General features: G+C 39.3%; 1 long non-coding RNA gene across 1 annotated transcript; it reads right to left on the reverse strand.

The window, feature by feature from the left end:
- Positions 1-55,613: 55,613 nt before the first annotated feature.
- Positions 55,614-101,868, reverse strand: LOC123616711 (uncharacterized). The gene is made up of 4 exons (XR_006724716.2): positions 94,432-101,868; positions 90,333-90,440; positions 57,198-57,270; positions 55,614-56,707 (listed from the first exon to the last, which is right to left on the reverse strand). It is a non-coding gene; the product is annotated as an uncharacterized LOC123616711 (long non-coding RNA).
- Between the last annotated feature and the right edge of the window lie 20,028 nt (positions 101,869-121,896).

Below are 121,896 nucleotides of genomic sequence, written 5' to 3' on the forward strand. Positions count from 1 at the left end.
TGATGAAAATTACTTTTTTATTTTACTTTCCTTGGATATGTGCGTTAAAATGGCAAAATACATCAATTATTTAACTATTTTTATGTCCCTTTATAAATTGCTAACCACCAGACACTGCATCAAAAATAAGTTGAAGATAAAGGTAAAGGGAACTGTTTCTATTTTCAGTTAAATAATAATTCTTTAGGCTCACATCAGTCTTTTTTAAATTTAATTTGATTTCTGCTTTCAGACTAAATACACACACACACACACACACGTCATTTAGCAGGGCAAAGCTGTGAAAGAAGTTGAAACTTTGAAAGAGTCCATATAGGTTATGGGACATAGAACTCTCACTTGTACCCAGTAAGAGGAGATGGGGAAAATGAATACAGATTCAACTTTGAGGAGATGATACTAGAAGCCAAAAAATAAAAAGAGGTCATTCTATGAGCAAATTATAAAGAATACTTTTATTAGATAGCATTTAATGGGTCACAAACAGGTTCAAAATTTAGTGGCTTAAGACAGCTGTTATGTTAATGTACTGATTTTCTTTTTTTAAAGTTATTTTATTTTTTTTTATGCACTTATTTTTTTAATGGGGGCACTGGGAATTGAACCCAGGACTTTGTGCATGCTAAGCATGGGCTCTCCCACTGAGCTATACCCATCCCTGCTGCACTAATTTTCTGATTAGCAATTTGGGCTGGTTTCAGCTGACAGTTTGCTGCTGAAGGCCAGGCTCAATGACTGGCTGTAAGTTAGGGCATTTTGGTTCTCTTCCAAACAGTCTCCTGTCATCCAGCAGGACAGCTCAAGCTTTTTCTCATGGCATGGCAGGCTTCCAAAGGCAAGAGTGGAAACAAGTCTCTTGAGGTCTAGATTTGAACTGACTCAAGTCACTCCTGCAGTTCTCCATTGGCCAAAGCAAGTAAAAAGGAAAGATTCAAAGGGTGAAGACATGGACTGCTCTTCGACAAGTTGAGCTGTAAAGTAATGTTGCAAAGGAGTATACCTTCAGGAATGGAAGTAATTGGTGGCCATTTTCATACCTTACCAGAGGTCTGAAGTTTGACTTTGATGGATTTGAGAAGAACAGTTATAACCTGGCTAAGCAGCAGACAGATTCCAGGCAGAAAGAGAGTTTGTTCTTTCACAGACCAAGAGCTAAAATAATGTCCTCAGCTGTGAACTAGAACACAGAGGGTAAAACCGAAAAACAAAAAGAAAGAAATTGATGCAACGGACTTATTTAGAAAAAGAAAACTGGATAGAGAGCTTTACTTTTTTATTTCCTAACTATGTCTTTTACTGCTTTTTTGTTCCTTGGTTTCACTAGCTTTCATGATCTTCAGCACAAAAATGAATAGAAGTGCAAAGAGCAGATCATCTTGTTTTATTCTTGATCTTAAGGGGAGAGCATTTAGTGTTTGATCATTGAGAATAAATTGGCTATAGGTATTTCATAGATGTACTTTATTAAGTTAGAGGTTTCCTTCTATTGCTACTTTGTTAAGAATTTTTTTTATTCTGAAAGGGTATTGGATTTTGTCTATGTTTTTCCTACATCAATTGAGACAGCTATACACTTTTCCCTTTAATCTGTTAATGTGGTGAATTGCATTGAATAATTTTCATGAACTCCTACAACCTTGCATTTATGGAATAAACTGCTCTATGTCATAATGTGTTATCTTTTTATCTTATTGATTTGATTTGCTGATACTTTTTAAAGTGTTTCTACATCTAATCTCGTGAGGAATATTAGTCTGTAATTTATTTGTAAAGTCTTTGTCTGGTTTTGTTACCAGTTTGATAAAATAAGTTGAGATGTGCTCTTCCCAACTCTTACTTTATAAAATAATTTGAATTATTTTATAGGCATTTTCTTTACTAAACATTTGATATAATTCACCACTGAAGCCAACTGGGCCTTTAACACTCTTTAAGGGGAGGTTTTGAATTACCATTTTAATAGCCAAAGGGCTATTAAGGTTTTTGTTTCTTCTTTGGTGAGTTTTGGTTATTTGTCTACCACAGGAAACTGTTCATTTTTAATCTAAGTTTACTTTAATAATTCATTACTATAATTTTAATATTTATAGGTTCTGTAGTGATGTCCTCTTTTCATTCCTTCTATTGATAATGCGTGTCTTTTCTCCCCATCTTTTTTCCATTTATCTAACTAGAGGCTTATGAATTTTATTAATCTCTTTAAAGATTCAGGTTTTGATTTTATTAATTTTTTCTGTTCTTTGTTTGTTGTTCATTTCATTGATGAATACTCAATTATTTCCTTCCTTCTCCTAAGTATAATTTACCTTGCTTTTTCTAGCTTCTTAAGGTAGAAATTATAAAAATTATTGCTCTTAGACACATTATTTTCTAATATAAGCATTTAAAATTATAAATTTCCTTCTAAGCATTGTTTTAGCTTCAACCCACAAATTTCAGTGCTCTGTGATTTCATCTTAATTCAGTTGAAAATATTTTCTAATATCCCTCGTGATTTCTTCTTTGATCCATGAGTTATTTAGAATTATGGGATTTAGTTTTCAAATATTTGGGGATTTAAAAAATGTTTTATATTTGATTTCTAATTTAATTCCATTATTGTTAACAAACACATTCTATATGATTACAGTCCTTTTAGATTTATTGAAACTTGTTTCAGTAGTTTGAAGATGTTCCAACATATAGTTTGTAAATATTCCATGGGTTCTTGGAAATGATATGTGCATTCTGCTGATGTTGAGGGAAATGTTCTATAAATGATGATAATTAGGTCAAATTGGTTGATAGTGTTATTTATGCCTACTAAATTGAGGTGGGAAGCCCCATAAAAAAGACCAGCAGGAACCCCAGCTGTGCCACTACTCCCTTGCCAGCACCATCCAGTTCCCTGGCCCAGCGGCTTTATCTCACTTTTTGCCTCTGAAACAGCTTACTTCTAGGAAAGTGGAACTTACCCCTAAACTTCTGTTGGTTCCCTGAAGTAACTCTTGATTAGTCCATTTGTAGTGCTTCATTTGCATGGAGCTCACTCCTGATTGGTTATTTCTCTCACTCCTGATTGGTCCATTTCTACAAAGCTTGTTCCTAATTAGTCACCTAATTGTTCCTAATATATCACCTAAATATACCTTATTTGCATATGATGTTACAAAATGTTGCAAAGTCTAGACTGGTAGCCTATAAAAGCCTGTGTAAACCTATAGATGGGGTCCAGAGCTTGGAGTGTTAACTCCTCTCTGCCCACTGGCATAATAAACCTGAGTTCTCCAACCCTCCGAGTGCTACTTGGTCTCTTACCCGGATTCAGGTTGCTGTCACAACTGAGCTGGAACACTGAGCTGTCACACGCTTTTCTGCAACAAAATCTTTGCTATTTTCATGTCTATATCTATCAATTACTCAGAGAGGACTTTTTGCTTTTGCTTCAGGTATTTTGAACTTCTACTGTTGAGTATGCACACATTTGAAATTGTTGTATCTTCTTTATCATTACAAAATATTCTATCATTGTAGTATTTCTTGTTCCAAGTTTACTTTGCCAGCTATCAATATAGCTACTCCAGCTTTTTTTTAAGATTATTTTTAGCATGGTATATATTTTCAGTCATTTTACTTGTGATCTATATGTGTACTGTATACCTAAAGTTTCTTCTAGACAGAATACAGTTAATTCTTGCTTTAAAAAAAATCAAGTCTGATAAGCTCTGCCTTTCACTTGGAGCATTTAGATGATTTACATTTAATAGAATTATTGATAGGGTTTCATTTAAATCTATTTTGATATTTGGTTTCTATTCTATTCTTTCTTTCATTTCTTGTCTTTTTTTGGATAATTACCTATTTTTTTAGTAATCATGTCATTTCTATTCTTGGATTTAAACTAAATTTGTTTAATTTTGTAGTAGCTGTTCTGGAGTTTAGTTTTAACTTATCACATTCTACCTTCAAATAATACTGTACTGCCTAAATATAAAGCAACAACCTTAAAAAAGTATGCTTTCATTTTCCCTCCTGGGTTTTGTTCTATTTTGGTCATATATTTTATTTTCTACATGTTATAAACACCATAAATATTGTCATTGTTTTTACTGTAATCAGTTAATTTTATTTTCAAGAAATTCAGGAACGATGAAAAAGTCTTTACTATTTATTCACACAATTACCATTTCTGGCTCATTTCATTCCTCAGTGTAGACATTAATTTCCATCTGCCATCATTTTCCTTTTACCTGAGAACTTTCTAACATTTTTTAGGTCTGCTAGCAACACAGTTCCGTAGTCTTTGTTTTTCTAATTTGTGCTTATATTTTAGAAAGATATTTCTAGAACGACAGGGAGATTGTTTGTTTTTATTCTTTCAGCACTTTAAAGATCTTTTGACTTGCAAAGTTTAATTCAAGATGTCTGTGATATTTCTTATCTTTGTTCCTTTGTGCAAGATGTAGTTGATTTTTTTCTATTTTTCTCTTTATCATTTCTTTTCAGAAATTTGTTTATGATATGCCTACATGTAGTTTTCTTTTTATTTATCCTGTACAGGGTTTATTGAGCTTTTTAGAATTGTGGGTTTTTAGTTTTCATTTGAAAAATTTTCAACTACTCTTCAAAAATTTTTCTCTTCTCCTCTGCTCCACTTTTGAAGATTACTATTACATGCACATTTGACTACTTGATGTTTCCAGAGGTCACTGGGATTCTATTAATTTCATATCAATGTTTTAGTTTGTGCTTTGGTTTGAATAGTTTCTATTGCTATGAGTTCAAGCTCATTGCTCTTTACTTCTAAATGTTTAATCTGCTATTAATTCCATTCAATTAAATAAGCATTTTAGATATTATATTTGTAAGTCCTTATTTGCTAAGTCCATCATCTTTGTCATTTCTGAGTCTGTTTTTTTTGTTTCTGTTTTTGTTTTACTGATTTTTCTCCTGAATGTAGATCGTATTTTCCTGTTGTTTTCTCCTCACCCCCATATCTAGCAATTTTTTTATTGACTTCTAGACACCGTCAGTGTTCAACTGATGAGTATTTGCGTTGTATTTATCTTCTTTTAAAGAACGTCGAATTTTGTTCTAGCAAGTAGTTTACTTACTTGCAGATCATCTCAATCTTTTCAAAGTCTGCTATTAAGCTTAGTGAGAGCTACTCTAGTGCTACTTTAGGCTTCCCACTTAAGCATGACATTTCTGAGATCGCTACTGAATTTCTCAAGTGGTAAAGAAATCTCTCCACTGTGGGTATCTGTACATAAATGTCTCCCAATCTGGGAATTATTCAGTTTACAAATCCCCTGTTCTTTCTTTGCCCAGACTCACTGAGCTTCACACTAAGTATGTATGGCCCCGTTTTCAACCAAAGGCTTAGGAGGGTTCCTAAGGAGCTTTCTTAAGCTCTCCATGGGTTTCTCCCTCCTCCCAGTTCTCTGCTCCTCAAATTCCATTGCCTCAGGCTCTCTGAACTCCTATCTCTGTCTCCTCAAGTCAGTAATACACCTGTGCTCTGCTTGAGATCCCTCTCTCCAGGTCATGATATAAACACACCTCTAGGCAGAGAGCCAGGACAAACAGAGGGCTCCCATCTCCCAGGGATTACAGAACCACACATCCTGCAATGCCAACGTCTGTGAACAATGGCTCCATATATTCTTCCTAGTTTTCTAGCTGATTATGACAGGGGTGGGGGTAGCTCTAGGCCTACTTACTCTATTATGATCAGATCTTTATTTGACTTAAATTTTCTATGAAACTTTTTAGTAGTTTTGGCACTTCTTTTTTTTTCTGTGCAGGCAACTTGAATTTAACCAAATGGGGGGGGAATAACCTACCTATTAAACTCTGTTTCTAACACAATAATGTTCACAGTGAAATAGTACATATAGAGTTGACCTACTATCTGAGAAAAGCAGGCAATTCCAGAAATTATGTACAGAATTCTTCTATTGTATTTTCAGATTTTCCTTGAATCTGTTACTTTGGTTGTGACATGATCCTACCAGTCTTGAACTGTTTACTAGGGTAATCTTTCCCCCTCCTAGATATGGTAATCCCTCTTTATGGGTTTCTTTTCCCACCCCCAGTTATCTCCATCTGCCAAATTTTCATGTTCTCTTATCAGTTCTAATGAACTGACAACACTCTTATTTAGCATTCTGTCCTCCTCCGTTCTTCGTTTGACTTCTGTCACACCACACTCTCCTACGTTGCTTCCTGACCATCTCTTGGTATCGTCTGTGGGTTCACTCTCTTCCCACATTTAAAACTTTTACTCAGGGCTCAGTCCTCCAGGTGCTTTTCTTCTGGCTCTGTGCTTATTTCCTGGCTGATCTCAGCCATTGCCATGTCTTTAATACCCTTTATAAGTCTATGTGTCCTAAAGACAGAGCTCTCATTAAGACCTCTTTACTGAGCTTCAGATCGTTATCCGCAATTATTTCAGAAATCACCTTTTGGATCACTACATTTAGAACATAGACATGCCCCAAATTTCACTATTATTATTCCTCTACAAATCTGCCTCTTATGCAATTATGTCAACCTACCTGCTCAGGCGATCGACATGAGAATCATCTTTCACTTTACCTCCTTCTCCTTTATCTTCCTCAGCCGGAAGCCAGTTCTGATGACTTTACCCCCACAACCTGTCCACCTTTTGTTTACTTTTACTCCTCTCCGTCATTACTGCTACCCCCCTTCCTGTCTTATCTCACTTTCAACCCACCCATCACCTTTACTCTGTCCTCTAGTCACTAGTTCTAGTGATCTATTTTTGCAAATATAAAACTGCTTAAGGATAAAATATATTTTAAAATGTAAACACAAGTCATGGCCCTGCTTAAAAACCTTTCATAATTACACTTAGACTGTAAAACAAAATTCACAGCCTAGTGTTTTGCACTAAATTTCAGCCACATAGGGCTGTTTTCAATTCTAGAATTGTACAGATGCTTTGCACTCTCTTTACCTTGTGAATTTCTATTTATTGTCCACATCTCAGACTAAGTGAGACTGCCTAAGAGGTACCATCTGTGTTACTCAAGATTCCCTAGAGAAACAGAACCAACAGGGTGTGTGATTGTGGAGGCCAACCAGTCCCAAGATCTGTAGTCAGCAAGCTGGAGACCTAGGAGAGCCAATAGTGTAGATCTAGTGCAAATGTTGGCAGGCATGAGACCCAGGAAGGGCCAACGTTTCAGTTCAAGCCAGAAGGCAGGAAAAACTGATGGCCCAGCCAGAAGGCAGTCAAGCAGGGGATGCTTACTCTTATTTGAACTTTTTGTTCCATTCAGGCCTTCAATTGATTGGGTGAGGCCCACCCACGTTAGGGAGGACAGTCTGCTTTATTCATTTAGCTGACCAATTCAAATGTCATTTTCCTCCAGAAACATCCTCATGGACACCCCCAGAATAATTTTTATCCAAACATCTAGGGGCCAGTTAAAGTGACACAAAAAATTAACCATCACCCCATCTATGCACTACAAAATTTAAGAAGTCATTGTACACATTATCATTTATTTATTTACTTGTTTATTTATGTGTTTATTAATTTATATGTTTGTTTAATGTATGGCTACAAGGTCTATGAGGATAGAGCTCCTAATTATTTCATTTACCATTGCATACTTAAGATGATTAGCTTAAAATGCATGTTTAGATCATATTTAACATAGATGCTCATGTTTAATATACATGTAGCATTAAATTATGCCACCTGCTCTCACATATTATACCAGAATATTAACACCTACTTGGTATTTTGGATCATTTCTATGCCAATAAGTGAATTCATGAAGTCAAGTCTTCTTTTTTTTAAATTTGATTACTTTTCTCTTTGAAATTCTATAGCTGCAGTATATTTTAAAAGCCTTAAATCACGTATCCAAATGCATTTTTAAAAAACTATAAAATGTTGTCTAAGATATCATTGCCATTAGTCTTATTCTCTAAGAGGAAAAGAAAGACTTTTGTGGAAAGTATTCAAATATAGCTGGAGAAAATGCTATATCGTTAGAATTTGGATGCCCAAGAGAAGGGCACCAAGGCAACTCAAGGACTTCAATGTTCTTTTGAGGATATTAGCATACAACATGGTCCCATCTCTACCAACACATTGGTACTAACTGTGGAGCTATAACTTGTGGCTGGTCCCATCCACTCAAGACTGTGGGAGTAGCAACACCAGTGCTGACTGCACACCTCCAACATATGGACACACAGTGGTCCACCCAGCCAACCAGAGTTTGGAGGGCTGGGTTGTTCATTATCTGTGGTTTTTAAAGCAACCAGATCAGGAAGTTTGGCTTCTCTTCTGGCCTAATGTTTAGCAGATCTTAACAAAAATATGTGTGTGCATATGTGTGTGTGTATGTGTGCATGCTGCACATGTATGTGAAATTTCTTGAACAAGTAATTTTTTGACTTAAAAAAACATAAAGAGAAAAACATAGTTTGATGACCTTGATTTTTTTCTTGTTTCAAAGGCATTTACGGACCTTGGCTTGTGTCAGCCCTGGTGAGTATGGTCTGATCACAGGCATAGTCGATTTTTACAAAAATGTTTTGGATCTTTCAAACTCGATATTGATAACTGAAACTGAGCAGAGAGACATTAGCATCTGGTTTTGATGAATGTGGTCTGCTTGTACTTTAAAGGAAAAGCATTCAGGAAAAGACTGGAAATTCTTGCTCAGAAAATCAAAGTCCAATACACTTTTTCAATACCTGATACTTGTATGTTACAAGTGACCTTGGAGATTTTACTCTACCAGCTGCACATACTTTTTAGATTATAGCATTATAGCATTATGCTTTATTTTAGGATCTATTTAGGTTTTTGTTCTAGGGATTTTTTTTTTTTTTTGTATATGTGTTTCCTTGTCTGCCACATATACAAAGATAATGTCTTGCTTAGAGAAAAATCTGATCCTCTCAGTTAAAAAAAAAAAAGATAAATTGGTTCTCTGTGCCACAGGAAAAGACCTGCTACCAAAATCAAAATGATTTCTACCATTCCTTATTAACTGGTAGAAAGCATCATGTCCCAGCACAACACAGCAAAGCATCGACCAGATTGCAACATCTTCTGGTAGACTATAATTTCCTAAGGACTGTAACAATGTCTTTTCTATTATTATAATATTCAAAGTTTATCTAGCCCAGGGCGGCCTTGAAAATTGCAGATCCTCAAATCAAATCAGAATAGTTAATGAATGAATGCTTCTTAAAATTCCTGATTTTTAGAAATTTTATTATAAGTATACTGAATAATCATTTTAATAAAATAATTGTTCTAATTTCTGAGGTCTTAATTCTGAAGTCATCCAAGTCTTTGATTTTCCTTTCCTCTATGTTATCCTGTCTAAAAATCTGCACTATCAGAGAAGAAAAAGAGGACAGAGAATAAAAGCTAATGTTTAATCTTGTATCTATTTCTTCTTCTGAAATAGTCTGGTGAAGGGCTGTTGTGAGAAAATAATTACAGCCAGTGACTAAAATGAGGTTTGGGGATTATCAATAGACATCATTTATCAAGGCTGTCCCTACATCAAAAGAGAACATCAAGAGAGTTTACCAGAGACCCTTATGTGTGTTGACTGTGCTAAGAAAATGACTGTATCCAAAATGAGGAAGGCTTAAAATCGTTTGTGCGTGCAAAATATCTACCTACTTTATGATTGAAGTCTTTATCTTTCTGTTTTTCAAATGAAAGCCATGGGATAATGTGAATCTATGTAAAATATGGTTCCAGTGTTGAGTGCTGTAATAAAATGACCTTTTCTCTGCATTTCCACTAATTGGCTTTTAAGATGCTTTTGATGTGGCTGAAAAGGTCAAAGATCAACGAGTGCCTTGTTAGTCTAAATCGTTTATTTTATCAGAAAAAAAAAAACACACGCTATTGAAAAAAATAGAATTTTGAAAGAAATACACAGACTACTTGCCTTTGGCAGACTCCGCATTGTTTCTTTGGCTCCTCCAAGCATGGGATGGTCTAATCAGGAGATTATCAAGTAGACTCAAGAAGTATAACAAAGTTTTGCGCTGCAGTAAATATTTATAAAGCACAGCTTTGGAAAAATCCATGATAAATTTTCTGTTACTAATTTAGGGACCCAAGGTATTTCTGCAATCATATGGTATCAAATTGCCTGAAGAAACATGGGTCACACGGTCATTAGATAATTGCTATTATATGTTCCAAGAAACTAATCAAATTTGTGCTAAGAGAGAAAATGTGAACAGAGAGTAACATGGCAGAATATTGAGATAAAATGTTACCTAATTTGTAACTTTAAAAATATCTCATCGCAAATATAATGATGTTGATCCATGGAGGAAATAATCAATATGATCTGATCTTTTAGGATATTACGCTTAGTTTTTTATAAAAGTGAAGGACACACTTTCTGTTGGCGCCAGGAACGAAACTGCAGTAAACAACTGATTAAATTCACTGAAATCTGTGCTCATTAGGTTTAAAGGACAGAGATAGACAGTGGTCTGCTGGCCTAGTAGTTTGTGCTTAAATTAAGCAATAATCAGAGTTTCAGGCTAAATAGGGGGAGACTCATGACTGATTAGAAGTAGTTTTTGGCCTAAAGCAAGGCATTGGGTCATTAACCCTTAAAGATGGTTTATCCAAAAGAAATGCTCTAGGGCGAGGTCCTTAGTTCTCTTAAATAACACACAGGGACTGAAAGGTATGTTTGACTGCAGGTGATATTTTAATGGTTACAGCTAACCAAGCGGAATTCACCTGGCCATGTGGCGTTTAACATGCCAGTTTACGGCACGAAAAGAACTGGCGAAAGTGCCAGGCTGTCACTATAATGGCAGCATCCCAGTTCGGTGAAATTTTATTCCCTTTTCTATTCATTTATTCCATCTATCTATCTATCATTTGTCTGTTCATCTACTTACTGAATATTGCTGTGCACCTACTCAATGCCTGGGACTCCACGGCGTGATAGGGAAAATGGCGTTCTCCAGATCGTTGACAACGTAGGCGGGGAGAGGCACGTAAAAATGGAGATTTGTGTACACTCTTATGATGGAATATTTACAGGCTGCTTTCTGAGTAAACGGGAGGACTTAGGTGACATTAGGGAGGACACAAAGTCTAAAACTGAACTAATCTGATAATTAAAAGGTGGCCATGCTGACTTGGTTTCCGGGGCAAAGTGGAGATAGTCTCATTAGGGGAAAAGCTGAGAGAGAGATCTTCAAAGAAGCTATAGAAGAAATATTGTAACCTAATAGATTATGACTACCACTAGGCAGACTGTTTTAATCCCTTAAATTTGCTCTATAGGTAATGGATAGATTGTTTCTTATCCCGGGGTTTTTAATACCTGCAGTAGCTGGGAACTTTAAATAGATCTAACAATTCTGTGGTACTTAATCTAAACTACATTTGGAGAAAATCCTAGTGGACCTTCACACTTAAGCACTGTGTGATCTGCCCATCCCCCAAGCCCATTTCCTCTGGCCTCTTGTTGGGAAATCTTGCCTTTTTTTTAGCTTACAGACAGACGAGATCATCTTTTGCTTAATATGTGCAATAGTTATTCATTTAGCGCAAGCTGTGGGCATTTTATTTCAGTTTATATCAGGAAGTCTAATTTAGGCTTAGCAGCTCATTAAGACAATTCTTTTCTAACGGATTATTTGGCTTTTGTTCTCACAGTGGAAATGGCCTTTTATTTATTTTATAACTGTTTTCTTTATGAGATAATGGAAAAAGAGATTAGGAAAGGAAAGGGGGACCAATGGGGACAATACCCCTAAGACAGACTAGACTAAATTTCCAGAGGCCGAGGACCACTAAGGCTTCCACCTCCAAGAAAATACTCGCTTCAAGGCGGATGGTCCTTGCTACCCACGGCTGTTCAAATGGAGACGTGGAGATGTTTGTAAAGAGCTGAGGTCCCTGTTTCACACTTCTTAAAATTTTAGACCAATGACAACTTGCTTCAATTCTGTCTTTTCTATTTCCTCCTTCAATACAGGTTTTTTTTAAAGTATGAGAAACTACACAAAAGACAATGTTAAATTAAATACGCAGGCCAACAAACTGTATTCATTAGCATATCAGTTGTGTTCCTACATCCACGCGTTCACAGAAAAGCTAATAATGGGCCTACAGAGGATTTGATATCACCTTAAAAACACTTCTCGGTGAATGAAAAGTTTTCCAGCATGAGATCGGTTTACATTTATAACCCAAAGAATAACTATGGTTACATTACACTTCTCGCCTTAGTTGTTTTCCTGCAAAATCCTTCCTACAGTGCTTATTTCTGACCTTCTGTGCAGTAATAACTGACTGACAGTCCCATAGTAAATACTAAAAGTTTATTCAGATTTCAAGAAAATGCTGATAGTCTTCATAAGTTTTTATTTGGGGAAAAAAACTCATGCTAAAAACAGCTATTCTGGGTTTCTGTAATTCCTCTGATAACACACTATCTAGAATGTGTACTTCGTAGTATTTCTTTCTTTTTTATTTCTCTTATGTTTTAATTATTTTGGTGAGAAAAATTAGGCTTATTTATTTGTTCTTAGAGGAGTTAAGGGGGGATTGAACCCAGGACCCTGTGGTTGCTAAGCACACGCTCTACCACTTGAGCTATACGCCTCTCCTACCCTCTGCTGTACAATTTCTTTCTTTCTTTGAGAATCGTTTGTCGAATGAAGTCTTATGCTGACCTTGCAGGTATACCTACAATAGCCAGAAGTACATCAGGTGGTCAAAGGTGCAGAATTTTTCACTCCAGCCTCACCTGCTGAGGCTCTCAGGAGCATTGTTGAAAGCCCTCAATATTGAATAAGCCCTCACTTGCTCCGTGCGTTTTTTTGAAATTAGAAATTTTAACCAGTATCATACGATCCCAAGAGTTTCTGAAAATTTCAAAATTTAAATTGGGTCTCAGGAATATTGTTTTTATTTGCTTTTTCTAGTTCCTTGGAAACAATTTTGGGAAACAAGTCTACTGCAATCAGGAAGCTCTGTAATAGAGGATTGCAGAGTTTCTGTACCACTATCTGAGACTAAAAGAGTATCTTTTCAAATACCAGAGAATATTACATGTGTCTACAAGTCTTGTGTGTGTTTCTAGACGTAAATCCTTAAAATGTGTGAGCTTCAGAGTAAGAGCCAGGAATGGGAAGGCTTTAGTTCGGTCAAGGGCCCCTCCTGACAGTACTTGTCTTTGCTGCTGTCCCCTCTGCCCTGCAGAAGCAGATGCAAGAAGGTAATAGTGAGTCACTTCTGAATGAGAATAGGCAATCCCACACTTGAAGGCTATCCTAGGGTGGACTTTTCTGTACCCAACAGAAGAAAATTGACTTAATTTTACTCATGGGCACACTGGGTAAAGACAGAACCAGGACGTTGCCTGATCACGTTTTCAGCAAGATGCCTACCAGAACTCCAGACCTCCTTGGGGGCAAGAGGTGATCCTTACGAATCTCTGTGATTCCAGTACAAGGCAACGAAACATAGTCTTTGACTCAGTGAATGGATGAATGTGCACAAAGTAAAAAGTACAATCTATTAATCTGTTGATACAAATAAAGTAGCACCTGCTCTTCTGGACCAAAGTCAAGGAAGCTTTATAGCTAATCTTGGTTTGGAAATGCCAATCTCCTACGTTTGAGGTGGCAGGTGATGTTTGCCTCTTCTTAAAATAAATACAGATTTATTGTAGTAAATACCTATACACTGTAAATTATCACCAAATCTAAGGCTCCTTGGCACTCTGTTACAATAACTCAGACTAAATGAATGACAGTGGTTACAGAACTCAAATCATAAGGAGACTTGCACAATACTCTGTATCCTAGAATAGTAACGTTAAACGACGCTCATTGCATCCTTCAGGAACGCAGAAGGGAAGAAAACCAAAGGCATTCTATTCAATTTTTAAAAATTGAACTGATATCCTAAAATAAAATATTTATTTTTAATTGGCATATAGTTGATTTACAATGTTGTGTTAGTTTCTGGTGTACAGCATAGTGATTCAGGTATATACATAGATACTGATATACTCTTTTTCTTTTTCTTTTTCATTACAAGTTATGTCAAGACACTGAATGTAGTTCCCTGTGCTATACATTAGGAACTTGTTGTTTCTCTATTAAAATAAAATATTTAAAAACCTGTGCTCCAAATAGATCGTGACCTGCAGGTAAACATACCGTGTTACGTTGTTTATATATCTCCACTGATAGAAAATAATGCTGCGTGAGTTACCTGGCATCTTTTGCTGTCAAGAGTTGCTTGATAGAAAAGTAATTATTGTGAATATTTTTTTAAAGAATATTCTGAGCATTTCAGAGAAAGCTAACTTAGTAACCATTCAATTCATATGTAAATGGGGATGAGCACTGCTTCAGACAAACGTGGTGTCATTGATTTTGCTACTGTTGCCATATGCTTGAGCAAGTGGAACCAAGAAGGGGTTAATGCTTAAGTCAAAGTGCCTTTATTCCCAGAGAGGAAATAACCAATGGGGGGAAAGATCTAGCTGCCTGGGTAATAGGAAAAATACACAGGGCCACAAAATCTTTAAGATCAGACATTGTAGCATCTGTTAACTAATGCAGAATGACAGGGAACTTCTGTGAAAGTGTATGTGGAGAATATAAATAGTGAGACACTGTAATTCATTACAATTACATTGCATAGAATAAAAATGAAAGGAATTCTTCTTGACTGAAGGCTTGGAATGTTCCTATATGGATTTGAAGAAGAAGAAATTCTGACTGTTTCAAGACCTACCCATAAATCAAAAAAAGGAACTTATACTAGACTCGTTGTATACGGTCTAAAATATAATACCCAGACCTCCTTTCCACGTTAGCTCATGAGCATAGAGCAAGCCAGAGGCACCCCAAATACTAAAGCAATACAGTTTTCCTGTGGCAAATGATGGAAAAACCTTATTTCACACGGACTCATGGTCCCCCCCACCCCAGCAGACTGTCACTCAAAATAATTTGCATTATTTTTAATGCAAACATCTTTACAACCTCTTTTTGTCACATCTCAGAGATATGAGGAAACTTAGTGTCTTGATATAGGCTCTGGCCAGATCTGATCAAAAGGTGGTCATTATGACAAATTAAAGATAGAAAATCCTTTCAGCAGGCTGCAATGACTTTGTGCTCTAAGTCTGCAGGCTCTGGTAGGTCAAAGGCATACCTTCCCCTATAACCATATATGGCCTGAGGGATACTTTTTTTTTTTTTTAAGATGAATGTTCTGGTATGGGCATGCTCCTAGAAGCCAGTGACGTTCTTACTCAGGGTGGTCTGTAAATATTCTAAATCTTTGCTTACTATATAAAATTACAAGAAAGTGTTATTTTGCATCGCTCACAAGCACTAGATTTCCTTAAACTGTGCAAACACTAAAAAGAATTTCTCTCTTAAAAAATAAGATGGCTCTTTTTTTTCCCCCTGCTTTTAGATAGTAACTGTCTTTTGGCTTTATATATTCTGGCCTTTAAAAGGGTCGTAAGATGTTCTGCTTCTAAGTCAAGTATATCACTCAGCTCTTGCTTTAAAATACAAGGACAGATCAGTTTTCTACATGCAGTTTTGTCTGTCTCTCCCTGTCTGTTTTTTCGTCTTCCTCTCCGGCTTCACGCTGTGTTTGCCTGACTTTGAAAGGGAGATTTCTCTCACTTTACCTACTTTCTGACCTTTCATCTAAACCACCCTGAGTGCATGAGAGGAATCCCAGATGAAGATGGAAAAGATGAAAAGACACTTAAAATATATCCCAGTTACCCAGGGAAAAAGGACAGCAGAGCTGGGGGAGAGAGAGACCCATTTTAAAGAAAATGTACGAATGAGCAAAAACTGAAATTTTGTCAGAGTTTCATCGTTGCTGTCTGACGTTTTGGTTTTGTTTTTGCTTTTTTCATGCTTGCGGTATAACAAATTGTATTACTTTTAAGTTAATAATGAGGTCCAAACCACAATGTTGAATTAACACTTGCACATGCCCGTACTGGATCAGACTGCTAGTGTCATCCGGCCATCTATTTCAGTTCCCTCTCATATGAATATTATCTGGTGACCAAATGTTTGAGAACTGGACCAACAGTTCTACAGTCTCTCAGCTTCTAAGGAATTAAAACGATTTTCCTGCTCATGGCTCTGATTTGGGGGAAGGCTAAGTTGTGCATTTTGCTTTAGTGCGTCATGTTCTGCCAAATCAGACGTCTTTCCTCATGGGATGAGATTATAATGGAATTGCAAAGGAGTTCTCTTGAAACCTTCTAAAACAGATTATGTTCTTAAAAAACTTGATTCTTGACTTTGCATGTTTTAGCACTGCATTCCATTAAACCTGTGTTTGAAGTTACTAGGATTTGCTAAAATATTTGATAATGCCTAAGCAGATAAGAGATTACATGCTTTACGTATATAGTGGAAGGATTTGTTCCAGCTTGGATACAGGGTATTAATTGGCCACCTACAGTGAGCAGTGTTTAATATTTTGCCCCTACCCCACCACCACCCCTGGTCTCACTCCTTTCTTGCTGCTTTTCAGGCATGTGAGGATTCTCTGAACTAAATTTGCTAACTTTCTGGAACACATTTAAACAATGTGGGCTACTTGTGTCGTATTACATTAACTTCACTTCTAATGACAGGCTGTATATATCTGTAATAAATAGCCCCTCAGGGATCAGATCAAGATTACGGGAGAGAAAGTACACTGCTGTAGTTAAGTAATTTACAATATCTCAGTAAATGCTTGCAAAGAAATGTTTGTATCAGTAGAGCTGGTTAACAGCACTCGCGGACACTGATGACTGTAGGATGTTAAACTCTCCAGTGGAAAGTTACAGTCACTTGGGTTCAATTTTTAAAAGGTGACCTTTAAATGCTATCCTGGTTGATACTATATTGTCCACCATATCAGAGAATGTTTACAACAGAGGATCACCAGTTTTAAACAGATCAACCTGGGCACTGGACGGTGGTGGTCGTGGTCGGGGGCGGGTGGTACTGGAAGGAATAATCTTATCAGTGGTCCTGAGGCTGAGAAGAAACCTTATTGAAATTGAAAAACTGTCCCTAATATGCTCATTTCAAATCACAGTATTTTTAATTAATTAGAATGACACACAGAAGAAAAGATATAAATATTATGGGTAGAGCACAGACAAGCTGAGAAATTTGGGTCGATTGATTAACCAGGGCATATGCATGGTTACAGTAACAAATGAGTCAGAGAAGGCTGCAAGACCGGCCACTTCACTAAGGGACTCTGACCCCTTCAGAGTCACCTGCTAACAAGCGCACTTGGCATCCTGGGACTTAAAGTTCGGTCCTTTCCCCCTTCAGATCTGTTCGGTCCTCTTCCGGGTTTGGACTGAAACACTGAGCCACTTCTGAATGATTAGTGTTTGAATGGCATCCCAGCAAGTCTTGTTTTGGGGTTTGGACAGTTTTCATCCATTTCTGTGTCAAGCAGTTGGCAGCAATGTCCTGTGAAACCAGAGTGCTTAACTCGCCCTGTCTTTCAGGAAAGTTCTGAGACAAGTGAGTTTCATCAATCTACTTTGGAATTTACTTGATTTCTGGAAGGAGCTGAGCAGAGACAGAAAGCAGAATGTAAGCGGCTTCCTGCCTTTGCTGAGTTTCCTCTTTGAGTTCACGCTTGTTTTTAGTTTGAAGTGATTTGAACATCAAATGCACTCTTACACAACAGCTCAAACATGAAACGAAATGCTTTTAAAATCCTCCTAAAGGTGATTGTGGCGAGGATGCTTCAGCCTTCGTGGACCCTATCTCAACTTTTTTTTTTTTTTTTTTTTTTAATTTAGTCCCATTGCACACAGGGCTTCCCTGGTTTATCACAATACCACAGGCGCCCAAGGATACCTAGGACCTCTGGGTGGGCTTTGGGGTATCTTGAGGATACTCAAGCCCAAAGAAAGTCTTGCGGCATACCAGGAGGGTAATTCCTATTCAAGCTGAGGGGTGATGTGTGGTTCTTGCTCCCATCAAGCCGATCGGAGATGACTCAGCCCAGCGAAGGGGCCCCACCCCACGGTGGTCCTCTACCAAGAGATCCCACATTTCTAGCTACCTCGACTTTTCAATCTTGCTCTCCCTGCTCCTCATGATAGGCTTCCAGGACGCAAGTTTGGGAAACTCATTTGATATCTTCTCTGGTGTTTTTTCTCTGGCTTAAGGGAAATTTCAGAGAAACAACAACAAAAATCTTAGCTTTGAGGGACTATCTCTATCCCTTGCCTGATATTTGCCAGGCCTAAGAGGCAGCTACGATAAATCCATTAAATCTCTGTGGATTTAAATTTGGGGAAATCAAAGCCCAGAAAGTCAGTAGGCTTTTCCTTCGTTCCTCATCATCCCCAATGCAATGAAGCACAGCCCACGATCTGGAGAGCATGCATGAAGTTCAGAAAAGAGAAAAGAGTTAAATGCTCTTATAAAGACTGTTTCCTCCCATTCTTTGAATTGTCCATAACTTTGTTCACCCCCTTAGACTGGATAATTGAAAGTTTTTTTGGACAAATGAGAGTTTCCCTTGCTTCCTGGAGTCTAGCTTTAAAAAAAATCTGAGATTGTTTCCACCGAAGTGTTTATTGGTTCAGCAGATTTTGCAGTCTCTGGCGCAGCTCAATGATCATCTTGTACCTGAAAGGCAGTTATTGCTTCTAACAGATGTACCACTGGTTTACTTCTTTTTAAGAGTTTACTTCTAATCGTCCTACTTTCTCTGTATTATTTTTATAAATATAAAACAAAGTTATTCTCATTTTCCATTATTTATGAACTTCATTTTAAAAAAGCTATAAAACAGAGTTTACACAAAGTAGTGAAGACTAACCTGGTTTTTTGACACCTGTTTAGAGTAGATTTGGGAGATCTTTAATAACTTCAAGACATGCCATAAAATTACCTTTTAAAACAGCCACCTCCACTTAAAAAAAGACATGACAGTGTATTTACCTTTATATATCACTTTAATCTTCAAAATAAAATTTATACCAAGTGAAATTTTACAAGGCATGATAGTTTATGTAAAATCAACTAGAAAATGATAAAATGCGACAATTTCAAAGATTCTGAGGGTAATTGGTCTAAAGAATATAAACACCTATTTTATTACTTTTTTTCTAGTTCTTCTAATTAAGCTCCCCTGTTATCATTCCCATTTTATATTTAAAAATAATGAGGCCCATAACTATAACGTGAATTCCAAAGTTCTCAAAAATGCATCCACTTTCGGCCAAACAAACCCCAAATCTCCCAACTCTACACACTTCTGGTTCTTGGTTTGGCTTCCTAGCAAATCATATTCTCCCAAGGGAATAGGTCATTTCCATATAGAGCCATTATTTATTAACTAATTCTCTTTTAGCAAATAAATTGAGTTCTGTGATTTTTCAGGACTGATTCGTTGATTAAATGTTTGCCATGCCACACAAGGAGGTTTGGCCAGTTTCTCATTTGGTAAAAATACTCTCCAGCAGTAGGTAAAGTATTTGACGTGATACTGTGCTATGCTGGAAATAATGACTCCTTCAAGATCTGAAGAAATAAATTCTCCCTGGAGGTGGTGACCTAGTTTATTCCTAGTTCATCGTATGGGCAGAATAAGAGTGATTCTCCAAACTGTTGTCTTCATCCTCCTAAATCAGTTCCTAAACTGGGCCTGGATAAGACACTGGAGTCTAATCTTATTTCTAACCCTAATACTTTCTCTTGCCTTGAGTAAAACACTTAACTAATTGCTCTTCCCTCGGTCCTCCTGCTGTGAGAAGAAGATATGATAATAATCTTTTTCTTTCCTACAGTGGTGTTAGGAGCAATATTTAGTTAAAGCTTGCAAAGTATGTTGACAGTAATAAGATAACATTTCATAGCACATTATTCATGCTCTTACGGCCAAACACCCACTGAAATATCTCCACAGAACATACCCAAAGTAATTTTGATATGTGAGCAAAGGATTCTGATGATAACAGTAGCCTTTTTTTTTTTTTTTTTTTTTTTTTTGCAGAAATGGTGACTTCTCAGGAGCAAAAGAAAGGAGAAGATATAATCAATTTAACACATTGATTTTTTGAATATGTCCCAATAAGAGGTAGCTTTTTTCTCCTTCAAGTCCTCAGTGCTGCAGATTCTCAGTTTCAAGGGGTATGAGTATTGAATAGTGACAAAACAATTTTATGAATTTCCAAGTGATACAGTTTACAAATTGATATTTATCCAACTATAAGTATATATATTTTGATCTCATTGTATCATGTTCACTTTGAGACTGTAATCTTCATTGAAACCGGATTTTTCCATGTTCTCAGAAGCTTCATTCCTTTTTTTCAACTCCACCCTGTGATGCTTGTACAAACAGGGACTCCTTTTGACCTCAAAGGGAGCTTTGTGCTTAGATTTGCAACTTTGGGAACAAAAAAAGGGACATGAAGTTCTAAGTTCCACCTGATTTAGTTGGCCTAGTGTCTACAGATACGGCTCTGTAATGCTATATTTTTTCTTAATTAGTTCGTTTTCATTATAAAAGCAAAATACAAAAATGGATTTCACATTCTAAACCCAATGCACAATTCTTTCTGCCAACGCAGGCACAAGTTCAAGTTGCTGTGGTACCACGTGTGCACCAGGCTTCATCGTCACGTACATTTCAGAAACCTGTCCAACCTTAGTAGTTTTCTTTTTGAAATTTCAATGAAAATAGCCTTAGAGCGGTATCAAGTGCAACCAAAATCAAACAAAATAAATTGCAAACCTACCACGAATTCAAGAATTATGTGGACACCATCTAAGTTACTTTAACGTAAGATATAAATCCAGAGATTTCTCATGCCATCATTTTGTAAATAATTACAGTTCTGCTGAATCTGTTGTATAAAGTTTACATGGGAGGTTCAGTGCACCCTTGCTCTTGTTTAGAACATTCGGAACCACCAGAGAGCTGTTGATATATGGCTGTGCTGTTTCAGTGCCTAAGACATCGACTACATGGGAGCATAATAAACAGGGGCATAAAGACAGGTTTGTGCAAGCAGTTTGGAGTGACCTTTTTGGCAGCTGAAATCCATCTTGAGTACATGGTGCTGATGTGGACAGACATGTAAACTTAGTCTTGTTACCACAACTACTAGTTCTACAAATATACTCAGATGCCCAAAACGTACATCACTCTTAGGAAAGTGATTTTAAATGGAGAGTTGTAGTTGAGGAACAGCGATCCAGATAAGATCAAAAACCATATATATTACCAAGAAATCTCTGTGACTGAGTTAGGAAAAGTGTTGAAAGCCTGGAGTTAGGTAGATTTAATCCAAGAGGCCATAAAGTTACGATCTTCTTGATAGCTTATTTAGATAAAACAGTATAGCTTGAAGTTTGGGGGGGTGGGGGAGAGAATGGAAATGTTCTTTAATTTGATCTTTCTTTTATTCTTAGTTTTTATTAAAGTGTAGTCGATTCACAATGTTAGTTTTATGTGTACAGCAAAGTGATTCAGTTACACATGCACATATATATATATATATGTATATATATATATACATATATACACACACACACATATATATATACTTTTTCAGGTTCTTTTCCATTGCAGCTCATTACAAGAAGTTGAATATAGTTCCCTGTGCTATAACAGTAGAAATGCATTAGTTTCTTGCTTCTCGAAATTAAACGTAGCATGAGAATGGCAAGATCAATGCACCTGTAACGATATGTTTAAATCTAAGTGCAGATAGACTTACAGAATAATTTGAGAAATAGAACAGATACTTGTGTGTTGAATTTGGACAACGGGGCAGCATTCAGCTTTAATCCAATATTGAAATATCTCTTAACCAATGAGGTCAGCAGGTCCAGCCCTGCTCTCCTGACTTGCCCGATGTATCTCGGGCAGCAGCAACGGGGAAGCCCCTGATTTAGCAGAATTGGTTTGGCCCCGTTCTCCTCTAGCAGCAGACACACTAACGACATCAATTTTAGCCTCCCGACGTGGCTGAGGCTTCAGACCGCTTGGATTTCCTCCCTGTTGATTCAGACAAGCCTCTTGCTGAATCCACCCCTTGTTTGGAAATGACTCACACCTTTTCAGGAACTTCTTCAAGCTAATCTTTAGTTATTATTCGTTAAAAAGCTTTGAAGACTGCTGAGCAAGCATTGCTGTCCCATCAGTTAATAGGAAACCTGAAATCAGCAGAAGCTTGAAATGGGAAGCGCCTTCACCAGCCACGGGAAGAGCAGGAGTTTAGAAGGAAGGGAAGGTGTTGTGTGGGAGGTTGCGGCCGAGAGGCTGTTTGTTCCCCACTCCCCTGGCTGCCAAGAGGAGAGATTTTCCCTACATTCCTATTACTTCTTATCCCCCAGCCCCCGCTCCCTGCCCATCAGTGAAGTTGGAGAGACTGATCAGATTGATGAATTCTGGGGAAAGAACTGCACTTGCAGAAACTGATCTCTCCTTCTCCATCTCGACTTAGGAGTCAACTGTCTGCAGAAGGCACAGCCTCTGACCTGATTCTCCACGTTCTAAGCACACACGGCCAGGCCTCCCTGTGGGAAGGGACCAGGCCTCCATGGAGGTGGCATCTGGTTGTGGAGTTGTGCCTCTGCCCAGCAGGACTGGTCAGTTTAATTCCAGGGTTCAGTATTTAAAAACTATTCTTCAACCCAGACTTGATCAATAAAAAAGTGGCATTTTAATTCACATCTTTCTTAGTCCTTTTTTGCTCTCTTCACTGAGGAATCTGGTGAAGAAGAAGATGTTCTAGGAGGAAAAGGTATTTATTTCTGAGCCTCCTCAGAACCAGACAAAAAGAACTGTAATGTTATTTTGTTTACTGGTAAATTGTGTTTATAAACTTTAAATAAATTCCAAGGCAGTTAATACCTATAATGTATAAAAATCCATTCCTAGAACTGCCCTGTTGGTATTTACAAATCTTCTACTAGGTGAAATATGGTACTATTTTACTGGGAAAACCATTCTTAAACCATAAGTTGAACTAACCAATCAGGTGAGAGTCTTCTGTACAGTGGCCCCTTTAGCAAAACTTTTTATATAAAATGTATCCCTCTGACTACTCTTGTTAGATATATGACTTGAATGAAGGTTAGGTTCAGAGCATGTGGGAGATGGCTGGTCCTTGTCATGCTTAGATCTAGGGTCAAAAAGAATGGATGCGTTTAACCATCCACAATAAGGGAATCCTTAAAATAAGTTTGGCAGCTTTCCTTTTATACCTATTTCCAAGACAGTTTTTTTTTTTTCTGATTAGAAAGCAATGTTTTAAAGAAAAATAGAGGTGAGAAGACAAGTGTTAGAGACTTGAAAAGTGGCATTTATATATATACGTATATCTATAAATCATACCATATATATGTATATCTACCTATCTATCTCTGTATCATATATATAATCAGTCTCTGATCAGGAAACTCCAATCTATAAGACCTCAAATGGTCATAACAGCAACAAAGATAACTTATTAACAGTCTTGTATTGCATGCAATGCTCTTTAAGAGAAAGGGAACAATGGCAAAAACCCAGTTCCTGCCTTTTAAGGAATTTATATCCTCAGGCAGGGACAAAAACCTTCAAGGGAAAAGATCCCACTGAAACATCCAAATAGGCAAAGAGACTGGACACAGTGTCAGTTAGACATTACCATAGTCCCTTAGGAATTGAGATAAAAGGGAAGAAAGCCTACACTAACTCAGGGATTTGTTTCTTTCTTATGTAAAATCGAGTCTGGGGTGGGCAGTTCAGGGATTGGAGGCTCCACAATAGCACCAGCAATCCAGGTTTCTTAACGCCCATCGGCAAGGCCACCTCGTGTTTGCAAGATGGTCCCTGTAGCTCTAGCCATTACATCCACATTCTAGGCAAGAGGAAAGATAATGGAAAAGCCAAAGAGCTCCTTGAATCACTGAAGAACTTTTCTGGAAGCTCTGCTCATCAACTTCCTCTTCTATGCCATTGTCTTCTCTGACCTGTAAGGTGAACACTTGGCATCTGGTTACCCTGCTTTAACAGTGGTAGAAGGGGTATTAGATACTAAGATCCCACCCAGCTGTTCTTGCTACCGGGACTTGAGATGGTTTCATCAAATAATAGTAAGCAAAAGGGGTGGGGGGACGTCCACTGATAATAGGAAAACACAAATTTCAGAATCTTAACGTTTCTCACCATGAAGGCGAAATAAACCTCCTAGAGCTCTGCGAGGTGCCATGAAGTTAGGAAGCACGTGTGATAGAGTGCAAAGAGCAGGGAGACTGTGTCTGTCAAAGACCTTGCCTACGAGCAGGTGGGGCAGAACCCGTAATGAAGATGGAGACCCTCTCATTTTGGACAAAGAAGGAAATGTTCTTTCTATTGAAACTTTGGAAATTTTCTAAATATATTTGCAAATTTTGCAGATAAAACCTTCCAGGGTTGAAAGAAATGGCCATCTACTAGGTTTTGAACATATTTTAAGCAATGAATCTCCTAAGGCAGGTCTCCAAAAGATGATAACGACATTCCTGAACCCTAAGACATACATACATGCTGAGACATTTTTATGATAAGTGATAACAATAACACTTATAATAGCAAATACTCCTAGAGTATCTACTTTATGCTTGGCTTCAAAAGCTTTCCACACATTAAGTCATTTGTGGGGGATTTACTTAGATGTTGGCAGAAGCTTTTCCACGGGACATGAGAAGGAGACAATGACTGTGTTTCCCCAGGGCACCCTCTTGACTCCTGCTGGTGGTGCTCTGATCTGAAACCCACTGCACAACTTCTCCAATCACGAGGCAGATTTGACCTTAAAGCAATAGAGACATCATCTTGGTCGACACAGAAGTGCAGAGGACACCAGGACTGGTTTCCGTATTCAGGAAGCTTTTGTTCTCAAGGACCTTAGCAACTTTTTAAAAAGCTTGGCTTCCAACTCGTGTTCATGAGGACCTCCAAGCTACTTAATGAAGGTCTGTTCCATTGTGTCACCATTGACATCATCACAGCCAATCCATTCCTCATTACCAATGGACTAAAACAGAGAATGGTGTAATAGGTCAATTTTTATTAAATCCATATTCCACAGCCATGTTCAAAGACTCAACAAAGGAAGTTAGACTCAGTCAATGTAAGATTTTCATTGGCAACATGGCTAAAAATCATCACTGAATTTTTCTTTCCTTGGCAACGCTGTATCTAACAGTGTGCTGATTGACCAAGATGCATAAAATTAAATCCATAAGGCCAGGACGTCTTTCAGGAGACGGGTGCACAGAATGAGAAACCATTCTATCCAGCATCACTCTCAAAAACCAAAACTTTTTCCAAAGCAGTGTTCGTGCTAATCTTTCTTGCTGTTCCAGGACTTGGAGCTGCTACAGAAATTGATTCAGGCTCTTTTGTAATTCATCAAAATCACTTATGCCATTAGTTAACATTAACTAGCAGGAGTGAATTAACGAAAGTCTGTAATGCAGCCAATCTCGCAGCGTTGAAATGGAGATTATTCCCAGGGTGAGACATGTGTGGAGAAGGGATGACAGCTGAAACTACAGTGGCCATTGTCTGTACAGTAAGCCACACTGAAACAGTTTACAAGTGGAAGGAACTAAAATATCCTGCAACAGAATTTCAAATTGGGGCAGCAGATAAACCAGTAATAGGGAATGTGGCAATCAGGAAAATTATTACTGCAAAAGCTATGTGCCCTGTAAAACTACATGGAAGAGCTACAAGCTGATGATGGCTGCAGTTTCAACACAGGGCATTGAAGGGGGCCTCTCTTGTAGCAATCTTTTAAGTCATATTTTGAGTAGACATCAATTGCTCTATGTTCAAGACAGAAGTATGTATATAGTGTGTGTGTGTCCATGTGAATAGATCTGTCACTTGCAGGGGTCCAAACTCCCCATCCTGATGTTCAGAACTTGATGTTCAGAATCTTGAATCAGTCCACCTATTCAGCCTTATCTCTTATTTTATCTTCCGCACTAATCTTTTGTGCATTATTCCTTGCAGGAATTTTGGAACCAGCCAAACTAGTCTTCTCACTGTCTTAAACAGGCCACTGGCCCCACCCCTCCCTGGGCAGAATGACCTTTCTTCTTTTCTTTATTTCTTCAAGCCCCTCTCTAACAGTCCTGAAGACTAACTCTCTAAAATCATTTCCCAGCATTGACCATGCTCTGCCGTGATGTCTAAGGGAAATCAACTGTCATCACTGTTCATTGGGCACTAAATCCTAAAACTCTCTTGTATTTTTACTTAGCAGCGATCATGTCTTTTTTTTTTTTTTTTTTTCCTCCTCCAAACGGATTGTAACCTTCAAGTGGACAGGGACCATATCTTACCCTTCTTTTATATTTTAGAGACATGTCAGGCATCTTAAGTCACCTTTATACTGTTGGGTTCATTTGAATTTCTTTCAGTATGTTATACAAATGCTGGACATACGTGTAGCAGCCTTATGTGCATGGAAACTGACTACACACATATAATACTGCATTTTGTTGTAAGGGTTTTGCATTAATATAGCAATTACCCTGAGTAAACTGAGTTTTTTTGATTTACAGGATAATTTCCCATTGGAAGACAATCTTGCATACAGTGTTGACTGTTAACATCCAAAATAAAGCATCTGTGCACAAAAACAAGCATTGTGTACCAAAGACAGCTATGCAGGTCCTGGTAAGTGTTGCTCTCAAAATCAAACTTTTCCCAAAGTGACAGTTTTTTCAGTCTTTCTGGCTTGTTCCAACACTTGGACTTTGTACAGGAGCTGATCCAGATTCATCTGTAGTAACGCATCTAAATCACTTGTGCCATTGGTTAAAATGAAGTAGCAGGAGTGAGTTTTGGTGCTTTTCGTGGTGTTTTTCCAAGCACTTGGTGCTATGATCACAGCTTTGCTCACAGTACACCATGAGGATGGCAGAATGTTATCATTCGCATTTTAAATATAAGGAATGTGAAGTCCTGAGATATATTAAATGCCTCATCTAAGGATAGACAACCAGTGGCAGCCCTGGGACAGAGCTTATATTTTCCATTCTCAACATGTCTGAAGAAAATCATTTGACATAAAAAAATAGAATAATCAGCTATATCTATCCAGATTTCCTGTACTCAGATTTTGCTGTGAGTCTGCAAAGAAAACATTACCAGAGCTGAGATGTTATGGAAATTGCCATGCAAGATAGTGGGGTCTCCATTATTCACCGATTGTTCAATTGTTCAATATCCTACTATTTTTGGTTTCTTCCTCCAGGTTTACAAAGGAAACTCTAAGTTGGTGAGTTTTCCAAGTGAAGCTTCTTGCACAGTTGAGCTATCTGGTGGCATTTAATAGCGTTCAAACCACCACTGATGATTTCTTTTTTCTGTCCACTCCCACCATACAAACAATGTTATTCAAAGTAAACTGTCAGAGATATGCTTACAAGTGCAGTCGCTCAAATCTTGCCCCACTTCCCTTAATACATAGGCATGAGAAGTAAGTGGGCAGAGGATGGGGCAGCTGGCTGCCAAAGAATCAGCTGGCTGACTCCTTAATGGTGCTTTGTACCATTATCTTGTACCTCCGTGAAAGCCCCTTTTCTATTTGTTCTGTCAAAGCCTCATTTTTACCTTCATTTAATTGACTAAATGAAAAGCAAAGGTCTAGCAATGAGAATTATTATACTCGGGCCCGCTCACCCTTGGGGATCCATTCACTTTCACCCCTTATAGCACATCCAGGAGACCCACTGAAGGCGTCCACGTGGCTCATTGCCCACATCTTGGGGGAATCTCAGCGCTCTGAGCGGTCACAGAAAAACTAGGATGCCCTCAGGATCACTGGATTCAATAAAGGACGCCCTGTTACGTTTGAATTTCATATTTTAAAAAAATAATATTTTAGTATAAGCATGTCCCAGGCAATATTTAGGACAATACCCAAAATTATTCCTTGTTTATATTACCTTCTAATTTAGCTGACCGTCTTGTATATTCATTTGCTAACTCTGGCACCCCTAGGTGCACCGTGTGAGAGCTGTCATGCCCCGTTGCTTCACAATGGCCCCAGATCCGCGAGCCTTTGGCAGAATGGACCCTGTGGTATGGTATTCAGCCCCTCTCCTGGCTGCCTAGGACCCTGAAGCCGTCGTAAGAGCAGCTTTGCCTCTTTGCCTCTGAGGGCTGCCTCCGCTGCTGGCTCCACATTGAAAACAAAAGAATGGCCCAGGTTTCAAAGTAGGATCACCGAAGTAGAATTTCTTATGCAATATTTTAATGATTACTAAAGAGAAATTAGACTTTACAGCACTGCCCATGATAGGAATTGGCTTTGATACAAGGTACCACTTAGTTGGTAAAGAAATGAAGCTTTTCCCCCAACTCAAGAGGTATTTTAGCTTTAAAAAAAAAAAAGAAAGAAAGAAAGAGAGAAAGCTCACAAGAAAATAAGGAACTTAGTATTAGCAACATAACCTGAAATTTAAAAAAATAAAAGGGCTTGAATTCTAAGGAAATTACTGGAAGTGCCATTGAAGAAATCAGCACCTTAGAGAAGTGATTCATGAACAGTTAGCTCTCAGGTTCACATGGGCATGTTAAACCTGTGCACTGATGAGATGGCAGAAGCCGCTCATTATGCTTACAATTTAGAACCAAGGTATATTAGAGACATGTGTGTAACATCGCACACAGATATTGTAGGGCTTGCAATCTAATTATCATTTCTCAGAAAGGTTTACTTTCTATCTTCTACGAAAACAAAACAAGTCCCAGATCTTTCACAGACACGGTAATATTTCTAAAAAAAGCTTTCGAGATGATTTAAAAATAAGATACATCTTATTCACCAAGGCTTGCTGAACTAGTCTGACAAATAGCAAAAGAAAACCAACCCTTCGTTAAATGGGATTCATTTATTTAAGAAAAGTTTACTGAGTGTCCACCATGCATCTGGCCCTGTTTAGACACTAAAGATGTAGTAACGAACAAAGCAGATCAACATGACACTTTCAGGGGGCTTACCCCAACTGAGAGACAGATCCTAACAAGAAAATGCTTTGGAAATACAGTTTTCAGTCTAATTTAATGAATTGATTAGCCATTTGTTGATCAGAAAATGCCACTTAGTTTAGGATCTTGTTAAAACCTTTCTAAATTATATATATGCTCTGTACTTTCAATGAATATTTAGAGCCACCACAGTGCTACAATGCTAATTCCCCGCCGCAGGCTGGCCCTGGTCCAGTGAGCTGGAAATCTTGATGATGATCTTGCTTCTCTCTCTTCCCTTGAACTGCAAACCAAATAGCTCTGACCACCCACTTTTCCTTGGGTATTATATCTACTGATTTTCCGGTCGTTCTCCATTATTCTCTAAAGATTCGGGACCTGAGATTTTTATGCTGCTTTCCAAGCCACAGTTGCACTAATATTTTGAATGCTTTCAATCACTTGAACAAAGAAAGCATTGCTTACACCAGCCTTCAGTTCCTTGACAGCTCCAAGGCCCATCACTCACATCAGGCAATTGTCTCCTCTTGGCACCTTGAGGAATTTTGTAAAAATCCTCTTCAACTGTGAGCACTGTATCTCTAACCTACCCCCATCATCTCCTGCTGCGCGCTCTCTGATTTCCTGACTTGCAGCCTTGCAGGTGCCTGTTGGAATGACCAACTCACCTGGTTGTTTTCTCAACAAATGTTCATTGAGAATCAGCTCTGAGTAGAGCATCATGAAAGACACAGGTTGCGATAGGAACTATGAGAACTGTGCTTAATGGACTTGCAACATAGAGAGGAAGAAGATAGTGGGCGAGTAATTACGAGCATGGTGAACATCAGGGAACAGAGTGTAGGTGCAGGGGGAGCTTACCTAGTCTGGGGATCTAAAAAGGTTTCTCTGAGAAACTTGTCTCTGAGATGGTTTCTACAGTTAAATAGAAATTGAAGACCTAGGCGAAGCTAGCCAGGCGGAGCGTGAAGAAGGGTATTCCTGCAGAGGGATCAGAGGATTTAAAAACTCGGACGTGTGAGATATTTGCATTTTCAAAGTATGCAAAGGAATTGATAATATCCCAGTGAGTATGGAGCACAGAAGCTGTGCCAGAGAATAAAGGCTGATAGAGGTGTGGTAAGGGGCAAATCATGTGGGTTATTGGGTTAGTGTTTAAGGATTCTGAACTGCATCCTAACAGCTCTAAGGAGTGTTTGCCCAAACTAGACCTCCTCGTCAATCACAATTTACTCTTACCAGTACTTATGATATTGTTGAGCCCCCAGCCTGGATCAAGTGAATATCTACCTCTAAGCTTCGTCCTTGGGAGCTCAGTGCTGTAGAAGGAAATTGCACAGCCAGGATGATTGGCATCATGGCAATCTCTTGCCTTCTCAACTCATTTGGAGTTTTTGGGCTGTTTACCCCTCTCTTTACTTCTCATTTTCAGCTGTCTCATTCTTCTCATGGATGGTCTAAGCCTTGTCCATCCTTTATAATTGTCCGCCTTTCACCCCCAAACACAGATGGCTTTGTTTCCAGTACAAGCTGGACCACTGAGCAGGAACTACTTAATGTCCACCCACCCATACCTCAACACCATCCGCAGCTTCGCTTCCACAGTTACCTCCTTGCCTCCATTCATGGGTTGAGGGTCATTTTCCCCACGTAGGACCTATTTCTCCACTTTTACTTTTGACCATTTTCTCACATCTTGCTCCTTCATGTATCCCTTCACTCTTCTGAATCTTTAGCCTACCTCCCACCCTCTACTTTGTTTCTATGCAGTGTAGGCAATTTCTTCGCATCTCACATTACACTGTCAAGAAATAATCCATTTATCTGTTAGTCTTGCCTCGTGGTCCACATGTGTGGACCACGTGTTCCACCTTCTCCTGTCCACAGACATCACCTCTTTCCCAGGGTAGACATTCCCTCCCTCCCCAGGTCTTTCTGAAACAGAACACAAGGTGATGGTTTCTTCCACACTCCATATATGTTTTTGAGGTTTTATATGTACTAATAAAACAAGATACAAAGAGAAGAAAAAGACTCCCCAGGTCCAGAAGGGAAGGTACGCTCAGATAGTTACGATAGTTTTGGAGCACTTTAGAGGAATGCCTAAATTCAGGGAATCCCCTGGTGTTTTGTTACAGGCAGGGTGCTGAGCTGAGGAGCCTCTGGGAAGAAGGTGGAAATACTAGGTAAGAAATGAGTAGGATGCTTGGGAACCTGCCTACAGGACTTGGCTATGAGCCCAAAGGTCTTGTATTCAAAACCTGAGTGTCGAGGGCTAAAATAGAGGCCGGGCAGAATCAGAAACTTGCCTGAAGGTGTAAGGATACTGAGAAGCCACAGGTCTCTGGCGCTGGGAAGGAAAGAAGAACGGGGAAGAAATGCATGTTCCCAACTCCCAGGGGAGCCACTCACAACTGACAACACACACAAGTCAAGGATTTTCTAATCAATGATCTGTCTTTAGTGTCATTTATTTGCTTATGTTCTGAGTCTGGATTGTCGCAAAAATGTCTAGTTTTATTAAAGGGAACCCCCAGTGGGCTGAACGCCCACCTAACATGCTGTCAGAGTACCCTGGGCCCGCCTCCACCTCAGCCCTCACTGGGACTACCGCAGAGGGTTGTGGCACTTTGTGCACAACAAGGAAGACCCCTGTTCTCAGGGCAAGTTCGTCCATTCTGGTGCATATCCCTTGCTAATTAATTCAAAGTCACCACGTAAGCTAGCAACAGCCGTGGACTCACCACATCATATGTCCTCACAAGACCATGGGGCTCACAAAGGCAGGGTCCATGTCTCATCATCCTTCTGCCTCTAGGACATAATTATAGCCAGCTCTTGTGGAGGGACCATCATTATCCCCAATTTATACGTAAAAACTGAGTCTGAAAGATCACACATTTTGCCCAAGGTTACACAGCTGGTGTTAAACTGGGATTCAAAGCTCTGTTGCTTTTTTTTTTTTTTTTAATATCATGCCTCTGTTACCTCTGATAGTAACAGGCATCTGGTAGGTTCTCTATCTAAGGATAAATCAAAATGTAGACCAAAACACTGTTGAATGTAGGCAGTTTCATATGGTTCCACTTGATTAGTGCTTGGTGGTGGTGGTGGTGGTGGTTACAATTAATAAAGATATTATTGTTCATTAATGTCAGGCTTTAGACTAGGGAAGAAAGGTATGCTGATTTTGTAGTATATTTGGATTTTTCACCTAGTCTGTAACTCATGTTATTAGTAGCTGCTTTTTTCATGACGGAGTTCAGCTGTACTAAGGTGGGGGGGCAGGTAGACTTTGGGGAGAAGGCAAAGGAAAATTGGCAGGAGACAGTCTGGGCAGAGAATAGAACCCAGGACAAGAAAAGAGAGAGGGGTAGTGCCCCTCAAATCCTGTCTTGAGAAACGTGGTCAGTGTGAGGCCAGAGGTGGTGATTTGTTTTTAAAACCGTATTGTTTATGAAGTCACGTGATCCACTTCAACGCCACTATCTTTTAAGTGCCGTGACTCGAAGTTCCAGTTTCTCAGTGTTTCACCTCACAGCCTACAGGGATAAAAATTTCCAGTCTATGTGTATCCAAATGGTATTGTTTATACACAGGACCCTCAGGATGCGCGCACACAGTTTTAGCAACACACACAAAATTCATTCTGGCAGAGGTTAACCAAATGAGAGAAAGTTACCAATTATACAGCGCAAGAGCTCATCTCCCAAGTGACTGAGGCCTATTAATAATGAAAGGAGTCTGTTTCCAAATTTTTAAAAAATGTCATCTGTTTCTGTTTCTTCTGGACTATTTTCTTTGAAACTGTCTACCTTCTCCCTCAATACAGGGAGCCCCCCAGGCACAGATACAGACCCCTTGGTCTGTGCTGTGTGATGACAGAGATGCAGTCCCGTCTCCAAGAGGAGTTGGGTGCGTCTCAGATAAGCAGCTAGAGCCCGTGCTACAGTTGGCCTAATTCTTCCAGGCACTCTGACTCAGGAAGGAGGCTTCAGAACATCTGCTCAAGAATGTTTTATTTCTCAATGATGTGGAAAATGCGTGCGTAAAAAAAGAAATGAAAAGTCATTCCTCAAGGATGAGTGAACGTTTGTGAGTGAATGGTTTTGTTTACAGTGCCTTTGGTTCACGGTGGAAGGAGATTTTTACAACCTAGTGAAAGCTGTATGTAATCTGGCAAATGAAGATTCAAATGACCACATTTTTAATGGGCCACAGGGTGTCTCTAGGTGGATCCACTGGCCCTCTTGCTGTGGTTTCTAGGACTCGGACTGCTGACCGTTAGAATTGCTTCACAATGAGCCAACAACTCACATGTTAGGTCACAAATGATATAAGGGACCTTGCCCTCCTCCCTGATGGCATGAGTCACAAAATCACCGTGTAATGTGTCCAGTGTAGACAGGCTGGCCGTCTCTTGCTGAGCACTATGAGGGCCACTGAAGACCACGGCTTTGGAGAGTTTTTAGGCAGTTTTGCATAGTTTCTCATGGAGAAATTACCTGCATTATCCTGATGTTAGTCAAAAGTTAAATATTGTCTATTATTTTAAGACATTCTCTTCAATAAAAAATGAAAACTTACAAACAAGGCTCAAGATGACAAGCTGAAATTTGTCAGACACCAAGGAGGACGTTCACGGAGACACACAGGACTGAATCCTCATTTAGCTTCGAATTCTTTCAGGATCCTGAATACTACCTGATGGCAGTCTTAGGGAAATCATTAGAAATCCACGTTGAATGTACTTCCCTTTCTGCCATATTTTACTTAGGGGAAGGGGTAACAGTTTGAGGGGAGAAAACAGTCACAATTTCAGTCGCCTATTAGACTTTGGCAGAGTTGTTTAAAGTTCAGGGCGCTTTTTTAAAAATGCAAGTCAAAAACCCCAATACCTCCTCCCCCTCCTCCTCCTCCTCCTCCCCCGCAGAGACCGCTTAACATAATGAGCTGCGGTTTGTTGATGCGATATGAGTCGCCTGCTAATAGTTGTGTTTAAAATTCCTGTTTCTTATCTCATTTACTGATTGATGGGAACTTGACTTCGCAGACCTTCCTCCCCGACCATCCTCCTCCCCAGAAGAGTGAATCATTTGAGGCGGGGAACATTACACAACACGTTCGCTTCCTCGCTAAAATCCTGGTTCGGTCGCATCACCTCGCCGGATGCGCAGCGCCCCCCCGCCCCGCGCCCGGCCCCGGGGTAGCGTCTGCATCGTGTCTTATCAGAACCACCTGAAGAGCCCGGCCACACAGGGCGGCCTTCCTTAATTTAAAATCCACCGGGGGGAGAAAAATTTGTCAGCAAACTCCAGCCTATGACAAAAGGCATGCCCGGGTCTTTATTTTTGTACTACTTTCCTTCTTGAGTCAGGCTCCCTGGTTGGAACAAAATAAATAAACAAATAAACAAGAAGTCTCGGCGTTACTCTCCCAGAGATCCAAATTAAAAAAAAAAAAAATCCAATGATTTCCTACGGCCCCGTCTGTTTTGCAGTGTTTTTTCTTGTTTTTCTTTTTCGGTGCTTTTTTTTTTTTCCTCCCCCTGTAGATTCTGAAAAGAAATAAGCGGCTGTAGGCATCGCCTGTGGCTCTCTGGTCGTGCTCCTTGGGTGGTCTGAGCCGACTTTATGATTTATTCAGCTAATGGGAAGGGAGCATGACCCCCATGGCCACAGAAAGAGAGCTGCATGTGGGTTTAATGCTTTCACCACAAAAATGTCTGCTATGACTAAGTTCTGCGGCTGAAGTCACTGTCTGAATGGTGCTAAAAAGGAACTTAGGCATTAAGTGTGCACTATTTACTATAGATCGGCTCTTGGGATTAGGCCAAGGGGTTCGTACTCAGTTTCAAAGAATAGCATGGGAGTTGCTAGGAAAATGAGAGCTGTGCAATTTATTTTTGCCAGTCTCCCTGGTGAGTTACCCGGTGAAGGATTTACCTCATATGCTTTTTTTTTCCCCTTCCCTCTGTTACTAAAGACTCATTTAAAACGTGCCAGTGTGTGCATTTTGTAGAGTTATTGTGGAGGTATCCTTTTTTTTTTATCCCCCCGCTGTTGATCGCCGCCGTGAATCGCTGTGTGACTGTTCTTTAATGCTAATCTGAAACTATAAAAGAATGCCTAATAGTGAAAGAAAGAAAAAGGGAAAGAGAGGGAGAGAGCCGGCCATGGAGTGAAAGTTCCCTTTGCCACACGCTGCCGGCTGGAGAGGACCCTTTGATGCAGTGAGGGTCCCCCTACCCTGCGGCAGCAGCGTTCTGGGCGCAGAGGAATGAACGCATTTTGCTCCACCTCGATTCCTTGGCAGTGAGGGAAGGGGATGGATGAAGGGGGGAGGAGGGAGACAGGAGACCTGTTTGTAATTTTGACTAAGATGGATGGTCTTTACAGTCGGTGTAATACCTGCTGTGGCTGTTGCAGCACGTTGGCTTCTGCTGGACTCACAAATGTGCACAACTGAGAAGTGGATCCCTCTGATGTCTGTGGCTCCAAAACGCAGCGAGCCCTTTGAAAATGTGCCTCAATAGTAATTTGTACCCCAAGGACCACAGAACACCCTGGGCTAGTCCAAGTCACTGGCTTTCAAACATCGCACGTGTCAGAGTCCCTGGTGACTGCAGCTTAAAACAATTGAGAAAGAGTAGACTTAGCTCTATGCCAGCCGGATTTCATTACTACAGGAATATGGACCCCCACCACCACCTCCCACCTCCCAGTTGTGCTCTGGGACTCCATTTTCAGTTCCTGCTCCAGATTTTTCCCTGTAAAAGCATTTGTCTTGTATCCCTGCAAATCAGTGTCACTTTGTGTAATAAGGGTTAGCAATTGAGACTTCGGGGCTGAACTCATTTCCCATTAAGCAAGCCTTAGAGGTAGTCTTAGTCTGTGTTCTGCAGGCCTTTGTAACCCTAAACACATCATTCAGGGAGGCAGGCCTTCATTTTCCCCATCTGTGAAATGGGCTGCATTAGACTGGTTGGCTATTGGGCCGCTAGAGATTAACAAGTTTATCAAAAGAGCATACTTGGCCTTTCATTTTTCCTAGGCCTGAGAAGACAGGCAGTGTCAGGAAAACCACTTCCCTAAGTCATTCTGCCTTCCCTGCAGGTAGATTAAAAAATAAGAAAATCACAGAATCTCATCGTTTCACTTTGGCTTGTTCCCTGTCTCCTTCTCTCCTGTCTTCTCTCTAAAACCTCCTTTTACAGTTTCAAACGGGGAGAACTCCTTCCCTCAAAAGGTGAGAATGTAACGGTAAGATACCTATTGAGAATAAATACCTCATTTAAAGCTAAACTAAACCTAAATCCTGGATTAGATCCTAGAACAGAAAGAGGACATTAGGGGAAAAACTGGTGATATCTCACTAGTCTGTCACAGAATTAGTAGTATTGCACCAATATTAATTTCTTTGTTGGGGTGCACATCATGGTTACATAAGGTGTTCATATTAGGGGAAGCTGGGTGTAGGGTCTGTGAGAACTCTGTACTATCCCTGTATCTCCTCTATAAATCTCAGGTTACCTCAAAATAAAAAGTGTTAAAAACAACAACAACAAATAATTCTTGTCCAAAGACTCATTTATTTTCAGCCCCGACTGATAACCCCAATCTCTTCCCCACATCCACCCGATCCCCCACCCGGTATATTTTCTATAGCTGTATAGAAAGTTCATTTGCATAATACTCAGTTTAAAGGCCCACTAATGCAGCCCAACTCTTAACATATTATTCTTGCCAAACTGTTATTAGTTGCCTGCACACGTTAGATACCGTACTACGCAATTTGTGCTCGTTCTCTGTCCTCTAAGGACACTGTGCTCTGTGAGGGAAAAAGAAAGCCAGGTATAAATAAAAGCCCCAGAATAAAAATGGTGATGCTATTCAATGTATTAAATGCAATGTTGAATTTGCAGTTCAGGACAGTTGTTTTTCCTGCGTTCATGAATGAACTCTGATGAGGCCACTTTGCCAGATGTCACACCTCCAGTAACTCAGCTGCACCACCAGGCATATCCGCGCTCGGCAAGTTATCTTCAGGCTGAAGGAAACTCTGCACACATCGCACCTGAGCAAAAGAGCCACAGCTGTCACATCAAGGACAACGTTTTTAATGACAGAGGTTTCCTGAGCACTGAGTATGGTATCGTTTTTCTTCCTCTGTGTCCTTCCAGCCCAGATCAAAAGGGCAGGATGCGTCGTGAATGGAGGTGAGATACCACCTGAAATATAACTGCCTTTCAGGCCTTGTCCAAGCCCACGGTTGTTTTTGGCATCGCACGTTCATCCTTGGGTCCAGAGCGGCGAGTGAGAGGGAGGGAAATGTGAGAAGAATTGCAAGGGGGTGGGAGAATGAACACCAAAGGAATCTTGCTACGATGTGGGTTTCCCACCCTAACCAAGGGAAGCGCGCTGGGCAGATGGATCTGTCTTGGTCTGCCTGTTTCTGGCACACAGGTGTTTCAGCTTTATTCAGCCAGGAAGCAGCTCTCCCCCCCCCAACCCCACCGCCACTCTTTTTTTTTTTTTTTTTCAGGGGAGGGTGTTTTGGGGAGGTGGGAACACCCACGATTGTTTCTCAGAATAAGAAGGCGGCAGGGGTTGGGGGAGGGAGCACAGCCCACCCACCGCTTATAGATTCGCCCGCTTTCCTGCGGGTCAGCCTTATTCTGCAAGGTGTAAATCAGAGGGCAGATGCCTGATCTGGGACGTTTTCCAGATGCACGTCGCACAAAGGCCCATGTGTTCTCATTGTGCGGAAGTAACATGCCATCGGAGCAGATCTGGGACACCAGACCCGTGTTGGGACGTGTCATCCTGTCCGCAGGTCTCATGCTTAGCAGAAAATGATGTTGCAGACACCGAGTGGGAGCTCGGAAGCCCAGGGAGTGGACGGTTAAGAAAAGCTGCCTTGTCCCTGCCCCCCGCCCCCCTCCACCCCGCCACCCCAGGAGGCTGCAGACAGACCTGATGGGCTGCTTGGCGAAGTTCAGTGCCAGACAGCGCCTGCCAGATGTGCTGGGGAGGGCGGGGCCCATGAAAGTCAAGGAGGAGCAGCTCCAAACAGGCCGGCACTGCCCCGGGAGCCTCTGGAGTCCCGCTCCCCCACCGCTCACTTGGCAGCAGCACCAAATGGACAGAAAGTGTGGCGTTCTCGTTCCTTCTATCTGTAATTGGCCCGGACTCTGTGGGACCCCCGCAGTGAAACTGCTTGGGCATCTGTAGAGTTTTCACTCCCTCTCCCATTTTTTTGAAGTGAATTTTCTGGGCAGAATCTGAGAGTAAATTGTTTTCTTGAAAGTAAATCATATGCTAGGAGGTTGCATTAACTTCCAGATCATTTGGGTGACATTTGCTTACTTCCTGCCCCAGTCTGGAATTAATATTGCATCCAGAAAGCTCTTAAGGGAGGCCTTAGTCATAGGGAACATACATTTCCAGTTGTGTTAACATCTCTCATTTTCCTTTTTACAGGATTCTTTTCCTCCTTTCGTTCGGAGTGATGCCTGTGTCTTGTCAATGTGTATCTCACCTCCACCTGACTTCCTATGATCCAACTCTCTTTTCTCTTAGCAGTTGCTCTTCTAGAGCTGGTTTAAGTGCCTTACTCTTACTTATCCTCACTACGTGGCGTTAACATGCTTTCGGTGACTGCTGGGAATGCGAAAACTTACATTTCTGCTCAGTTGTAATAACTAGGCTGGTATCGGGTACAACAATTTCTTCCTTTAATCACACCACCTTTTTCCCTTGTGTTCTTCTTGAGTTAATGATTCCATTTCTTAGGCCTGTGTAACAAGCCACCTCGAGTCCTTCTAGGAAGTTGTTAGCATATAAAATACAATTAATTAGTGAAATGGGGACTGCTGGGGTAAAGACCAATGGGGCAGGAAATAGGTGGGATTCTTCAGAGGATATTGCCCTCAGCCCCAAAAGACTCCAGAAATAACCAATAATAGGATTGTGAATTATGGAAATTCCAGTCTCTCCGGAATCCATTTGAGGTCATAATTCAACTGGAAATTATCTTGGTTTTGCTGGCTTATTTTCCCACCCTGTTTGCAATCCTGTTTTCTAGTTTCCCTCAAAACCACTAAATAAATTCCAGACATATTACTCTATTAAGAAAAATAAATTTCTTATCCACCTGTTAATTGGACTCAAATGCTTGGGAGGTTGAGACCAAAAGAAAGATCCCCTAGCTCACCCTGCTCCTCAGCCCAGCATTAAAGGGTAGAGGAGTCATGGATTAAACAGAAACTGCTTTTTTGGACTGTAAGAAATTTTAACCTAGTAATGTTGAAGATTTTTTTTTATCCTTTTCTACAGAGAAAAACCTTTCTTTTTTTTTTTTTCCTAAGCAAAATGAACTGTACCACCTGGCACCAGAATTAGAAACTTGCTTTAAAATTACAGCATTAACAATTGTGTTTTTATCTTGACCAAAGTCAAAGATAGCATGATGGGGTGGATACTTTATTCAAAGCCAGAGTCACGTACAAAGTATTAAGTTGGAGAGGTAGGTAGAGGCCAAAGAGAAAATAGCTTTTCAGTGAGATGGTCTGTACTGATAACCAAAACACCAGAGAGAAGCAACATTTTTAAAAGCCATTTTTAATTTTTATAATTTATAGAAAAGTGGAGTCATATTTCAGTCTACAATTTAACAAGGGAATAAGTATAATTTTTGCGCTCACTTAGTAGGCACTAATAGTCTTCAGGTTTAGAGTGTACTGATAATTTTTTCATATAAAATTGTTTTCAGGGCCAGCTGCACTCTTATCACCACCTGTAACATCATTTCCACCACGAAGAATAGTGAACGGCACATTTAGGCATTTGTGAAGGTAATTTTGCAATATCAGTGATTGGAAAGTGATTCATGAGGTGCCTGGCATGTAGCAATCTCTAATTTTGCTAAAAAGCGTATTTAAGAGAGGCTTTGGAGTCAGAGCCCAAGTCAAGTCTTGGCTCTGTTACCAGTGACGAGTGACCTTGAATCAGTTACTGAACCTTTCTGGACCCCATCTTGGAGTCATAATAACACCTACCTCATATGGTTATCAAGAGGATTGAGTTTAATGAAATGCAAGCTAAAATGCTTGGTGCAATGCGTGGTGTTTGGTGAGCAGTCAAAAGAAGAAAGAAAGAACTCACAGTGAATGAATTGCAAAATCTGTGAGGTTCATGTCACTTTTAGGTCATTAAGTTTGTGAGGGAGCAGTTATCATGGATTGTGTAATGCAAATATAGGTTTATAATTGTATTGTTTTCTGTTCCACCTATAGATTAACTTTCATTAGTTAATAAGAGCTTATTTTCTATTAAAAAAACCAACGAGCTAGAAGAGAAAACTAAGAGCTTGTCCCATAGATAGATGGATGTTGAGAAAACGTGGAAAAGCTTAGGAAGTGATGGTTCTCAGCCAGCCAGTGGAAGTGTGAGATGCTCACGGCAGAATGTCAGTTTGCTTGTGAGTTGGAGCCATGATGCAAATAGATCCACCTCATGCCTCATTTTAGAATAAAAAGTAATTTGTAAAATTATTTTGTTAACTGCTCCAACCAAGGCAAGAGCTGTCAGGGTGAGATAAAACTGTAGTGACGGTGAAAAGAATAATTCATTTTTGGTCTGAGACACAAGAAATATGTAACTTTCAGCAGGAATACAGTCTAGGCGTATGTATGGAGCTTGGGCAATGTTGTAAATGCACAAATTCGGGAATTTTGACCACCTTCATTGGATCTAGTGTGAAAGCCATCAGAGGGCTGGGTGTGTACAAATCTGCTATAATTTCAAGCACTTGTATCGGCAGCTACTTATCACACTGCTGGATGCCAAAGAACTGGATATATGTTAAAAGAGTAAGGACAACTTCTGAGGGGTGAATAGTCAACAGAGCGGTTTTTACTTTGCATTACAGCCTGTCACTACTCTATCCATTCTTAATAACACCTTGTGGCCCTTTCCCAACCCAGTCCTTATCTCTATCCGTACGGACATAAAGATGGTGATGAAAGATGCAGCAGAAAGAATAACACGGGTAACAAAGGGAACAGCTGAAATCACAGAGTGGTGGGGTTGGAAGGAGCCTGAGAAATGATTCATCTGACCTCCTGGTTTTGCATATCTGAAGGTCTTGCTTCTGAGAGGTAAAGTGACTTCTGAAGCCACAAATTTAATGTGATATCTAACATTCGAACTCAGGAACCTTGATTCTTTTTTTCCACGCAGTCTCTTCTCTTTAACTTAGTACCCAAATGGTCCCAGTTACACCTCTGCTGGACCTGTCACCCTTGTCTTGTTCTGACCTGCTTATATTTTTCCATTGCATAGCTAGAACATGACTGAAAAAGGCGAGTGAGAAATTGGACAATTTATTTAACTTCGCACATCAATCAAATTAGTGAGTAAGCGGCCAACTTGAATGCTTTCTTATCCTTAGTTTCTTGAGGAAAATAATGTTTGTTTTGAATATGTGATTGTTCCGGACTGGATAATTTTTATGTATATGTTTGAATTCTGTGCCACTTTGTATGTTTTGGGTAATCAGGGTATCAATTTAAATGTGAGCATTTATTTAGTATATAATGACTAGTGCCAGAAAACTGAGGGCAGTAAAATTATATACACGGTAGTTTTCCATTCTTTGAAGAGCGCATTAGCGTTCTTGCATAGCTATGCTTCAAGTCATCTGGCAGTCCTTAGGACTAAATTGCTAAAATAGTGTGCTCATTTCTGAAAGACTGATGATGTGAAGTGATTTACAGTTAGGTCCTCCTTTGTTGTCTTACAAGCTTTCTGGTGTAATACTGTCATCGGTCATGGCTGGAAGGTTTTTTATTTCTTTGGGCTCCTCCTCTCACCATTAACCAATATTTGTCACCGTTCCACGTGACAGGTCTCTCTCAGACATGACTTTCCAACTTCTGCATCTTTTTACCGTGAATCTTTTCTTTATTATCTTGTTAAGCTTTCCCAAGGGAAGTTTTCTGGGTCACGGATGAAGATTTCAATTCTTCTGGTTTTTCTTTCCTTTTTTTCATGATTGATGTCTTGTGTCATGTTGACACCATGATATCAACAGGCAGCAACTTTTATTTTAAAAACGGTATATTTGCTGTAGGAGTCCCTCAGAAGAGATCTGCAGCTTCTTTCTTTCTTTCTTTCTTTCTTTCTTTCTTTCTTTCTTTCTTTCTTTCTTTCTTTCTTTCTTTCTTTTAAGGAAACTTTTCCTTCTTTTCTAATCTGAATAGCTGTCTGAGAGACTGAAAAGTGTATTATTACTAACAAAATACATGAGGATTTATTGTTTCCTGTGTGCTAGCCACTTTGCTCAACGGTCTAATTTAATCCTTACAACAACCTAAAAGATAGATGCTCTGTTAGTCCTTTTAGAGATGAAAACCACCCAGGCTCTGGCAAGTCACAGTGCTCAAGGTCCTCCAACATTAGTAAGTGGCAGAACAGGGCCAGAAGCCAAGGTTATCTGACCCCATCATTAGGGCTCTGAACCACCATAACACGTGCTTTCCCACTGGCTCACCTTATCTCTGTTGGGGGTTTCACACTTAAATTGTGACTTGGGTGGTTTCTTTAGGGCAAGTGTTATTGATGACAGTTGTGTCTGACAGTGGCTTATCTTTGCAAACAATACAAACCGAACCTGAACTTAAGAAGTTTTTAAAAAATGCTACATTTCGAGTAGTGTATGACTAATTCAATACATATTTTTGAACAAATTGTATGAATGGATAAATAATCTATGCAGTTCCTTTCTCTTTGGTAAAAAGTACATAAACCTCCCATGTTAGATCGCTTTGTCCTCATATACACACTGCAAGCTCAGTTCTAAAGAGCGGTCACCTTTTAAAGCAAATAACTCCAAGTAATGAATTCCAGCATTTTCTTTGCCATTTCATGGCATCTGTTGTTAAGAACCCCTCATCCTGAAGGTTTCCATTCTACTAAATTTTAGTTGTTAAGTGATGAGGCATTAATTTTATCTGTTTAAGGAGCTGGACAACTGTGAGTCAGAAGCAATGCTTTGTGTGATTGAGAGCTACCAAGTGCAGAGCTGAGTGCCTTGCAGAGCCTAGAAACGTTTTAACTAAGTAAATAAACAGAACATTTAATGATTGCGCTACAATGTTATTTCGATTTTTTTCCCTGAATCTGTGTGGAGGGAAGGGTCTCACTGGAGGACAGCGTCCCTTCATGCCTCAGTTTCCTGGAGAGGCACGCCCCGTGAGGGCTGAGACCCCTGCAGACCCGGCTGTGCTTGATAAACTAAGTTCAATAACTCTTGTGTCTTCAACTGACACAAAATGATAAAACTTCAGTTTGCCCTTCTAAGGCTATGAGCTGGCTTGGCACTAGCCCACACGTGAGCAGTGGGGCTGTGCTTTGTGCGAATAGAAAACCAGCATTAAATCACCACCTGTATGACGCTTTGTAACCTAGAACTTGGAGGATCTGGGACCAGAACTTTCCCTTTTTCCTTGACATGGTTCCTTTTATGAAAAGCATGGAGAACGAGGCTGGGTGATGCGTCTGAATGCATTATTTTACCACTACTTCGTTCCTCCTTACTGCTTTCACTAGAAACAAGGACACTTTTTTTTTTAAACTAGGACCCAGATTCTCCCTTCTCTTCCTTGTAGTGGAGCAAGAAACACATAGAGATTCACCTTATGAAAGCGGGTGTGAGAAGAGATGGGACTGGAGATGCCTGTCTCTCCTAAGTCCGTAGAGAGCTGTTCCTTATAAATAGAGCAGTTGCTGTTATGAAGTACAAAACCACGCTTTTCTTTCTTTAGATCTGAATAAAGCTTGTTACGCTTTCAGAGTAAGTGTGAAAAAGGCAAGAGAAAAAAAGAGCATTGAGCACGTGAATCCCTTTCTTGTGACCTGGGTTTCCTGATACATCAAATGTGGGGATTGGGTGAGTTACCCCTGGGTCTCCTCCAGTTCTGACTCTACAACTCCATGAAAGAGGCCGGGCACCTGCTTTCAATTTAATCTCTAACATGAGTTTCCTTCTTCTTTAAACCTGCCTTTCTAGTAAGCTGCCACATTTATTACCAGGCTTGTAGTCATTTCCTTCTATTCTAAAGAGAATATATACCCAGTTTTTCAGCTCTAGCATTGTTTTCGTACCATAACCTCATCGGGTTGAAACCATTTTGGGAAAACGGCTGCTAAAGCCATCCTGTTTTAGACGTAGTCATGGTTTTGAAGCGACAGTGGTCAGACTACCTTTGGAATGCTAATCCTGAGACAGTGGTTTCCCAACTTTGATGAGAATTCAAAGTGATGTTTTATACCATTGCAACCTGTTTTAACTTATCTGGAGCAAGAAGGAATGCCTTGTGACAGCCCCTTATCCTGGACTTCATTATTTCCGCCTTGGGCTTCCTAACTCTAATTCCCGCTATTCCCATAGACGTTTCATTGTGGGACCCAAATGATCTGTTTTTCATTACTCACTTGCTTCTTTTTTGCTTCTTTTCTTTATATTCCATTACCACAGCATTGACTGTCATCATTATCTGTCGTCCAGCTTAGTCCATGCTTTCAGCCAGGCACCTAAGAAAGATGAGGACAGGCTTAAAGAAAAAGAAAAAGAACCTCAGTCTTAAAGGCATTCTTAGGAAATTCAGAGGGAGGTGCTCTGGCCCCCTCTACCTGGCAGAGATGCTTCTTGGTGGGTCAGGCAAAAGGACAACAGGACCCCTGAGGCACCCACAACTCTTTGCCCACCTGTTGTGGATGGAATCTGCATCATGATAGTCCCCAGGGGAATTTTCTCTTAATAGGTTCTGAATGAACTGGACTCTCTAATGGACTGAAATATCAAAAGGAGTCCACAATAAGGCAGTCTTGTCTCTAGGATGTCTGACTTACAGACCCTTTCCCAAGCCCCTTAAACTACCTGATCTAGCAACTTATCACGCTGCAGAAAGACATGAACGCATCCAAAGAGAATGGTTCTCATCTTAGGCATTTACCCAGACCACCCACCCACTCATCCACTCAACCCTGACTGCCTCTTCTTTGATGCCTCTTATTGCATTCCAGATCCCCATGTCTGCCCCAGGGCCTCTTCACTGTTTTGGCAACTCTTTAAGGTCCCAGCTCCAGTGTGATGAGCAGGACCCTTCTTGGGGATTAATATTCAAAATATTGAATGGCACGTAGAAGGCACTGGCCAATCAGGATGCTGGCTGTAAACAACCAGAACAACAGTTCAGGACGTCCCCAGTAAATATCACTTCACCCTTTCTCCTGTATCCTGACTCAGGCTTCTCCCTTAGTTCCTGCAGAGAGAGGCCTCCCCTGCCTGAGCATCATAGGATAGCCACCAACTACCTTATCTCCCCTGCCGATGCCCCCATCTCAACACTTCAACCACGGATGACAGACAAGATGGGTCCTGCACCATGAAATGAAGACAGTGTTATAATAAGATCACTGTTACCGTATTTCTAACTTTACTTCCCTGGGAGGAAAAGGGTCATCTTCTCTCTCCCAGAGGAGAAGCTGAGCAGATGCTACTGAAGCCCATTCATGTGCCCTCAGGCCTCACTGTTTCCATGCCAACAACCTTGACTGCTGCTGCTAACGATGATCTCTTTGGGGATTTCAGAGGATGGAGTCAGCTCTGCCCTGTGCATGTGGCAGAAGGGAAGTGCCAGGGAATTTGTGCCCCTCCTGGAACTTGGCTGAGAGAGGTCCTGGACTCAGGTTTGAGGAGAAAAGTCCTTTGATACCAGAAAGGGTTGGGCCATGAGGGACCCTACAGGTAGGAACTTAGAAGGACAAAAGAAACATCTAAGAGTTACCATATGATCTAGCAATCCTACTCCTGGACATATATCCAGAAAAGACAGAAACTCTACTTTGAAAAAAGACATGCATCCCAATGTTCGTAGCAGCACTATTTACAACAGCCAAGTCATGGAAGCAACCTAAGTGCCTATCAACAGATGAACAGATAAAGAAGTTGAGGTGTATATATAAAATGGAATCCTACTAACCTCTAAAAAAGAATAAAATAATGCCATCTGCAGCAACATGGGTGGACATGGAGATTGTCATATAAAGTGAACTAAGTCAGGCAAAGACAAATATTGTATGATTATCACTTATTTGTGGAATCTAAAAAAATGACACAAACTTATTTACAAAACAGAAATAGACTCATAGACATAGAAAACAAACTTATAGTTACCAAAGGAAAAAAGATGGGAAGATGGATAAATTAGGGGTTTGGGGTTAACAGTTATGCACTACTATATATAAAATAGATAAACAACAAGGTCTTGCAGTACAGCACAGGGAACTATATTTAATATCTCGTAATAGCTTATAATGAAAAAGAGTCTGAAAAAGTGTGTGTGTGTGTGTGTGTGTGTGTGTATATATAAACCTGAAACAAACACATCATTGTAAATCAACTACACTTCAAGTTTTTAAAATTTAAGAACTTCTTAAAAATTTAAAATTTAAAAAAAAAGGAAACATCTAAGTGCTGGGATTTAAAGTAAAGTAAACTGAGTGGGGGCAGCTCACAGGTCAGGCAAAGCAGATGGGAAGCCAGAGGTGTGCTGGCAACTGGCAAGGAGGTTAGCAGACCCCCACTGGCTGGGCAGTGACCATGGGCCACACTGTGCCCTCCGCGTGGGGATCTCTGCTGGGTAAGGGCAAACCTGGCCTGCTGGGTTTACGTGCGTGAGCCACAGGAAACAGGCTGCAGGGAGGGAGACAGTGAGTTTATTTATATGCGCATTCTGCCTGAGGGCACCCACATGCTATCTGGCAGGGAGACAGAAATCTGGGGGACTTATGACCTAGTTTAGGGATTTCTCAGCCACCCCAGTTTCCACAAGGCAACAGCTAAACTTTTCGTGACAACTGTATTTAATACATACAGTTTCCTTGGCATCAGTATAAAATCAAAAAAACCTCAGGACCCCAGAGGCAGAAAACCTAGATCATCATCCAGACTCTGTCACGAATAAGCTGTTTGACCCTTGTTCTCCACATTTATATTTGGGGCTGAAGTTTCCTCATTTATCTTCTTTCCCTCAGAAGATTATAGCTGGGATCAAACAAAAAAAGGTAAAAGTTAGAAAATGGAGTGCGAAAGTAAAGGGTGATTATGTTATCGAGTCCAAACCTGTTCTGCTCCCACATGACAGGCCAGAAAATCAGGAGACGAGGTGTTGGGGCAAGGAATAATGACTTTATTTGGAAAGACAGCAGATGGAGAAGATGGGGATCTAATGTCCTGGAGAACCATCTTCCCCCATGTCAGAATTCAGGCTCCTTTTATACTAAAAAGAAGAGGGGATGTGGTTGGTTGGTGTAAACTTCTTAGCGTCAGGATCCTTTGTTCTTGCAGCTGTCCATGTAGGTCAGGTCATGGTGTTCCTGTAAACCTCCAATAAGACAAACGTTATTCTCTGTTCTGCAACTTTTTATCTCTACATGAATGAGGAAGTGTTATACCCTTGAAGGTCAGAGCCTTGAGAATGGGCTCTCCTGTGTATTTCAGGCTCTAGGCAGCATTCTTTTACAAAAGGTGCAGAACCAGCATGGCTCAGCACAGGAGACAGCGCCCAGGACTAGAGCTAAAGGAACAGATCTAACATGGAGTCAGATTTGTTCTTCCCTATTACAATTATTGTTACTATTTCTCCGTCTGGTTCACCCCGTAATGTCAGGGGGGAAAAAAACTCGTTTTATAAACAAAACAAAACAAAAAATAAGGAAAGTTATTTTGGATTGAATTTTCAAATTACGTCCCTAACGGAATAAATGTATTGAATAATTACTCTAAGACCCCACTTGGCGAGCACTGTTTAGAAAATAAAATCCCAGGTTTGACACAGTGGTAACAACTCCGTGTATCCCATCCTCCTTTCTTAACTTTAGCTTTCCCCCTAGTTGGTGGGTGGGCTAACTAAACAGAGGCCTTTTACATGCTACTTTGCTATTTTCTAAACAGAGCTGCTATGCATGCTCTCTGGTTTATATACAATGCATTGTTGTTTTTGAAAGCAAAGCACCCTTATAAATACTGTGTTTCAAAAGACGAAGCGTTGCAGGAAATAATCATATAAGTTATTTTACATTTGCATTAAATTTGCTGGTATTACTCATTTGTATTTCCATATGTTTTTGAAATTACTATGCTCAGGCACTAAAATTGTAATAACGTCCTTAACAGATTTATTTATTTATTTTTCTTATAGATGAAAAGTCTGTGAAAATGGAAGAATCTGCTTTGTGCACGTTAAATACATCTTAAGACCTTATTGTTTTAGAAAGTTTCAATGAGTATGCTGAGCAGAAAAACAAAATGACATGATTTCTCTGGAATAAATAAGACAACTCTCTTATTTAAATTATAAAACAATAAAGATTCATTTGCTGCCTGGGACCTGCATTTCTTAAGATGAGAATTTTATGACTTGTTTATGGCTTTTATGGGCCACAAATAAAGGAAGAAGGAATTGGTAACATTCAGAGATCATAATCTCTCTTAAAATTCTGCAGTAGGAGACCAGACTGATAAGAGCAATTGTGTGTCATGCAAAAACAAATTCATGCTTTCAAAGACCATTAAACCTTGCTCGTGTGCAGGCATAGCACTGGCCTTATCATAAGACAGTTTTAGAACTATTTTTCCTAAAAATCTATCGGATATGGTTCACAGTTTTGCCAAGACTCGAAGGTAGCTCACAGGAGAGGTTGAAATACTGGAATCTTAGGATGGGAAAGACTGTGGTTCAGAAAGCAACCTAATCTGAATAGTTCTACTTGAAACTGAAAACCTTTGGAAAGAAACTTGGTTCAACTCTGTGAGAAAAAAATGTTTTTAATAAGCAGTTCAGGTTTAGATTATGCACTAATTGGAAAGTGTTTCTTTTTTACAGTATAAATCATCTTTTTCCTTTTCCCATAGCAATATGAATATTAAAGCCACTTCATTCCATGACTGTATGTCCTGGAGTTTGAATCTAATTTTACAGATTAAACATGGGACACAAGACGAGGCGGTCTGGTTTGACAGTGTTGCCAACATAAATACGTGTCCTTACAACAAAGCAACACTCAGATGAGACTATCGAAATACAAAAGGAGAGTGTCTTTGTCTGCATTTATGATGCAGGAAAAACAGATACGGGGTGTGAGGACGGCTGTGTCCCAGGCTTCGGCTTGAGCCCCTGTGATGTGCTCTGCCAAGTGTGGGTCCTTGGCTTCGCGCAGGAAAGAATTCAAGAGTGAGCCACAGTTGAGTAAAGGTAGATTTATTTAGAGATATATAAAAAGGCAAGAAAAAGCCCACAAGGTGTAGGGGTTGGGTGCTCAGATTAGAGTAAAGGTAGGTACACACTCCATAAACAGAGTGCAGGCTGTCTCCAAAGTGGGAGAGAGGGGTTGGCCACGAGACTTTGCCAGTTTTTATGGGCTCAGTGTCTTCATATGCTAATAAGTGGAAGGACCAATCTAACTAGCCTGGGGAAGGGGCTGGGATTCCCAGGAAGTTGGCTATTTTCCACTCTTTGGCTTTTGTGGCTAGCCTTGGGACTGCCGTGGTGCCTGTGGGCATGTTATTCACCATGCTAATATATTACAATGGGCGTATAATGAAGCTCAAGGTCTACTAGAAGTCAAATCTCCCACCATCTTGAGCCTCAAGGCCTGCCAGGGGTTAAATTCTGGTGTTAATTGCTGTGTTATTCCTTGAATGACTGTGCCCTGCCCCCTTCCTGTCTCACTTAGAAAATAGTAGCATCCAGAAGCCAGCAGATGACTAGAATTCTACCATATTCTGAATGCACTTGAAGTGCCCTATTTCTTGATGCCACCTTTTGAGAGAAATTCAGAAAAATTGAAACATATCTAGAAGGAAATGGCGTAAATCTGTGGAAACAGTTCTGGATTTGATGGAGGTAAATGTCGTCGTGGGCCTCCTACCTCTGCTGTTCAGAATCTGTGTAGTCATAAAAGACAATCATTTCGTCTCTCTGGGTCTCCCTTTACACATGACGTCCATAAAACAAGAGGGTGGACTTGATGAATAATTTATAAGGGTTTTGTTCAGTTTTAAAATTCCAACGTTTCTGGCAGGACATTTTGAAGTAATAATTAAGGTTTGTCTTTCCAGCATTCTTGTTGCTGCTCCGCTATGAAGCCACTAGGTTTCATTATTTAGAAATAGGGCAGAGATGGTAAACAATGAAGTCATTTAAATTTTTATTGTTGTTTTTAAACTCATGTTAGCCACAATAATCTTGAAACCCAAGGCATCTGACTACAAGTGTGAAGTTATTTGATAGAGGGTGCCAAAAGCATTTTTTTAAAAATATGAGAGCCAAATTTTAAACTGTGCCTATGTAAATAATGTGGTATGATTTAAGAGCTAGCTCTTTAGCAAAAAGAGACAAAAATCAACTTTCTGGGAAGGAGAAATAAGAGCGGATGTGACTAGTCACCTTAAAGGGTGATGAATCCCTGAACAGGAACCAGGTGACTACCTTCTCAGGCAAGTGTCAGAAGTGGGGAGGGACAACTAAAACCTCAGATTATTTTGAAGGTATCCCAGCCCACAGAGAACCATTCATTGGCTGGCTTCCCATGGAAGTTGCCAGCCTCATAGAGGAACCCAACATCCATCATGGTGTCTGAGCAGTAGAGTGACAATGGCAGAATGAGCTGTCTAGGCAAAATGCCTGTAGGCAGCCTCACAGAATCCCACAGCCCCTAGAAAGATGGAAATGAGGGGCTGTCTTCCCAAGAGGAAGACAGAAGTGGCTAAGAGAGGGACGGAAGAGTAGAGATCTTCCACAGACAGGGAGAAGAGGATAAAATATGGCCTGTTCTTGGAATACAGATTAAAGGAAAACATGTTCATGCTGATTTGGATGCAATGGATTTGGATGTGGACAACCAAGGACAAGCAAGGCATCTGGAATCCAGTGGCAATGGGCCAGATGTGTCTCACTCCATGATAGTAAGAGTCATAAGGATTGAGCCTCCAAATTTACTGTTCACGTGCTCTGGACAGAACTGTGTCCCACAAAATATGTATGTCGAAGTCTTAATCCCAATGTTACGGTATTTGGAGATGGGGCTTTTTATTACATTTAGATGAAGCCATGAGGGCAGGGCCCTTGTGATAGGGTTAATATTTTACAAGAAGAGATACCAGAGACCATAGTAGCATAGCCTCTCCCTCCTCATCATATGAGAACTTATGGCTTTCTGCAAGCCAGAAAAAAACTCTTAACAGAACCCAGAACCTAGAACCTGACTGTGTTGCTGCCTTGACCTCAAACATCTAGGCTCCAGAACTGTGAGAAAATAAATGTATATTGTCTAAACCACCCATTATAGCAGCCTAAGCAGAATAAGACACGAAGCCAAGATACTTTTGAGAATGAAAGGATACATTAAAATTAATTAGAAATGTATTTTTGAAATATTTTTTCATTGAAGAACCAATTGGCTATATTAATTACATTGGTTGATGTATAAAATTTGTTCTTTACAAAAATGATTTTCAAAAATCAAATTATTTCCAAAATGCAAAATGGCATATGCTCTTTTGGATTAAAGGAAAATATAAAAATTATTTGTGTTGATTGCCTAAATTTTAAAAAATAGCACAAACTGTATCTTTCTCTAATACTGATTCCCTAATATTTTTCTAGAGAATGTATTATTTCAATATGATCTTAGTCTTTTTATTTTTTTTTCCAAAACTTGCCTGCAATCTTCAGTTACATTTTATATAAATATATTTGAAAAGGATACATATTTGCTTTTCTCTTTAGACTATATAGCATTTTAATTGAGAAGATATTTAGAGGTGCTGAGTTACCTAGTAAGTTTAGAGGAAATTCTACTGAGGAGAGAATATTCTCAATTCTAATTTTTATGAAATGTATAGTGGTATCAATATTTTTATAGGTACTGTCTTTTTACTTCAATTTAGAATTTTTCTCTACAAGTATTTTATAAGGCAAAGCTCATAGAATAAATTCATAATTTTTTAGTGTTTTGCCAAATAGATGCTGCAAAACCACAGTTCTTTTCAATTTTATTCCATTCCAGTAAAAAATATAATCCAATTACAAAAATGAAATTTGGTCAAAAGATTTTTTTTTTCTACAAGTCATTTCAAAGGAATTTACAGAATTTTAAAATTAAATCTTGTACACTGTTTGAGGGCTCATCATTTACTTTGTTCACCTCCCTGCTTTTGTAAAGATGAATTTGCCTTTGTAGTTCTTGCAAAACCTGAGGTTTTCTGGCTCCCAAGTCCTTGGACATTTTGATAAAAGATTTCTGATCATTTTTTTAAATTCAGAGTTGTTTAAGAAAATATGCAATGCCATTATAGGGTTCATAGGTTGATTTGCAAAGTAGTTCTCTTGAAGTGAGCTGACACATTTCTAAAATCTGATTGAAGATACACAGCAAGAGAGAAAGCACATATGGCCTTGCAAACTTATTTATTGGGGTACTAAACATAGTTTTTATTTAAAAACTGTTGTAGTATAGTTACTTAACTCTAATGTTTATACATTTTGACACCCACAGTTTCTATTTCAAATGATAGGTTATTGCAGTTTATTGGATTATGTTATTATAACTTGTTTGTCTACCACCCCCAATTTTAGGAATATTTAGGAATATTTTTCTCTATATGTTTCTTAACTTAGTAAGACCATTATTTTATCCATGATGTGCCATACTCTGCCAAATTTGTATCCATATTAATACTGCAAAGCAAATAATCATACATTCAATGTTGAACTTTTTAATTGAACATACAATGGATTCATTTTCAAAGGTTGACCTTCCAAAAGCTTTACTATTATATGAATTTGATGAAAGAAATCCAATCAGTTATGGAAATAACTGGTTTTCTACAAGAAGCCTGCAATCAAACTTTTACAAATGGCATCCTGTAACTGTTTACAGATTCTTTTGCCAATAAAACCAGCATATTACAGCTATCAATTCACTCTCCATGGATATGCAGGAAACTTTTGGATCCAGAAATGAATGAAATCAGTTTAGAAGGAAAGTTACTTGATTTCAATGAAAAGTCATGTTTCAGAGTAATATATAAACACACTTCCTGCAGATGCACCTGTGAAATTGATGTATTTCAGTACTGTTTTCTAAAATTAATCAATTACTTTTATGTGGATGCCGCTATATTCAGCATATTTGTTGCTTCCAGGACTGGTGGTATCTCTACAGCCTCCATAAAATCAAAACTATTTTGAGCAATTTCTATTTTTGCCATCAACTCTCTTGAGAAATGGAAATTTAGTATTTAATTATTCATTAAGCATGCATTAGCATATTGGTGCTAAAAGGGCTTATTGCAAAAGAAAAAAAAATTTACTGAATATGCCAATTTTCACAGAATTTTATTTTCAACTTCAAATCCACCCTTCTAGATTCTGCTTTGTGATGCTGAAGATGAATTTTGTAAACCCAAATTCTGACAGTTGGTCCTTATTAAGCTCTGATAATAGGGGAGTAAGAGGAGGACTGCCAGGCTGGAGAATGATGAAGAAACTTGCCTTTTTCTGTTTATTTCCCATGGGCTTCCTGTGTGATTTTGGTGGGGGTGGGGTGGGGGTGGGGTGGTACTGATGTATAACTGACCAATAAGATTGTCAGGTATTTAAAGTGTATATCGTGGTGATTTGATAAACATATACATTGTGAAAGGATTTCCCCCATCTAGTTAATTAACCATCCATCCTCTCGCATATTAATACATTTATTTATCTATTGATTTATTTTGTGAGAACATTGTAAGTTCTACTCTCTTAGAATGTGTATGTTTTATAATACAGTATTATCAACTATCATCACCATGTTTTACACTAGATCCTCAAACCTTACTCATCTTACAGCTGCAAGTTAGTACCTGTATGCTGTCGATTCCTGTGTACAACCCTTTAGCAAGGACTCTTCACCCCGTCGAGAGCAGGGTCTTCCCACAGCGGTAGGTGAATCTAGATTTTCAGAACCAGATTCATTTCTCAGCCCTGAGGGTAGCAGTTACTTCCTTTAGGAGTTATTTCATTGATACTTTAGTGTTCCTGTTCCCTGTTGAGTTATGTTAGGGTTTTCTTTTTACCTAGTCAATGACTCATTTAACATCCTGATACCTAGTTACAGATTCATTATATTAAATTCTCTCTGTTCAAATGATTGGTGCGGTTTTTGTCTCTTTACTGGACCCTGACTGGTATAATAATTACTGTGAGGGAGGGAGTAGACTCTGGAAGCAAGCCCTTGAAGTTGGGATCTGGTAAATGGTCTGGCTGTGTTTTTGGACTTGAATGAAGTGTTGAGCCCTTGCCAAGGTGAAATGAGATGCTATTAATTTGTTACATGCAATGGCATCAAAATTAATCAAATTAATTGACCTGTGGTTAGTTATAATAATATTCCTACTGAAGTTAAGTATTTAGGGGGAAAATGACTGCATTACTTGACCATTAAGGGAATAATGATGACTGTAAGTTGTTGGCATCGGATGGATTCTTCTGATGGCAGGGGGGCGTTCGTCAAACGAAAACAACAAGCCCAGGTCTTTAAGCCCTCAGCTCAAATCAAAAAAAGAAAGAAAGAAAGAAAAGAAAGAAAGAAAGAAAGAAAGAAAGAAAGAAAGAAAGAAAGAAAGAAAGAAAGAAAGAAAGAAAGAAAGAAAGAAAACAGTTTGTCTGAAAGTCTTAAAAGCTCTATTTTTATAACAAATATCTCTTACTTTTTTTAGAGCAATGCGGCCAATATAGCTGGAAAATTAAACCCAGTGTTTAATTGTTTGGGTTGCAGAATTACAACGTCATTTGAATTCACAGCTTTTCCAAATATGTCATGTGAAAGTCAAGGCATTGATTGGGCAGAAGTGGGACCCTGAAACTGGGAATGAGAGCATCTGACTGGACTCAGTTGAAGCTGAGAAATGGGGACCCCTGAGTAATGACGATCCTTTCTCGTCAGTGAAAATAGCGTGTCCTCCATGTCTAAGGGCAATATCCTTCTCTGTGTTTGAACAGCCTGTAATGACTCTAACTGGGGAATTTATCATGCAATGTTCAGATTTTTTTAAGGCCCCTCCAAATATCCCCGTGGCCTCTATACTCATGTTACAGTTAGATCTCATTGTGCTTCTGGGTAGAAATTACAAGTTTTAACCCAGGAGGAAATATTATATTATTATATTATATTCCAAGAGAACTGGAAGATTTATACCGACATAAACCTGGGGGATACGATTGGCCCTCCATATCCACAGAATCTGCATTCATGTTTTAAACCAACCCCAAATCAAAACTATTTGGAAAAAAAATTCCAGAAAGTTCCAAAATTTGAATTTGCCATGTGCTAGCAACTATTTACATAACGTTTACATTGTTTAGGTGTTATAAGCAATCTAGAGATGATTTATATGGTAAATAGGAGGATGTTTGTAAGTTATGTGCAAACACTATACCATTTAATTTTTAAAATTTTTTTATTGAAGTATAGTCAGTTTACAATGTTGTGTCAATTTCTGGTGTATAGAGTAACGTTTCAGTCACACATATACATACATATATTCCTTTTCATATTCTACTATGCCATTTTATATAAAGGACTTGAACACGCATGGATTTTAGTATCTGAGGAGGTCCTGGAACAAATCCCCAACAAATACCAAGGGATGGCTGTAGATGTGGGAATAAATTTTCATGGTGTTAGACCAAGCAAGACAGAATATAACACTAAATCAGGCCAAATTTATTGATATGGGTTCACTTACCGATGATTCCAGATTGAACGTGCTAGTTCTTTGTGGAAGATTGATACCACATTAACTTAACTCAGCGGGAGCAACATTTATCAGAATTCTTTTCTGTGAGCAGAGCTGGGTTAGTGTGGGCCACACGACATCTGTCATCTGTGGTTTGTAAAGTGGATGTGGAGGAACAAGAATGTTGGCTCCATGCTGAGGAGCTCGCACAGATCCATGATCTGCAGGGTCCCCTTGCTGGCATTGGGGTAGCAGCCTGGCTGCAGCTCCTCTACCTTCATCTTCTCCTTCAGCTTCTCTGAGTTCCAGGCCAAGTACCAAAACAAAGGGTGCCGGCTTTTTCTGCAGGCCACACAATCGAAGTTGAAAGCTTGGAAGTGGTGAGAGATTGTGTTACTTTTATACTGCTGCATTATCAAATTGCCACAAGCTTAGTGACTTAAAACAACCAAGCGAATGATCTTACAGTTCTGTAGGTCAGACATCTGAGAGTGTTGGCTGGATCGCATTCCTGTTACCGAGTCCGAGCTTGTCGTGCTCGCCGCATGACCGGCCAATAAAGTGAGAGGCAGTTGTTGGGGCAAAGAATAGTGACTTTATTTGGAAAGCCAGCAGACGGAGAAGATGGTGGTTCTAGCATCCCAAAGAACCATCTTGCCTGAGTTAGAATTCATGCTTCTTTTACATTCAAAGGGGAGAGAGTAAAGTCAAACATTTCCTGGTTCCCGTCAGCCTCAGGAGGGGATGTGTTCATTCCTTCCTCTGCAGCCGTTCACAGGTGGGCCTGGTCAGGATGTCTCCTGTGAGCTAAACAAAGGGGTTTTAGCTTAACGTTCATTACCTGGGAGGCAGGGTTCCCAGAGATGGGCCATTATGTATAATTTAATATTATAGGCAACATCCCTTAGTGATTAACTTGTAGCAAAAGCAACGGAAGACAAAGGTTCAAGTAAAAGAAGCAGATCCAACGTGGAGTCAGACCTGCTCTTCCCCATTACATTCCCTTCTGAAGGCTCTAAAGAGAATCCATTTCCTTAGTCATTCAGGACGTCGGCAGGATGTTGTTCATTTCCTAGCTGTTGTAGTACAAGGTCCCCATTTTCTGCAGCTGCCAGTTGGCAGCCATTCCCTTCTTCTAAAAGCTGCCCTTATCTCTAGGCTCTTGGCCCCCTTCCTCCATCTTCAAAGCTAAACATAGTGGGTCAAGTTCCTCCCATGCCTTATCCCTCCTGTCTTTCTCCCATTACACCTCCCTATCTTAACATCAGCTGATTAGCAACATTAATTCAATGCACACCCTTAATTCTCCTCTGTCACGTAGGGTCGCATAGTCACAGGTTCTGAGTGTTAGGATGGGAACATCTTGATGCCTGCAACAGAAACCAACATGAGTTCCAGCTCATTCTCACAGATTCCGGTTTTTTTCTTCACTGCCCTGCTTCAGTGTTAACCTTTCCTTTCCACTTCCTGCCCTATTGACCTCAGGCCCAGCACCAGATGCAGAAGCCAACATTCACATATAAACTGTTTAATTAGCTCCCACAAGTGCATAAGGTCAAGGTTCTATCATAAATCTCATAGTCTATATCATGCGTACTGGTTCTGTTTCTCTTACTGAAGCCTGACTGTTACACTAAAGCATATGGAAATGATGCTAGCCATTTTATTTGGCTGGTTGACTAAATATTCGACTCAACACTGGCCTATGCCAGAACTTCCCTGGCATAACATAAACAAAAGAATTCAGAGGTTTCAGGAGATGAAAGTTTTGGAGTGGATTTCTTCGTGTAATCTATACTCCCACTCCTCAATTCCATCCTAGGAGAAGGCCCACAGGATGCCCCTTCCCCTAAGATTTTGAGAAATAAATTAGTGACAGGAGCATCTGTACCTTTGAAAGTATCTCTGGTGTCAGTTCTCCGCTGGCTGGGTGTGATGGCGAGGGATATGATGGAGGGGGACATGATGGTGGGGGGGTGCCACCATTGAGATGGGTGCCCTGATTTCAGTCCCAGGGTAGCAGAGGTCAAGAGCTCTTAAAAACCAAGGGCAAGCTGGCTGTATTCACAATGAAGGGCAGCAGAGGTGTAGTGCAATCAAATGTTTTGACCTACAGGAATCTTTGGCAGGGGCTGATTCATCACCATTCCCCAAGGAATGATATGGATGGGTAGCTTTCTAAAATATTTCTTTATCTATATAACAGGGAAGACTCCAGATCTAGTAACCAAAATGTGACTTGAATCACCACAATGGAGAATTATGGCCCCAACTCAGTTTCTAGATGTACGCCAGTTCACAGACCTAGAGCTTCCTCTTTGATGGGAAAGATCCTCACTCTTGAGGAAGGAACCTTCAACACTGCCACAAATGTATGCTATAATCATCTTCCAAGGAAACTATGGCTATTTATTAAAATGACTATTATATATATATATATATATATATTCTTGATCACTATACACCAACTCTGAAATAATGCTAATTTCTTAAAACCCCAAACACTACTCCAATCCATTAGTGACAATAGGCCTTTATGGTGGTCAAGTAACGAAACAGAGTTTTAGCCCAGGTGTGAATCACCCTGAGCTCAGTAGGTCCTCAAAGCCACTTTGTTGTTATTTCCCCAGTTTCTGGATTTGTAATTGGAATAAACATACTTAACCACTGGCAGAGTTCCCACATTAGCTCTCTCACACAGGAAGGGCCAAATGGAAACTGGAACTCCCCCCACCCTAACCAGGACAGTAAATAAAAAGCTTTATCACATCCCTGGAGAAATGTAAAGATCGGCACTGCCATCTAAGACTCATGTTCTATCTGTCTCTTGACCGACATGTCAAAGAATACATTGCAAAATGACCTTCAGATTTACAACATACAATAAATAGCAAAACCACCCTCAACAAGAACACTCAGAGCACTGTCTCTGTGTATTCTACATCAGTAACACTCAACCTCTACTTTCTGCACATGTTTCATGATATCTAATGTCTACTTTTCCATTCTATTCCCAGTGAGTGGTTTTCCATATATCACAGGCCGTGACTGTTGCCCAACTGGCTGTTACACCAAGTGACCAGCAGGGGCAGAGTGTCAAATACTTGCCCTACCACTTAGGATATAAATCAATGTGCCTTTCCCAGTTGCTCATGATCCAAAGCATTTCATTGTATATTGGTACGTGCCTCATGTGCTGAGCTGGAGAGGAAAAAGTTAATTCCCTTGAGTCTAGAAAAGGTTAAAAAATAGAGGCAGGTCATCACTGGTCATCTTCAGCTTTACCACATGTAAAGTAAGAACAGTGTTCAAGTCTTACAAACAACTGGAGACCAATGTGGAGGCTACAGGTACAAAGGGCAGGTCTACCAAACCCATTCCAGATTATTTTAATAAAAAAAATTTTAAATTATTTTTTATTAATAATACTTTATTAAAATTTAAAACTATGGAATAATTGTTAAACAAGATGGAACCCCAGGACAAAGAAATAAGCCAAGATCATAGCAGACAAATCAGGGTATGTAACTAAAACCCTCACTCTCTGTCTCTCATTCTTACTTCTACCTATTCAATAATTTAGATCATTACCGGAGAAAAGAGAAGGAGAATGGTGAAGGGAGAGCCTAAAGTGACTGACTTTGACTCAAAAGAAGCTAAGAAAAATCCAAATGGACAAAGTTTGGTCCGAATTTTCAAGACAAAATCCTATATCATCAGCAGAAATGAACCCTTGAGAATGAATATCAAATCAGGAATAGGGAAAATAAGGAAGTTCCAGTTTTCCACACTTTATTTTTATGACTGTGAATTTTTTTTCTGCTATAAACCCTAGAACTATGAGGCATCTGTAAATCTTTTCTTGCATGATCTTTTTTCCACCTATCGCTTCACTATTGTTGTAAGCCTGTGTTTTCCAGGCTGCCTGAACTTCTAATATTTCCCAGGCTACATCAATTTTTTTTTCCCTTCCTCCAGGTATTCATTCTTGCTGTTCTCTGCCTGGAACTTCTTGGCATCTTGCACATCCTTTTCTCATTTTTCAAGTATCATTTTAAGGGAACTTCCAAAGACAGGTCTTTCATAATCATTCTATCTAAATAACCCTTAGACTATTTTTCTTTATAAATAGCTCTCTGTTACTTACTCTAGGGTGTTTATCTTAACCTGCAATCATTTTGTGTATTTATCTGTCCACTGCCTTACTATCCCTCCACCATTTTGCACATAAGCTTTGTGGAGGAGAGGAGTACAGGAGGAAATATTGACTGATTGCATGAATGAAGAATAAATGCCTTATAAGAAATCATTAAGAGCTGACTTTTCTTTCTCTTCTTCAGCAAAAGCTGCAAGGGAGATTTCAGCCCAATAAGGAAATAACTTTCTGATTCTATCAAAATCTGTATATCTAAGCCAGATAAATTTCGTAGGATCTCCAATTGCCCATGTCCAATAGGTGCCTCAAAATCAGCAAATCTAAATGCAGTCATTATGAAGTTTCTTGGTTTCAAGTCATGGTGGGTGGCACCATTCAAATATGACTAAGTCTGACCAATTCTTGCTTGTTAATAACTGTTGTATTTGTCTATTTCCTCTTCATCCCCTATTATTCATGTATATTTTGGTTTCTCCTAATCTGCAATGAATTCCTAATTAATTTTCTGCTTTCAGCTTTACTCCTTTTCTTTTTTTAAATATTTTTTTATTGAAGTATAGTCAGTTTACAATGTTAAATCAACTTCTGGCATACAGCATAATGCCTCAGGCATATATGAACATACATATATTCGTTTTCATATTCTTTTTCACCATAAGTTACTACAAGATATTGAATATAATTCCCTGTGCTATAGAGTAGAAACTTGTTGTTTATCTATTTTCTGATTACTCCCCACTGATCTTTAAGACAAGTCTTTCTAAAGCACAAACTGAAAGTTTAAAACTGTTTATCATTTCACATAGGAACAAAGTTCAAATATCTTCACCTGGTCTAGAGAACCACCACAATTTGATTTCTCTCACCTCTCTGGCTTCAGTTCTCAGTGCTTCCACGTCTCTCTGTCCTCAAACTTACCTTATACTTTTGTCTACAGAACAACTAGCAGTTCTTGGATCTTGCCATGCTGGTTCACACTCGTGTCTTTACTCAAACCCCTCCCTATGCCAAGAATACTTCTTTCTGCCTAGTGAGAACATCTATTTGTGTTTCAAGGTTTGCCTCAAAGACTTGACAGTTTTTGATCCTCCATGGAGAAATGGACTACAGTTAAACATGAGATGTGCTATTTTCTAACATATTATGTTATTGATGCTAAGAATTAATGTTAAAAGAAATGAAGAGATGATTGAGCCAGTTGTTAATATGTCACTTCATTTCCTTAGATTCTGGGAAATTGAACACCAGCACTTTATCTCAGACTCATAATTAAAAATAGAATGATAAAAGGTATGGAATAGACCTGCAGAAAATCTTTTTAAAATACGTTAGGATGTTTGACAACACTAATATAGATGACCGTTTTGTTGGTCAAATACTTAAAAAATAAAAGTGAAATAAACTTTAATAAAACATAAAAGTAAAATAAACTTGATTAAAAAAAAAGAAATCTCTAGGTTCCAGAAAAGAATAATAAATCCAAATGAAGGTTCCAGCCACAGTTATGGGCCCTAGACATTGGATACTGGGGTCTTTTAAACAACCTTCGGGAAACAGCAGATAGAGTCTTGAGTCCAAGAGAGATAGGGAGCTGGAACTAATCTCACTGCACAAACCCAAAAGTTGTTCAGACTATGAAAATGGAAATAGAAAGCTTCTCCACCTTCCAGGAATTCAGGGATAAAGTCATTCATCTGGGATTTGGGTTAAAAAAAATGGTACCTACAATAACCAAAGGGCAGCAGTCAGCAAAGCTTGGGAATTTGGGATGATACTACTTTAATTGTGTGCAATCTTAGATAAGAAATTCATATGGATATATTTTGAAAGAACTAATATAAAATTCAATATATAAGAAATTAATATAAAATATGAACCCACCAGGCCCCAGGTTAAAAAAAAAACTTCAAACTAATTTCTAGCGGCACTCACACCACCCCAAGTGTGAGACTCTCACAGATTTATGAGAGAGAAAAACAGAGAGAGAAGGCAAGAGAGAGCAAGCTCATTATAAAAATATATAAACAGTAGGAAGACATTAATTACTGAGGGATAATTCACATATTTAATAGACAAGAAAGTCAGTTTCCCAAGAACTAGATGTAATAGAATACTCTGAAAAAGAATTATGAAATAATAATTTTAATGATTATCAAGGTAAAAAAAAAAATAGAACCCATGATAAAAGAATAAGTTTGTATGAAAAATCATCATGGAGATTTAAAATAAATAAAAACTAAGCATTAAAAAAAAACCTTAAAAAAAGGAAACAGTCATAAAATTAAACATTTATCAGATGAATTAAAAAAGTAAATTAAACATAGCCAAAGAGAGAATTGGTGAACTAGAAGATAGATCTTGGGAAGTAGCACAGGATAAATAGCACAGAGAAACAAAAAGATGGAAAATATGAAAGAGAGGCTAATAAATGTAAAGAATAGAATTATAAAATCCAATGTATGTTTAAGAATAATTTCAGGAGGGTCAAGAATATAGAGAATTTCAGGAAAGCAATATTAAAAAGAGGATGGATACGCATGATCCAGAGTCAGAAAAGAAATCAAGAAGAAAACGTAGATTACCTACAAAGGAGATGTCCTTTGGACTGATAACAGACTTCATATGAAAGAAGACAATGTAATCATATCTTCTAAGTTCTGAGAGAAAATAATTTTCAATTAAGCATTTAAGCCCAAAGAAATTATGACTCCATAATAAGGATGAAATAAGACATTTTTAGATAAGCACTATGAATATTTATCACTCATAAATAGACCCTCACTGAAACAACAACAAACAAACACTGAGAAATACTTCAGAACAAGGAAGATGGATCTCAGAAAAAAGGAGTGGAATGCAGATGCAATAAATTTATGCCAAGTATGCATGCTAAGAATTTAATGGTAAGCATTAAAAAAAATAGACGTCAAATGTTTAACTTCTCAAATGCTTCTGTAAACATTTCTAGAGGCAGGCTGGAATGTGGGAAACAGCAGAAATATATCTGGGCTGAATTACTAGTTATGGGACTTGAAATATTCAATTACTTTTTCTGCAAAATGAGAAGATTGTGTTAAACTTTGAATGAGTTGTTCTAAGACTTTGTCTAGTGTGATTTTATTATCTATGATAGCTGAAATGATTAAATAAGGATTTATGCTTGTGAAAAATAGAATAGAATCACAGATACTCAGAATTGTAAAGCATCTTAAAAGGTCACCTAGTCCAAACTATGACTGATATTTTAATCTTATCAGTAGAAAAATACATATTAACCTTGAGTAGTTTACTTGCCATGGCCCATATTTTAATGTCATTCTTAACATACTCCTAATTGTTAGTTCTTAGAGAAGTGGTGGGTGGGAGGGGGAATCACTTGTGATCTTTCCCTAAATAAAAGAAATAGATTTCCTTCCAAAAGTTAAATGAGGAAAGCTTCTGCAAGTGGATCAGGCTATAGGTGGGGAAATTCATTTTAGTTACACAATAAACAGCTCTCACATCTGCAAGAGTTTGTTGTAACAAAATCAAATCTATTAATATTCTTAAATTTTTTCCAAAGGGTGTTTGTGATGGAAGAGGACTGTCCACCCTCAAAAGCCTGGAGAAAGGGAAATACCAAAGGCACACAGTTTTGTCTAAGTTCTAGACCCTTCTGACAACAACTGCAGACTTCAAGAAGCCATTAGTGCTACAGTATGCAAGTAAAACCTTGATTCTCTAAGACCTCGAGAAGGGAAGACTCAGAGCTGGTGAGTTTTGATAGGGACAATGAATTTAGAAAAGACGAGGCATACGGGAAGTTACAAAGGTCACATGCGAGCTGTGATGGGGAAGGCTTATCTGCTGTGAGCCACAGAAGCATCCACTTTGCACAAAGATTCTGCTCAAGGATCGGCTGCCTTACACGAAGGAAGGTGAGGGCCCAGTGGCTTTACCCAAGCTTTACTTCTCTGTACATTTTCAAACATTGATCAATCATACTCTGAGAGAATTGCTCTGTATTTTCATTGAACAGATCCAGATTTTTTTATAACACTTCCCTCAAACTAGAAAAAGCATGAATAATTTTAATAAAACTATTGCTTCCTCCTGTGATCTCACAAAGCCATTCCACCAGATTTTTGTTAACCCTGCCCCCAAATATGAAATCCAATTGGCTGCGTTTGAGGGCAGAACTGGGTTTAAATCTGTCATTTTCCTCTATAATGAAAGTATCCTTTCTAACTCTTCAATGTGTCTTGAATTGAATTGATTCTCACAACTAAGTGCGCAAAAGAAAATTAGGAAACTTCTCACAGCATTTCCACAGGAAAAAAATGGCAGCAAGTACACTGGAAAAGGAATTTATTCAAGGATAGATAGACTCCTTTAGGAGCAAACTGGAGTAAAGAAATAAACAACTAACATACCAAAAAACACAGAGAAACACTGATTTATTTTCCCAAAATTATTCTGTGAAAAGACCTACAAGCGGGTTTAAATCTGGATTCGGTTTGCTATGGAATTACAAATTTTAACTTGTTCTTGACTGAATCAATGATATAAAATGTCTAAATAAATGGTTTTTGTGTATTTTCAAAAGAAATCAACCTTGAAAATTTGTTGTGAACTTGGTAAAATCCTGGTGGTTTGGTTGTGAGCTTTTAACCAGAGTGACCACAGGCTGTCAGAAGCCTGTTTTTTTTTCTAATTTAGTCTCCATGCGTAAGGATACTGGTGGTTTGAAATTTCAGAGTTCTTTTACCCACCCTTGTCTGCATATGAACAATGAAAAGTGTCTACTTATCAGTACTTTGAGATTCTGTTTCACTGTTTATCTTAAGTTTGCCAAAATTCATTTGGCCACATCTAGTCAATTTTCCAAAGTGAGATAGTCAACCTGCATCTAATTATGCCATTACTTGCCCTCAGATGTAGCCTGCCCCCTGCCTAACAGACAACTGAAAAAGAATGTAGATCCCAGGAAAGTCTGTCTTTTAATCTCCTTCTCTCCTGCTTTATTCTAATAAATGGAACTCGACTTAAGGAGACATGAGAAGTATTACTGCTTTAGATACGTTCATTGTGACCATAAAAAATATTTAACATCAACAAAATGAAATGCAGGATTGCTGTCAATGCTATTAAAATGATCATCAGTTTGTCACTGACATGACAGAGTATAAAATAAGAAAAGATGTCATTCCTGTCCTCATATGCTTATATAATATGGAAAAGATGGGTGACATACACATTTGAGAGATAGTTCATATCTGGGGCATTCTTTTTGGAACTTTAAAACTGTGATCAAGATTGAAAGGAATTTTAAATATCATTTGCAGCCTTTCACATAAAAGTGTCATTGCTTTGGGAAAGGTACACGAGAAAGTGCATTTCTTTGATGTTTTCCCTTCAATCTGCTTTCTCCTTAAATCTTAGTGTCAAACGGAAGGAAGAATGACAGACCTTTAGTCATAACATTATTTTTCAACCACTGGATAAAGTGGTATCCAGTCAAGAGTTTGGGTGGTGGATTCTTTTTCCTAAGACATGATATAAAAATGTAAGGAGAATGATACCAATTTAATTTTTGCAGGTGGAGGGAGGTTTTTTTTTTCACCAGTTGAAAAATGATGCCATGACTAATATGACATCATGCGGCTCCCCCACAAAGTCAGCTCTTCTACAAACTTAGGAAGAAGCAGCTGTGAGAAAAAGCAAGACTCTTTTTAGCCGTTCACCCTAAGCATATTTTTGCCTGTGAAAAGCACTTACAATTAAGGGAGCTGGAAGAGAGTGTGTGGGTCTGGTAATATCTGAGGACCTCACACTAGGGGAATCAAACACAAACACAAAGAATTCGTTGATTTGTTTTCGAGCAGTTTCACGCACCAGGGCCAACAGCTGACAGGAGGCTCTGGAGGCATCTGCTTGACACCAGCCCTGGCAAACATGGAAGCCAAGGGCACGTCGTCACAGGATGCCGTTTCCCCGTGGGTCTCAGCTTAGACATTGTTTATCATGCCCAGCTTTTCTTCCTGACTTTTTAATTTATATAAATGAACACTTTGACTCCTTTTCTATCATCGACCCCAGTTATATCCAAAGAAGGAATCTGACAGTAAGTTAGGAGCGGGGAAAGGACACTTCTGCCCACAAGCATATTGTGGCCCACCACCCCCCTCCCCTGAGCCCCATCCATGATGCTTCGGTGCTAGCTAGGACAGGGACTTAAATCCTGACATGAGCCGATCTGCTTCTGGCAGGCATAGCCCCACCTACTTTCAGTTATCAGAGCTTTTCCCGGGAAGCTGGGGATCTGTTTACTTTGAGGAATTGTTGGGTGTTGCTTTTCATTAATTTACTCTGGTCCTTGAACCTGCTGAGACCTCTACCCCAGTTCAGTTAGCACTTTTCCTGAGGGTGGGCTGGGCATTGAGATTCCAGCCCGGCCACTTAGCGGCTCTGGCAGAAGGTTTGGTGGGGAAGGAGGATGAAATTAAGGATGAAACCAAGGCTTGAGTATTCACAAAGGACTTCCATTAGCCATGCTCCCGCTGCCCCAGTCACCGTGGATAAGTGACAGTTGACCGGAGTCACACCACTTGCTGGGGAGGGAGACCAGAACGTCAGGGGTCAGAGGGGCCCCGTAAGTGCTTTCTCATGCCTATCAAATTTCCCTCATGATCTGTTGCCGCCCCCTCGGTATTTCACAACAGGAATGCCTTCATCTGCATATTTTCTAAAAGAGGTGTGAGTGCTAACATTTCACTTTTCCCTTCCTAGTGAAGCTCACCTGTCTCAGGATAGGTCTGGTCCTGCCTGCCGTTCTTTTGTGAGCAGCAAATGGCTTGCGTTTCCCACTTAATTCAAAGAATTTCTGTCACTAGATTTTTAGCCTGGGAGGAGGCCAGGTCTGGCAGGAGACTAAATGAGTCTGAACTGAGAACGCCACTGAGGCCAGCTCTGCGTAGGCAGGGCCAGGGCTGTGTGCTCAGAAGGACCAAGGAGGTAGGGAAAAAAGACGAGTGGGGGTGAACGAGGTGATGTGGGTGACTTGAGGCAGGCTGGTCTGAAGGCTGCAGCATCATTCTCTCTGAATGACTCCAGCATTGTAATTGCAAGTGGCCCTTAAAAATCTCAGACTTGTCTGTACTAGTTAGGTTAAATCCAACACGGGTCCAGCCCAGAAAGTCTGCTAAGCAGATCATGTCAGTTCTCTTGCCAACAGAGCCCCCCAACACACACCAGCTGGAGTTTCCAAAGGCCAGAGAGAGACCTTGATGTTCAGATGCCCCTTGGGCTGACTGCCCTCTGGAACCTCAGGGAGCAGTGGGAGGTCACCTTGTCGTCAGAGGGTTTTGCCTGCAAACTTGGCACTTGAGCATGGCATTCAAATAGCAACTGTAGGGTGGGAACGTAGCCACAGCTAGAAAGGGGGAGAAGGCAGCCTCAGAGGGGTTTGCAGCTCATTAAGGCCCTTACCTTGTAACTTTAAGACCTGCATCTCAACTGAGAAAGCTTCCTAAGGACCAGGTGAAACTCACCATCAAAGACAACCAACTTTTGTTGTCTTCCTCCTGTGAAGGAGGCACAGCCAGGGCTCCAGATATGTCAAAGACAGTGGCTCCAGATATGTCAAAGACAGTCACAGCCCTCAAGAAAGTCACAAGCAAGTACCAGAAAAGACATACATATATATAATACATATGTGATAGATGTATCTTATATATATGATTGATACGTAATATATATGTACATGGCAGTATATATACACACACATATACATACATAGCTGCATATATGAATATACACACTACCACCATGTCAGTTTTGTATATGAACTGGTACACATTTCCAGTAGCTTCTTCCCTAAGGTCTCATTTTCTAATTATTTTTAAAAGGTTTCTAATGCCCCTGGATGCCATGGCCATAGTAGATATTTCCTGCCTTGACTCCTAGAACTAGTCACTCAAGTGTGATTGGTCCCTGTGGCTAACCCTTTACATGGTGGCTGACGGTTGGTCTTCGCCTATGTCCTTGGAAATGAAGCTCTCCATCTTCCTGAGCCTTCCTCTGTCCGGGACCCAGATGTAGGCTCCCTCTCCTCTGTGCTTCAAAGCGGCAGGCCAGCGCCTTCTTCTTCAGTGTCAAGAGCCCGGCTGTGGAAGAGCAGAGCCTCAGGTCCCCTTGGGTTCAGAGGGAGGGAGTTGGGTTCCTGCAAAAGTCCCTTGGATTCCCTAGGTCTCAGTTCATCACTTGTATAAAAGAGGAAACAGGTACATCATCTCAGGTCCCTTCCAACTATAAAATATTGGAATTCTGTAGAAGACATGTGATAATGGTCAAATCAGTGGTAGAAAAAGAAAGTACTAAAGGAAATTGAGAGGGATAAATCTCAAAGCAGGGCAGATTCCACAGAAGATGGTGAGACTTGAGCTTGATTTTGGAGGATGATTAGACTAAAGGCAGTGGGCAAGAACTGAGGGAGGGGATGCTACACAGGCAAACATTGTAAGCAAAAGTAAACTTGAGGCAAGGTATTAGGGGAAATCAATAAACTAATACATCTATTTGCCTAAGAAAGTAATTGATAAGAATGCAGCTTGAGATGGGCAGTGCACATCAAACGAGAGTTTTGAGATATTCCCTTGCATTTGGCATTGAAGAGCTGCTGGATGGACAGCTGGGAACGGTATGGGTACTGTAGGCAAGGGTGACCCCAGGATGGCATAGAGGGTTTCCTTATTGGTGGTACATAGTCTCTCTAGATGAGAAAATTCCTGGGAACAGTAACCAGCATTCCTCAGGGAGAATTACTCTGTTCACAAACAGAGCCACCTGGTAGGGCTGGCTTCTCAGAACAATTAGATCCCCCTGGAGGAAGCATGAATTTCTCGGTGTATAATAATTGCAGTAGACAATGGATATGACACGAGCTGATTATGGCCCAACAGCTGTTGCCTATCGGCAGCAGGTCAGCAAGGAAGACAGATGTCTCGAAGATGACCTTTTTGAGGGAGTGTGTTTGGGAACTTAGGAATTCCCTTGGGGGTTAATGACATGCCATTGCTTGGCAACCACAGTGAACAGTGTAGCGTTACATCCCGTAGGTGCAAACAAACCATAAAACTCTAACAGGATGGCTGGGGAAATGCTAGCAGCCAGGTTGAAGAAGGTGGTGAATAGAAATTGATTTTCTGGAAAGAAATAGGGGGATAGCGAGGAATGGAGAAGGAAGGTAGGGAGGCTAAAATGACCTTAGAGAATGTTATTAAACACAAAATTCTGCAGATTCAGATAGAACAAGAAATAAGAGGAAAAGAACTAAGTGCAAAACAGGAAGACAGAACTACATGTAGAGTTAAGACTGAGATGGAGCATTGTGAAGATCTCGTTTGAGGTTACGGCATTTGCTTGAGTGAAATGGGATCACCTCATAAGGGAGCTATTGGCAGCTTGTCTCTCTTGTACATAAAGGGGGATATAATTTCCTTAGTCCCAAACTCCACAGGCCACGTTAAGTAGTTCCATGCCAGAGCTTGACCTTAACTTTGGCCAGAGCCTGGGAGAGCATCAACTTCTCACGTGGCATGTCCAAAGGCTTTAATGACCACGAAGAAAGGCGATATTGCTTCTCCTGATCATGTAGAGATGCCAGTGCATTTAGAAACTATACATTCACCTCCACTGATGCACCTATTTCTTGATTTTACTTTAAATTTTAAACAATTATGTGTGTGTAGATATAAATGTATATGTACATATACATACACACAAATTAAATTAGTAAGGTAATTCACATTACAGAAAGGATTTGTCACTTCACACAAAGGATCATTTATAATCTATTAAATGTTCAAACATCCTGCTTGAACTTAGCTTTTCAGTAGCACATCTACCATGAAAACCATGTAAACTTGACTTTCTCTGTTCCACTTTTCTAAGTAAAAACTATTTTATAAAACATAGTCATTTACATGCAAAAAATTTAAAATATGGATTTATTACCCTCATAATTATAGATTTATTTTTCATTCTGAAGAACTTTATCTACTTTTTAACTCTTCTTTTCAGAAGTGCTGATTTCACTATGAATCAACACCATGTAATTAGCACTTTGAATACCCTATTAAACATCAATTTGATTTCTTACTACCTATCATCAAATAATATTGATACTACCTTGAACAAAAGTGGGATGAATTGATATTTTAAGCTTTAAATGACTCCCTCCCCCTTATTTTTCCATTTGGAATTGAAAAGAATGTATAATAAAGGAAAATAGGAGTTTGGGATTAACAGGTACAAACTACTATATATAAACTAGATAAACAACAAGGTCCTACTGTAGAGCACAGGGAACTAAATTCAATAGCTTGTAATAACCTATAATGAAGAAGAATATATATATATGTATAACTGAATCACTATGCTGTACACCAGAAACTAACACAAATTGTAAATCAAGTATATGTCAATTAAAAAAATTAAAAAAAGAAGAGGTATTTTAATAGCAAGCACCTACTTAGTAAGTATTTGATAAGGACTTAATAAGGTATTAAGAAGTACTTCCCAAATAGTGACACATTCAATCTTTACTACAACTCTGTGAGGCACTTAGAATATTCACTCATTTCATAGAAGAATCTACAGAGGTTGAAGGAAGTTAAATTCCTTGCCCGGGTTCACAGAGCTAGCAGTAAGTGGCAGATCTGGAAATCATGCTCAGATTGCATCTGTTCTCTAAAACACTCCACTCTTCTGACTCTAGTAGTTTGGGTTTGCTTGCTTGTTTGTTTGTTTTACTTTTTTTTAAAGTAGCTAGGTGAAGTTTACTAAATAGTCACATGACTCTTAAGACCTGTCACTTAGGGGAGTGTCATATCTTATCCTTTGGCATATAGATTAAATCTCTTGTTCACTCTTTTTTTTTTTTTTTTTTTTTTTTTTTTGTTACTGAACTAACATGTTTCTGCTGGAGTTTCAACTCTGTGCCCTTTTCTAGTATGTTCATTCTCTGTATCTTGCTATTAAATAAAATGACTAGAGATTTAGGTAAAACTGAAACAAATGTAGTCTAGTTCCTATCTTTTCTGCAGTGGTTTCTCCCAACGTCTCCTGTATCAGAACAGATCTGATCTGAGAGGAGTATGTGGTCCTTGCTCCCTCTGCATTTCCTTTAGCTTGATGTTTTTAGGCTTCCTACTTCCCATGGGCAGAATTCCTTCAGGCTGACCAGCTAAATGCCTGAGGCAGGTATAGGAGACTCTACTGTCCATCAACCAAGCCAGCACATGCAGATCCTATTCTGACTGTCGAGTGTTTTCTCTGCATTCCTTCCTGAGGACAACATGTGCATTGTGTCAAGAATGGTAATGTTCCGTGAGTCCTCCTTCCCAGGACACTGGCTCCCATTGACTGCATGTAGAATCTGTCAACAATTCTTTCCTGTCCCCTGTTCTTTAATTTAGTCCATGCCAGGGGAATAATAAAGATGTATTTTGTGGCAGGAAAATCAATTGCAGGGATGTAGCCTGTGACACATCTACCATCAGTATTGATATAGCTCCTACCCAACACCTGCCCTGGAACTCTCGATTTTTTTTTTTTAAGTGTTTCTTATCAACCTTTTCATTAGCAAAAATGGGAAGCTATCAGCTGTGAATTTTCATTAAAATTTGGTTAAAATTTAAATTCCATTCTTATGATTTCCAGGGTCTTCTTCCAGTGGACCATCATTTCGTTTAACCCGTGCCTCACTTCACATTTTTTTTAGATTAACTTCTGCCTTAAATTACTTCACTTTCTTTAGAAGAAAAAGTGACATGGAATTACTATGTGAGCAGAATATGTTCCCTTTTCATGCATGCCTATGGAGAAAATGAAAAAATAACCAACTCATAAGGATAGACAAGGGAACAGAATTAAGAGTCCAGAAATAGACCCTTACACTTATAATCAGTTGATTTACAAAAAAGGTGCCAAAGCAATTTCAATAGGGAAGGAATAATCCTCTTTTCAATAAATGGCACTAGGATATTTGGATAGTCACATGCAGAAAGATGAACTTAAGACTTAACTCAAAATGGATTAGATTTGGAAATAAACCCATACATTTATGGTCAATTAATTTTAGACCCGGTAAGACAGTTTAATGGAGAAAGAATAGTCTTTTTAACAAATGGTGATAAGACAACTGAATATCCATATGCAAAAGAATAAAGTTGGACCCCAGACTCACAAAATATATAAAAATTAACTCAAAATGGATCAAATATCTAAATGCAATAGTTAAAACTGTAGAACTTCTAGAAGAGAATATATGTGAAAATCTTTGTGACCATGGATTAGGCAATGGTTTCTTAGCTATGAAAACTTAAAAAATAGATAAATTAGGCTTTTTCAAAATTGAAAATGTTTGTGCTTCAAAGGATACTATCAAGAAAACTGAAAGACAACCCATACAATGGGAGGAGATATTTCCAAATAATATATCTGATAAGGATCTAGTACATAGAATACATAAAGAACCCTTACAACTCAATAATAAAAAGGGGTATTTCAAATTTTTCAGATTGGCAAAGGAGTCGAATAGACATTTCTCCAAAGAAGATGTACAAATGGCCAATAAGTATGTGAAAAGATGCTCAGCATTATTAGTCATTAGGGAAATGCAAATCAAAACCACAGTGAGATACTATTTCACACACTCTAGAATAGTAGTAATTTTTTTAAAAGGACAATAACAAGTGTTGGTGAGGATGTGGAGAAATTGGAACACTTAAACACTGCAGGTAGAAATATAAAATGGTGCAACCACTTTGGAAAATAGTTTGGCATTTCCTAAAATAGTTAAAAATGGAGTTATATGACTCAGCAATTCTACACATAGGTATATGCACAAGAGAAATGAGAATATATATTTACGCAAAAGCTGTATGTGAATTTTCATAGCTGCATTATTCATAATGGCCAAAGAGCAAAAACAGTCCAAATGTCCGCCAACTGATGATTAATTAAACAAAATGTGGTATAGTCATATGATGGAATATTATTCAGCCATAAAAAGAATGAAATACATGCCACAATGTGCATGACCCTGGAATCATTACTCAAAGTGAAAAGAGCCAGGCGCACAGGGTTCCTTATTGTATGGTTACATTTACATGAAATGTCCAGGAGAGGCAAATCACTCGTAGAGATAGAAAGTAAACTGGGTTTGCCTGCGGCTCTTGTGGGAATAGTGATTAGGATGTGGTTAAGTTCTGTCCCGTATAGATTTTTGCTTGTGTCTCCAAAAATCCTCCCCCAAAAGGGCTCATATTATAGTGCACTCATTAAATTCTCTACGTGGATTACTCCGTTTGACCTCACAAAAATGCTATTGGTGGGGAGGGTATAGCTCAGTGTCGAGTCTGTGTTTAGCATGCACGAGGTCCTGGGACTGAGCCCAGTACTTCCATTTAAAGAAAAATACTACAAAGTAAGCATTCTTTTTTAATCATCCCCATTTTTTCAGAAAAGGAAACAAAAGAAAGGGAGATGAGTAATTTACCAAAAACCACTCACTTAGCAAGTAGCATGTCCGAGATTCTAATACAAGACAATTTGACTCCAGAAACATTCTCTTAACCTTTCTGAGATGAGACAGTTTCATGGTTATTAAGTAAACCTTGCTTTGAATTTATCAGGCAAAACATAGTTCATGGCTTAACCAATTATAACATAATGGACTCACCAAACATTTCCTTGGGGAGGTTGCATTTCAAGAGAATTAAACTGTCCTCTATCTAAATCATTAAAGGTAGTCATAAAAATTATTTTGAAAAAATTAAATCTTACATCCAACAGAACATTCAGCTTAGCAGAACGCAAGTTAGGCTGGACAAGGTGTATGTCTTGTGTAGCGTGCAGATTGTGCTTTCCATTCTGACCTGCTCACAATCTTTCTCTGTTTCACATTGTGAGTTGCAGACAGACGCCCCTGGCCTCAACAGTGTCTACATTTCTCTGGCTGGGTTCTAAGCAGCACTACCCAATCTGCTCAGATTTCTTCCATGGTCCTCACGCTGCTCCATGATGAGCTTTGGGCCAAAGACTGCAAACAATACAGGCCAGGTGACAGGACTGTATCACAGAGTGGCCTCCAAATGACAAAAGTAGGTCAGAGGTCTGACCCGGTGCCACAGAGGGTGCATGCCTTCTGTTCACACCCCAAACACTCAACCACAGGCCACTGGACCCCAAGAGGAATCTGAGAGAACAGAGAACAGCCAGGTAGATTCTTTGAACTTGCTAATTCATTTGTAAGGTAGAGATGATAATCACCTTCTCTGATGTAACAGAGGTTTTTGAACACCAAAAAAGATAATCAATGTGACATCCTTTGAAAGCTATAAAGCACTGTAACAGCCAAGTGATAATTATGAATGTGTAATACATTTTGTGAATCTAATTTGATTTTTCTCTGGACTTCTACTAAACACAGATTTTCCTTTTAAGTTGAGCGTAAATTCTGCCATCATTTACTGAACATCAATTTTACAAAATCAGACCTGGCCCAAAATGTTGCCATCATAGCTGAAGGATCGGAAAAAAGTAAACACTAGATCATCCACGGAAGTTTTATTGTCCACCCAGAAAATGACTAAATTACCTACAACTGCATACCTCTTAACCATTCAGTTTTCTTTTGAATAAATGTAAAGGAATTACTATTCCAATAGCAAAGGGAAAACTGAGTATCTCTGAAAGCCTAATGTCTCAGGTAAACTTTCTGTTGGTTTTTGTCTTTTTTAGGGTGCACCCTTGTTTTCAGTTGGTTGTGTGTTGCAAGGCTTTTATTAGTAAGACAAAGATGACTTTATTTGGTTTTTGTTCCTTGATGAAAAAGAAATATGGAGTTCATGAGCTGCTATCTGGAGAATTTCAAACCTCATTCTTTTATTTTTTTTTCTTCTTCCCTGAAGACCAGTCTATCCCCCTGAGCCTTCTTAACCCCCTTTCCGTGGATTCCCTATGTGAGCTCACAAGTGTTAGAACTTGTGTGGCTGCCCCTGCTTCAGATTATTTAGTGCATACTGCAGAACCAACGAGTGTATTTTTCTTGTCCACGGGTCATTTCCTTGCCACATACCTAAACAGCTGGAGAGAACTGACACTCAGTGTTAGGAATTCAATCTACGTGATGTTTGCATTTGTGTCTTTTTAGTAATTCAAAGGCTGGCTTGGGGGTTGAATGTCAATTTTATAAACTTCTCTGCAGCCAAGTTTAACTTGATTTATCCACCTCTTAGTATACTTAGCTTATCTTTGCTTTTCCAGCATTCGTTACAAAGAAATAGTCTCATTAAAAGAAATAGATTATTGGGCATTTTTTTAGCTGAGAAATTCTAAGAAACTTGTAGGACAGTGATAGGTCAGGGGACAAAGATATACATAAGGAAAAAAAGTCAATCTCTATGAAATAAATACTTTTTTTTTTGATATGGTGTTATTGATCTCCAGGAACAGACACAGGTAGAGCAGTCCATCTCTGTAACAAGTGTAGGAGCAAAGAGCAAAGCACATGGAATTAAATTTTGAGCCAGATTTTAAGATGATGATTATTTACAAAAAGCAAAGTAAAGCAGGAAAAATATGTTTTAAAAACTTTCTACCAAATGAGTCTTTTCATAATGTAAAATCACCATTAACATTTTATTTTTGGCTTTAATTCATGGATCATCCTTTGGTTTGACTTCCATTGTAAATTACAGTAGACAATGTCCATGATGTTAAAGCCATTGACAGAGCATCCAGAAAATCATGCGTGGAATCACCTCAGTTACTCCAGCTCTGTCTCCCCAGCCAACAGTTTGAGTCCTCTTTGACTAAGTGAAGGTTATTTCCATCAAGCCATTTGACTTATTTTTCACTAACGTGGTGAGCTTACATTTCTTTCTGTTCTTGAAAAACAGGTACCTCATTCAACCAAACTAACCCAGTGGATCACACAACCTACAGCGCAACCACGAGCATTTAAATATTTGTGGAGGAAGCTGCCTAGGCTTAAGTCTGAGTGAAACGTTCCCTCCGCAGAGAACAGCTCTGGGTTTCTGGCCCTCCCGGGCTCTGTTCTGGTCCCACTTCCAGCATCTGGGAGGCAGAGATTCCAGAGGACCTTATTTGCCTAGTGTCACCCTATTATTAGTTGGGGCAAGCATGATTTCACTTGTACACATATCTAGCTCTTCAACTTCACCCTCAATTAGAATATCTCCTGTTTAAAGTTTCAAATCAACCTAAAGAGTCTGGCTAGATGATTTACCAACCCCACACAAATTTTCTTCAGCAAGTCGTCTTTGATTCTTTGGCTTGCAACAGTATTCTGTGCCAAATCTGAAAAGCATTCTGGAAAGTTTATTCACAGGCCAAGCAATCAAAGCTGTGCCTTTTTAGTTTTGAGTGGGGTTTTTTTTTTTTTTTTTTTTTGGAACTGCCACAATTTCATCATAAAAACGATTTCAAACAGAGCCGTCTTCCGTAGTAAAATTGCCTGTTTGCCCACATACATGTACAGGTAATTACCAGGGTTAACCGGTAATGTTACTTAAGTAATCGTTTTTATATTGTATAATTATGTAATTGTGATTACATGTGACATGTTATTATGGAGGTTTCCAAAAGCACGTGGCTTTTTAGTATAGACAGATAAATCCAAGCCTGGCAAGGTAATTGGAATCATCCGAATTCATGTGACCTAGACTCTCAGGGAACTTATGTTCTCTCTTTTCTTTCCTTTATTATTATTTTTTTTAATGTTCTTATGACCCTGAATAAACATGTCTGCAAAATGTACCCTTAACTCAAAAAGAGAAGGATGCTTCTGGATCTTTGTGTGCTTCCACTGATACAAACGTGAAAATGCGCAGCAACATCCATGATTTGAAAAAACACTGTTAGACCTTTAAATGGCTTTTTAATTTTTGTTTTTTATTTGCCATGCTACAAACTTAATCAGAAACGTAGATGGCATAAATGAGGTCAGAAAAGACTAATAAAGGAAGAAGTCAAACAAAAACCACAGATGCTTCAGCTAAATAGCTTTTCTCCTTATTTATCCTCCATGTCTTTAGCCAGAAATGTGGTTATCGCTCCCATCCTTCAGAAGTTTCTATCCTAATACTTCCTGTCATCCTGAGTGTTTTCCCACTAAATCTGTGCTGCTTCTGCTGTCAGATACAGTAAGTAAGATTTCCTCCAAGTCCTTTGGGAAAATAGAAAATTTTACTAAACATGTAAGTTTCCTTGAGGTATAAATGTGAAGGATTTGGAAAAGATAGATCGATTTGAAAAACGGGTTGGCATGTTACTCTTTTCCTGTACAATATAGGTATTTTGTTACCTATTTTCAGAGAAAACATGGAATTTGAAAGTTTTTTTTTAGGAAGACGCTTCAAATAGCACTTCATGCCGGTGTTTTGGTTAATTTATCAGTTTAAAGCACTTATTTTTAACTAAACAATAAACATTTTCAGTTTTAATACGTGTTTGATAAAACACAGATTTCTAATCATTGTAACACCTCAGATTCTCCAAATTCCTATAGTGTGGTTTTCATAACCTGCAGGCTCTTTTCCAAACTTCTGCTCAAGCATATTTTTATTGTATCCACTTTAAATGAGAAAAAAATTAACTCTTGCAAAACAGAATTCTCAGCATCCGGGAAGTGGATTAATGAGGCCACTTGTGTTCTCTTTCCCTCTGAAGCTGGCTTCACATCCATTTTGCCTATTGAAGATATTTATAACACTCCTAGTATGGCCAAAGAATTAAGCTCTGTGTTTAAATCTTAGCCTTCATTCTTATCAATCTTGGGCAAAACCCTTGACATCTCTTGGCTTCCATTTCTTCCTCAGCAGATCTGCACACATGTTCATCCCTGCTGCTCGAATGTGCTGGGGGGATTAAATGTCAAAGAGTGGAAAGTACTCAGATTGTACCTTAAGCTTAGTTTTTCACATGTTAGCTTTCAAGTAATAACGTCTGAACATGGTAATATTTTTCCTAATTAATTCTTGAACCATGTTTAAAATCCGGGTCATGGATTTGATGGCAGGACGCCAACCAACAAACACCTCCTGATTCAGCTGCTCTTTCCTTCCCGTTTTCCTTCAGTCAAATGACTATCCTTGTGTACACAAGCATACATTGCTCTAAGTCTGCGCCTTTACCTGAAGTCCCCTCCTCTGTCTTCCACCAAACCTGTTTTACCCTTTTTTGCAAAGATGCTTTCTTTCTTACCTGCTCTGTGAAGTCTTTCCGACAGGTAAGAAACTAGTTCTGACCAATTTATCGTTCTGCTCAGCTGGATGGCTGCAGTTTGGTTATGCTTATATCTGTTTTCTGTGGCATGTGTGTGCTTGGATGTCATGTGCTTGTACAGGATTCTCTGTCTAGCTTCTTTTCTTTTTTAATCCAGGAGAGTGGTGTTTCCAGTGTGGGTGTGTCATTCTGGACGTCAAGCTAGAGCTGGTGTGGTCAGCTGATTGCCAGATATGGAGGGCGTAGTCAGAGACCTTTCTTAAACTTTAAAGATGCACATTTGGAAAAGAAAAAAAAAAGCACACTTGTACATGACTTCATGCTTGTATATGACAGCTATAACCATAGAGACGCATCCTTAAAGGAGAACAACAAATACATTTATGAATTATACCGTCCCATATATATTCTACTATGTTCTATTATAAAGGACATTATTTCAGGAAGTTTCTTCTGCTTGCAAGAAATAGAGAACTTTATTCTCAGGGATTCAGGAGAGAGTAGCCATTTGGATTCTTTTGGATAAAAATCGAAAAGCTAAATGGAGGAAGAATAGGTGTGCTAGAAAGTCTGAGCAGTAGGATCTTATGCCCTTGGGTCACCATTTCTGTGATTCACATATCCTCAGCTTGCTTGTTCCCTTCCCCTCTTACGGTTGACTGGCTCAGAATTTGCCAAACCTCTTTCATCTGCATTCCCCCACCACGATTTTTGCCCTGTCAAATTACCACCTGCTCTATGTATCATTTAATATATATATATATATTTTTTTAATCAGCTCACTTTTTACTTTAACAAAGAGATTTCAGTATTATATTTTTATCATAAGTCCAAAAAAGCAGTACCTTGGCCTTACAATACAGGCAAAATGAACCCAAGGACATCCTGAGCCCATGGCTCATTTTCATCTTCGTCTTGATGGAGCAGAGGGAATCCACAAACGTCCCTCTCCTTCCCTCCTCTCCCTGCCAGCAGCAGGTTCCAACCTCGGCTGCATTTTAGAGTCACCTGGGTAATTAAAAACATACTTTTGCTTGAAAAGTACCTCCAGAGATTAATTGTTTTGTTGTGAGGTTTGGATGTCAGTATTAAAAAGCCCCCAAGTGATTCTAACGTGTAGCCAAAGCTGAGAAGCACTATCAGAGAGATGCCCCCCTCCCAATACCTCTCCTTCGAATGAACTTCAGAGATGTGAGTCTCTGCAGACCATAAATGAAAGCAACGCAGGTGTAAGGTGCCTCCCACAAGTATATCACCAGAGTTACCTGATTTGGTATCAGATGGTGTGTATACCACTGTTTTAGGAAAGCTGGGATGTTTAGTCTCTCCATATATTTTGTTTACTGTTTTTTTTTTTCTCCTCTCATAACTGTTTATTCCTAGCTTCTGCCTCTTCTTAACTTCAAAAACCATCATGGTTCCCATATGTCTCATGAATTTTTGTCTGTATCTTCAATATCAGTTACCTTGACCCAGTGACCCTGTTATCTGTATTTTCTGGTGCAAAATGCTGAGAAGGTCCTTGACGGTGTAGCACCATTTGCATCACTGTTGGTGTTACTATTGCTGGGCTGTGGGTCCAGAGCTCTTCTGTGACACGGGGAAGAGGACAGAGCAACAGTCATTTGCTATTGAATAGTGATGCCTGGGCAGTGAGGCTTAGGGATTCTTTGAAAGGATGTCACCCTTGCTTGGGCATTGATTGGTTTGGCCTGGACAGTGTTTTTCCCATCTGGCTCATGATCAGAATCAACGTAGAATCTTGAGCATTTTGATTCTCTCCACCCAAATTCTAAGAAAGTTTGGGGGAGGGCCAGATTTTTGAGAATTTGTATTTTTTAATGGCTTCCAAGAGACTTAATGGTCACTTGGCTTCGATACCACTGGGTTAAGTGATCTCTGATGTTTTTTACTCTAAAAATGTTGGTTCTGTAATCACCCCTACAATAGAGGTGTTAACCTCCTTTTCTGGAAGCAATGACCACAGCTCCCATTTATTGAGATTTGCAGAACACTATTTCCAGGAAATATTAATTGGTGCTTGAATAACAAAAAACAAGGAGAAGAGGTGAAGAGTAAATCCTCCTCTTTTAGACTAACAATGTGTTAGAAGATTAGAGACTCTAAGAAAGCCTATTGTAAAAAGAAACCCGTTTCTTAACCAATGAAGTAACTTATTTGCAAAACTGACAGCTTTGTCTCAAGAAACCTAGTAATACTCCTTTAAGTAGTTTTTCCTTCACTGGGCTTGGAGGCTGCAAGTCTGCACAATATTCTGTATACAGTGAATTCTCCATAAATGCTACTGATTGACAAATGACCGGTAGAAGAAAGGGAAAAGGCTGAAGCTCAGATTCATCAATTTTGTTAATTGTTAGCAGCCTGGGTAAAAGTTTTGATAAAGAGGTCAGAGCTAATGGTTCCAATGAGGTTTTTTTTTTGGTATTAACTAAGGTTTCATTCATCCTAGCTGCCAGCATATTTGATTAATCTACCCTAGTACCTCCTCCCACACAAAGAGAATTATAATTTTGCTTCTATACCATATGGTGGAGGAGCAGGAATAGGATTTACAACTGTGGACTGTAAGCCATTCATCATCTTCTTAAACCTCATTTGCCTTTCCAAGTTTCAATACAGTAGAATTAGTATTCGAATTAATTAATCCTACCTAGTGGCCTGTACATAAAAATGGGCCCCAACACCTGTCTGTTAAATGAGTCACAGATAATTCTTGCATCTTTGTTCCCTGGATTTTCTTTTCAACCACACCTACAGCAGATACTGCAAACAAGTAGGTGAATTTGCATTATTGATACCAGGGAGAGGGAACCAGTGTTTGCCAGAAGTTGATCTTTGTCTCGGGTGGATTAATCACAGCTGAGGTCAAGATGAATAAATCTATGTTCCAGAATGGCCCGGTTACAGTTCAAGACTCAAAGAAAACAAAGGAAGTTAGAGGCTAGAAAGAGGAAGGAAGTGAAAGACTCTCCAAAAGAAAATACAGATGTTCTAAGAGACTCGTTATTGTTATAATTTGACTTTGTAAAAAGTCCAGCTGAACTTAGTGCTGTTTGGTCTTAATCAACAACATGATGTATTGTGTCAATTCCATCATGGGACAGCGAATAGGAAATACCTTGGGGCCAATCTTATTAAAAGTTACATTTCTTTATATATGAAAAAAGGAATATGTACTTTTAAAGCTTTTTAATTAAAAGTAATATATATATGTATATGTATACATACACACAACACATCCACACACAGAATCACTATAACACTTGCTCTCTCCTACAGAAAAAAATAGCTAAATATTTTCCTTTGAAATTTTCCATGCTATTACTCCTCAAAATAAACCAGGACTGTGAATAGCTGTATTTTTACAAAAGTCACTGGTTTAGGTAAAAAGAGTTTAAATAGCTAGATGCCTGCAAATGCACTTAGAATATGTTTATAATATAGAACATTCATTTCCAGTGGTATTCCACTGAAGCAGTTACTTACATTATTGGAAATGGGGAAATTGTTGCCACTTGGGTCAATCCATTTTCGTCTCTGACTACCCAGAAGCATGTGTGCCTGTTAACCCTTCCAGAGCCAGCCCCAACTCATTGTCTGTTGATTTCAATTGAATAGAGGAGGAAATTTTACTTCTTGTAAAGCTTCTAGTCCGGGTGTCTAGATAGCATGGTGATAAGCATCATATAAACAGAGAGGGATGGAATTCAAGTTACCTTTATCTATGCCTCCTTTCATATACAGTATGTGTCATAGACAGACACCAGTGTCTCATTACATGACCACCCACAGAACACTACCCAATGTGACATTCTTCAGGGGAAATTAACAGAAATGTTTTACCACATCAGTCTCTTCCAAGAACACTGATTCAATAATAGTACTTACAAAGTGATCAGATGCCCATGGAAGCTTCCTTCTTCCACTGTTTTGGCTGAGGGGCATAATAAATACCTTGAATTCTAAAACCAGTTAAAGCAGAATGATACAGAAGAGAACACACTCACACACACACAAGCACACTCATGGATAAACACACACACACACACACACACACACAGATTTATGGATGTCAACTTCTCATCTATCGTTGATATTTCTGTATTTCCAGTATTCTCTCCCTATAGGCATGTAGCCATTTCTCCTGTTAGTCTCCACATTTTCTTACTAATTGTTATACATGGTTATAGTAAACACATACAGAATGGTTCTCTCTCCTTTAAAAACATTTTCAAAAAGTCACGAAGCTCATTGGATTTCAAAGAGCAAATGATGATTCCAAATGAAGTCGCCCAGACTCAAGAACATAATTAGTATTAGAAATCTTCAAAATCTGAATATTGATTACCTAATATTTCTCTAAGAGTCACAATATAAGGAATATATCTAGATGTGCAGTTCATAATAGTATCTTTTTTAAACAAAGAGAACCTGGCGTGGATTGTGATGCATACGGCTTTCCCAGAGGAGCAGAACTGATCTGAGGCTTGATCCATCTACTGGAACGTTCAGGGCAGACGTGGAGGACCACACCATCAACATCATTTTGTTTTCACACAGATACTGTATTTTTGTGATCTGAGTAGAAAGCTGTATGAAGAAATTTTTTCAGTAGCGGGAAGAGATTCGGTGATTAGAAGGGATGAAATAAGGCTAAAGGAGCCGTAATAACAAGGACAGTTCTGGCAGGAGAGTGGGCCTGGTGGAAAGGTGGAATTTGGAGACGGAAGATATGAAGAAATACAATTTACTGAACGTGCGTTAGAAGCAGACCACAGAGTGAGTGTGTGTGTGTGTGTGTGTGCTGGGTGTCAGACGATGGCAAAAATTACATCACATCATGTTTTCTAGCTTCATGAGATACTCAGCTGCTGCAATTTGTAAGAGTCAGTAAAACAAGCTAAACTCTTCAATACCACATGGAGGTGAGCTAAGTTGACATGAACTATGAAGACCCTTGAAAGCTCATTTGGATAAAGAGCTTCAGCGTGCAATCTCTCCAAATAAGCTTATAATCACAGTCTCAGCTTTGGGACTCTCACTTGTGTGTGTTGTCAATTCGTTTCTCACTTAAAGTAAAATGGAAGGGTGAACAGGAACTAGAGAGACCATTTTTACTTTCAGTTTTGGCTTGGTGTTAGCGGGTTTAACAATAATCCCATGGAATCTAAGATGTAATTATTTCCCGTTTCTCAAAATTGAAAACTCCTCAGGGTTTTTTGTTTTGGTGGGGGTTGGGTCTTAAAACTCACTACTTTGGGGGTAGGAGCTTGCTAGAAAGAAACTATTCTGGCTGTTCGGAGGCGTTCTCTCCATGTAAGTTAAAGTAATCTTTAGAAGAACAGGAGGTGCTGATAGAATAATTGTGTTTACTCTTCCCACTTCATGATTTTTGTCTTATAAACATTGTTTTGCATTATTGGGCTCCACGTTCCTTTTTCTCATCTGATGTTTTACAAATATTTTTCTAATTGCCTGAGACAGTGTGGTCCAATAAAGTTAAATTGACTTTGGGTTGAACTTGTTTGTCTGATCTCTTGCCAGAGGTTATAGTCACCCACATGAACTGACTTTCACTCTGTTTCTTGGTCTCTGCCTCTCTCTCCCTTTTATGTTCTTTTGCTCTCGTTAGCCTTTTTCTCCACTCTATTCTAATATACAACCCTGGAATTGGTTCTCAAGACTTCATAAAGAAATTATTTAAAAAATAAGATCATCGATATAAATGTATGTATGTATGTATCTATCTATCTATCTATTTTAATCTATCCATCCATCCATCCATCCATCTTCCATCTAAATACTTCAGCCACCTAAATCAACAGATCTGAGTTTCAACCCAAGTCATGGGAGGAGGTGCACTCAATGCTTAGAAAACAAGAGTGCTTGGAATAGCCCATTTGTTTGACGTCTGGAAACACTTTACAAACAACCTCCAGGAAAATAACAAAGCAAATAGTGCTGGTCTACCGCAATGGAACAGATATGGTGTGTGATCAGTTAGCTGCAACCCACAAATAAACACAGACAGGCAATCTAGCAAGCAAAAACAGAAACCACATTATTGTCCATCACAGACTGAAGAGTTTAGAATAAACTTAAAGCCTCATATGTGTGACTTCTAGACTCAGGAAAGAAGGTTAAAAGCTTCAAGGACTCTTCCTGGTTTTGTATAGTAAGCTCCCGAGTTTCCCTTTAACCCCAAAGATCAACATTTATTTTAACATCTACCCACTTTGACCAAAGCCTAAGTCTTGGGAGTTCTCATTCCTGTTGCTCTCTCTGACTGCTTTTGCAGAATGGAAGCCACAGGTTTCGGCTTCTCATGGTGCAGCGACAGTTCCCTTGCTAAATTTCCAGCAGTGAGAGCGTGGCCTGGTCCACCAAAATGGTACCATGAGACGTGAACCTTTTCCGTGCACTCAACCTGTTTTCACATGAAGTTGGAGTGATATCTCTGGCCAGCAACTCTAGTTTACCAAGAGTAATGAACGTGCACTGCTTGTTTGGAAATTCTAAACAACTTTTTTTCTTTCTTTCAGGTGCGTCTATCAGATCCGTCATAAAGTTCTTTCACTCAGTCTCTCAGGACAGATGATCACCCTCATCTCTGTATCATATTCCAATTAGAAAGGTGAACTTCTCATCTTGATCCTTCTTTCCTATCCCTAATTATGGACTCATTTTTTGTCTGAACCTATTTGCAAACTGGGATTGACCATAACTTAGGCACAAATATAGAACTGTTTTTGTTTCTCCTGAATCTGAAGCAACAATAGTTTGCTCGTTCTTCCAATGTTTCCATCTTCTTTCTTTGAAACTTTGGTCCCTTTGACTTCTCCTGAATAGTCTACTTTGTTACTATACCTCTGTTTCCTTTTCCTATGGCCTAGGATAGGGCCACAGTCATAGATTAGGTTTAAGAAGGTTAGATTAATGTAAATTGGACACTAAGCAGAGAGTCAAGGGAAGAGAGAATGTATTTTGTCTAATATGTTGCGATGAGACAGGGCCTGTGATTAAGGGTACGGAAGAGGATACAGAGTAACTAACTCACTTCTCCAATGGACATTAGATGCAGACATGAGGCTGGTCATCAGCTTTTACTTCTCTCATTGCTTCATTTAGAGAAAACTGCAGAATAAACAGAATCCCAGGAGCTATGGGATCAATGGCCAAAAACAGTCTGCAGAGGATACACTCTAGATAAAACTCCCCTCTGACCTCCTCTACTGGTGTTCTGTAAGAAACGGCAGCACCCCACTCCTCCTATCCCCACAATTTTACCAGCTCCACAAACTTACAAGAATGTATCAAAAGAATAAAATAGATAAACAACAAGGCCCTACTATATAGCACAGGGAACTATATTCAACAGCTTGTAATAACCTATAATGAAAAAGAATATATATATGTATAACTGAATCATTATGCTGTACACCAGAAATGAACACAACATTGTAAATCAACTATACTTGAATAAAAAAAAAAGAATTCAATCAGAACCATCATTATGTCCTGGTAATAAAAGAAAGAAGATGTGAATAGTCAGTGTAGTTCTTGGTTGATGACACTAATTTTCTGAGAAAGAAGGGAAGAACCAGATACCCTTCAGTACAATTATGAGGAACTATGGAGTCTATTGAGAAAGGTCAGAGTTCTTCAAATAGAGGAATATTCTTTCTTCAATATATTGTTGAATAAGATGATAAGTAATGCTTATATTTAAAAGATATGATAAGGAAATAGGTCTCAGTAAAGATCCAGAATGCCCACACCTCTCATTGTTGGGAAGACTGAAGCGGAGATGGGAGTACCACATTCATTCTTGTCCATGAACTGGTCAGTCCCTCCTCATCTTAACCTTCTCTCCCACGTGACTTTAAAATGGAATACAGGTAAACAAGAGTCCATATCCAGCTCATGCCTGGGATGCTCCCATGCTCTAAAAGACTTTCACTGAGGAGTGAGAGAGTCTTCTTGCAAGGAGAAGGGACGGAGATGCTGGTGGGGTTGTAAATTGAGAGACTTGGAGAGGGAAGTGCTTGCAGGCTGGGGCTAAACCTGAGGACAGGAGGGCCATGTCAGAGGGGGCAGTGGCATTTATAAGGACACCCTCCCTCAGAGGGTTTGCATCATAAAATGACTATTATTTTAATGACTTTATTTATTTATCTATTTGTCTGTTTATTTTATTAGTCATTTCTCATTCCAAAAAGATTTGTTGGAGTTAGCATGTGCCAGTTACCATTCTAAGGCTTCAATGAACAAGATGAGGTCCCTGCATTCATGGACAGATTTCTTTCACCATATAGTTTCATACACACACACGTGTGATTTTAAATTGTGGTACGTTTCTTGAAGGAATTAATAGGGAGCATGAGGAGGCAGCAGGAGTAGGGTAGGGAGGACAGAGGTGACAGATTGATGGACTCAGCATGTCTTCAACTTCCCTCCACCACACCTTCTAGCTGCAGAGACCTACAATTGTAAATTACATTTTAGACTCCCTTGAACTAGAGTTCTGGATGGGATAGAGGTTCTACCAACCATTGGTACCCGTGAAAAACTTGAACTCAGACACGAGTCAAGTGGGAGATGGTGGCCACTGGCACACATGTTTCTGGTAAGGATGTAGCAGATGCAGAGTGGCTCCTGAGCCAGCATTTACCTCAGGTACTTTCCTGAAGGTGACAATGGCATCCCCGGCTACCTAGTTCCTAGATGTGTAGTTAAGACTGTATGATCCTGCAGCCAGCAGTTATGACAGTGCATCCTGACCCCCTGGTTTCTGTAGTATGCAGAAATAGCAGTTCTGTTGGTGCACGTTGTTTGTATAATCATCTGGGGACTCAGCATAGAGCCTCCTATTCTGGCCATTCCAACAATTTAGTAAGTATCTAATGGCTTTCAATTTAAAACGGCAAGAGTAATTTTTGATGTTTGCAATTGAACTCTGGCTGCAAAGAGGGACTCCTTGAGCCATGTGGCCAAGAATCACCTCTCTGAGGATGACTTGAGCTGAAACCATAGGAACTGAAAAGAACCAGGCTGAGAAGAGCTAAGAGAAGGGGATTCCATGCAGGAACTTACAAGTGCAAACATCCTGTGGCTAACGGAGCTTGCATGTTAGGGAATTAAAAGGAGAATATTCTCATGCAAGACGAGATCAGAGGTTGGTAGAGACCAACTCACGACAAAGGATTTGCATATTAGGGCATGGGTGACAGGAAGCCATCAGATGGTATGAAAAAGAGAAGAGCCCTGATCTGATTGATGCCTTCAAAAGCTCACCCTGGCTGGCATATGGAGAGTGAGTTCCACAGGGAGAAACAGAAACATCCCCTAAAAGGCTATTTTGGGGATTCATGCAAGAGATGATGATGTTTTAGGATCACAGTAGTCAAAAAAATTCAAAGTTATAAAAAGGACAAATTTAAGACGTATTTTGGAGGGAAAGCTGATAGGAATTGCTGATGGATTGTATGGGAATATGAAAAAGTGGAGGAAATAAGGATGACACAACATTTTTAGCTTGAGCAAGTGGGTAGCATGAAGAAGGAGAATTCAGGATGAGGGTCAGATTTGGGTGGGAGATTAAAACAGTTCTATTTGATATATTTAAATTGTGAGGTACCTGCAGCCTGTGTCAGTTACCTTTTATTGTATGACAAGCCACTCCAAAACCTAACAGCTCAAAACAACACAATTGTTATTTCTCACATGTCTGTACGGCTGGCTCTTTTGTTGGTCTCACTTGACCTCACTCATGGGGCTGCATTCAGCTAGAGGATTTTATAGTCTAGAAGACATGAGCTGAGTTCATTCACACATCTGGCAGCTGGTCCTTGCTGTTGCCTGGGAAACCTTAGTTCACCTCCTCTTGGTCCCTCAGCCTCCAGTAAGCTAGCCTGGTTTCCTTACATGGCAATCTGTCTGGCTAGCAGTCTAAGAAAATGAAAGTAGAAGCTGCAAGTCTTCTTGAAACCAGTGTCTGGACTTTGGACTTCTATCACATTCTGTTGGTCAAAACAAGGCAGAGACCAGTCCAGATTCAAGGGCAGGAGAAACAGACTGTTGCTCTTATGGGGAAGAGCGCCATAGTCATGGGGCAAAGAGTCATGGGGGAAATTATTGTTGCCATCTTTGAAAGGAATCATTCAGAGACCCATTCTAGTGGGAATGTCATGTAGGCAGTTAGATATGAGTCTGGAGCTAAAACGAGAAGTGTCAGTTCACCTATATGATGTCACTGCTAAGTTGTCATCCAAGAATGGAGCACCGACTCAGTTACTGATCTGTTAGATTAAATGATACTGTTTGCAAGCTGTCTTTTCTCCCTATAACTCTACTGATTTTTTTTTAGCATTGTGTAGAAAAGTCAGATTTTTCTATTTTAAAAATAGTTGAAAAATAAATAAAAAGAATCATATTTTGTGACACATGAAAATCATATAAAATTCGAACTTCAGAGTCGGTACATGAAGAATGAGCCCTGTCATAGTCATTCGTTTACATACTGACTGTGGCTGCTTTCACAGTCCGAGAGCAGAGCTGAGGAGTTTTGAAAGAGCCCATCTGCTCCATAAGGACGGAAACTTACTATCTGGCTCTTTGCAGAAAGTTTGACCTTGACCTTATGTAACAGGATGAAAAGCATCTCCACCACACTGCATTGTGTAGTGCTTACACTTCATATTTTTTAGCTATTGGAGTTAAATGTTGAGAAGTGTTACCCTTTTTCCTATCTTCAGAAAAGTGAGAACTGGAAATACAAGAAATGAAACTTCTCAGATCAAACCTTTGAATTTTTTACTATCCAATGGGAGGTTATCCACTGCGGTTGAGTCAAAAAATTTTAATCTGGGCCTATGGAGAGCACTTTTGATGATTTTAATACAAGTGTTGAAAATGCGTGCCTATACAGGATGCCATGGGACCACTCCTAAGACCATTTGAGTATAAATATAGGGGGTTACAGTGTTTTGCACACTTCTGTAGTCTGAAACCCTAGAGTGAAGTAGATGAGGTATAATATGAATTGTTTTGGCATCACTGGCCTCATTGAAAGCCCCCATGCATTTGCACATCTGTGTCTGCAAAAAGAAGGAATAATTGTTCGGCTCTGCTATTGCTGTTTATGAATCAGAAGAACAAAAAGGCAACAGAATAAACAAAATGTCATGTTCATACAAATCCTGATTAGGGTAAAATCATCTGGCTGGCATTGCCTGTGTACAACATCACCAACAGAGCTGCCAGCTAGTGAGGGGAGCCTCACAGGTCCCTTGTCTTGGGGCTTCAAAGCTTGGAACGGCTTATTTGAAGGTTTACACAAAAGCTAGATCTACCCAAAAGAGTTAAGATCTAGTCTCTGAGCGTTTGCTATTATTAAGCAACTTGTCTTTAAGAATCCCCGAAGTCCTAGGCGATGTCTGAATAACTGACTATCCGTTACAGGGCGATTTCCAAAATATGTTTGATTCATACCTTTGAGCAGGGTTTCTCCCCCTCAGCACTACTGACATTTGGGGCCAGATCACTCTTTTTGTGAGTCCTGTGCACTGTAAGATGTTTACCAGCATCCCTAGCCTCTTCCCACTAGATGCCAGTAGCACCCTCCCCATTCTGTCACATGCAACCAAAGCATCCTGAACTGCACAGCATTTCAGGATCTGCTCAGTCCTCCCTGCCCCATGCTCTAAACCCAGTCAGTTTGTCTACATGGGCACACATGGATGCTACAGCCACGTCTGACTATTGCCATAGTCATGGGGCAAAGAGTCATGGGGGTGATATCGCCTTAAATCTACTAATATTTTCTCCCTCAGTGAAATAACATCTTTTTTTTTAACTTCTAGTTTTATAGTATAATTCTATCTATGAGGGCAGACTGAGTTTCTATATAAATAGACTCAAAATATATAATTGCTAACACTCCACAGAGGTTAGCTTATTACTCACTTAATAGTTCAAAGACGTTTCTATGATGTAATAAATCAGGAAACTGAACTTCTTCCATCTTGGGAGCCCACCATTCCTAGAGTCTTGACATTTCCATCTGCCTGCAGCCTGTGGAAGGATAAAGAGAGAGTTCAAAGAGTGAAAACATCCACCTCTAAAGAGCCGTGGCTCAGAAACGACATGCATCACGGCTGCTCGTGTTCCATTGAGAAAAGTTAGTCTTTTGGCCTCGCATAACAGTAAAGGAAGCTGGGAATATAGCCTTGTTATAAGCCAAGGAAGAAAGGAAGCAGGGTGCTTGTGAACAGCTAGTCTCAGCCACAAAAAAACCCATGTTAAATCTAAAAAAGGACACAAATCAACTTGGCTACAAAACAGAAACAGACTCACAGACATAGAGAGCAAAATTATGGTAACCAGGGAGTAAAGGGGGTGGGAAGGGATAAATCGGGAGTTTGAAATTTGCACCTCTTGGGGAGTGACGGAAATGCTGGCTATCTTGATTGTGGTGGTGGTTTTGTTGGTATATACATCTACCAAAATTCATCATATTGTTCATCTGAAATATGTGTAGTTTACTATACAGGAATCATACCACAATAGAGGTGTTTTAAAAAAGCACATCAAATGTCACCTTTCTCACCCACCAGACAGGATCTTTCTGTCTATGATCCTGTGCACTCTGCAGGTGGCATTTGGCTGTGCTCGAATCATGAATGCCCTTTTCACCCAATTAGCATTTTTCTCCAACTAGATTCTAAGTTTTTTTGAGAATACCAAGTATTTTTATGGTTTCCTATACCTTGGCTACCGTACCTAGGTTGGAAGCTTCATTCTGAAACGAGTCACCTGGAGTGCTTGTTAGCGAGCAGGTTGCTAAACCCCAGTCCCAGAGTTGCTGACTCAGTTGGTCTAGGGTGGGGCTTAAAAATTTGCATTTCCCACAAGTTCCTAGGTGATTCTGGTGATGTTGGAAAGCCGCTGACCTGGACTATACCAAGTCTTAACTGACTGTGCAGTTAACAAACAGTAAGGGGCACACTTCTGAATTTTTAGCATTAGGAGGAAGGCACAGAATTAGGCATATGCTGCCTTTTTAACCTGCTTCTCCCTCCCTTCTTCATGTCCCTCTCATGTCTCTCTTCTGAACCATCTTATCGGAATAGAGAAACCTGAACCGATGATTTTTGGCTTTGTTTCTTTTTTAAAAATCATAGTTGGATTTTTAAACAATAGGAGGAATTTTACACTCCATTTTGAAAAGTGATTTAATTTAAAAAGTGTTAATCTAATTTTTTTAAATCCTCAAATTTGTCCTGGGGGAACGGAATAGAAAACGCTAAGAAATTTAGGAGAAAAATGGTTCTTTCGGGTCTCTGTTATTTTTCATGATAACTATAAAGTAGCCAGTAAGAAAAATGACATGTCCTTTGAAGTGACAGAGAATTTTGGTTATTTTTTAAAAATCCATGTTTTTCAAGTATAAACTCATTACAGTTTTATCCCATCCAACAATACAGTCTCTTTGGAAAAGTAATAGTATCACCGGATGTATAATTTTCTCTTTAAAATAATAAAGACATTTTTAGTCTGACCAAACATTTCTGAAATTCTAATAAAATAAATGCCTTCCTTATATTTTCTGGAAGATACTAAGTAAAATCATAAGAGATGTAAGGGTCAGATGAGTTGCTATGTCATAATGAGAAGGACCAATTTACTCTGGATTTAAAAAATATCTGTGTAGCTAATGAGCTTCATTTCCATTATACCTGTGTCCCCTGTGAGGGATGGAACTGGAAGTCATGCAGAGCATGACGCAGAGTAGTTGGCAGGAGAGGGTAAGGCCTGAGAGCAACGATTTTGGGGAAAGCAACTTCGGTAAAGAGTGTCAGGAAAGACAAAGTTCCTAGCAAGTGAAACACCACAGTTCGGGCCCTAAGCAACGTAACCACAGTAGACTCTGGGAAGGCAGAGGCCAAGGGAGCCCTGAAAGGTAAGATGGTGAGATGGGCCATCTAAAGGGTAACACTTCTGACAGCAAAAGGGGATGCTGTTAGCAGCCTCACCAAGACCACAGATGTAGACTGGGGCTGTCTCAGCAAAACGTGACTGTATTTCCCTGACTCACAGGTGAAGGAGGACGCTGGACGTACTGTAGGGGATTATGACAGCTGACAGGAGATTAAGGCACAGATCAGTTCACCAGGTTGGCCATCAATCTAGGGCTCATACCTCCTCCTGAAGTATCTGGACCAGTTTCGAATCTTGACGTTTTTATTTTTAAATTAACATTATTATTTCTCCCACATTGTGAAAACTCTCAGACGCCTCCTGATCTAACAACGGGTGGGAGATGGTACCGTGTGGGAGTTAGCGTGGTCTTAGACAGGCCGCAGCAGGAAGACTGGTTCTACTGCTTTCCAGCTGTGTGATCGATCTTAACCTGCTTTCTCATCTGTGAAGCAGGGACAAGAATAACTTTTTCAGGCTGTCATAAGGATTGAATTAGACGGTGTACACAAGTGTGTGACGTGGTGATTGCTGCGTACTCAGTAACTTCTTCTAACAGCTCCTAGGCTACAAAATCTTTCAAATTTAGAAAAGACACAAGCACATTTCATCAGTTCTTTTTCCTAATTTACTCACTTATTTGGTAGATACTTATTAAGTCCTTAATACATGCTAGGTGTTCTGTTAGGCATCAACTGTAAAAAAACAAAACCATCTTGGCCTCAACTTACAGAGATTTCAGAATAATTAAGAATAAAGAATAAGGAGGAAACAGAGTATCACATAAGGAAACAGTTTTATGTAAAATTTCAACTGAGATTTCAGGATAGAGACTTCCCTATCCTGTACCTTAAGAGTGAAATCTGACTGAGTCTCGGAGAACCAGACAGATTTTGTGTGGAAAAGATCACTTTGCTTGAGGTTTCAGAGCAGAGTAGGGGGATTTCAGAGTGGCTGTGAATAGTCCGTTTAATGGCACATCGCATTAGCCCACGAAAGAGATGACTCTATTTTTCCCTCCAGAAAATAAGGTGATCATACTGCCAAACTCACCACCTGCTGGTGGGACAGCAGTTTGTCTTGGGCCCACTGGACAAACAGGCAGACTTATGACCTTGATATTTACGTTAGCAGATACTCAACTGGATCTTATCCTGCATGTTCACATTTAAAGCAAAATTTCTGCCTAGAATATCAGTACTTTATAATCATGTGCTATTTATTCAAAGGTGCAAATTTTAACAGCAGAGGAAAAAAAATTCAAGTATAGGAGTTTAAAAGCAATATACTGCCCTGAGGTACACGGAATATATGAATTTTGCATGGGCCGGGTTCTCAGAGAATCTTCCTGTCTCTGACTTGTCTTCAGGATAAGTTTTCAGGAAATCATTTCGAATGTAAATTCTCCTTAGCCACTCTTGCAAGTAGACTCCCCACAGTCTTACAACTTTAACAATGACTCGATCTAACTTCATATCCAGAAATGGATGCTCAGGGTTTTCTTCAACATCATTTACAACTTTCAGCTCTCTTAACATTTACACACGTGAATGAAGGCACTTTGCGGGCAGAGGTGAGACCACGTGGACTGTGGAGAAGGGGACGGGCAGACCCAGCAGTGGAGGAAGAGATCAGGGCAGAGCACGTGGCCATGCGGAGGAGAAAAGCACATGTCAGCGTGGCATCCACTTACACGCGCCCTGATCAGCATCTATTTTCTACAATGCCCATCACAGAATGTTCAAAGAGAAATGAAACCCAAAGCAATGCTTCATCAAATGCTTAAGAAAAGAAAACGTGTACCTTGGTGCTACGAGTCTTTTCACACACTGCTGAATGTGGGTCCCTGATTGTCCAGAAGAAAGGGAGATTCTGAGAGTTTTTTCCTTGCAGTTGCAGTAAGATTCTGGATATTACATGCAAATTATGCTTCTCATTTTAAAGACCTTTAGAGCCTGCTGTTTTTAAACTTCTGAGGCAGACCTGGGGTTGAGCTCTCCACTCACTATTTGACCCTGGACAAGAAGATGTTCAACCCTTTAAATTTCCATTTCTCAAGCAGCTAAAAATGAAGACAGACACTTACCTCATAGGTTGGCTGAAAGAATCAAATGAGATAATGTAAGAAAGGTTCTTCACAATAATAGCACTATAAATTAATAATAATAAAAAGAAATTGGACTTTAATAATTCCAGTGTTAGAAAACATATTTTATCACTCAAAATTGCCACAGTATAACTTCTGATCAAGAATATAGCCACAGTCAAGGCGATAGCCTAGAAGCTTTGTTTGTACTTTGTTCACCATGGAATCCCCAGTGACTAACACAGTGCTCAGAACATATTACTTGCTCAGTAAATTATTGTTGAAGAATTAATGAGTGAATTGCCTAAGCTGAAAGAAACCTTCCTGTTTTATAGCGAGGCAGCATCCGTCCATGTAAAACTACTGATCAACAAGCAGGACCTAAAACAATTAGGAAGCTACGCTAGTTGTCAGAGGCTACAGTATTTCAAAGGAACATGTGATAATATCTGAGTAAATATTTAATTCTGAAAAGGATAGATGGGCTCACCAATAATTTAGAACTTTGTATCACTGTTTTAATGGGTATCATTTCTTTGGTAGGTTAAATGTGAATAAAATCCCTCTGATTTCTATTTCCAGGTCCAAAATTCAGGGCTATTAAACTCATAGGAAGAACAAAAAAAAATCTACTTTTCACATTTAGATCGTTGTGATTATCCCCAGCAGCTGACTGCTCTGCTGTCTTTGTGACACAGTGTCCTTCAGGCCTCACCAGCAAGCAGAGCCCTTGGGGGGGTGATTAGAATGTGCTGGGCCTGCCATGGGGGTTATCACAAGTTCCCTAGCGGACGCCAGGCCTCACTTCCACATTTTACCCTCATCTTGCTTCAACGTGGAGGGCTCCAATTAACTTCAAAGACCCTTCCATGTGTAGAAAAACTCTGATGAAGTGGAACAGAATCTCACAGTATGTTTGAAGTTTGTAGGAATGTTAATGAGAAGAGATCATGATTATCATTATGTTAAAAAAGAAAAAAGAAAAAAAAAGAAAGTCTCTCACTTTAGTCATATACATAACTTTTCCTTATCTGTCACAGACAAATTCACCCAAGATATGCAGGGCCAAACGAACACAGCTCAGTAAGGTATCTTCTAGATTTATTTACAGTGAAAAACACCACATGCTTGATAACCGTTCTTTAATTAGGGGAAGAGTTTGTAACTTCCCCCTTTGTTTCATAGTTAAAACACATTTGTTTTCCATTATGAATGAGTTTGTCAAAAAGCACTGAACCAGAAATTTAGCTGTAAGCAAATGTGTTTTCACCTTAGCCCAGCACTGTTTGACAAAGTATGTTGCACAGGCAATTGTACCTATTATTTCCAGAGAGTATGGATAAGTGCCCCTTCCCCTCTAACTTCCCGTAAGGAATGTCTGCCTTCTGTGAAGGGGAGTATAGAAAGGAATATAAGATCTGGGTGAGTCTGTGAAAACCTGAGAACATTGATACGAAACATACCAAACACATCCTTTAAATAGAAAATAACAGCAGGCAGGATATATATATAGGACACAATGGTTGACCCTGTATTTTGGTGCTTTTTGAAGCTACAAATAGCTCAGAACATAGACTAAGTTGCAGAGCAGTGTTCTGGTGGCTGGTGACACCAGGGAAGAACGGTCGCAGTTTAGTCCAGAAAAACCCCTGCAAAGGCTCTTCATTAAGCAGCACATCTCTCATCAGTCCATCTCCTGGAAAGAACACAGCGCAGTCTCCCTGCCTATACAAAATTCTAGAAATAATTTTTAAAAAGACTAGTGACTACGTAGTCACATTAAAAAAAAAAAAAAGAGGGAGAGAGAGAGAAATCTTAGACAATGAGAAGCACTGAGAAAACCACAGGCCAAGGCTCTACCACAGAATGGCTACAGCAAGGGAGATCTGCCCTGAACATGGCAGAAGGAGGGAGCAGAAAGAGGCTGGGAAGCAATTAACAAAGGATTCGTCGGAGAACAGCAGAGGTATCAGCCGAGCCAATTTGCTCCTAAATGCACGAACATCCCTGTAGACCGGGAAGCTGCAACAGGAGTATGAAAATGGGTTCAGCATCATTACTCTGTAAAAGTAAATTAAAATGGCAAAAGGATAGCAAATTATATCAAGTAATAGCAAGTTTAAAAGACTGAAAATACTAAATTCTAGTGGATATGCAGACCATCTGGAATGCTTATGTACTGCTGGTGTGGGCGTAAAATGTTAAAACTGCTTTATAAAACTGTTTGCCAGTTTCTTGAGCAGTAAAACATACATCTATCCTACGACCCAGCATTCGCCTCCTAGTTGTTTATTAAGAAAAATGAAAACATACGCCTACAGACAACCTTCTAAATAAATTTTCATACCAACTCTATTCATAACTGTCAAAAACTGTATGCCCAGGTGTCTATCCATGGGAGAATCGATAAACAAACTGTGGAATATTCATATAATGGAATATTACTTAGTAACAAAAAGGAACAGACTACTCAGTATTCTATGAATATTAAGTCTCAAATACAGAATACTGAGTAAAAGAAGTCAGGCACAAGAAATATATGTGGGGTATGATTCTGTTTATGATATGTTCTAAAACAGGTCAAATAGAAAATAATCAATGATAATATGAAGAAGAAGAAAGAAAGAACAATGTTCGCCTCTGCAAGGAAGACTGACTGAGAGGGGCACGATGCAACTTTCTGGGGCGATAGAAATGTTTTATATCTTGATAGGATATAGGCTTCCTTGTATGTATCAAATTTGATCCAACTATTTACTTAAGATCTGTACGCTTCACTGTAAGTAAATTATATCTTACTTAAAAAAAATAAAGGCTTGATAAATAACTTAAAATGATTCCGATCTTTTTAAAAAGGTCATTAGTGTCCTTAGGCAGAATAGTGTCTGGAATACATTAACAAAGTATTGTTTACTGCTATACTGTGGCTTCAGTGAAAGCTGAGAATACAAAGAGCTCTGAGATCATAGGATGAGTATTGCTAAAATGCTGATGGGCAGAAGTGCAGATAAGGAGATTCTTTGGAATAAGGTCTTGCCAACTCTGTCAAAGAGCAGCATGGAGTGGAAATGGAAGAAGGTAAATTTCCTCCCAAATAAACTTAGCTTGATGGAGAATTTTGTCTTGGAAGAGCCCCATGACAGTCTCCATCCTATCAGTTTTTGTACTCTCAGCCTCAAAAACATTCATCTTACATGTCTCGAGAAAGTCTGCTTTTTTCAAAGCCTAGCTTCCATGAACAACAGGACTTCTCTAGAAAAATAGGGTCTTGACTAACACTGAGGATTTCAAGGACAACCCACCTTAACAGCGATCCTGTAATATGGTCAGGCTCTCTTGGTAGGCAACTAGAGTAAGAACTCAGGTATTTCAAGTCTTGGTTCATTCAATTGTCCCCCAAGCAGTCATGTGCCAGACATTGTGTTAGATGTTCAGGATGTTGCTATACATGGTATCTAGGAACATGGGATTTAGAACAAGGAGGCTAGGGTAACTGGTTTACAAGCTGTGAACATGGGACTGGTAATCTCTATAGGCCTAGAGAATGGAGGTAGGGCCTCAAGGAATGAGATAAAATATATACATTGAAATGAATCCCAGGAGATTATGAAAGAACAAGCTTTTCCTTCTCCTATTTTTTTCCTTTCTTCTCTTATCAGTTTCCATATCCTACCACCACCCCAAGTCAACACCATCCATCACTGCACCTTCTACAGACAACTCATGCTTCTTTGTGATAAGAGTTGGGATTGGAGCTCTGATGCAGCTGTGGGGTGGAGAGTCAGGTTAGGTATTCTGATGGGGAAAGAGGAGTGATTAGGGGCAAGATTTACAAGCTGAGATACAGGATAAGGGGAAGAAATGATAATAGGTAGTGGCTGAGATGTCTCCTTTCCTCCCCTCTCCTCTCGTATTGTTACTGCCCGTATTTCCAATATTTCCCCCAAGAGTTCAGAGTAAGGCACAACAGGGACTGGACAAAAACGAGCAGTAGTATGAGCCCAGGGCAGAAACTTGAGTTATATTAGTGCAGCCAATCCTGGCCATGGGCCTATTTCAGAGGCAGAGCGGGCAGTGATCAACAGAGTTGGTGGCAAGATTGACAGGTCAGAGGAAGAGAAGGTTTGAGAGGAAGGAGTGGCAAGTAGAGATGAAGTATCACAGACATCACCACTGGGACACTATGGGGAAAGTGAGCCCTTAGCTGGGATATGTACCTGGCAATACCTGTATGTGTGTGCGATGTATGTACAAGGTGATTCTAACATAGTACTCATAGTTCAGGGTATTCTTGTGTGGGCAAGCAGCAATACATGTTTCAAATATTTTCATTTTTCTCTTTTTATACACAACAGAACAGCTCTCAGACACTGATTGGCATTAGGTCACATGGCTTGGACATGGCTTGGTATCTTTCAAAATGAGTCTATTTCTTTTGGGCTTAAGACTAAGCCAATTTTTTTTTTTTGAGTTACAGTCAGTTTACAATGCTATGTCAATTTACAGTGTAGAGCACAATTTTTCAGTTATACATGAACATACATATATTCATTGTCGCATTCTCTTTCACTGTGAGCTACCACAAGATCTTGTATATATTTCCCTGTGCTATACAGTATAATGTTATTTATCTATTCTACATATGCCTGTCAGTATGTACAAATTTCAAACTCCCAGTCTGTCCCTTATGACCTTCCTCCCCTCTGGCAACCACAAGTTTGTATTCTATGTCTATGAGTCTGTTTCTGTTTTGTATTTATGTTCTTTTTTTTTTTTTTTTAAGATTCCACATATAAGCGATCTCATATGGTATTTTTCTTTCTCTTTCTGGCTTATTTCACATAGAATGACATTCTCCAGGAACATCCATGTTGCTGCAATGGTGTTATGGCCTTGTCATTTTTTATGGCTGAATAGTATTCCATTGTATAAATATACCACCTCTTCTTTATCCAGACATCTGTTGATGGATATTTAGGCTGTTTCCATGTCTTGGCTATTGTAAATAGTGCTGCTATGAACATTGGGGTGCAGGTGTCTTTCTGAAGTAGGATTCCTTCTGGATAAATGCCCAGGAGTGGGATTACTGGGTCATATGGTAAGTCTATTCCTAGTCTTTTGAGGAATCTCCATACTGTTTTCCACAGTGGCTGCACCAAACTGCATTCCCACCAGCAGTGTAAGAGGGCTCCCTTTTCTCCACAGCCTCTCCAGCATTTGCCATTTGGGGACTTTTGAATGATGGCCATTCTGACTGGTGTGAGGTGATATCTCATTGTAGGTTTGATTTGCATTTCTCTGATAATTAGTGATACTGAGCATTTTTTCATGTGCCTATTGATCATTTGTATGTCTTCCTTGGAGAATTGCTTGTTTAGGTCTTCTGCCCATTTTTGGATTGGGTTGTTTGTTTTTTCTTATTAAGTCTTATAAGCTGCTCACATATTCTGGAGATCAAGCCTTTGTCAGTTTCCCCTTTTGCAAAAGTTTTCTCCCATTCTGTAGGTTGTTGTTTTGTCTTACTTATGGTTTCCTTTGCTGTGCAGAAGCTTGTAAGTTTAATTAGGTCCCATTTGTTTATTCTTGCTTTTATCTCTGTTCCTTGGGTAGACTGTCCTAGGAGAACATTTTTGAGATGTATGTCAGATAATGGTTTGCCTGTATTTTCTTCTAGGAGGTTTATTGTATTTGTCTTATGTTTAAGTCTTTGATCCATTTTGAGTTTATTTTTGTGTATGGTGTAAGGGGGTGTTCCACCTTCATTGTTTTACATGCTGCTGTCCAGTTTTCCCAACACCATTTGCTGAAGAGACTGTCTTTATTCCATTGTATATTCTTGCCTCCTTTGTCGAAGATTAGTTGACCAAAAGTTTGTGGGTTCATTTCTGGGTTCTCTATTCTGTTCCATTGGTCCAAGACCAAGCCAATTTTAATGGTTGAGGTTTTACAGTCAGTAGAGTTTTACCTAAATTTATTTGCAAATAAATTTTAATTTAATGAAAATCTAACTTCTAAGTGTTTTTAAACTTGGGAAATAATTCTCTTTCTCCCTCTCTCTAACTCCTCCTGTTTTTAATTTTCAACTGTCTGTAAATAATAATTACATGTATGTGTGTAGTGGACAACAGAGATAATGACCAATATTTTTTAACTCTATAGGAAAAATTTTAGACTTGTGGAGTCAGTTTTTAATAATTCTGTTTTTAACTTACATTATGTACATATCTGTATACTATCATGATCAGCATTTGCACCTACCACCATATTGTGAGTTTCCTGAGGGCAGGAACTATGCTTTATTCATCTTTCTGTGCCCAGGGCCTCACTCATTCTTGAGTGGTGTCCTGAGATGAACAATGCAAGACTTGCAATGAAAGATATACACAAAAATATTACAGAAGAAAAGAACTGTATCTACAGACAAGAGGGAAATAATGATTAGAATAACAATGAGATACCACTATATACTTACTAGAGTGGCTAAAATAAAGAATACTGGCAATACCTAGAGCTGCCATGGGGAGTATGGAACTCTCATACACTGCTGGTGAAAATGCAAAATGGTACTGTTATTCTGGTAAACAATTTGGCAGTTTCTTATAAATTCAAACATATGCTTCCAATGTGATCTAGCAATCCTATTCCCATGTACTTACCTAAAAGAAATGAAAACTTGTATGCAAACAAAGATCTACACACAAATGTTCATAGCAACTCTATTCATAACGGCTAAAATGTGGAACTGATCAAAATGTCCTTCATGGATAAACAGTGTTATGTCCAAAATGGAATACTATCCAGCAGTGAAAAACAAATCACTGACCCCCTTCAAAAACCTGGATGAAAGAGCCCATCTCAAAAGAGTACATAATGCATTATTCCATTTATATGACATTTTCAAAAAGACAAAACTATATGACAAAGAATAGATCAATGGTGCCTGGCGTTGGGTGGGGAGGAGGGTGTGACTACAAAGGTGGAGCATGAGGCAGATTTTGAGGTGATGGAACTGCTCTGTGTCCTGATGATGCTGTTGATTACACAAATTTGTACATGTGTTAAAATTCATAGATCTCTACATTGAAAATAAAGGTCAATTTTACTGCATGTTGATTTTAAAATAATATTAAACCAACAAAAATAAAATTTAAAAGACTAAGAAAATGTAAAGTGTTTATAACTAGCAGTGGAAGTATAAACTAAACACCTCCAAACTTCAACCCCTGGAGAACTGCTTTCTATGGGAAGATTACTAATCTTCATATTGTATCTCTTGCACTCACAACAAACCCAGAAATGTCCTCTGATGTGTAATTTTAAAGTTTCCTCTGGATCTGTATGTTAGTCTCTGTGAGCAGATGGCTCAGTAGTGAGCACCATTTCTTATATGCTTCCAATGGTGATCAGCCTCCTGATGAAGGCTAACCAAAGACGGGACTGGCATTATCCCACATGTCATTTTCATTGTGGTTGGTCATCTTGTGCAGATCATAGTGCTTACAGGATTTTTTTTCTTTCTTACTATGGATCTAGAATCTAGACTGTAATGTCTGCATGAATTAACATGTTTATCTTGGTGAGCCAGGTGTGGGCTTGAGCCTGCATGGTGTTTGTGGTGTGTATGCATGCACTGACTAACTAGACACAGTCATCACTCTGCACCTAAAACTGCTTTGGGACATTTTAAAGGAGCCAAGACCTGAAGTGTCAAAGCTGACGCTGCACATTCTGTCTCACTGTAGGAAGAGCCCCCCTCACCCACACCCTCCTGATGAGGCTAAGTTGTGCTCCAATTTCAGAAACTAAGAATGTTCTTCCGGGGACACTATGTCTTCAGGAGTGCTAGATAAAGGGGGAGGAGTGAACCATCAGGCAACAAAATCCCTGTGGGAGAGATGTGGATGTTCCCTGCAAGAGTTCTGGGACATTCTGAGGAAGTCTGAAAAAGGACAGGGGCTAGGAACTGGGGTCCGTCTACAATGGTACCCTTGAGAGAGGGTTAATTTTGATGGGTGTTCTTTTCTCTCGGGAAAGAGTTACTGGGCATCTTATAAACCACATGGCTTTGTTTTTCCATCCTGTGTATTAGCTTCCCTCAGCAGACCCAAGCCCTTCATTGAAGTCTGAGACCCCTTCTACATTAGCGTTGTGTGAACAGGGAGTGGGCAGTAAGGGGAACATATAGACAGCTCCACACCTACCCTTGCATGGATGCCATTAAGAGAAAGAGTGCAGGATGGCCGAGAGGTTCATGGATACAAGGTGAGCAGAGCCAGAACTATAGACAGCTGTCTGTGGCTGCCTCCAAGAGCTGCCTGGAGACACACACTCTCACTCCTAAAATATACCAAGCAGCATTTCTCAAGGGGCTGTCTACAGACTTGGGGATTTATATTTTAACTACAGATTCCTAGGCCCTACTTCAGATACACTGAATCGGAACATCTCAGGGTGGAACCCAGAAATCTGCACTTCAAAAATAGAGCTCTCAGGCAATTGTCATGCCGCAGAAGTTTTGAGATTTTATCCTCAAGGTGACTTTTGAAAAGTCAGTGGGTACGCTGACTCTTGGCCATCTCTCCCTCCTTCTCCTCTTCCTCTTTTTCCTCCTTTCTTCCCCCACCTCCTCATTATTATCATGATTATTACCACCATTGTTAACTTCACTGGAAAAATGAGAAGGGTGGGGCTTTTTCTACACCAGGCTAATTTACTTACGAGTCAAAGATTTTAAAAGAACTATGACAGTGATAAAGCCCAGGACCCTCCCTCTATCCTAATTAGGGATGAAAAATTACTGTGTTGCACGCCCCTCCGAAAGAGAACCCCATCTCTAACATTAGAGATGCTGCCACCGCGGAAGAATCACTTGCAGCCGAAGTCCGGGGGAAAGCTCTCCCCTGGGGAAGAAGGTGCATATTGGTTGTGTGAGTCCAATAAATACATCCTGTCAGCAAGAAAAGCAGTAAGAATGCAGTTCACAAGCATTTTTATGTGCAGACGTTTTCAAAAATTAAGTTTCATGCCTCAAGTACATTGTTACACTACATGAATATTTCATAATCTGGAACATTTCCCAAATATTTTGGATTGGTATTACCACTTTTTTTTTTTTAACATTGTAAAACCCTTCTTCACTCTTCTGAGTGACTCAGTATATAAACTTCAATCACATTCAGGGTAGTTTTACTACATTTTTTTAATAGGATGTTTTATGCTTTTAAAAAATGTACCCTTGGTCTTGACCAGAAAAATTAATAAAAATATGAAACAGTTGAACTCAGGCAGGAAGGAAAAGTGTATCTCTTTGAAATTCTTCATTACTCTAATATGTTGTATTTGTAAGAATATGAATCATCCATTGTGTTCAGTTCTCTTAGAAATCTAATGTGTTAGAGAAAGCTTTTCAAAATCACTTTGGAAGAAATTCTTTTTATTTTAAAATAATATCCTCATTATGTTTAAAGCCTGTTGGGTTAGAGACTATTAGTTTAGAGACATTTGTTTTACTTTAAAATTGCATCTTTATGTTAACTTTGAGACATGTATTGACTACCTCTTACTACTACTCCTTAAAAAAATACTCAGTGATGATGTTTTTCAGACAATTTAAAAAAAAAAAAACCTGCGTATATCAAAAGCCAGGCACTGAACATAAAATAACTCTTCTCATGACATCCTAACATTCTATGAATTCCCATTTTACAGATTGAAATACTGATGTTCAAAGCCAGTATTTGAAGTTAAACAACCCACTCGAGCTCTCATAACCAGTGCAGATGGATCTCAAGCTCAGATATGCATGACCCCAAATCCTTTACTCTTCCCAATGCACCAGTGACTTCTCAACTAAATAGGCTGTTCTACTGCAAATTTGCTTATATGCATCATTTTGAAACAAATTTCAAAAGTTTTAAAATAATTTGTTTTAATTTATAAGCATTACTTGATCACTATAAATGAATAAATGATGGAAATGCCACTTACTGCATTTTATGAATACCACCCTGGAGGACTGACAAATAAAAAAATACAAGTGGTCTCTTCTTTATCCTTTCTTAAGTTCTTTTTTAAAATGTCCTCTAATTTTTATAATATTTTCCATTTTTTGAAATATAAGAATGTAATTTTAACAGTTTATAAATGATTTCAGCATTAAAACTATCCCTAAAAGCAGAACTAATTTGTAAGCATATGACCTGTCTGAACATTAATTACCCTCACTCTGACTTTCTGACCTTTTGAAATTGTTTTATTGGTAATTATTGCAATGCTACTTCTAGTAACAAAAATATTGGATCTGGGGTCCATTTATTTTAACATGATTTTATCATGTATATACGTTTTTTAAATGGAGGTACTGGGGATTGAACCCAGGACTTCGTACATGCTAAGCATGCACTTTACCGTTGAGCTATATACACCCCTATCATGTGTTTTTAAATTATACTATTATTTTCGGACAATAAAGCACACACAACGTGACTTTCACAGTGGATCCCTCCCTCTGTCAGGGACCTTATGATTGACCTTTAGGAAGGAGGTCCACCTGGCTGTAACTCTTGGGTCTCAGGCTTGGAGACAGTGCAGATCCTCTCCCTACTTAATTCCTCTCCTCCTCAGCTTTCCTACTGTGTGAGCATCAAGGCAACACAGAGAAGAGCTGTAACTTGACACTTCAGAGTATCTATTCACTGCCTGAAGCCCTTTCTAGCTCTAAAAAACTTCATTGTTTCAATTTTATTTATAAATTTCTAACCATGTTTATGTATTTTTAAAATATTAAGGTTAAATAACTAAAAGGCAGCTACACAGCAAGTGAGTCAGGGAGTTGGGATTTTAACCCAAGTTTGTCCAACTACAAAGCCTGTTCATTTTGATGAGCTTCTCTGCTTTTGTGATTATTTACAGCCCTGGTTTTCTATGATTTTATGAAGTTCAGGACATATTTTGAATTTGTCCTTTTTATCTAATAAATTCCTGACATCAGCTCATTGTCTTTGATTTGTCTCTTTCTCTGAAATGCCAAGTGATGAAAAATAGTCAAGTAAAGGTTCCAGACTCACTCTTTTTTAAGCATAAAGAATAACATAATTCGCATGAGCTGAGGATAGAGAGTGGGAAAAGGTAGAAATATTAAAATTTGTTTAAAGCACCAACTGCTTTTATTTTAACCCAGCAATGTTGGGTTTTAAATCATGGTACAGCTCTTTGGTCCATTTAGGCTTTTCTTGGTCAGTTTTTTTATTATTATTTTATTTTTTTTACAAAAAAATCAAATTGATAAGTTCTGCCCAGAGGTAGGCTTTTGCCATAAGATTATTAAAAAATAATTTTTAAAAAATTTTAACTCGTTTTGTGTCTGTTTAGTTCCTTAGATTCTAAAGTTGAAGAGCTGTAAAAGCAAAATGATTTATTTCCACATGGAGGATGAATGCTTGCAACAGAAAAAACAATGTATCCCATTGAGAGATGTAACACAGGAGAGAGAGGTTATGGGGACAGCTCCGACTGAGTTGACACACTGGTGACAAGATGGTAATCAACTTCAAAATGGTGTCAGTAAACCACCTTTCTTCTGGCTGAGGCGGTCACATCCCAAACAGTATGTCTCAATAGATCTATGAATGTCATCAGTTTCATAATTTTTTTTGAACACTGTCTTCTGGGGTTCATTTCGCTTATACTATCTGTGTTTATGTCTCATTAGGTCACACAGGAAATCTGCTACTTGTTTATACTGCTGTGCCTTGGGAAAAGACGGAGACAACATCTTTTCTAAAACAATTTCACATTTTTTCTGTCTCTTATAACTCCCTAAAAATTATCTTTGTAAAGATTTTTCAAAGTTCTGTCACTTCAAAAGAATAGTCATTAACCAATTTGAAACTCTTTTTGAAAAATCCAATTGAAAGAACCAAAGCCATATTGGAGAGAGTTTCACTTAATTTTATAATAATTTTGGAAAATATTTTCATTCTACATTTTTTTTCAGGCTTGAACTACAGCAGAATTCCAACAGAAATAAAGTAAAATCAAGGACCAGAAATTTTTCTGATTCATTAGATACTTTTTAAAGCATCCTTCATCTAAGACACTGCCCTCTCTTTCTGTAATACAGATGTCTCTTTTTTCCTAATAACTTCCTGTTATCTTCCCAGTTCATTGTACTTGGCTCCAGTCATTTTATCCTATCACCAAACCTAATAAACAGCCACATTCGGCACGCGTATTCATGTTTCTCTGTGTTTATGCATTGACATCCTTTTTGCACTTTTTCTTTGTGTCTGCATTTGTCCTCTTTTCATGTGTTTTATACTCTGTGAAGAGAGGGACTTTGTCTTTCCTTCACCTTAAAAACTTCAGCTTAGACTTGTCTGTATTCGCTACATTCTTTACTGATTGATTTAAAATGAGAGAAAAAAAAAAAAAACTCCAAAAACATAAAACCCAAAAAACTCCGTATTCTTCAACTAGCAGAAGTCCAGCAAGGAAAAGGCCACCCCACTTATCACTAGCGACTTTACTATCACCTTTAATCACTTGATCACATCTTTATTTTTTTCTTGCTAGGTTAATGTTGGGGTAGTCTTCCAAGCAAGAAAGTCATAGTAACTATTACAGGTACAAGCCATTTAAAGAAAATTTAAATTAAAAGACAGAATTACATTTAGATCTCATTTAAGAATTCTAATTTCACATACACACGCATGCACATGCGCATGCGCACACACACAATGTGTAGTCAATCATGGGAGCTTATGTAACATAAATCCTGCTAAGACTCAGCTCGTTTTGTTCTCTTTAAGATGGATAATGTGTTAGCAATGTAATAGAAGGATTTTGTGCCACATAAACCAAGAATACAGAATGCAAACCATTGGACCCACAGGATAGGTTTGTTTTATCCGAGCTTGGAAGAAAAGGACCTATGAAAACAAACCAATTTGCTTCCAATCCAAATTATCAACTGGAGAGATTCTTCAACAGAATACCAGAAACAGATGTGAATGCCTTTTCTCCATGACTGCAAGCCAGTACATGATTTCTTGCCATGTTATCCCTTTATGATAAAACCTCAAGCTCCCATCCACACCAGCAGAGAGGAAAACCCCAGAAGAAATATGATACCATTTGGCCTGACTTTTTTTTTTTTCATCTTCCCTGTAGATACTGGATGCCTTACCAGGCCTCTCGATTGTGGATTTTACATGGACAGTGTTTTTAGCATATTGCCTCACTGGGACATATTTCCCTCAGTCTGCAAAAGGAACTTGAGTTTTGAAGAACTGACATATTAAGCATCTTTCCACTTTTAAAAGGGAGTGGGCTCATGTAGTAATGATGTGATGTACAAAAATGACTGGATTTTCTTTCGAGAATGATTTATTATTCTGGAGTCTGTATTTTCCAGGAAAAGCTAATGTGCTAGCTTTTGAACCTTTGGAAGTATGAGTTCAAATTTGGCCCATAGTAAGCAACAAGCAACAATGTTTGGCCTCGGCTCAAACTATTCTCTGGGTTTCTACATCATCATACCCCACACACAACTCAACACCAGTAACACAACTGGAAACATCTGCTGGACAAAAATCCCAGATTTGGGAAGAGAGGACAGCCAAATACTCTCAATAGCTCATTATTAGAAAACCAAAACTTACTGCTGATGTTCAAAAACAAAGTCAGGAAATGATTTGAGAGTCACATAGAAGCTGATCAAGAGGTTCTAGAATCCTTTATAGGAATCTGGACTTTTGTTTTTTCACTGCACTGTTTACTTACATTTACAACTATTTGCTCACTTGGGTGGGCCCCTCTCTGAAGCTAAATTTGTGGAGCCGTATCTCCTCCAAAAGCACATAGGTTGTAGGTTTCAAACTGGTGCAAAATGTCCTAGGGCCTTATGAACTTGAACACAACCACAGATGTTCTGGAATGTGGGAAAGGGTTGTGCTTTAAAACACCACAGGATAGAATGGTCACAGTTTAAAGCTACACACAATCACTCTCATGTGATTGTGTCTTGTTTTCAGCAACCCATTTCCCCCTGAATCCTCTATCCTTAAAAAAAAAAAAAATTAAGATCTTTGGGTAACAGATAGAGGATATATAAATTAAATATTAAATCTAAAATCATTTCCTGAGAGTAATTTTTAGTCTGATATTTGCCTTAGGTATGGAATTCATCCTCTTATAGCACCTTGTGAAGGTACCGTAACCTCAGCTAAGCTGCTCACAAGCATACCCACTTTACTGACTGGTATTTTATTTTGTGTTGTTTTAAAATCCAGTAACAGAGACATATTCTAGTTTATGTAATTGAGAACATTTTAAAAAAAGCAATGGTCATCTTTCTCAAGAAATTGTTCTAAATTGTTCTTAAGAAACAAGATTTGACATAAGAGCAGGTGTACATGGAGGTGTGTATAGGACCAAGGGCAAGGTGGAAGAGAGGAGAGTCCAAATGCGCCAAAGAGTTTCAACCAAAGGAATATACCTGAAACCACCTTTAATAAGTATAAAAGCAATCAGCTATGGGACTTGAGAGAGAAACTATGAACAGAGATACAGGGAGGTCATTGGGGAGAATGGTGGTAAGGGGACCTCATAAGCACTAGTATTTGCATGCCAAGTTCCTGCTGGTTAGGTTGACTGCAGAGTCAGACAACAGCATTTTCTTTTCCATGGACACAGTTTGGTTTGGAATGTGATTGTAAGCACAAAGCAAAGTCACACTGTATTATTAATACATCTTTTCCCCAGTGTGGACAAAGTAGAGAGAAACAGATACAGAGAAACTGCAGCAAATCCATCAAAGAGCCTCCCACCCAATTCCCAGCTCCCATGGCAAGCCCGAGGGTGAGACTGAGCGGGTTCAACACTGAGGCGCAACAGGCAGAGACAGAGCAGGTTGGTGATCCTAGACTAAAACTGAATAGCAGACACATGGATCCCGGCATCCCAGCAAAATCTGATCATAATATCCAAGGAATTTTAGACCTATAGGAATAGAAATTACCTAGTCTTGCCTTCGAAATTTTTACTCAAAGATACAAACTGGAGAAAAGGACAGAGCCAGCTTCAAAATCTAGTCTCCAACTCCCAGTTCAGTGCCGTTTCTCCCACCCTGTCGTGCTTGTCTGAGTTAATGGAAACTGAATGGGTCAAGGTCTCGTTTCTTAGTGGGTCAAGCCGACGGCAGTCCTGGTGAAACCTCCGGCTGGTGCAAGACTGACCCTATATGGCTCTGTGCCTGGCAGTTTCAAGTGAACGGGAGGCCCACAGCCCTAAATGTCTCATCTGCTTATTTTGGTTTCCTTTGTGTGATACTGGATCGTGCCTGTTTTCTATAGCCTTAGGAAGCTGATAAAAATTGTACTTTAAGAAAGAAAAATGTATAAAGACTGCTACATAAAGGAACAACCATTTCACAAAAAAGATTTTTCAAAAATTAGTTTGCAGATGATGAGTTTGCTAAATAATCTTGAAATACTTTCAGTTGGGCCTGAATCAGCTTCAGACTATTAAAAAGGAATGACTGAATGTAACATCATCTCCGCAAGTACTGTGTTGATAAAACCCATCTATTCCACACGATGGGCAGGGCAAACTACTCTTGGATAGCTGTGTACCCCGAAAATGCAAGGAAAGTAAAAAGAGGCTTAAGTGATCTGCCTCTTTAATTAGATAAGTCAAATAATGAAAAGTGTAGAAGAATCTTGAAACGCTTCCCTCCTTCTGCAATGCAGCTTTCACCAGAATGAGACAAAGGAAGGAAAGACAGTGGGTTTTTGCAAACAGCTAAGTTTCTCCTGATTTTAAACATCTTATTCCCAGGCAGCAAATGTTATTTCATTTAGGAAACATGGAAGGTAAGCGATCGTAGACGTATTTTTTAATGTTATACTTGGCAAAATAAAACACTAACATTTCCATTTAATAGTAATGTAACTTCTCTGACTTTCAATTTCCTTATCCATAAGGGCAATGATAATCATTGTCCCATCACCCTCCCAGAGGTATTGTGAGGATCAATTAAAATAATGAATATAAGAGTAATGTAAATCAATTTATCACTTAAGTATTTAATATAATATATACTCATCGATTATCATTATTGTTATGGCAACCAATTAACTGTGTACTGTAAGCAAAGTGAAGCAATGGAAACTTCCTAGTTGAGAAGATGAACAGAAATGTATTCTACTCCACAGAACTCCGTAACTCCATTGGTGGGGTAAACGCTGCTGAGCAGTTTGAGTTAAAGGTCATCTGGAAAAGCTTCATGGAGTTCATGCAATCTGGAAATGTTTTGGATTTGTCTGTAGAGGTAGGAGAGAGTGTGCTTTTCCACTGATAGAAACTCAAGTGGAAAGACAAAGAGACAGAAATAAGCAAACGTATAGTGGGGGATGGTGAAGGACTGGTCTGGCTGAAGGAGGAAGTTCAGTATCAGGAGAGAGATGTGGGAGGTAAATTTCGTTACATTCATTGAAGTCAACTGATGATGGGCACTGAAAGCCAAACTCGGGCATTGGTACCTGGCCTGGAAAACAATTCGGGGTCGTGGACAGTTCTGATGTTGGAGAGGAAAAAAGTGGCACGTGGAAAGTGATGCCTATGTACGTATTTACCATATCGGACATGGAGTCTCCTAAAACATGAGTGTAAATGAAGAACCTGTGGAGATCTCAGGGAGCCTCACCTTTATGAGACAGAATGAGAAATGTATACAGCAAAAGTGTCTATTAAGGATCTAAGAATCAACTGATCAAGGAATACAAAGGGAGGAGAGAGTTCAAATAAAGCATACACCATAGTTTAAATTATATTAGAATTTTTCCCAAGGTCACTAGAACCTCAATCACTTTTGCAAGATACAAAATTCTATGCCCAGTCCTCATACACAAGCCAAACCAAAAAACTCTTGATCTTTAACTTCTTTGGTGTATTTTTCCAATAAATATATTCTCCAAAATACCATTTATTTATTCAGATAAACAAATATATAAATGTTGCTAGGATCTTTCTTCCTAGAAGAGTATTTAGAAAAGACACAACGAAAAACTAAATTGTCATTTTTCTGTCTTTTCATCTCATTTAATCCTTTAACTTTCAAATAATGGGAAATAGCAGGTACAGCAGCAGAAGCACAAGGCAGGAAGTCAGAACACCTGAGTTCTTGTCCCAGTTCTGCCACTAATTAGCTGAGAGAGAAAAATCATTTAATCTTTCCATGTCAGTTTCCTCCTTTTTAAAATTATGAGGTTAAACAAGTTAATCTCCAAGGTTTATTTTTAAATTATAGGGTTAAACAAGTTAACCTCTAAGATGTTTCTTCCCAGCTTTAACATTCCCTGATTGTAATTTCTTAGTCTTGGGACACTGGAGTGAGTTTTGGACTACCTGGTCTAGGCAGACCTAGATAAAATTACTTTGGGAAAAAAGAAATAAAGCTGTCTATAAAACTTTGGGGAACAGGATCTGTTTTTTCACTTTTGTATAAAACTATTTTTACAGATTGGTTTCAAGATGACTCTGGAGATGAAACCCATGGAATTGTCTGTTCTCAATAAAATAAAGTACTAAATCTCATTTGAATCTATGGAGTAAAACGCTAAACAAAAGAAAGAATATTTAAAATAAGATAAAGTACAACATATAACCCCTCACCTCTGTGAGACATATAGAGCCCTTGTTTCTATAAATATTGTTTAGAGTGCATTTTTTCATTAAGGATATATGCATGTAAGCATGTGTGTGTGAATACACATGTATACATGTCCATGTACAGAAACTGAACACATACGCAGTGTGTGTGTGTGTGTGTGAGAGAGAGAGAAAGTGTGATGTGCACATATTATAGAAATTAAGTCCAAGAGTATCCTTTATTCTTTGGTGATATGAGACCCAGCAAACTCCAAACTTTATTTGGTATTTTATTTATTATTTATTCTCTTTTTAAGAGAATTGTGGTCACTAATAGGTTTAATTCTACTCAGAAACATCAAGTCACTTCAAGGGCTTATAGTTTGGGGGTCAAATATGTAATTGATGGTTTACCTTACTTTAAAGAGAACTTAATGTATTTCCCAAATTTAGACTCAAGAATATATCTAATGCTTGTTAGCCCCTGGGAAATTATTACAGGGCTATGACCTAACCTAACATTCAGGGGTTATAGTTGATAACAAATTGAATTAAGAGACGTACTTCCATTGTTACTTGGGTGGTTCTTGTGGTTGTTATTATTTAAAAAAATAAACATGATACCAAAATGTTTAACCTAGAGCCAAAGTTTGTAGGAACTAAAAGATAAACATCCAAACATATTTATCACATTACTTTCCTGATGTTGGAGGCAGTGCGGGACTGTGCAATTTAAATTGGCCTAGGTGATTTCATCAGAGTCAGAGGAAGTAGCTGCAGACATCTGTGGAAAAGAGAGAGAAACAAATTTGTGAGCCAGAGCTTCCCGTGCCTCAGCCTTGACACACTCAGGTCATGGTCAGAGTTCATGGGCGTTTGGGGATATTGATCGCCTCAGTCCTTCTGGCAGGCAGTTGTGCCTGAAGCCTTTAGTAAGTCACCTCTGGCCTCAAACAACTCCAACCACCTACCCCAAGGTGCTGTACAAATCTCACCATTTTCTAGGTGCCCCATCTGCAGAGGGTTGGGGTGTACTGGTTCCATCTATACTTGAGAAATATAAAGGACAATGCCAAAGCCCATATTCAGAAGATAAACGAAAAAGATCATTTAAATAAACATCTGTTCCATCTCCTTCCTAACATCTGAATGTTCTGAACATCTATTGACATCAGGTAAAGGCGCATTTGGGTTAGCTCCTAGGTGTCCAAAGTCACCAAATGCTACATCGTGAATGGTGGCACCAGCTGCTTTCATCACTGCACAGTGAGGACACCACAGATGCATCTCCCAGATGATTTGTGCACATCCACATGAAGACATCAAAGAAAGCAAGGCTCTACCATAAAGCATCCTATGAGAAAGAAGTTGCTGAAGAGATGTGCACTGAAATCTCGCCTTGGTGAGGGCTGCAAGCCTCATCAGCTAGTAACTGGAACTCTGATAGGGACTTGTCGGAGAGTAGTGAGAAGGGTGAAGCTCTGACTTGTTTTCTAGTTACACACTAGTATCCTGAGAATGTAGGACACTTGTTATAACGATTACATTACAAGAGCACATTTTTCCATTTCTAAATCATAAAGATTTATGAAGCTGTGTGGTCATGCCTTGTAGCTGATGTTTCCAATGAAGAATAATCTAATTTCCCAGTGAAAATCACACTGATGTGACCTAGAGACATTTCTGTTTTGTCACAACAGCATTTAATTTGAACTGAAATTAGCCAGAATTACACCATGTTCCTGGCAAACAGTATGATCCAAAAATATCACCATAGTAACATGTGTATTCTATCAACAAGTTCCCTTTCATATTTTTTAAGGACTCATTCTATCAATAATTCTGAAATGCATGAAAAAAATTGTTTTGGAACACCAATCTGTTGCTGTAAGGTATTTGTAACTCAATTTCAATGGCATATAGGGTTTAAAAATATATATATTTCCCTTTACTTCAGGAAACATTTACTTGCTCATTAGGCCAGATCAACTTTGCAGATGTAGTGAGAGCTCCCAGAGATGTTTTATATGACCAAGTGCTGAAATTCGTTTTCTTTTTACTATTTCTTTCATCACCTTCTAAGAAATTACATGTTCATTCCAAGGAGTTAGGTCTCAACTGACCATGGAAAGGTAATTTTTTAAAGTTTGCTTCTTTAAGCTAAGAGAAATCATAGCGGAAACTGAAAGTTCATATTCTCAAAGAGGTTTTAGTTCTCACATGAGCAGTTGAAAGCGAAATCTCTTTTGATTTTATAGGTATATATACAGATATGAAATGGTTATAATTGGCCCTTCATAGGTTTAAAGCAGTTCATTTCCTCCCTTCATCAGCTAGGTTTGTTACCTGTTTATAGAAGTAACAATTTGTACAGGGGTGAATTTGAAAAATGACAATTAAATTTATTACAATGCCCTGGGTTGATGGTGGGTGGCTAAAAGAGTCTGAAGCCAAGGAAGAGGGGAAGATGGAGGAGATGGGGGGGGGTGATATTTCAATGCCTTTGATTGTTACACAAAGGACATTGTATAAATAACAACTGAATTTTAAAGGAAAAAAAAACACTGATTTTCCTAAAAAAGGAGTGACAGTTGTATAATGCTGAGAGCCAGTGCTTGTGGGTGAAAGACAGATAATGACAACAGAGGATGGGAAGTCAGTCCATCAGGCTATGACTTGGTAAAAGTTTGAAATGCTCTCATGTGAAGTAATGGCCTGTGGTGTTAAGATCACGTGTGAACACTTCAGTGTTTCCGTGCATAAGAAGCTTCAGCTTGATACCATTAGGAGTGAAAAAAGGACTATTTTGGATAAAAAGATCGCCTGATTCACCAAGCCCGGGATACGGCATGTGAAGCAATGAACTTTTCAAAGATGTTAGCTTTATCTTTATGTTTTGTCCCTGTCAGTAGATTAATGATCTAGAAAGCAAAACAGTATATGCAAAGTCATTTGTTTTTCAGTTAGACTTGAACTCAGCTATCTTGCAACTCTATGCTGGCATTTTCACTTAGAACAACATCCTTCGTGAGCTCAATGGCCTCATTTGAAATAACTTCTTGTTTGTTTCTCTCTGTTTGTGTTTGTTATCTTTCTGGTTGCTTGTCTCTTGTTCCATTAAGTTTATAGCAATGAGGACAGTGACCCATATTTTATTTCCTTTAGCAGAATTCTTCTTTATTCTTTGATAAACAGTCATTCATATCTTGTGGGAAATTTTGACATAGCGAGACAGGACCACTTTTTGTTTAAACCACGACAACAGGAAGAGCTGCTCTGGTAAAGCGTTAATTTACTCAACAGCTGTTTAGTTAATGACTATGCTGTGCTAAGTATTGTGCGTGTCAGTGGACAGACATGTGAGAGCAAATAGACAAGGTTCTGCCCACTGAGACAGACAAACAAACACATAGCAGGGTTTCTAATGATAAATATCGGTAAAGGTCATAAATAGGGGATAGGCCTAGGATGGGATGTAACTGGGGTGCTAGGAAAGGTCTCCCTAAGAGTTAATCTGATAATTGATGATTAGTCAAAGCTAGTCAAAGAGAGTAGGTGTGATGGTGGTTGGTGAAGAGATTGTGAGGAGGAGGAGACAGAAATCAGTATTATAAGGAATTAGGGGAGAGTTGCAAGAGTTGAGGTCAAAGGGATGGGCAGGGTTCAGAACCAGAAAGGTCCAACAGGTCTTAATAAGAGTTTGAATTTTATTCTAAGAGTGATGTGACTGAAGAACTGTGAGAGTGACACAATGTGATCTACTTTCCAAAAATCACTCTGGCTACTCTAAGGAATAGACTAGAAGGAAGCATGAGTAGAGAGAAGAAAACCCAGTTAGAAGACTATAGTCCAAGCCAGATAGTATGGTAATCTTGCTTGGAGATGTGACAGAGAAGGTAGAAGTAAACAGCTTTGAGATATATTTTCGAGGTAAATCAATAGAACTTGAGACAATAGATCTGGGAAGAAGAAAGAGCAAAGATTACACTCTGGTTTCCTGCAGTGGTAGGCAGCCTCCTACATGGCCCCCAATATTCCCTGCCTCCCGGCATTCACACCCTTGTGTCACTGCCTTCCACACTGTAATAGGGTTGGTCTTTGGGTCCAACAGAATATACCAGAAGTGATGTCATGTGACTTCCAAGGCAAGGTCATAAAAGACATTGTAGCATCTACAATGTTCCTCCCTCTTGGATCACCTACTCTGGCATAAGGAACACTACAAACAGGCCCCTCTGGCAGAAAACTGAGACTTCCTGCCAATAGCCATCGAGAAACTAGGGCTTCTTGCTAAAATCCACATGAGGGGCACAGCTTGGAAGAAAGTCTAGGCCTAGTCAAGCTGTCAAATGACAGTAGCCCCAGCCAACATCCTGAACTGCAACTTCATGACAGATTTCAAGCCAGAACCACCCAGCTCATCTGCTTCTGTACTCCTTACCCACAGAAACTGGGAGATAAATTGTTCTTTTAAACCACTAAATTTTGTGGTAATGTGTTACACAGCAGAAAATAAGTAATGCATTTGCTTAAGCAATTGGAATGGTGTTTGCTAAGCTGCTAAAGATTAGGAAAGAAATAGATGTGCAGGGGAAGATCAAGCGTTAGTTTAACCCATGTAGACTGTGTATTCCTCAAAATATTCTAGAGTTGATGCAATGGATAGAACAAAATAAATGAAAATGGAATTCAGAAATCTGATCCAAGCTAATGATATAAATTTGGGATTAATAAGCTTATAGATGATCATTTCAACCACAAGAAAAGGTGTGATCACCTAGGAAGAGTATGACATATTAAGAGAGAAGAGGATCTAGGAACCCCAGAATCTAGATGTCTGTATATTTACACTCGTTTTGCACCATTCTGGCTCATTTGACTTCCCTCTTACTCCAGTCATTGTCACCATGACTGATTCCATGCACCCCACTACAGTCTTTGCACAGGTGCAAGCTGACACGACCTCTTAGTGGCCCACACTGGAACATCTCTGCTGCGCTGCCTGGAATACTCTTAGGAACCACTCAGCACTCATGCAAATGTAATCTGGAAGTCAAGAGCATCTATTGCCCACGGGGCCCCCAATGGGAGATCAAGAGATGATGGATAAATGTATTCTCATTGCATTCCCAGCCAGATAGTTCTGAGATGCATTTCATAAGGTTTCTCAAAAGCTCCTGCAGGATTTAGAACTAATTTCCTGAAGTGGTGGCCAGCTCATTTTTGGCACTGGTTTTCCCTCTTTGCCTTTTGCCCTCTCCTGTCTCTTACCCTTGTTTCTTAGGATCATGGCCCAAATAAACTATCTGCCTGCAAGCTTTTATCCCCTTTTGGGAAACTCAGGCTAGGATGGTCTAGTAGGAAAGGACCAGCTGAGTCAGCTCAGTAGATGCTAAAGGAGAAGCCAAAGTGGTAGAAGGAAACCAGAAAATGAGCATAACAAATGCCAAGAGAAAACGAGAGGTCAACGATGTGGCACAGTACGGAGACGACCAGTCAAACGAACCAAGTGGCACAACACTTTACTTTTCGTCCAATGTTCACATCACTGGGCCTTCCAAGCAGTTCTGTGAGGTAGGCAAGACCAGTGTTATTTTTCCCAAGGTCAGGGGAAGGTGAACACATCCAGAAAACTGACGTGATGGGCCCAAGTTCGTGCAACGAGGGTCCACACGTTTTGACTTCAGTTCGTTTACTTCACGAACCATTGCTTATACCATGGTTGTTGGACATCAGCTTTACTGAGCACAGGTAAACTTGATCATTTAAAATATAAGACTTTAACTGCAGACACATGTTGGCAATATACAAATACTTTAAATTCTAGAAGTTCTCTGAGAAATTTTATATTGTAGAAAATTGGAGATTTTTTTAAAGGGCTTAATTCTGACAAAATAATCATAAGGTGTTACAAACTGCAACAATTTTATAGCTACTAAAAATTCACCTAATAAAAGTTGTAGGAAAGCAAAAGGAAACACTACCAGACTCTTGCTAAAGACTGAGTCCCTGTCAGCCAGAGCATTATTACATATCGCAACACTCCATTATTTGAGAATAGCTTTAGGCTAAGGAAATCAGTGGAATAATTTGAAAATCTGGATTATAGCTACTCACATAATTGTTGGGATTTGGGGGTGCCCAGTAAAGGATGGCCCTTTTCCTCACCTCAGTTTTGAACAATTGCCTGAATTCTGAGTATCTGAAAGAGGAGTCAGCAGTTGGAGATGAGTATGCCAACTTGATGCAACAGCTACGTTAGAGGACAGGGCTTAGATATGCAGTCCATGGTTGGTTTGTTCATTTGATCATTTGTTCGGTTCACCAGTCATGCCTCCACCACACTAAATCTTGGCTTTGTGAAAATATGTAACTGTACCTAGAATTGCTGAATTGGATGGTTTAGATAGGAAAGAAAAGAAATACCCAGTATACACGGCCTTTTAATAGCCTTATCTTTTTGATTAAGAAATGCTGACTAAGAGATGTCATCTGCCAATCAAAGGGAGGAATGGACAAGGAGGAGGAGTGTGTAAGGGGCAGGACAAAGAACCAGGAGTGCTGCTCTATTGAATGATATTCCTTCCAGTGACAACTGCGGAGCCCAGGCTGGCCCTGGTCACCTAGAGCTCTGTTCTGCAATGAGAGGGTCAGGTTGGAAGGAAGCATGGACACAAAGATACGATGGCATGAAAAGTATGACGGGGCTCATAATGGAAGCGTGATTTGGATGCACAACTACTGCACAGGCAGAAACACACACAGGATGATCTGAGAATACATATTTCAAGTCCTATCAGGTGGCTAGCTTACTAGGTGAGGGTCCCCGGCTTTGCTTCCTTCATGTCAATAAACATCCCCCGGACATGCTTATATCCCATACTTTTCAATATCAACAAGACACATCAGCTTGAAAGAGTCAGGTCTGTGAAACTCCATTTTCAGGTAACCAGTTCTGATATTCCAGAATAGACACTGAATTAATCCTAGCTAAGCCTTTGTTTATCAGAACCAAACTTTTTTTATACAAAAATTTTTTTGTCTTTTTTAAAACAAATTAAGTCTTTTACCTGACTTTAGAAACTGCACAGTGTTCCTTGCAACAAATACAACAGAAAGTTACCATAAAAAGGGGTTGGGACGGATGAAAACATCCGGGAAATATCAGAACAAATAATGGAAATAAGGAAAACCATGTGCAAAATCCACTCTTCACCTTTCATAATTAACAATAAAGCCAATGAGAACTGAAGACACTCTATTGCTTTATGCATGCAATGAAACACAAACCAAGCAAAAGATTTCTTCCTATAGAATTTACAGTGTTGTTCCTTAAGTTTCATGAGCAGTATTTCAACTTCATAGAAGACATACTCTTGATGATCATCTTTGAAGCAAACAGCATATTCCAGCTCCCCAAATTAGTAATGCCAACGTTTAGAATATGTTTGATAGTTTCACCGTTTCTTTCTCTGGCTACATTCCGAGGCAACCTAGGTAGACTGTGCAGATCATTTTCGCGAAAAGACTAGAAGAAAATATACACGTGGATGCCTAAACATAATGGAGGAAAAATGCCAGGGTAATCTCCAAACCAGTAAAAATTGTGATTATTGTTAAGAATCTGTTCCTGGGATTTTTTTCCCGGTCTTTAGAATTTCAACACTCAGAAATATAATCCATGGATTTCAAATCTGCCATAGTTCTTTGATGAAAGAATGGATTTCATAAATCTGTGTTTATTAACCACATTGTGTTTAAACAAAAAACCTTCCATGCACATAAACACCCAAAGGGTTGTTTTTTTGGCTGGTGGTGGGTGATGTGTGCTGCCCTCACTACCCCTGTCTGTACCCCAGATGGCTGTTTTCTAGTGAGTATCTGATAGAGAAAGGCTCTGGCTGTCAGGATTTTACAATTGCCAGATAGTCTAATTAATAATTAGGAGTCGAAGACGATGAGCAAGAATGTTTTACTTAAACCATTTTGCAGAATATTTGTGTATAAACTGAGTGATTCTTTCTGAGCACTTTATCTGACAGCTTGCACTTGATTTCCAAGCAGGGCTGGGTAGTCGCAGGCCAGTGAACTCAAGACCTGGTTCTGTTCCCCGTGGTCGGTGTGCCCAGGGCTCAGGACACAATGTAGGTAGCGGTGCTCTGCACCGAGTGGGCTCACAATTCCTGCTTCCTGAAGACATCTTCTGCATTTCTCAGCGTGCAGGTGCAAAATTGCCAGCTGAGCTCTAGTGATAGGATATTCTTTTATACCTTGCTCTGGTTTCAGATTAATCGAAAACTATTCATTCCCACCAGGAACCCTACATTTGACCTCATTCTGAAGGAAATCTGAAAACTCTTTCAAACATGGCCCCTGACTTAAAAAAAAAAAATCTACAAACCAGTGTTGGGGAAGACTCTTAAATAGAGCAGAGAGTGACAGAATTGCCATTCATCTGTATGTACTGTACTGACGGCAAAAGTAATTGCTTACGCTTACTGAGCAGTTTTAAAAGGACTCTGTGTTACTAGCTTTATATACGGTATTTTATTTCATCTTCACACCCACTCTCTTAGACAGGTTTTATCATTATCCCTGTTTCACAGGTGAGCAACCAAGACTGGTAGGAGTAATCCTGCCTGAAGTCTTTCTACTGAGAAACACAAAGCAAAGACTAGAACGTAAGCTTCTCTGACTCCTCTGCCCATGCCCTCAGCTATGGGGGATGGAGACCAGCAGGGGCGAGGGAGAAGATGCTGGGGTCCTAGGTAAGCAGAACCCAAAGAGATTTCACATCCAAGACTCAAAGTCCAAACCCACCGTTGGCTGGGAGAGGCAAGGTCAGGGCCAGGCCATTGTGAACTGGGGCTCGGTTCTGGGCCATTTGGTTAAAAGAACTTAAGCCCTGAGGAGGCAATACTGAGGACAGAAGCGTCGACTGGCCCCTGAATGTGTGGAGAGAAGGGAAAGAAAGGCCAGGAGCAGCAGGGACGACACACTTGGCCATCTCCTCGGGATCCTCAGACCGTGGAAGCAACAGGCCAGTGCGATCTTGATGTCATCCCCACCAGAACTGAATGGACTGAGCAGTCTCTCAGTGAAACAGAGTTGTAATCCTAGCTGATGACTCTCTCTCTCTCAACTGTACAGTCGGTATAAAATGTGTTCTACACCAGAAAAAAAAATGAAATGAAGGCTTTTCAAATGTGGTGCGAGCTCCTTTTTATAACTGAAGGTATTTTAGGACAGGAGATTGATTTTTCAAGGCCCTGTGAAAGTGGACCATCTTCATAAACTTCTCTCAAGGAAAATACTCTGGGGAATCATAGGTCTGTGGGCCAGTTCCCCCCTTCTTTATCACCCTGGGCCTGAGTACATTAAAAACCTGCCTTGCTGTCTCTTATACTGCATTAGAGGCATTCCAATAGCTAAAAGATTAAATGCTTTTTTTCTGCTGCAATCTCCTCTCTTATCTCTAAACTTTCTTTCAGAAAGCTATAGCTGGCTTTGCAAAGTAACATTTCCAACGCTGCGAGGTTTTCCCTTCTTACATAATGCAAAATCAGTGAGATCATTTAGCTAATGCATTTAATCCACTAATCCAAGTGATGTTGCTCTGAGCATGTTCAGGGTTTGAGGAGATATTTGTTCATCGCAAGGGATTATGCTTTATGTCTTGTGCTTGCTTGTAGACTGTGCTTCAGAGACGCCGAGAGAAGTGGGGTTTGTAGGGTAAGCCTTCCTGAATGTTAGGACTATCTGGTGGGAGCTACAGAGTCCAAGGCGCTTATCTGTGGGTGGCATTGACAGTGGGAG

The sequence above is a fragment of the Camelus bactrianus genome, chromosome 2, assembly GCF_048773025.1.
Source record: "Camelus bactrianus isolate YW-2024 breed Bactrian camel chromosome 2, ASM4877302v1, whole genome shotgun sequence".
NCBI classification, from domain to species: Eukaryota; Metazoa; Chordata; class Mammalia; order Artiodactyla; family Camelidae; genus Camelus; species Camelus bactrianus.